Genomic DNA, 144,179 nt, shown 5'->3' with positions numbered 1-144,179 from the left:
CGCGCTCCGGAGTCCTTAGAGACCGGTTGGAGACCTAGGCTGGGTCGAGGGCGAAGAAAGAAAGCGGTCGGGCGCTTGAAAGAAGTCAGACCAGAGTATACGCAAGCGCAGATTGTCCAGGGGAAGGGGTTGGGGGGACCGGAATCCGCTAAGAGTAGCGCGGGTAAAGAGAGGAAGGCTCTTCGGTTCTGGGACTTGAATTCCCTGAAATAAGGCGCGGGCGGGCAGAAGAGCAGTGGCTTTGAAGCACTGCGAGTACCGGTTTTCTACACGCACATAACCACGCTTGCGGGGATCTGGCTTGTCCATGCGGGTGTTTTCTGTTTTTCACCCTCTGGAACACTGAGTGTGACCATGTTCTTTGTTTTTTCGGGGTGTCGTCATTGTCAGACGGATCCGGTGGCTGTTATTTTAAGAAGAGAGAGAGCCCGGTCTCTGCCTTTGCTTCTTTCTTCGCTTTCATTTCTTTGTCTTCTCTTTTTTTCTTCCCTCTTTCCCCTTCTCTCGTTTCCGTCTTCTCCTTTCTTTTCTTTCTCTCTTCTGACTCTTGTGTCTTTTCTCTCCTGTCTTTTCAATCCTCTCGCCTCCTGTCTTCACTCTCCTCCCCTTCTCTCCCTCTCCACATCCTCTTCTGTTGGCTTGTCTTTTCTCCCCTCTCTTTCTCCCTCTTTTTTTCTCTTTCTCCTCCCCTCTTCCTAGCATCACTCTCCTCTAGCATCTCTATTCTCTTCTCTTTTATATTTTCTCTCCTTTCTCTCTCTTTTTTTCCTCTCTTCTCTCTTTCCTTCTCTCTTCTGTCTCTCTCCTGTCTGAAGCATCTGTGCACCTAGAACCAGCATCAGTCCATGTATACTGTCAGCACTAATTTATCCACTTGGGGAATGTCCGTGATGCATGTTTAGTCGCAGTCTGGTTTCCCCTTGCCAGCCAACACATTTCTCAGGCCAATGGAGATTTTAGGACCTAGAAGGAAATTTAGAGATAATAACATCTAACCCCTTCATTTTATGGACAAGAGACTTTTGTTTTTGTATTCCTAGTCCGTAGCAAAATGCCAGGCACAGATTTTTAATGTCTTTTTTGTATCTGACCTGTGCTTTCATTGGTATAGGGAATGCCTGAATGATGAAGAAACTTCCTCTACTGAAGATCAGCAGCCTCTTTGAGAGTTACCCGAGTTAATCAATCAGGAAACATTAAGCACTTACTATGTGCCAGGCATTGTGCTAAGTGCTGGACATACAAAAAAGAGGCAAAAGACAGTCCCTGTCCTCGTGGAGTTTATAATCTAACGAACAACATGAAAACAAATATGTAATATCACTGTAAGGCAAATCAATATCTTAATCCCCATACTGGTTTTGATGTTAGACCTAAGATAGAGAGAAGTAAAAATAAGGACGATGCTTTAAGATTTGCAAAACACTTTTACTGTATTATCTCCTTTGAACCTCACCACAACTCTGTGAAATGTTATGTTACTATTTTTCCCACTTTATTGATGATAAAACTGAGACCAGTGAAGGTGAAATGATTGGGGCCACATAACTGATGAGTGTCTGAAGCAGAATTTGAACTCACTTTCCTGACCTGGAATAGAGTGCTGCATGTTGTAAATCCCAGAATTTACAGGAAGAATTTCCTTATAAGGAGCTCATGTTCTAATGGGAGAGATCACAGGCATAGGAGGTTTCAGCTGAGAGTCAGATGGAAAGGTTCCGTGGTCCTTAGGGGACAGCAGATTGTAAAAGATCTTTAAGGTCACTTCCACTGATAAAATCTTATCCATTTCTGATGTTGACCCATTTGACAGTGCCAAGGACTTTGGTGGCAAGAATTTTCTTTTCCAAGTGTTCAAGTAGGACAGCCTTCCATCAGTCAAGGCTATAAAAAAAGCTCATTCCAATAGTATTCCAATATCTAAACTTTTGTTATATTCCCCATAACTCTCATGTGAATATTTATAATGCCATTTATCATTCTTGATGGTGAGAAACAGCAGTTCCATGATTAACTTACCCACATGGCAGATGGTTCACTTCTCCCTCACCCCAACAGGGGCAACTGGTGCCACCATAGAGACAGTATTTTCTTTCTTTGGCACTTCTGCTAGTCATCACTCCTGTGGCTCATAGTTTGGAAAGCTGCCACTGAACTGCCCTGCATATCTTTCTTCTTTGGAGCTCAACATGAAAGGAGACAAGGATATTTCTAAATTAACATGGCAGTTTCTATTTATAAGCTTATCAAATACAAACTTCTTTGTAGATTTTGTTTTCTTCTCACAGCAAGAAAAAACTAAGTATATTTAGTTTAAGACATTGGATTGTGTGTTTTTAATCCAGATCCATTTTTGTTTTTTGTTTCTTCTTTCTTTGTATTACCTGCACTTAACACAGTATATGACATGTAGTAGATATTTAATAAAATTTAATAAGTGGCTGAGTGAGAATATGATTTCTTTTCCTTTTGTCTCAGACTGATTTTCCTAGAAATGCAAAATTAGGAATGGATAGCAAATAAGAAGGGCAGCTAGGTGGCACAGTAGATAGAACACCATGCCTGAATTGAGAAAGACTCATCTTCCTATGTTCAAATCTAGCCTCAAACTCTTACTAGCGGTGTGACCCTGAGCAAGTCACTTAACGCACTTTGCATCAGTTTCCTCATCAATAAAATTAACTGGAGAAGGAAATGGCAAACCATTCCATTGCCTTTGCCAGGAAAACCCCAAATGAGGTAGCAGAAAATTAGATTCAACCAAAAAACAAACTAATAAGGAATAATTTAGCACGTGAGCTGAATCTTGAAAGAAGTCAGTGATTTTTAAAAGCAAAGGTGAGGAAGGCGTGAAATCTAGATATGGGGACCAACTTAAGGTCTGACAAAGAATTTTTTTTTTATTTTCTTTAAGGTCTTTTTTTTTTTTTACATTGCTTTCCCTTGCCAATGATTCCACCCTAACCTCCTTATAACACCCCCTTCCCAAATGAAACAGTTAAGCAACACAAATCAAAACCCTGACCCAGTTTGGAAAAGTATCCATTCCACACCTATGTCTGATAAAATATATTCCTTTTTCAAAGCCTTCTTAAACTTAAACTTTCTTTTCTTAAAATTGAGACTACCCTAGAAAATCTAAGACAAATAGACATGGTAGATACAGATATTTTTAAAAAATGAAAGAATAGCTGAATCTTCCAGGTCATTAGCAGTACTGGATCATAAGTCCCTGAGTTCAGATGCTAAGAGATAATGAGGAGGATTGGATATCTGTCATCTAAAGCCAGTAAGGTACTTCATACTTCATACATAGTTTTTTTAGCCAGACCTGATTTCTGAGTTTCCATTTCAAAGCTGGTGGTCTTGATTTTCCCCTAGTTTCCTTCCCAGCTTCTGTGTCCATCATAATGCTTAGATGGCCCAGTTTCTCCATTTGTAGATATGGTTCCCAATTCTTCAAAGCTGGCATTTATTGAATCTCTGATAAGTTTGCTAGTCAACTACATGGGGAGATTTTTATAGAATACCTAAAAGAATCAGTTTCCAATCATAATTCCTGGCAAAAATGTCCCATTAGCAGAAATGAAACTCAACCCTGCTAAAAGTACAGTATGACAGCATCAATACTATCAAATATCCTCATTTTTACACTTTACAAATTCTTTGGCTTTGGGGCAGTAGGATAGGGTAATTAACAACTGAATTTCAAACCCTCTTTTGAAATCTTCTTGAGAACTTAGTTGTAGACTATAGGTCACAATCTGAGACAATCTGATTGAGAAACCTATGCAAGTTAATGACATTCTCAAAAAAAATCACATCTTAGTTAAGAAAGAAGATAGTTTGAGACATGCAATCAAACAGTTCATTACTTTTTAAAAATTTCCTTTTTTGAACTGATGCAGAGTGAAGTGAGCAGAACCAGGAGAACAATTTATACAGAAACAGCAATATCGTAGAGATAATCAACTGTGAAAGACTTAGTAACTAATCAATAAAATGATCCACAACAATTGTAAAGGACTCACAATGAAAAATACTATGCACCTCCAAAAAGAGAACTGATGAACAGAAGGAAGCATTTTTTTTTCTCTTTCCTTTTCTCATTTTTTTTCAGAACATGGCTAATTCAGAAATACAGTTTGGTTAACTTCATATGTATAATGGATATCATATTTCTTACCTTCTCAATCATAAGGGGAGGAGGTAGAGGGAGGGAGAGAATTCAGAACTAAAATTAAAATAGGATTTTAAAAAGGGAATAAATAAAATTGGCTTTTTTATTTTTATGAATGTGACAAAAATCAACAGACATGAACATCTCCATATACAAAGAAAAACAGAAATGGAGGACTGCATATAAAACTGTGAATCTTCACTATGCACAGTTTATGTTTCTCAATATTCTAAATCTAACACAGTAGTTCCCACACTGCGTTGCTTGTCTGTATCCCCTTTAGAACATCTAATCCAGGGGTGGGGAACCTGTGGCCTCAAGGCCGAATGTGGCCTTCTAGATTCTTGGGTGTGGCCTTTTGACTGAGTCTAAGTTTTACAGAAGAAATCCTTTTATTAAGGGGATTTGTTCAGTGAAGTTTGGATTCTGTCAAAGGGCCACATTTGAGGACCTAGAGGGCCACATGTGGCCATGAGGCCAAAGGTTCCCCACCCCTGAACTAACCTCTTCGATTTCTTGTTTTTAGTGATTTTATGACACACTTTCTTTCTGTTTTTAAGTATCATTTTCACTCCATTTCCTTGCTCCACCTCAACAGTCTCCCTTTCCAAAAACCTTCCTTTGTAACAAGCAACTACAGTCATGAAAAACAAATTCACACATTGGTGTGTCTAAACATGCATGTCTCATTCTGCACCTCTGATTCATCACTTCATCATCAGTCTTCTGGAATTGTGATTGATTCTTTCATTGATCAGATTTCTGAAGTCTTTTAACAGCTGTTTTCCTTTGCAATGTTGTAGCTATTGTATAAATTGTTCTCTCCAATTGTCCAAATTATTCTCTCTCTGGTTCTGCTCCAAGTGGCACATCTTTGAGAAGCAATCTACTGCCGTGAGAATAGTAGTACGCCTCTGTGTAGGAGGTAAATCGATTGTAAAATCAAGCCCCACCCAATAATAGAGTCAAGGAAGTCCTAACAAAGACTGTAGACACCCTCATAATTTCCATCAGGGTATCTTAATGCACTGGTACTAGTCACAACTTTGACCCAGCTGGCCTGTGACCAGCTATGCCACCATTAATAGGAGATTACATTTTTGGTTCTCATTTTCCCTGGATGATTTGCTAACAGAGCTTTATAACAAGCCTTCTTCTCTATAGTGATGTGGAATTATTACCAGTCTCTGAAAGTCCACATCCAGAGACTTTTCTTCTTCCTTACTGATGCTGCATATACCTCAGGGACAAATGATGACTTTACCCAGACAATTTCTTCCACAGGTTCCAAACTTCTTGTTAATACGTAAGCAAGAATGCTCTTCTTTTGGACTATATGAATTGCCTGGGGAAGGAAGGAAGGAAAAAGGATGGAAGGAAGGAAGGAAAAAAGGAAGGAAGGAAAGGAAGGAAAGGAAGGAAAGGAAGGAAGGAGGGAGGGAGGGAGAAAAACAAGCACTGTGCATGACCCACTGATAAGATCTGGACATTACCTTAAAGTAAACTAAGTTCTCATGGTCCATTAATACTGGTAATTGAGAGCTTAGTCTCTTCCAAATGATGCTATTAAGTCTCAGTTCAGCTTCAATAGTGAGCAATTCCAACTCCATCATGGTGCAATTTTTTTCCACTGGAGGCAACTGCTAGGAATAATAAGTGACTTTGGGAGGCATTTAGATTTAGACCCTGACCTATCCTCCTTTGAATGGGCACAATAACCTTCCCCAAGGCATCTGTCTCCATAAAGAATGGGTGACTCTGGTTTGGCTGGCATAGCAGAGGCACAGCCATGAAGGCTCTCTTCAACACCAAAAAGATCTTCTGCTCATTGGCTCCCTTTTACAATATACCCATTTTCCAACAATCATGTGAAGGATTTTATTAATCTTGAGTGCCCTATAATGAGTTATCTATAAAAGCTTTCTATCCCTAAGAAATTTTCTTAGCTCCTGATAAGAACTTAACTTTGTGATAAGAAGCCAAACCTATATAGCCAGTGCCAGTCCATTCATAATCCATCAAGACTCAATGTGAGTCCCAAGAAAGTTACCTGACTTCAGTGAAATATGAACTTCTTGAGCTTTTGATATAAACCATAGTGAAGGAACTGAATAAATACTTCTTAAACCTATAGAACATGTTAATAGAATGTAAGTTCCATGAAGGCAAAAACTTTAATTTTTCACTTTGTATCACCAGTTCCTAGCACAGTACCTGGCACGTATTTAATAAGTGCTTAATAAATGCTTTTCTTGTTGAATTTCACTAAATTGAATGTTTCTATTTAAATGTTGGAAGTGTGTGTGTGTGTGTGTGTGTGAGCATGCACACACACACTCTCGCACGTGCACCTGCATGGGAGGGGGAGAGAGAGAGAGAGAAAGAGAGAGAGGTAGCCTTGTTAGTGATCAGGAAGGTGAATCCTCTCTTTTATGAGGAGACCAGTGATTAGCCTGATACTGACTAAAAGCTTCCCTGTTACTCAGTAGGAATCTCTTCTTTTTTCACTTCAATTGAGGTGACCCTAATCAAAGCAAAAACCTGGGATTTCTCCTGGGCCTGTTGTCAGTTTTGCTTAGGAAACTCACACCAGCCTGAGCTCCATTCAATACTGTGGTTATATTGCCTGAGCTCTAGGAGTCCCAATATCATCTCAGCAAGTGCCAACTCCTACAAGATGTTCTTAGGCATTTCATCCCCAAGTATTCATGTCCAGGAATTAAGAACTTCTCTAAATTCTGTCTCACAAAAAACACTCCTGCCTGATCTTCTGAAAAAATATGAGGCTATGTCTTAGATGTTAGTTTATTCTGACTTAAAAAAAGGTTAGTGTGACCTTTCCCCCAAACCTTGCTCTCTTTTTGTCACTGGCACTACCATTCACTCAGTCTCCCACATTTGAGAAGCCTTTGATTCTTCCTTTTCCCTCACTCCCCACATCGAAACTGTTTTCAAATTCAGTTGATTCCACCTCCACAAAAATCTCATCTCAAGTCATCTCAGCTCTGTTTCTACTGGTACCACCTTTGTACAGGTCCCTATTGGCAGGGGCTTAAATTATTGCAATAGACTCCAATCTCTTCTCTCTTGCTTTTACTCACTCCTTTTCATAAAGAAATTTCCCTTTTGGATGCCACTTAAAACTCAGTTTGTACCTCTCTAAAGAATTTACCATGTATCATTTTGTATTAAGATTATTCACAAATGTATAGCCCATTCCCAAGCTATAAGGGAGGAGAACATTTCATATTTGATCTTGATGTGTCCCCAAACTGTTAATATAGTGTTGTGCACTCAGCTGGGACTCCATAAATATTTGTAGACATTGAAAATGGATTCCACAATGGGATTACAGGGTCACAGATTAGAAATTAAAAGGGATCTTCAGAGTTATCTCATTTATTCTCTCCCACACACATTTTATAGATGATGAAATTGAGGACCAAAGAGTTTGCCCAAAGGCATACGGGTAATATGTAGCAAAACCAGGATTTGAACCAGGTCATCTAACTCCAAATCGAGTGGGAGACTTCTTAGTTAGAACCAAGAGAATCAGAATGCTAACAATGGAAAGGATCTTAGAGATCATCTGTTCCAGAGGTCTTATGAACTCCTTTGTCAGTCTGGTGAAGTCTACGGGTCTCATCTTAGAAAATATTTTTTAAATAATTGAAGGAAATGTTAAATTTTAAATAGAGGTTAATGAAAATAAAGAGTTCAGTTTTTCCCATCTAAGTTAACAGACCCCTGAAATTTATTCATGGTCCCCCTTAAGGTCTATAGACTCCATTCTAAGAACCTCTGATCTAGTCCAACCCCATCATTCAACTGATAAAACAACTGAGGTCCAGAGCAGTGAAGGAATTTGCACATAACTAATTACAGGCAGAACCAGGACTAGACTCTGGTTCTCCTGAGTCTCCAGTCTAGGCATTTTCTATAACACTAGGGTACATCTTTTGTCCCCAGTTGGCCTTTTTCTGTAAACATGTAAATTATGCCTTTTATTGGTATGAAGAAATGCCCGAATAAGAACAATTATCCATTAAAATAATTGTTATGAGGGTGATTGACTTGGTTCCAAATTAAGGTTAATTCTGTTATTTCCTACAACACATATCTCATCCTCACAGCTAGAATCCTTAGTGGGATCACTGCTGCCTATCGTGGAAAAGTTTTATTGACAGTGTGTCTGACCAACATTTTATGAAGGACAATTTCAAAGGTTATTCCTTATTCCTCCATGTGTTGATACTAGGTTGGCTGCAAATTCAGCAGGGATTCTAACTCCCAGATTCCAGTATCAGTGGAGGTTTGCTCTCCTGACTTCTCATAATTCACAATGTCAGAGCCTCCAGATTAATCTCCTTCACCTAGAAGAAAAAAAAAGCAAGGAAGTCATTGAACAGAGGTCCAGTTTCACAGAGTCAAGTGTTAGCCTTGGAGCAGGAGATCCCAAGTCCTCTTCTTGTCTCTCACCAGATGCTGTTAGCAAAGAAGTCAAATCACTAGACATCTACCAAGGGAGAGCAGCCAAAAAGAAAGAGACCAATGTTGATGAAGACCTTTTGATGGAGCTGCATTCTGGTTCTTCAACTATAGCCAAAAACTCCTTTTATTTGCATGGTCAACTGAACAGCTGCTCCAGTTATAGAATACATATGTTTCAGAGTCTCTCCCAAGCACTTTCACTACATGTCATCACAACTCTGCCAGAAGCAGCCTCTTGAGCCTCCTCCAAGTAGGGAAATGCAGTAAGAGGCATATTGGCACATATGTTTCCTATATATTATATGACTGCCTCTCCTGATAGAATAGAAGTTCCTTGAGGGCAGAGATTGTTTCATTTTTGTATTTCTGTTCTCAGCACCTAGCATAGTACCTAGAACACCCAATGAAAGAAGCTTGGGACAGTGCTCCCTATGCCCCAGGTACAGAGTTCAACTTTTTAAAAATGAGCAAAAAACAAAAAAGAGCCCTGACCATAGAAAACTACTATGGTGATAGGGAACATCCAAACACAAACTCAGAAGAGGACAACAATGTTAACATGCCAACATGCAAAGCCTCAAAGGGGAATATGAATTGGTCTCAAGCCCAAAAAGTCCTCTTGGAAGAACTCAAAAAGGATTTTAAAAATCAAATAAGAGAGGTAGAAGAAAAATTGGGAAAAGAAATGAGAGTTAAGCAAGAGAATTATAAAAAAAAAAAGTCAACAGCTTAGGAAAAAGAGCACAACAATTGACTGAAGAAAACAACTCCTTAGAAAATAGAATTGGCCAAATGGGGGAAAAAATCCACTGAAGAAAACAATTCCTTTAAAAAATAGAATAAGCCAAATGGAAAAGGAAGTACAAAAGCTAACTGAAGAAAATAATTCTTTAAAAATGAGAACTGAGCTTGTAGAAGCTAATGGCTCTATGAGACATCAAGAATCAAACAAAATCAAAAGAATGAAAAAATAGGAGAAAGTATAAAATACCTCATTGGAAAAACAACTGACCTGGAAAATAGATCCAGGAGAGATAATTTAAGAATTATCAGACTACTTGAAAGTCATGATCAAAACAAGAGCCATCTTTTAGCAAAACAACAGCATCTTTCAAGAAATTTTCAAGGAAAACTGTCCTGATATCCTAGAACCACAGGGTAAAATAGCCATTGAAAAAATCCACCAATCACCTCCTGAAATAGATCCCAAAATAAAAACTCCAAGGAATATTATAGCCAAATTCCAGAACTATCAGGTCAAGGAGAAAATACTGCAAGCAGCCAGAAAGAAACAATTGAAATGTCAAGGAGCCACAGTCAGGACTTCACAGGACTTAGTAGCTTCTACATCAAAGGATCAGAGAGCTTGGAATATGATGTGCCAGAAGGCAAAGGAGCTTGGATTACAACCAAGAATCAACTACCCAGCAAAACTGAACATGATCTTTCAGGGAAAAAGATGGACATTCAATGAAATGGGGGACTTTCAAATTTTCCTGATGAAAGGATCAGAGCTGAACAGAAAATCTGATCTTCAAGTACAAGACTCAAGAGAAGCATAAAAAGGTAAGCAATAAAGAAAAAAAGGTATTCAATAAGGTTAAACTGTTTATGCCCCCACATGGGATGATGATACTTGTAACTCTGGAGAACTGTATCTCTATTAAGGCAGTTAGAAGGAGTATACATAGACAGAGGATGTAGGTATAAGTTGACTTTTATGTGATGATTAAAAAAGTTTAGTAAGGGGTGAAAAATATTGTACTGTGAGAAGAGGAAAGGGGGATGTGGAATGGAGGAAATTATGTCAAGTGAAGAGGTACAAAAGACATATTACAGTAAAAGGATAGAAGGGAGGGGGTGAGTATTGTTTGAACCTTACTCTCATCAGATTTGGCTCAAAGAGGGAATAACATACACACTCAGTTGGGTAAAGAAATCTATCTTATCTTACAGAGAAGTAGGAGAGGTGGGGACTGATAGAAGGGAGGGCAGATTGAAAGCAGCTGTGGTCAGAAGCAAAAAAAAAACTGGTGAGGAGGGATAGGGTGAACAGAGAGAGAGAGCAAAGTATAAATGGGAAAATAGGATGGAGGGAAATACACAGTTGCTAATCATAACTGTAAATATGAATGGGATGAACTCTCCCATAAAATGAAAACAGATAACAGAGTGGATTAAAAACAAGAATCCTACAATATATTGTTTACAAGAAACACATTTGGAGCAGAGAGACACATACAGAATAAAGGTAAAAGGCTAGAGCAGAATAAATTATGCTTTAGTAAAAGTTAAAAAAAAAAAGCAGGGATAGTAATCCTGATCTCAGACAAAGCAAAAGCAAAAATAGATCTAATTAAAAGAGACAAGGAAGGAAACTGCATCTTGTTAAAAGGTACCATAGACAATGAAGTAATATCAGTACTAAACACATGTGCACCAAGTGGTATAGCATCCAAATTCTTAAAGAAGTTAAGTTACAAGTGAGTTACAAGGAGAAATAGATAGCAAAACTATACTAGTGGGGGACCTCAACCTCCCCCTCTCAGAACTAGATGAATCTAATGACAAAATAAGCCAGAAAGAAGTTAAGGAGGTGAATGGAATTTTAGAAAAATTATATATAAGTTAGAAAAATTATGATAGGCCTCTGGAGAAAATTGAATGAGGATAAAAAGGAATATACCTTTTTCTCAGTGGTATATGGCACCTACACAAAAATTGACCATGTATTAGGCCATAAAAACCTTGCATTCAAATGCAGAAAGACAGAAATAATAAATGCATCCTTTTCAGGTCATGATTCAATAAAAATTACATGTAATAAATAAATTACATGTAATAAAAAAAGGGCCATGGAAAGATAGATTAAAAATTAATTGGAAACTAAATAATCTAATCCTAAAGAATGAGTGGGTCAAACAACAAATCATAGAAACAATCCATAATTTCATCCAAGAGAATAACAATAATGAGACAACATACCAAAATTTACAAAATGCTGTCAAAGCAGTACTTAGGGGAAATTTTATATCTCTAAATGCTTACATGAATAAAATAGAGAAAGAGTAGATCAATAAATTGGGCTGCAATTAAAAAAGCTAAAAAAGAACAAGTTAAAAGTCCCCAATTAAACACCAAATTAGACATTCTGAAAATCAAAGAGGAGAGATTAATAAAATTGGAAGTAAGAAAACTATTAGACTAATAAATAAAACTAAGCTGGTTTACTAGGGGGGAAACAATAAAACAGATAAACCTTTGGCTAATTTGCTCTAAAAAAAAAGGAAAGAAAATCAAATTACCAGTATCAAAAATGAAGAGGGTAAATTTACCACCAATGAAGAAGAAATTAAAGCAATAATTAGGAGCTATTTTGTCTAACTGTATGCCAATAAATCTGACAATCTAAGTGAAATGAAGGAATATTTACAAAATATAAATTGCCTAGATTAACAGAAGAGGAAACAAAATATTTAAATAACCCCATTTTAGGAAAAGAAATTGAACACACCATCAATGAATTTCCTAAGAAAAAATCTCCAGGGCCAGATGGATTTACAAATGAATTCTACCAAACATTTAAAGAACAATTAATTCTAATACTATATAAACTATTTAGAAAAACAGGTGAAGAAGGAATCCTACCAAATTCCTTTTATGACACAAGTATGGTGCTGATACCTAAATCATGAAGAGCCAAAAGAGAGAAAGAAAATTATAGACTAATTTCCCTGATGAATATTAATGCAAAAACTTTAATTAAAAAATTAGGAAAGAGATTACAGCAATTTAGCACCATTGTAACACACTATGACCAGGTGGGATTTATATCAGGAATACAGAGCTGGTTCAATATTAGGAAAACTCTCAGATAATTGACCATATCAATAACAAAATGAACAGAAACCATATAATTATCTCAATTAATGCAGAATAGCCTTTTGACAAAATACAGCACCCATTCCTATTAAAAACACTAGAGAGTATAGGAATAAATGGAGTCTTCCTTAAAATGATAAGTAGCATCTATCAAAAACCATCAGCAAGCATTATGTGTAATTGGGATATTTTAGAAGCATTTCCAATAAGATCAGGGGTGAAATAAGGATGCCCATTATTACCACTAATATTTAATATTGTACTAGAAGCATTAGCTTTAGTAATAAGAGAAGAAAAAAGAAATTGAAGGAATCAGAATAGGAGATGAGGAAACAAAACTATCACTTTGCAGATGATATGATGGTATATTTAGAGAATCAACTAATAAAAAACTACTTGAAATAATGAACAATTTTAGCAAAGTTGTAGAATATAAAATAAACCCACATAAATCATCAGCATTTCTATATCAAATCCCAGAAGCAAGAGATAGAAAGAGAAATTCCATTTAAAATAACTGTAGATAATATAAAATACTTGGGAGTCTACCTACTAAGGCAAACCCAGGAACTGTATGAACACAATTACAAAACACTTCACACAAAGTCAGATATAAACAATTGGAAAAATATCAATTGCTCATGGGTAAGCAGAGCTAACATAATAAAAATGAAAATTCTACCTAAATTAATTTACTTATTCAGTGCTGTACCAATCAAACTGCCAATAAATTATTTTACAGAGCTAGAAAAAATAATAACAAAATTCATCTGGAAGAACAAAATGTCAAAAATATCAAGAGAATTAATGAAAAAATGCAAAGGAAGGTGGCCTGGCTGTACCAGATTTAAAACTATATTATAAAGTGGCAATCATTAAAGCTATTTGATACTGGCTAAAAAATAGAAGGGTGGATCAGTGGAATAGATTAGGTACACAAGACAGTAGTAAATGACTATAGTAATCTCCTATTTGATAAACCCAAAGACTCCAGCTTCTAGGATAAGAACTCAGTATTTGATAAAAAAGTGCTGAGAAAACTGGAAAATAGTATGGCAGAAACTAGGTATATCCCAACATCTCATACAGTATACCAAGATAAGGTCAAAATGAGTATATGATTTAGACATAAAGAGTGATACCATAAGAAAATTAGGAGAGCAAGGAATAGTTTACCTGGCAGTTCTATGAAGAAGGGAAGTATTTATGACCAAACAAGAGATAGAGAACGTTATGAAATGCAAAATGGATCATTTTGAGTACATTAAATTAAAAAGGTTTTGCCCAAACAAAAGCAATGCAACCAAAATTAGAAGGAAAGCAGAAACATGGGAAACAATTTTTACAGGCAGTATTTCAGATAAAGGCCTCATTTCTCAAATATATAGAGAAGTGAGTCAAATTTATAAGAATACAAGTCATTCTACAACTGATAAATAGTCAAAGGATATTAATAGGCAGTTTTCAGATGAAGAAATTAAAGCTATCTATAGTCATATGAAAAAAATGCTCTAAATCACTATTGATTGCAGAGTGCAAATCAAAACAACTTTGAGATACCACCTCACACCTATCATATTGACTAATATGACAGAAAAGGAAAATAATAAATGTTGGAGAACATGTGGGAAAATTGGAATTCTAAGGCATTGTAGGTGGAGTAGTAAACTGATACAACCATTCTGGAGAGCACTCTGGAACTATGCCCAAAGGGCATACCCTTTGATCCAGCAATACCACTACCAGCTCTGTATATCAAAGAGATCATTAAAAAAGGGGAAAGGACCTACATGTACAAAAATATTTATACCAGCTCTTTATGTGGTAGCAAAGAATTGGAAATTAAGGGGATGTCCATCAATTGGGGGAATGGCTGAACAAGTTGTGGTATATGAATGTAATGAGATATTATTATGCTATAAGAAATGATGAACTGGCAGATTTCAGAAAAGCCTACGAAGACTTACATGAACTGATGCTGAATAAAGTGAGCAGAAGTAGGAGAACACTGTACACAGTAACAGCAACATTGTGCGATGATCAACTATGATCACATACAATGATTCAAGACAATTCCAAAATGTTATCCATATCCAGAGAAAGAACTATGAAGTTTGAGTGCAGATCAAAACATACTATTTTCACTTTTTTGTTGTTGTTTTTTTTTTTGTTGTTGTTGTTTTTCTGGCTTTCCCTTTTTGTTCTGTTTCTCTACATGACTAATGTGCAAATACGTCTACATGTATCTATATATTAGACTGTTTGCCATCTTGGGGAGGGGGAATAGGAGGGAGAATGGGATAAAAAAATTTGGAACTCAAAATTTTATAAAAAATGAATGTTGAAAACTATCTTTACATGTAATTGGAAAAAATAAAATACTGTATTTTTTTTAAAAAAGAAAGAAACAGCAAAATCTACATGATTAAAAGGGCTGTTACAGGCAGGCACAATGACAGCAGAAATGTGACAGCCTGACAAAAGGAAAAAAACCATAAAAGGTAGACATGAAAACTCGAAAAAGCAGTCTGGAGGTATTCAGTGTAGGGACAAATAGTCCCACAATAGTTCATAAGTGCCTGTGTATTGAACATTATAGGAATGGATGTTCATATGACCCTAGATCATAAAAAGGTTTAATTAGGTCCAGTATCCACTAAGAAGGGAGGAAAGTATACAATACATTTAAGAAAGATTTCCTTTCAAAATGATTCAAACTAGGATTCTTGGTGCTTAATGAGGTTGGATGCAGTTATCTTGGAAACTCACTTACATCAAATAAATTGATCCATTTTCTGATAATGCTGGGAAGTTGAGGGCATCACTGTTCTTATGGAAATAAATATATTCTTCCTCTTTCTCAAAACAAAGAAAAGATCAATTGGCGGAAGCCCCAAACTATAACTATATAACATAATCACAAACATCAGCACTTTTATTTTTTTTCTATTTTTGGGGGGGGGGCTAGGCAATGGGGTTAAGTGACTTGCCCAAGGTCATACAGCTAGTAAGTGTCTGAGACCGGATTTGAACTCAGGTCCTCCTGAATCCAGGGCCAGTGCTCTATCCACTGTGCCACCTACCTGCCCTCATCAGCACTTTTAAACAATAAGGTTATTTTACTGAAGCCCCAGATAACTAACCTTTGGTACCTAAAAAAAAAAACCGAATGCACACTAACAGTGTATGCAGTAGACATGGCACTAGGAAACTATAGTGACACCGTACTTAACTATATAGAGGACATAACACATTAACATTTTGAAAGTACATGCATATCCACAGTATATAACAGTCAATCAAAAGCAAGTACTAACAAAGCAAAGCTAGCTAGCTACAACAATAACATTATCAACAGGGCATATATATAACACAAATTAGCTATAAGCATTAGTGTATACACAAAACAATTAATAGACATTGCTATGAATGACACAAAACATGGTCAAACATAACAGTAAAGTAAGAAACAAGCATCCTCAAACATGTAGCAATTACATGTGTAGAAGTAAATATGTAATTATATGCATTTCACTTAGGTAGTATCTAGCATTGTCCCCTAGAGACATTTGTAACTATATCTTCAGGTTTACCTGTAACGTTACAATTTAGCCTGGTGGCTGATCTAATAGGTCTAATTTTCTTAGCATTGACTGATCTCTTAGGTACTATGCTAGAATTAGTAGTTGATATGGGCTAACCAGCAGGACTTGTATGTCTACACCTAGGCTGGCAGCCATATCAGGTTAGCTATCAGTATGTTAGAGCTCTATGGGTTGAATCTGTACCTGAGGAAACTCTGTAGAAGTTTTGGGCAGGAAAGAAGTTGCCTTTGGGTTCCAATCTCCTGCCCTGTAATAATACATGCTGTCTCTTTCACTGTATACATCATTTTAAGTAACTACATATGGGTCAGAAAGTCTTTGTACATCTGGTAGATGGTGTCCTTTTTTCAGCTTTTTTCTAGATGAGTGTCCATCAGTTCTCTTCCCCTTCTCATGAGAAAGTCCAAGCCCCTCCATTCTTTGGGGCTACTTTTTTGCAGCAAGTTGCCCACTTTCTCAATGACTTTGAATTGGTTAATTTTCCATTGGACAACTAACTTGTGAGTTCCTTCAATGCCAAAGTTTCTCAATAGAATTTTGTCTGCTCCTTGAAGGTCTTCACACTGTACTCTGCCATCATAACATTCTTTATTTCTGTCACAGATCTTCTGAGTTGAAGCTGTGGCTAGTTGGTAGGCATATCTCGGTTTCTCTTTCAATTGAGAGTTGTACTGAGTGTGAGTAGCTACATCACTTCATTCACCTGAGGTACCAAAACACAAGTAAATAGGCAGGTGTGATTCTTGCCCAAACATGAACAAGTATGACATAAAGCCTATAGCATCATTCGTGGTGGAATTGTTGGCTCCACTGAGCCTTTGTTATGGTCTCAAAGTTTCTAACATATTCAACAATGTGTGGTTAAAACAGTCAAGTTGTGCATCTCTGAGGATGGTATTAGTCCTAGATTTTCTGATACCTACCAAGGTCAACATTTCTTCAAGTAGCTTGCTCTCAAAGCCCGTACTTTGGCGAGAGAGGATCCTGGTAGGAAATTCATATATGTACTGAAAAACACTCTTCTCATAACATATTAGCAACAGTAGGTGCTTTTTAAATTTCTGATTGAATATACTTGTGCATATCTGGTAAAATGGTCAGTCATTATGAGGATATGATTCATTTTTACTTTCTCCAAAGTTCCAAAGGCTTGTTGGTACTTTCATTCTCCAAATATGCAGAACAAGTAAGTAATATTTTTGTACACATCTGGAACAAGTTCCATGCTTCTTGATGACATCTGCAGACATCTTAGGCTAGTAAAACAGGTTTCTGACCAGCTTGAGGATTCTTTCTTGATCCATATGTCCAAAGTCATCATGTCAGGAATGCATGGCTATTGAGCAGTAAGTTCTGGGTAGAACCCCATTCCACGTGTGGCATCAGTCACAGTTCAATACAGCATTCCACTGCACAACTCCAACTTCTGCCATTGCCTCTGCAGGAAGTGCCTTCTCCTGTCTGGACTGTCAGGCAAGTAGAATCACTACCCTGCTTTTGTTTTGGCTTGCATTACTTCTCTTAATCTTGCTTCAGCCATCTGTTCTTGCCTCCAGTCATCTGTAGACAACTGTGGCAAGCAATATTGGTTCTATGTCGCAAGATTTACATTTGCACTCCAGGCTGTCTGGTGTAAGTCCCATACTTTCAGCTATACTTCCACCCAGTTGGATTCCAGTAGCTTGAGGGTCGTAGTCAGCCAGACATGTAGTGACGAAGATCTGTATTTGACTGGTAGTAGAAATAAAGAAGAGAGGGAAGATTTGGAAGGCATTGTAGAAGCATAAGCACCAGGACTTAGTAACTGATTAGGTGTGGAAAGTGAAGGGAAAATGAGTTAAAAACTAAACTGAGGTTTTGGCTTCTTGTATTTCATACAAGTATGTTATACAGGAACAGTAAGTACATTAACAATATTCATTTCAATTCTGAACTCATCAAGTTGGTTCCCAGCATTAATCTGAGCTGAAATATTTTGTGACTTTCAGCTCCCAGAAGCCAAAGCTCCAGACCACTTTAAAATTATCTTAAATCTTAGATCACTAGATGACAAGCAAGAGTGATGGACTTAGAGTCAAGAAGTCCTGAGTTTGAATCCAACCTCAGACACTTATTAGCTGTGTGACTATGGACAAGTCACTTGCCCTCTCTCAGTCTCACTTTCTTCTTCTGTAAAATGGGGATAAATGGTACCTATTTCATGGTTTGTCAGTCAGTCAATAAATATTTATTATATACTTACTATGTGCAAGGTACCGTGCCTTGTTGTGAGGAGCAAACAAGATAACATATGTAAAGTTCTTTGCAAACCTTAAAATGCCATATCTAGTTGATATTTTTTTTGTAATGTCAAGAGATTTAAAGGAATATCTGAACCTTAGATAGATATGCTTTGCCTTTATTTTAGCTATTAGGAAGGAAGGAAGGAAGGAAGGAAAGAAGGAAAGGAAGAAGGGAGAGAGGGAAGAAAAAAGAGAATGTTTGTCATTCAGACAGCACAAGTAGTTGAGCTGGCCCACAATGACACAGTTTATTCACCAGAAAGAATTTGTTGCCGTAGCTCCAGTGAGAGACAGGGCAGATTAAACAATGACCAAAAAAAAAAAAAAAGAATAATACAGCTTTAGCTGCCTGTCCCTGAACAACCATTCACTATAGCCCCAGCATAACAGTAAAGCTATTGGGCAGAGCACTGCAAGTATAAATGAACCACATTATAGAAGACATTGAAGACTTTGGGTTAAAGTGTAGTACACACAACTTTGAGCTTAATTTATTCATTGGTTTTAACATTGATTGCTACTCTAAGCTCATCTTTAAGCTCTCTTTGGACATATGAAGTGGGCATAACCTTTGGTCAGCTGCTTCCATACCAATGACAAGAATTTCATTGTTTGAAGCACAGAAATCAAAAGGGTCCTGAGGAAGGGGAAACAAAACAAGATCAAGGTTGTAAGAGAATCCAGCAGTGAAGATGGTAGGCTGCCAGGAATGCAGGACAGAAGAGGAGATGGGGGACATTTACACCGCCAAATTATCACACAAGGTAATATGAATGCTTCTCTCGTAATGTGGCTGCTTCTTTTTCTAAGAGACTATCAAAATAGTTTTTAAGTCAATAATACAGTATTCTGTGAGTGTAAAAGATAATATGCTTCATTGTTCTATCTGTACTAAAAGTAAACTATTGCAGTGGTGTATTTAAGTTAGACAAATGAAAAAAGGAAAGCTAAATTCAGACCAACATTTCTTTCTGCACTTACTGCCATATCTAAGCCTGATAGCAATAGAGAAATATTTTAATAAACGATTATTAATACATAAAATGAAAAATTTCACTGTTAAGGAGTACACAGAACTGTCACAAAGACACTTTCTTCATTCAGGGTCCAAGCTTTGGGGCTGCCAGAACCTAACAACGAGGTTGTTTTAATATGTAGAGGTACCATTTTTAAAATTGGACACAGTGACCCAAACAAATCTCTCATTAGAATTTTGGTAGATATCTGGTGATAGGGAAGCCTTTCCCTGCCCTTTAAATTTCTCTGAATATATATAAAGTCAGCCATGCCTCTCATCCTGTAAAAGTCAGAGCCTAGTCATAGGTGTGCCAGATCTTCTATTTCCTGGCTTAGAGAAGAACAGAAATCAGGACCTCATTATAATGCTTTTGAAAAGTTGTTGAAAAAAAAAAAAGAGAAAAGTTGTTGACCCCTGGTCTAATTACTGTCTCCTGCATAAAGTAGGTCTTAATCCCTGACTACTAAGCACTTGAGTAAAATGATTGCTAGACCCTAAAAAGTTCAGCCATTCCTGTTGACTTCATTTTTTTCTTTAATTCCAGCATGGTTGAATGTTGAAAGCTTATCATCTGTTTTGGTAAAAGAGTTAGGTAAAAGAGTATAGAGATTGCTGAGTACCATTAGGAAAAGTTTAGCCTTTTTTGCCCCAGTGTCATAGGCATAAGTTCTAGACACCAAGTAACTTCTTAACAAAGAGACCCTATGCCTTTTCTAAATAGAGACCTCATCCCACCCCTTATTTCATGGCTTATCCTGCCAAAGCAGTTTTTATGATTTTCTGTGCTTCATTTTATCTGTCAAATGGGGATGATAGATTATTATTAATCTACTTCATTCATTCAAGGAATTTTTATGCCTACTGTGTGCAGAGGGGAAGATAGAAAATATAAACCTTAATATAATCCCCACCCTCATGAAGCTTATAGTCTAGTAGAGAGAGAAGTCAACAGACAAAATTAACTTACACAACACATTACATGATAATTACATTAAAGAATTGAAAAAACAAAATGATGTGAGATATCCAAAAATATCACATACACACACCCCCAACCAGAGGATCAAGGGAGGCAACATGGAAGAAGTGGCCTTTGGATTTTAAAGGATGGGTAGTGACAAGTTTGAAGAGCTTGAGGGAAGACATAGAAAAGCACAGAAGCATCAGACCTCTTAGACTAGTAAGGCTGGAACATAGGGTGTAGAGTATGAACGAAGGCTGGCAAGGTAAGGTGGAAAGCCTTGAATGACAGATAATGAAATCTGAATTTCCTTTAGAAAGTAATAGGGAGTCACTGAAGAAATGGGATGAAAGTTAATTAAAACAATGCTTTGAAAATTCTGGTTCAAAATGATAGAAAACATCAGAGAATAGATAGAGACAGCTGGCTTAAACTATGGCTGATGAGATCCATTAAGAAGTAGCACACCTACACATTTTCAAATAAACATTTACTATATCTGTTGTTTCTATCATAGAGATGTTTTATTTCACTAATTTTAAAAATGTTTCTATGTCATTTTATTTTAGGATTGAGGTTGATTAACTTAGTTCTGTACTGCAAACAGTAGTCAGTAATGGGATTGGACTAGATCAGGGGGTTTTCTCCTGGGATCCACAGACCCCCAAGCATTTCATGAATAGATTACAGGGGATCTATGAACTTAAATAGGAAAAAAATACATCTTAATTTCCACTAACTTATAAATGAAATTTAACATTTCCTCCCATTACGAATTTTTTCTAATATTCTGAGGTATCCATAGGTTTCATCAGACTACCAAAGAGGTCCATGATACAAAAAAGGTTTAGAACCCCTGAACTAGATAATCATTTTGCCACTTCAACATTTTACAATTCTGAGTTTTCTTTCTTCTCATCTTCTTAATTTTATAGCACTTTATTTTAATGATTAAAAAATTATTAAGCACTTGCTGTGTGCAAAGCACTATTCCAGATTCTGAGGGGTAAAAAGACAAAACACAAAACAGTCCCTGTCCTCAAGGACAGCTTATACTATTTTATAATATATAACTAAGAAGCCCCAACACAGAGAATACAATGGCATTATAATTAGGCTTCTTGTGTGATTCCACCCCACCACAAGAAAGGTGACTTATTAGTCTGATATAAATTATCCTGTGTGAGTCTAGCTCAGGGGTGGGGACCTGTGGTCTCAAAACTACATGTGGCCCTCTAGGTCCTCAAGTGCAGTCCTTTGATTGAATCCAAACTTCACAGAACAAATTCCCTTAATAAAAAGGATTTGTTCTGTAAAACTTGGACTCTGTCAAAAGGTTGCACCCAGGAAGGCCACTTGTGGTCTGGAGGCTTCAGGTTCCCCACCACAGGTCTAGCTAATTATTTTTCCCCTAGTTACCAGTTAACCTGATTTTCTAAAAATTAATGCTAAGAAATTCATGTAGTATGGAAAAATAATCTAAAATTATGTGGAATAATAGTTTAGAGAGACAAAGGGAAAGACCACTATCAACTCAGGGAAGGCAACATGAAAGAGGTGGCATTTGGATTTTAAAGGACAGGTAGGATTTCAACAAATGGAGAGTTCATGGGAAGGCATTTCAGGCACAAGGAACCATAGCACCAAAGTGGGAGAGCTACTGACATGTTTTAAAGTAGTTTAACAAGTCTGGAACATAGGGCATATAGAGAAGTTTAGTGCTGAAATCACAAGACTCTTGCTATTAAAAAGTTCTTAATGTTCTTGTGATTTAAACTATGATTTTAGAAGTTCATTGGTTTTTTTTATAACACACTCATTTCTAGATATTCATCTGCCACATTTAGCACTCATAGAATCCTCTGTTGTAAGCAGAAAACTGGGAAAGAGTTTTCACAACCAGTATCTCTGATAAAGGCCTCATTTCTAAAATATATAAAGAACTAAGTCAAATTTATAAGAATACAAGTCATTTTTCAATTGATAAATGATCAAAGGATATGAACAGTTAGTTTTCAGATGAAGAAATTAAAGCCATCTATAGTCATATGAAAAAATGCTCTAACTCACTATTGATTAGAGAAATGCAAATCAAAACAACTCTGAGGTACCACATCACACCTATCAGATTGGCCAACATGACAAAACAAGAAAATGATAAATGCTGGAGAAGATGTGAGAATATTGGAACACTAATGCATTGTTGGTAGAGTTGTAAAATGATCCAACCATTTTGGAGAGCAATTTGAAACTATGCCCAAACAGCTATAAAAATGTGCATAGGCTTTGACCCAGCAATAGCACTTCTAGGGCTGTATCCCAAAGAGATCATACAAATGGGAAAAGGACCCACATGTACAAAAATATTTATAGCAGCTCTTTATGTGGTGGCAAAGAACTGAAAATTGAGGGGAAGCCCATCAATTGGGGAATGGTCGAACAAGTTGAGGTATATGAATGTAATGGAATACTATTGTGTCGTAAGAAATGATGAGCAGGCAAACTTCAGAAACACCTGGAAAGATTTGTATGGACTAATGCTGAGTGAAGTGAGCAGAACCAGGAGAACATTGTACACAGTAACAGCCATGTTGTGCGATGACTAACTTTGATAGACTTAGCCCTTTTCAGCTATGAGAGGATCTAAGACATCTCTAAAAGACTCATGATGGAAAAGGCTATCCACATCCAGAGAAAGTGCTATGGAGTTTGAATACAGATTGAAGCGTACTATTTACTCTTTTTTTTCTTCTGATTTGTTTTGTTTCCTCTTTCTTGTGGTTCCTCCTGTTCTAATTCTTTCTTACAACATGACTAATGTGAAAATACGTTTAATAGGAATATATATGTAGAGCCTATATCAGATTGCACAGCATCTTAGGGAGGGAGGAAGGAGGGAGAGGGAGAAAAATTTAAAACTCAAAAGCGTATGGAAGTGATTGTTAAAAACTAAAAATAAATTAAGAAAAAAAGAAAAAAAAAGAATCCTCTGTTGTAACAAACAGGCAAAACCAACAACATGGTGACAAAGTCTGACTTTATACAACAACATTTCATACACATGGTCCACCACCTCTCTCCTGAGAGGAGAGGAATGTATTTCATCATCATCTATCCTATTGGACCAAGATTGCTTATACCTTTTTTCAGGGTAGGAGGTGAAGGATGAGGTTGCAGGGGAGCCCAGACCTGCCATTTCATAGGTATAAGGAAGTGCTAGTGAAGGGACTCCTTTTATTGAGGCAAATCAGCTAGGGTTCTGCAACTCCAAGTTTTAGAGAGGTGCTTGGGGCACTAAGAGATTAAGGGATTTTCTTAGTCACACAGTATATATCTGGCACAGGACATGAATCCAGGTTTTCCTAACTCTCACCAATCTTCTGACCACCATGATAAACGGTGTCTTATAGGACTCATATATCTTTATACAAATGAAATTACAAGTTCAGTCCCTATCTCTATTTCCTGTGGAGTGCTCAGAAAAACAAACTGGCAGTCGGGCAACCTCTCTTTCCTCAGATTGCTCACTGAATCGTCCCACAAGGATACAAAGAGCTGTGGAACAAGAGGCTGGCTAACTCTGGGAAGGCTCTGTGAAAACTGGTTTTCTCCTGCTCTTCCTAGTGCCAGTCGCTAGGAGAGAAGCAGAACTGTTCTATTTCCTATTATTTTTCTGGTTTAGCTTTCAATGCTCCAGAACTAACTCCCACTTAAAGTGGGAACTGGCATAAAATTAAGCAATTTTGCTCTATTCCCATAATGGATCCATGTGTTGTAAAAATACCAGGACTCTCAACTCTTCGATCCTCTCCCACCCCATCCACTGTCTCAGAGCATGAAAGAAAAAAGATCTTTTTGTTCTCTGAATTGTAAATTCACACTCTCATACCCCTGCTACCCTCCATCCTAAATAAATAAACAAATGCATAAATAAATGAATGAATGAATGGATAGATGAATAGATAGACAAATTAATAAATTGAGTAGAAATAGCTACATATCATTTTATATTTTTATTTTCTCATAGATAAAACCAAAATAAGAACTTGGGAGATGTTTTCTTTGTTTTTCATGCTGGACCTGTGATTTCATTGTTATAGGGAACCCAGGGTGAGGAGACTTCCTCTACCAATGTAGACCAGAACCAGCTTTACAATTTACAACTTTGGAGAATCGACTAGGGCATTGAGAAGTTAAGTGATTAGCCCAAAGTCTGCCATAGTTTATATGTCTTAACCTGATTCTCTATAGACTACCCCATACTACTTTTTTCAAGTAAATAATTGATAAATATTTGATGAATGCCTACTATGTGGAGGGTATAAAAAAGGCAAAAGACAAGATCCCATGATGATGACTTCTATAAGCAGACAGAAAAAAAAGGATGAAATTCCAGGAAAACCATAAAGATAGTTCTGTATATAGTTTATTTGAAGAACAGGGAGTAGACTGGTTTGGCAGGAGCAGAGAATGCACTTTCTGAGCCTTTCATACAATAATAAAGTACTGGGAGAAAAGGAATAGGGAAAAAATAGACTATACTACCTCCCCCACAAGGAACTTATATTAGCTTTGGGAAGCAGATTTTCTATTTCCTTCCTTGTCACCTCCTACTATAGCAACTCACCTCTGGTTTTCATTTTGGGGTAATGGCAGCACTGGGCTAATGAGAACAGGGAGGAAGATAGGGTTAGGCCACCACTGGGCAAAGTAGTAATCAATTTATCTATAGATTTTAGAGTAATTACTATGTGTAAGGCACTGTATGAGGGCATGTGGGGGAAAACAAAGGAACATAAAGGGGGTCTCTGCTCTACAGGAATTTTATCTTCCTCTTTATCTTCTATTAGCTAGTTGGTGATATGAGACAAACATCTGGAAAGATAAATAGTAATACATGAAATACAGTTCAGTAAAATAATACAAAAAGTAAATGATAATGCCAAATTATTGGAATATAGACAACAAATATTCTCAGAATTACAAGTATTGAAAGATCAGGGTCAAGAGCATTGGTTTCAGATTTAGAGGACCACGGTTCAAATCTCACTCCTCTCCCTTACTGACTATGACTTTGTGCAAATCACTTAACCTCCCTGGACCTAAATATTCTCATCTGTAAAATGAGAAGGTTGTACTAGTTCAGGGGTTTTTAAGCTTTTCTTGTGTCGTGGATTCCTTTGGCAGTCTGTTGAAACCTTTGAATCCCTTCTCAAAATGTTTTAAATGTATAAAATAAAATAGGGTTCCAAAGGAAATCAATTATATTAAAATGCAGTTATCAAAATATTTTTTAAAACTCATAACAAGCTTATAGATAGCAGGTTTAGAAGCTCTGGATTAGATGATCTCTATGGGCTCTTCCAGCCCAAAGTCTAAGTTCCTGTAATCAGTACAGACCAGAGCTCTCAGGCAGAATACCATACAGTCATTTCCCAGTGTCCCAAAAGTGTCTGTTAGGTCATTTTAGACTTAGGATTAGGGATCCTGGTAGAAATGATCCCAATTGAACAGAAAACTGCTTAAACTTTGGCATCATTCTCTTAGTAGGTCTGTTGAAAACCCCATTCCATCCCCTAACACTTTTTTCCTCCCCCCACCCTACACCACCCTCATCTTAGTGGCTAGAGAGAAATAAAGTCAGAACCCAGCAATCACTTCAGAGTTTTTTCAGCTACTGCCATTCAGCATTCACGATCTCTTCCCCTTCCTTCAGCTTTAACTTCTGTATCCCATCGTATCAACACACATTCATACACATACAGAATACAGACTTAGTATTGTCTGCTTTCATTTAACATACAATTGTAACATCTTTGTCTCTCCCCCTTTTCTTCCCTCTTTATCAGAACATGACACAAAGATATCAACACATGAATACCAAAGTGACAATGAATATCAAATATGACCCATGAACATCATTCCATGAATATAAAATTTCCCGATGGAGGTGGGATAGGAAAAGCAAATTAAACATAAAGACTTCTACTTAATAATTACATGTGGACTCAGTATTATCCATATCAGAGTTGACTGTTTTAACAAAGGAAGCTGTCTCTTCGGCAGATAGCTTCCAAATTTCCTTCCTTCTCTCTCTGCCACTGAATCAACCCCGTCAATATGACTTATGTAAATAAATGCTGTGGAGTGCTCACAAGATTTCATATTCTGTTCCCTGTTTAATAAGGAAATGCCCTACCTCCATAGTCTATTAATTAAGGAGGCAATCAGTGCATAGTTAGAGTATGGTATAAGAAGCTCAAAATGCAAAAAAATCAGAGCACTGCTAGGGTTTTTTTTTAAATGAATAACAAATTAGGGTCACTGTGCTATAGTAATCACATTTTAAATTAGTTCTCTTGAGAATGACTTTAATAACCTCCACATGTAGGGTAAGGAGAGGGAAGAAAGGGAAATTTAATTACCAAGGAAAGGCTCCAAGAATTTGGGTGACATTAACCATGTGATTTTTTTTTCAGAGTATATTTTTTAAATACAGTTTGGTAGTTTCTTTGCAATACCAAACTAGCATAGTAACATGAAAGATTTTATCCTAAAGTCATCTGTATTTATTCAGGAATTCATTTTGAAAGAAATAAGCTGTATCATGACAAATTCCTAAGATAAAGAAGTGAACCTTTTGTTTCACACTTTAATTTATAGGAAACTAATAATAATTAGAGAAATATTTTTGAAAGTCTATAAGTTGAGGTGTGCCAAGGAAAAAAAAGGATGCTAGGGGAATGATGGTGCATTGTGTAAGCTGAAAATAAACAAATCTACACTTCTGTCAGATATGACAGTCGATATGCAGTTGTCCCATAGTCCCCCAAAAGTTCTTTCATTCAGAGTTTCATAGCTATAAACCTCAGTTTTAAAAGCACTAATTTATGAATTAACTTCTGGGAAACAACATACTGCAGCTATCTTAACTATCAATAAGTACTTTTGCCTCTCTAGAACCTCTTCCACTCCTGCCCTCTCTGTGTTTCTCCTCAAGCATATTTTCTCTGTGTTTCTTTCACAAATGTCCTTTTTCTGCCATTTTTGGTAAATAACATGTCCATATAAGAATGGCTCAGTATCTTACAGTAGGAGGTTCACAACCTATGTGTCATCCTCAATCTCTCACTGTCTCTCATCCCACCCTACCCCACCCCATATCCAATCTATTGTCAAAGCCCATTGATTTCACCTTTGCAACATCCCTCTAATATGCCCCCTTGCCTTGTCTGACACTTGCCACCATTGCCAGGCATTGCTTGGACTATTGCTATAACCTGTTGGTGGGTCTACCTCCCTCAAATCTCTCCCCATCTCCAATCCATTCTCCATTCAGTCACTAAAGTGCTTTTCCTAAAGCACAGTTCTGACCATGTCACCTCCCTACTCAGTAAACTCCAGTGGCTCCCAATTGCCTCCAGGATAAAATTCAAAATCTTCAGTTTGGCATTCTTCATAAATAAGCCCCCTCACATCTTTCCAGTTTTTTTATACCTTATTCCCCACTACATACTATTCAGTCCAATAATTCTGGCCTCAAACCAGACACTCCGTCTCCCAGCTTTGGCCATTTCTTCAGGCTGTTCCCCTGCCCGGAATGCTTTCCATCCTTATCTTCACCTGCTGGTTTCCCTGATTTCCTTTAGGTCCCAACTAAAATTTCATCTTCTACAAGAAGATTTTCCCAACCTTAATTCTTAATTCTGGTGCCTTCCTACTGTTAATTATTTCCTATTTATCCTGTACTTACCTTGCTTCGTAGATATATTTTTTGCTTGTTGTCTCCTCTATTAGATTGTAAACTCCTTGAGGGCAAGGACTGTCTCTTGCCTTTTTGTATTCCCAGCACTTTAATAAATGTTCATTGACTGAATTGGCAGCCAGATTGTAGAGGGCTGTAGTGCCTGGCAAAGGAATTTGTATTTTATCCTAGTAGCAGGAGAGAGATGCTGAGGAGGGACATAGTTAGACCTTGGTCTTAGTGATATTAATTTGGCATCCATGTGCAAAAAAAACCCAGAGAAAGGAAAGAATGGAGCCCAGAAGATCAATTAGGAAGGCATTACAATAGCTCAGGAAAGAAATGATGAGAACCTGAACAGGATGGTGCAATACGAATGCAGAGGAGGACATATGTGAGAATTGTAGAGATCAAATCAACAGGATTTAGTCAATTGGCTATGGAAGGTGAGAGAGAAAAAAGACTCAAAGATGAAACTGAGGTTTCAAACATAGGTGACTGGGAGAACAGAGGTACAATCAATAGAAATAGGAAAATTGGGAAGAGGGGCAGGTTTAGGGGAGAGGAAAGTGATTAGTTTAATTCTGGACACTTTGAGGTTGAGAAGCTGGTATGACATTAACATGGACATATATATAAGGCAGCTTGTGATTCAGAAATCCAAAATGTCTCTTCTTATAGCTGCTGGGTCCTCTGGACTAATGTGCCAGTATGTCATAGACTAGGATGCTGTGCCCCTTCCTGATTCAGGCTATAGGCATAGAGAAGACATGGATTAGGATAGGGGTGAACAAGCTTAATATTACTCTTTAAAGTTTTGGGGTTTTGCATTTTTAAAGGTGAGAGATGTGACTGTGTCTAGTTATCTAGAGCTCATGTTCTAGAAGGCACTTCTAGAAGAGGAGCTATGAAAGAGTTGTGAGCAATGATTATGGCACTTGAATAAGTGCATAGCCCTAGGCCACTTTGAAGGATAATCCCTATTTATAGGTGGAAATGTGTTCAATTAAAAATTAGTCTTGGTAGGATGACAAACGATGAAAATAGTCAATTTAGGAGGGGTTGTGGAAATATAAGCACATTAGTGCATCATTGGTAGATATGTGAATCAGCATGATCATTTCAGAAAGCAATTTGGAATAATGTAAATAAGGTGATTAAAATGTCGCATTGACTCAGAGATTCCAACACTATTCTTGTGCCCTCAAACAGGTCATTGATAAAAAGAAACATTTACAGCAACACTTTTTGTTAGATAGAAGAATTGGAAACAAAGTAGTTGCTCATCAAATTGGGGATGACTAAATAATTTGTTGTATGTGAATATAATGGACTATTACTGTGCAGTAAAAAAAGACGAATGTTAATGAATACAGAGAAGCAGGGAAAGAGCTACATGAACTGATGCAGAATGGAGTAAGTAGAGTCAAGAAAATAATATACATAATGACTACACCAATGTAAAAGGAAAGAAAAACACAAAAAATGCATATTATAAAATTACAAGCATAACTAGAAAGAAGCGATATGAGAAGACACCCCTAACACACACATCTTATACATTGCAAATATTTTCAGACTTTTTTTGATACATTGATTAGTTATGGAGATTTTTTTGATCCCTTTTCTTTTTTTTTTAATCTTTAAAAAAAATACTATTCGATATATCAGATGCCTCTCTGTAAAGGAGAGGGAGAGGGACACTGTGGAAAATTATGGAAATGTAAAAAATAAAAGATATCAATAAAAACTTATTTATAAAAATCAGTCTTGTTATTTTTTAGTCACATCTCATAAATACAAATGAGCAATAGCCATATAAACAGTGTAAATTAGGGACATGTTGTTGGAGCTGTTCCTTAATAATGGCTAGGTAAGCCTAGAGAATCCCAGGTGTTCCTACCAAGATAGTATAATTTTCATTTATTTATTTATTTATCTATTTAGTTAATTAATTTTTTATTAAAGTGCTTTTAAAATTCTGGGTTACAAATTTTCTCCCTTCCTCCCTCCCCACCCACCCTCATTGAAAAGGCAAGCAACTCAATACAGGTTATAGATGTGTAGTCATGCAAAACACTTCCATAGTAGTCCTGTTGTGAAAAACTAAGTATATTTCCCTTCATTTTATCCTACCCCCCATTTACTTTATTCTCTCTTTTGACTCTGTCTGTCCTCAGAAGCGTTTGCTTCTGATTATCCACTCCCCCAATCTGCCCTCCCCTCTATCAAACCCCTGCTCTCTGGTCCCCTTCCCCCCTTATTTGCCTGTAGATTTTCATACCTCAATTGTGTACGTTATTCCCTCCTTAAGCCAAATCCTATGAGAATAAGATTCACTCATTCCCTCTCACCTTCTCCCATTTCCGCTCCACTGTAAAAGCCTTTTCTTATCTGTTTCATGTGAGATAATTTACCCCATTCTACCTCTCCCTTTCTCCTTCTCCCAGTATAATTCTCTTTCACCCCTTAATTATATTTTCCAGATATGACCTCTTTATCTTCAACTCACCATGTACCCTCTATCTATCTATCTGTCTATCTATACATACATATAATTTTTTTCCTCTCACTACCCTAACCCTCCAACTACCCTAATACTGACAAAGGACTCATGAGTTACAAATATCATCTTTCCATGCAGGAATGTAAACAGTTCAACCTTAATAAGTCTCTTATGATTTCTCTTTCTTGTTTACCTCTTCCATGTCTCACTTGAGTCTTGTATTGGAAAGTCAAATTTTCTATTCAGCTCTGGTCTTTTCATCAAGAATGCTTGAAAGTCCCCTATTTCACTGAATATCCATTTTTCCCCCTGCAGGATTATACTCAGTTTTGCTGGGTGGGTGATTCTTGGTTATAATCCTATCTCCTTTGCCCATTGGAATATTATATTCCATGCCCTCCAGTCACTTAATGTAAAAAACAGCTGAATCTTGTGTTATCCTGATTGTGTTTCCACAATGCTTGAATTGTTTCTTTCTGGCTGCTTGCAATATTTTCTCCTTGACCTGGGAATTCTGGAATTTGGCTATAATATTCCCAGGCATTTTCCTTTGGGGATCTCTTTCAGGAGGAGATCGGCGGATTCTTTCAATTTCTATTTTGCCCTCTGGTTCTAAAATATCAGGACAGTTTTCCTTGATAATTTCTTGAAAGATGATGTCTAGGCTCTTTTTTTGATCATGGCTTTCAGATAGTCCAATAATTTTTAAATTCTCTCTCCTGGATCTATTTTCCAGGTCAGTTGTTTTTCCAATGAGATGTTTCACATTGTTTTCTAATTTTTCATTCTTTTGGATTTGTTTTACAGTGTCTTGATTTCTCATAAAGTCACTAGCTTCCAATTGCTCTATTCTAATTTTTAAGGAAGTATTTTCTTCAGTAATCTTTTGGACTTCCTTTTCCATTTGGCCAATTGGGCTTTTTAGGGCATTCTTCCCTCATTGACTTTTTGGACCTCTTTTGCCATTTGGGTTAGGCTATTTTTTAAGGTGTTATTTTCTTCAGTATTTTTTTTGGATCTCCTTTAGCAAGCTGTTGACTTGTTTTTCAAGATTTTCTTGCAAAACTCTCAGTTTTTCCCCTACTTCTCTTACTTGCTTCTCAAAATTCCTTTTGAGCTCTTCCAAGGCCTGGGACTGGTTCATATTCTTCTTGGAGGCTTTGGATGTAGGAGCTTTGACTTTGTTTTCTTCTTCTGGTTGTATGTTTTGATCTTCTTTGTCACCAAAGTAAGATAATATAGTCTGACTCTTTTTTGCGCTGCTTACTCATGATCCTGGACAATTATTTGAGTTTTAAACTCTTAGTTAAGGTAAAAGTCTGTTTCCAATGTGGAGAATGTACTGTCCCAAACTTTAGGGGTTTGTACAGCTGTTTTCAGAGATACTTCTAGGGACCTGAAAATTTTCAGTTCTTCCAAGGTGCTATAATAAGGGGCGAGGTGTTTTCTCTCCACCGCCACAACAAACTTCACCACACCACCATTCCTTCTCACCCCAGGACCGCCCCTCAGAACTGTGACCCAGATCTAAGCACTGGTAAAGCAAGAGACTCCTGCCTCAGCACTGGCAAAGAGATCCCTGCAATCCCCCTCTGATCAGCCACTTGATTCACCCTCAGTCTGTGGGCCAGAAGCTCAGGAGGCAGCCGCAGCCCACGCTTGGGACTTGCAGCTGAGACCTAGTTTCTTCTCTCACTGCAGTCACAGACTTTTCGCACTGACCTAAGTTGTCTTTGGCGTTCGTGGGTTGAGAAGTCTGGAAACTGCCACAGCTGTCTGCGATTCAGTCCTCTGAGGCCTGCTCCAGGTTCTCTAAGGCCTGTGTGCCCACGCCAAACTGCGCTCCTCTCCCTGCCTGGTGCAATATACCTTTCCAATCAGCCATCCAGGCTGTCTTTGGCTGGAAATTTGTTTCACTCTGTCTTTTTGTGGGATCTGCTGCTTTGGAATTAGTTTAGAGCCCTTTTTTTAGCTATTTGGAGGGCTTTGGGAGAGAGCTCAAGCAAGTCACTGCTTTCACTCTGCCATCTTGGCTCTGCCCAATTAGTTGGTTTGTTAAGTGCAGAGAATGCACCAACAGACAATGAAAATTAGGAGAGTAGAGTGATTGGAGAGAGGATTATGGGAGCAATCTGCTTGAGAAAACCAGAGGAGATGAGATAAAAAAAAATACATGTAGAAGGGTTGGTCTTGTTAAGGAATAGGGTCACCTCTTCATCAGAGAGTAAAGGAGGAGAGAATGAGGCATGATCATTAAGACTCCAAATTTTTTTCTATTGAGTTAGTCACCTAGTCTTACCTCAATATTCCACTGTATTAATAAATCAAATTTATTAATAATATAAAAATGAACATAAATACATTCCTAGACCTCTGGATCTGAGGTGGTGCTAGAAAAGAAATGTTTTTGCCTAAATAAATTAAAACTAGCTTAAATAACATAATAAAAAAAGCTTAAGTACAACATTTCATTCTGTTCTGCTTGAGCAAAACAGTTATGACAGCAACATTTTTGCATAAATTAAAATTGCCCTTAGCTGGAATAAATTGTACTTATCAACATCAGCAGCTGTGTAGTCATGATGAAATTATTGTTATTATTACTTGTTAGTATTTATAAACACTTCTACTTTCTAAGTGCTTTACAATCACTTATTGTTTAATTATTATCTAATTATTTATTTACAAGCAATCTTACATGTAGTTCAGCTTAATCAAATCTCCAAATGCAGACTCCATCATACAGGAATAGTCAACATATTTTTTCTCCCTCCCTGAAGGGGTTTAGGTCCACAGACATATGACTGAAAGACAGCGTGAAATAAAACCACATTTATGAAGGGATTTGAGCATACTACAACAATTTTTTGTAGGTGAAGCAAACATTTAAATGTCAATTTGTAAATTGTTTTATGCCCTTGTCCATCCAATTTTCGTGCTCATCTGACTTTTTTTCACAGGGAAAAAAATTCACAAAATTAAATAGTAAGAGAAAGCTGAATATTCTAATTGACCTGTTTTGGTAATATCAGTGAGGATGCTAAAGAGAAGCATAGAAGATTTGGTGAATTTTGAGAATTTAGTTTCAAGTGTAGCAGTTCTAACCTAGTCCAAGGTTGGACTGTACAAAGACAGAGTAGAACAGTGTCCAGGGTTAAGTGGCTGTGAATCCATTCACCACAGGATTTATTTAGAACAGGGTCCTTAACTTTTTTTGGGTGGGGGGATCATAGATACTTTTGGCAGTCTAGTGAAGCCTCTGGACCCTTTCTTAGAATAATGTTTTTACATATATAATATAAAATAGAAAAGCAATTATATTGAGATACAGTTATCAAAGGACTTAAAGGAAAAGTTCATGGACTCCAGGTTAAGAAGCCCTAATTTAGAGACTTCTATTTTTTCTCTATCCATTCTCCCTTTTCTCTTTTACAATCCACCTAACTGGGATTGCCGAGCTGATTGTGTTTAAAGTGGGCACAGAGACAGAGCCAGATTTGCCCTCTTCACTATGGAGCGCTGCATTGATGAGGGCCTGGTGTAACTGGATGACCTTCTCAGGGTGTTTGTACATGCAGGTTGTCCCCCTTTACTGTGTACACTGAGTGATGCCAGGAGTTGCTTGAAGTTTTGATATTAGATAACACCAAAAAGTCCAGTTTGGGATGAATCTATTCCTTAAAGTTAGCAGCAACAAGAGCTGATTCCCTAATAATGTTTTCTGATCCACTCAACTCAACTACCTCCAGAATTGTCCTTTTGTGGAACACAGATCCAGAACATAGGAAAAACCACCTAGAAGGTAACCAGGCTCCCCAGAGCTGCTCTAAATTTTGTGGCTGCTCAGCCACAAAGGGATCTCACTTGGCTCTCTTGCTGTTCCTTCACTGCCTTCCTGCTCCCAAGGCTCCACTTCTCAGTCTGTCAGTCAGTCAGTCAGTCAGTCAGTCAGTCAGTCAAAAAGCATTCACTGCAATTCCCCACACGTAGGGCTCCATCACCCTCTTCTGGGCATTTTCACCTGCTAGCCCCTATGCCGAGAGTTCTTCCCCTTCTCACCCCTGCCTCCTGGCTTCTCTGGCTTTCTTCAGGTCCCAGCTAAAATCCCACCTTCTTCAGGAAGCCTTTTCTGATTCCCCACCCTCCATCCCCCCATCCACCTTAATGATACAGTCTTCCTTCTGTTGATTATCTCCAATGTATCCTATCTATACCTTATTTGTACATAGCTGTTTACATGTTGTCTCCCCCATTACAGCTTCTTGAGAGCAGGGACCATCTTTTGTCTTTCTTTGAATCCTCAGCATTTAGCACAGTGCCTGATGGATAGTGGACACTTAATAAATGCTTATTCTGATGATGTGCAAGGCACTAAGCTAGGCACTGGAGATGCAAAGAAAGGCAAAAACATGTCCTTTACCTCAAGAATTTCACTTTCTAATCTAGTACCTTACCTGCTTGATTATAATATCATCCTCTATTCATATGTACTTCCTTCTTTTGTACTATCCCTTGGGTATCCAGGGCCCAATTGTGATGACTCACTCTGTGCTGCCTGCCCTCTCTGGTGCAAATTAGTTCCAAACCTTTCCATGTAACCACCTAGTCTAAATTCAGTGTTCCTCAGGTGTGATAATAGGTTAATGTGTCACCCTTCCGAAAAACATGGAGTATTTTGACAGGAGATTTCTGGAGGCAATGTTTTGACCCAAAAGAGTGACTCTAATGGTGAGAATTTCAGGTACTCTGGTACATCAGTGGAGATGTCTTTTTGGGGAGATGAACCATATGACAGCTTTCAAATTATACTATCTTGGAGGGCGGAGCCAAGATGGCAGAGTGAAAGCAGTGACTTGCTTGAGCTCTCCCCCAAACCCCTCCAAATACCTAAAAAATTGGCTCTAAACAAATTCTAAAGAAGCAGAACCCAGAAAAAGACAAAGTGAAACAAATTTCCAGCTCAAGACAACCTGGATGGTTGATCAGAAAGGTATATCGTGCCAGGCTGGAGAGGAGTGAAGCTCAGCGTGGGCGCGCAGGCAAGGTAGGCCTCAGCAAATCTGGAGCAGGCCTCAGAGGACTGAATCACAGGCAACTGTGGTGGTTTCCAGATTTCTCAACCCACGAACACCAAAGACAACTTAGAAGGTCGATGGAAAAAGTCTGTGTCAGTGGTGAAAAAGAGAAGCACAATGGTCTCAGCTCCAGTCCCGAGCTTGGCCCCAGGGCAGAGGCTGCCTCCTGAGCTTCCAGCCCACAGACTGAGGAGGAATCCAGTGGCTGATCAGAGGGGGATTACAGGGATCTCTCTGCTGGTGCAGGACTCTCTTGCTTTGCCTGTGCTTTGATCTGGATCACAGTTCTGGGTGGCTATCCTGGGGTGAAGAGGAGCGCTGGCATAGTGGAGCTTGTAGTGGCAGTGGAGAGGAAATCCTCCTCACAGTTCCAAGACAGAAAAGAGTGCTTGTGGTCATTCATAGACTAGAGCAAAGGCCAGGAAAGGAGTAAACACCTCACCCTTGATCATACCACATTGGAAGAACTGAAAATTTACAGGTCACTAGAAGTATCTCTGAAAACAGCTGCACAAAACCCCCAAAGCTTGGGACAGTGCATTCTCCACACTGGAAACAGACCCCTACCTTAGCAAAGAGTTTATAACTCAAGTCATTGGCTGGGATCATGAGCAAGCAGTGCAAAAAGAATCAGACATATTATCTTACTTTGGTGACAAAGAAGATCAAAACATACAACTAGAAGAAGACAACAAAGCCAAAGCACCTACATCCAAAGCCTCCAAGAAAAATATGAATCAGTCCCAAGCCATGGAAGAGCTGAAAAAGGATTTTGAGAAGCAAGTAAAAGAAGTAGAGGGAAAACTGAGAGTGATGCTAAAGGAGACCCCCAAAAAAATACTGAAGAAAATAACACCTTAAAAAATAACCCAAAAGGCAAAAGAGGTCCAAAAAGCCAATGAGGAGAAGAATACCCTAAAAAGCCCAATTGGCCAAATAGAAAAGGAAGTCCAAAAGCTTACTGAAGAAAATGCTTCCTTAAAAATTAGAATGGAGCAATTGGAAGCTAGTGACTTTATGAGAAATCAAGACACTGTAAAACAAATCCAAAAGAATGAAAAATTAGAAAACAATGTGAAACATCTCATTGGAAAAACAACTGACCTGGAAAATAGATCCAGGAGAGAGAATTTAAAAATTATTGGACTATCTGAAAGCCATGATCAAAAAAAGAGCCTAGACATCATCTTTCAAGAAATTATCAAGGAAAACTGTCCTGATATTTTAGAACCAGAGGGCAAAATAGAAATTGAAAGAATCCGCCGATCTCCTCCTGAAAGAGATCCCCAAAGGAAAACTCCTAGGAATATTGTAGCCAAATTTCAGAGTTCCCAGGTCAAGGAGAAAATATTGCAAGCAGCCAGAAAGAAACAATTCAAGCATTGTGGAAACACAATCAGGATAACACAAGATTTAGCTGCTTCTACATTAAGTGACCAGAGGGCATGGAATATAATATTCTGTAGGGCAAAGGAGATAGGATTACAACCAAGAATCACCTACCCAGCAAAACTGAGTATAATCCTGCAGGGGAAAAAATGGTCATTCAGTGAAATAGAGGACTTTCAAGCATTCTTGATGAAAAGACCAGAGCTGAATAGAAAATTTGACTTTCCAATACAAGACTCAAGTGGAACATGAAGAGGTAAACAGGAAAGAGAAAATCATAAGAGACTTATTATGGTTGAACTGTTTACATTCCTGCATGGAAAGGTGATATTTGTAACTCATGAGTCCTTTGTCAGTATTAGGGTAGTTGGAGGGAAAAAATTATATGTACGTATATATAGATATAGATAGATAGATAGAGGGCACAGGGTGAGTTGAAAATGAAGGGGTCATATCTGGAGAATAAAATTAAGGGGTAAGAGAGGATTACACTAGGAGAAGGAGAAAGGGAGAGGTAGAATGGAGTAAATTATCTCACAAAAAAAAGAAAAGAAAAGGCTCTTACAGTAGAGGGGAAATGGGGGAAGGTGAGAGGGCATGAGTGAATCTTATTCTCATAGAATTTGACTTAAGGAGGGAATAACATACACACTCAATTGGGTATGGAAATCTGTCTTACCCTACAGGAAAATGGGGGAGGGGGGAGAAGGGGACAAGAGAGTAGGGGGATGATAGACAGGAGGGCAGATTGGGAAAGGCGGTAATCAGAAGCAAGTACTTCTGAGGAGGGACAGGGTCAAAAGAAAGAATATAATAAATGGGGGGGTGGGATAGGATTAAGGGAAATAGAGTTAGTTTTTCACAACATGTCTACTATGGAAGTGTTTTGTATGACTGCACATATATAACCTATATTTAGTTGCTTGCCTTATCAATGAGAGTGGGTGGGGAGGGAGGAAGGGAGAAAATTTGAAACCCAAAGTTTTAAAAACACATGTTTAAAAAAAATGTTTTCACATGCAACTGGGAAATAAGAAATACAGGAAATGGAGTACAGAAATCCATCCTGCCCTACAGGAAAATTGAAGGGAAAGGGGTTAAGAGAAGGGGGGGGAGAGACAGAAGGGAAGGCAGACTAGGGGAAGGAGCATACAGAATGCATGCCATCTTGGGGTGGGGGAGGGGCGAGATGGGGTGAAAATTTGGAACTCAAAATTTTGTGGAAGTAAATGTTGAAAACAAAAAAATAAATAAAAATTACCATAAAAAACCAAAAAATTTAATTTTTTAATTAACAGAAATCTCCTGTCTTTTCTTCCTATCTCACTCCACCCCATCGAAAGAGAAAAACAAAATCTTTATAACAAATATAAATGGTCAACTAAAACAAATTCCCACATCATCCATAACCAAAAAATATACGTCTCCATCTGTACCCTGAATCCATCATTTCTCTGTCATCAAGTGGGTAGCATCCTCTAGAATCATACTTAGTCGTTATATTAATCAGAGTTCTTAAGTCTTCTAAAGTTATTTGTCTTTATGATATTTTTGTTATTATTGTTTAAATTGTTCTCCTAGCTCTGCTTACTTCATGCTATACCAGTTCATACAAATCTTCCCAGGTTTCTCTAAAAACATTTCCTTCATCATTTCTTACAGTAAAATAGCATTCCAGCACATTCATATACCTTGATTTGTTCAGCCATTCCACTATTGATGGGCACTCCCTTAATGTCTGCTTCTTTGCTACTAGAAAAAGATTATAATTTTTTTGTATTTATGGTTTCTTTTCCTCTTTGTTGATCTCTTTGGGATACAGATTTAGAAGTGGTAGCATTAGGCCAAAGGGTATGCACAGTCTTATAACCTTTGGGACATAGTTCAAATTCCTTTCCAGAATGACTAGACCAGTTCATAGCTCCATCAACAGTGTGCTAATGTATCTATATTCCTATTATTCCTCCAACATTTGTCATTTTCCTTTGTGTCAGCATTACCTATCTCATAGATTTGAGGTAAAACTGTACAATTGCTTTAATTCACATTTCTCTAGTTATTGGTGATTTGGGACATTTTTAAAGTATGGCTATTGATACTTTGGATTTCTTCCTTTGAATATTTCCTGCTTGTATCCTTTTACCATTTATTGATTGGACAATGACTCATTCTTTTTTTTTTTTAAGGCAATTGGGGTTAAGTGATTTTTTGCCTAGGGTCACACTGCTAGTAAGTGTCAAGTGTTTGGTCTGAGCCCGGATTTGAACTCAGGTCCTCCTGACTTCATGGCCAGAGCTCTATCCACTGCACCACCTAGCTGCCCCCAATGACTCTAATTCTTATAAATTTGAATCAGTTCCTTGTATGTCTCTGAAATGAAATGTTTATCAGAGAAAAATATATTTCCCCCAGTTACCTGCTTCTCCTCTATTTTTAGCTGCATTGGTCTGGTTTGTTAAAAAAATTTTTTTTTAAATGTTGTGTAATCAAAATTGTCCATTTTATTGTTTATGATCTTCTCCTTCATTGGTGATGAGTTATTTCCCTATTCATAGGATATATATGAGGTCAGGGACTGTTAAATGCTTTTATTTTTATTCCCAAAACTTAGCACAGTGTAGATCTAATTAGACTCATAGATCTAAAAGGTAATTTCTTCCTTGTCCTCCTCATTTGTTTTGATGTCACCATTTATGTCTAAGCCAAGTACCCTTTTAGAGTTTATCTTGGTATATGGTGTGAGATGCTGGTCTTTGCCTAGTAGGAAAATCACTTTTGGCAGCCAAGTGGAAGACCCTTTGGAGTGAGAAGATACTTGAAGTGGAGACCAGTTAGTAGACCGTTTCAATAGTCAAGGAGAGAGGTGATGGAGACTTGAACTAGGGTGAGGGCTATATATGAATGGGGAGAAAGGGACATATATGATAGATGCTGTGAAGCTAAAAATCACAAGATTTGGCATTGCTGTTCTAGATGCTGAGGATAGTTTTGGAGTCAAAGGACCTGGATTTGAATCCCAGAACAACTACTTGTCACTTACATGAGCTTAGGCAAAGCATTTAATCTCTCTGAACCTCAGTTTCTTAATCTATAAAATGAAAGGGAGATCCATTCCAAAAGTAAATCCCATGATTCTCTGATTCTTCTCCTCTCCTCTCTTCTCCTCACACTTTCTCTCTTGTAAATCTCATTCACTCCCACAGTAAAACCTCTATAGAGATGCCTCCCAAGTCTACATCTCTAGTCCTGACCTTTCTTTTGAGTTCCAGATCAGTATGTCAACTGCCTGTAGGACATTTCCAGCAAGATGGTCTACCAGCACCTTAAATACAACAAATCCAAAACTGAATTTATTATCTATAAGTCTGTTTTTTTGTTTCTTACTTCATTATTTCTGTTAGTAGCTCCACCATTCACCCAGTCTCCCAAGTTTGAAACCTTAGTGCTATCTCTGATCCTTCCTTCTCCCTCATCCTTCATCCCTCATGTTTGATTAATTTCCAAATCCTGCTGATCTCACCTCTGCAATAACTCATGAGTCCATTCCCATCTCTGTCACCTCATGGTCTGCATCGCCACCTTGGGAAACCTCTGCCTTGGAGCAGAGAAAAGGTTTCTCTCTTCACTGATAATTCCTTCCCCCATGGCCATTTTAAGAAGTTCCTCAGTTGTACTTTACTTCACTCTCACCTCCATTCTTTCTGGATTAGACATCCTTCTCTTTACCTGCTACACTATCCCTTTTTGAGTATCTTTCCTCTCCCCTCCCCACTCTTTCCAGTACCCCCTACATGTATTATCTTCCCCTATTAGAACATAAACTCCTTGAGGTCAGGGACTGTTAAATGCTTTTATTTTTATTCCCAAAACTTAGCACAGTGTTTGGCACATAATAAGCACTTAAAAAACTCTCTCTCTCTCTTTCTCTCCTCCATATATATGTATATATTAACATATATATCCATTATCCATCTCTCTCTCTCTATATATATATGTATATCCATCTTTCTACATATATGTGTATATATATATATCCATCTCTCTCTCTCTCTCTCTCTCTCTCTCTCTCTCTCTCTCTCTCTCTTTCTCTCTCTCCGTCTCTCTCAATTCTCCAAAGCCTGGTGCCCCTGTACCTTTCTATCTTTATCTCATAAGGCACCTGTCCACATACTCTGTGCTACATATTAGACTACTTTCTAACCTTGTATTTTGCCATCTCCTCCACGAATTTTTCCCTGATTCCCCTAACCAGTCAGAAGTCTTATCTTGGAGCTCACAAGGCATTTTATTTTGTACATCTCTATTGTATTTCTCATGTAATATTGTATTTGTCTGCTTGTGTCTAGCTCCCTACCAAGGTGTAAGAGATGTCCCCCAGTACCTAGCAAAGTGCTCTGTACATAGGAAGTGCTTACTAAATGTGTTATTGAATAATGAGTTCTAATTCAGGGCTATCACAGGATAGAAATTTCTGTACAAATAAGCATGCATCTGTAACCCCCCCCTCCAAGGTCACAGTAATTGTTTTTCCTTTCAGAAAGGGACGTTCTGGTATTTCTTCTTAGAGTTGCCTTGTGCATCTCAGCAGTTTCTTCTTATCTACATAGTGCAGCTATACTTTTTTCACCCAGACCGAGAGTCCTTTGCCACTAAATTAAAAAAGAGAGCTACAAAGCCCCAAGTTCTGCCGCTGTGTGCACTGGCCGCCCTGCCAATACAGCACATACCTCCAATGGAGTGGTACTATGATGACAGTAGCCAACCAGAGAGCACCATGCAAATGAGACTACTGTATCCCATACCAGCTGCTTCAGTGCTGGCTGTTGTTATAGTGATAAAGTGAGGCCTTGCCGCCTTGCGTCTCCTGGAAAGAAGGGGAAGGGAAAAAAAAAAAAAACCAAACCACAAAACAACAAAACCCTTTAGTCCCTCCAGGGAAGGAAGAAAGAAGAAGGGGGGTGGAGGAAGTATGTGACAAAGAAAACATTTTCCGCCTGAAAGGAGAACAACAGAAGGAAGGGGTAGAGCTGCCGGGAGCATTCACTGGCCATGCCAGTGCTCACCACTGATGCTGAGTCAGAAACAGGTATCCCAAAATCCCTTTCTAATGAGCTTCCCTCAGAAACCATGGAGGAAATAGAGCACACATGTCCTCAGCCTCGACTGGTAAGTAAAGACAAAGGATGCATATGCATATGCGTTCATATACATGTGTACATATATATATGAAAATATGGATATGCATTTTCTCTCTCTACATTTAAATTTATATTCACAAAGGAATTTTTTGTGGTATTTTAGCTAGTAAGGAAAGCAATGCTTAGAGGATTTTCATAAATGAAAATCTAATGCTATCTAATACATCTATACAGAGAGGTTTTTAGCTTATAAGGAACTATTGTATTGGCTGAATGAGAAACAGGCTGCTTTGAATAAACTGTGTTTCTGTGTTGGGAAGGAAGGGATGGTGTTACCCTTATGTGGGGTATTCACTTCTGAAGAGAAAAAGATACCATGCAATTTTAAAATGGCATTTCCTTTATTTATCTTGGGGAAATCCCTCATTAAATTCTGAATTGAAGTAAAGGTATCTATCCTTCCTGATTGTGTGCTTAATGCTAATTTGGGAAAACAAAAACGACATAGAGGCAAAACTTCTATATTCATCTCAAAAAAGAAAACAGCTTCCCAGAGCTGCATTCTAAATGGTATGACCATCGCACCTGGATCTTAAATGAGTTGTAAGAGATTTCCAGAGTGCACTGGCAAGGTTTCACTTCAGGTAGTTGGAACTGGGGGAAGCTATATTTGGAGAAGAGCTGCAGTAATTTAACAATGAATGCATAGAAATAGTATGCTCTAAGATAGCAGCCCCCCAGAATGGAGGGGGCATTCTTTTATCTATGTTTTACTGAATTTGGTCAACTACTCTATTACTGTTCAGGATCCCTACCTTGGATTTGTAGGCTAATTCTGCATGGCCCCCCGAGTGAGGCCTTACCAACTGGAAAGTACCAAAAGATATGGTCAACTTCCTGTTGTCTGAAGTCCTGTAAAACTTTGGGTGTCCTTGTGTTTCTTCTCTTCCTACTAAACGATGGAGGCAACATGACACCATCACCTTTCCACCTTGGAAGTGAAGCATGAACACTGGATCATACACTTTAGAACTAGAATCTGGCTATATACCACCTGTAGTCCAATCTCCTTATTTTACAGATGAGAAAACTGAGGCCCAGAAGGTATTGAATGTCTGTGCTAGGTGCTCAAGTGGAAATGTTTTCTAGAATTTTCTGAGGTAACATGTACTATAACACCTCCAAAATTAAAAAAAAAAAATGTTCTTGGACTAAAAGTCTAGCCCCAAAGAGAACATAGACTTCCTAATAAAGATTCAAGGATAGGTTTAAAATAACTTTGTATAAGGCGGGAAAACATGTCTGTGTTCATTATTCTTTCCTCTTTTGGAGGCCTTTTCTTCTCCATGAGATTGCCATGTATTTTCTGAGGGTATCTTATTCTGAGTTGCCAACGAGGGAATCACTGTCACTTCACCAAAACATTATGGTTGTACTGAAGGATGTGGATAGTGATGCTACTTGGTTCCCATGCCAGCACAGACCCCATAAATGAAGGCAGAGTGGTAAGGCATTAGATTGTAGCACTCCTCCAATAGTTTAGAACTAAAAAATAGAAAAAGACTGATACTAGAGGTCATTTATGTAATTAGCTAGATTTTTTATAAAAATCAATACTGATGTTTAAACAATCCTCCATAATTACAGAATAGCAGTGAAGAGGCAATCATGGCAATACTTGAAGAGTGTGTCTATACTGTCTTTTCATCTACTTTTAAAAGAATTTCCTATGAAAAGGGGAGAGGGAGGAGGGAAATCACCTTCCAAGTCAGAGACAGACTTTTCATGTTGTTCATTATTTTGGTGTCTTGCTGATGAGGTGCTTGGGTTTGGGTGCTTGTGTTTGGGTGCTTGTGCTTGGACCCTAATTTCTCCCTAGTCTCAGAAACACTGTCTCTGGCAGTTTCTCCCCAGCCCAAGGACACTGTGCCTAGCAATTACTCATGAGTGGGCCCCAGCAAGAAGACCCTTATCTCTCTCCCTGGTGCAGTTACAAACAGCACCTGAAGGAATTAGTTTGAATTGGCTTTGCACTGGGCCATAAAGATATTCTTACCTACTGGACTATCTATACTACCGCCCTACCTCATTCTCCACTCCTGGATGCCTCATCATCTATATTCTAGCCTTAAGACATTTGTATACTCTCTACATGTATCTTGTCAAACAAGACATTGACTGGTGGCAGACTGGACAACTCTCAGTTACCCCTGAACTCTAGTTAACTTAGTGACATAGCAGGCCTAAAACCTCACCTCCATGTGCCCACCCCCGTGGGCTTTTCCCAGTGAATTCTGGGTAAAACGCTTGTGCGGTAGGTACAAGAAGTGCATGTTCCTTTAAGAACTGATCACTCCTTAACCACTACCTAATCCCACCCTGAATCACCTAGTTAGCATATTTGGCACATGTTTTATTATATTTTGTCCTATGTAGACTTTAACTGTATCCCTCTAAGATCTCAGGTTCCTTAAGAATCCTTGCCCGCTGAAAAGCATAACAATAAACTTTTTGCCAACTTAACTTAAAGAATGCTTGAGTCTATGAATTCATTCCAGACGACCCCTTCCTGTACTCCAGTCTTTGAGGAGTCTCAACCTCTCAGACCACAACATTGCTTGTCTTTCTTTTCCTTCCTTCGCCCACATTTAAGCTATTTTACTACTCTTTAGTGTTTCTACCTGAAGGGTAAATGAGGGAAAGGGTCAGAAAGTGAGACACAACTTCTTTTATTCCTTGTTAGCAGCTCTAATCTAAGACAAAGGGGGAAAAAAAGAGGTTGAATCTGTTGTATAAACTGATTACTTCCAGTAACCTATCTTTGGATTTCAATTTTCTAATATTATCATGGATAATTAAAATTCGGCATTAATTAAATAGGGGTTATAGCCAACTGGAAAATCACTTTCAACTTTGGTATATTAGAAAGAGAAATGAATTTGGATTATATTTCCAGATCTTGCTATCTAGAGAAATTATTTTCCCTCTCTGGGCCTTAGTTTTCACATCTATAAAATGAAGAGGCTAGAGTAGATGTTCTTTAAAATCCTATCCCTTATAAGAGCATTTTATTTGCTGGTGTAGAGCTTAGTCTAAATGAGCATGTTGTTGTTCAGTTGTTTCAGTTATGTCTGACTCTTTGTGATCCCATTTTGGGGTTTCTTGGCAAAGATACTGGAGTGGTTTGCCATTTCCTTCTCCAGCTCATTTTACAGATGAGAAACTGAGGCAGAGAGTTCAGTGACTTGCCCAGGATCACACAGCTAGTAAGTGTCTGAGTCCAGATTTGATCTCAGGAAGATGAGTCTTCCTGACTTCAGGTACAGCACTCTATCTACTGTGCCACTAGTTGTCTCTATTCTGGAAAGCAGTATCCAAGTATCTATAATTCTCTTTTGCTAACTCTGAGTCCCCAGCCAAAGACAGGATTTCTGGTAAAAACACCTCAGTGTTATATTCATCTCGATCTCTTCTCTAGGAATGCTTCTCCTCAGTTGCCTCCTCCCAAATGTACTTTCCTATGTGTACCATGAGTAGCAAATACCAGAGGTTAATGCTAATTTTTTTAAAAGAGTAAAAATTAAAAACAAATAAAGATTAAACTCCCTCACCTACCATCCTCCATACCCAGAGGAAAAGACTTCAGGCTCCCATGAAGGTACTCAAGGAGGAATAAGAGATATAGGATTATTGCCTTGGGGGTCTGTAGTCTGGCAGGAGGTGGAGGTGGGAGGAATTGTTCTGCACTGGAGTCTCTGTGGATTATTCTTCACTGTTGAGAGCTACCTTTTTGAATCATTCAATAGAATAATTTGTACCTCCTAAAGAGATCACTTGGTGTGGCCATATTTTTTACATTTATCTTAAAATCTAATTGTTGTTTCTGTCGTTAGGCCTTGGACTTTTAAGGACCACTCCTTTACATTTTAGCCTAAATTAAACATTTAGTAAAACAATTGGGGTATATTTGGTCCTAGCTGTCCATAATCCCAAATTGTGAAAAACTCTCTAGTGACTTGAGGTTTAAATTACATGCAATGTGTATTACATACAAATCACAATAGTAATACATATCCATACATGTAAATATGTACAATATCTAATGCAAAAACATTAATAGGTATACATGATAACAGGCCATGAATAAACAACAGTAAATATGCAAATAGACAAATAGCAAAATTATGCAAGTATATCTAGGGTACACAAATATTCAGCAAGTACCACATACATCAAAGAACATAGGCAATTACATGTGAGGCATATCTTACTTAGGTAAACTGTATATATAACTGCTTTTTCAGTTTCCCCTATAAAATCATGTTAGTCTTCTCACAAGCTGAATAGATCCGGTCTCCTGTGATTTGTTGACCTATCTGTTGCTGTACTTGAACTAGTTGATGGTATGGGCTGATGATCATCCTTATCAGCACCATAGTCCTCCATCCCTAAACTCGAACTTGCAAACAGTCCAGGCTGTCCAGCAGTGTTACTGTATTTGGTAGGCTGTCTCTGTACCAAAAGCATTTCTACAGCTGAAATTTCAGGCAGGAAAGGTATTCCTTGTGGGTTCAGTCCTCACTCCCCATTTGGCTTGATGGTAGAGTTACATACAGCATGTCAAGTCTTTATCACTTGAAATGTCTAAGCCAGTGTCTAGTTCAGAGAATCTTTGGAAAAACTGTTAGTTACTTGTCTCCTTATGTTCAACTAACTCTCCTATAGGCAATAAATGGGTGCAGTGAAATGTCTTTATGTGTCTTTATGTGACTCCTACCAGATTCTAGGGTTGTTCTGTAAATCAGCTAGTTACAATCAATCAATCAATCAACATTTATCAAGTGCCCACTATTTACCAGGCACTGTGCTAAGCAGTGGGTATACAGAAAAAAAAAAAGACAAAGGATTATCCCTTCCATCAAGCAGCTCACAGTCTACTAGGGGAGGTGACATGCAAACAAATAAATACAAAATAAGCTATGTGCAGGATAAACAGAAAATAATGAACAGAGGGGATGGGAAAGACTTCCTGCAGAAGGTGGGATTTTAGTTGGGACTTAAAGGAAGACAGGAAGTCAGTAGTCAAATTTGAGGAGAAAGGTCGTTCCAGGCATGGGAGAGAGCCAGAGGGAATGTGCAGAGCCGAGACATAGAGGGTCTTGTTCATGGAATGGCCAGGAGTCCAGTGTTACTGGATCAAAAAGTACATGTCAAGGAGTAAGGTTTGAGATGACTGGAAAGGTAGGGGAAGGGTTAGGTTGTGAAGAGCTTTGAATGCCAGAGCATTTTGTATTTGATCCTAGAGGCACTATGAAGCCACTGGAATTTACAGCATGGGCAGATGACATGATCAGATCCGTGCTTTAGGAAAATCACTGGTGGTGACTGAATGGAGGAGAAATTATAGTGGGGAAATAGGTGAGGCAGGTAGACCCACCAGCAGGCTAGTGTTGAGGTGTGAGGTGATAAGGACTTGCACTAGAATGGTGACAGTGTCAGAGGAAAGAAGGGAGTATATCTTAGAGATGTTGGAAAAGTTTTAGTCTCTTTCTTTCCAACTAGGCATGAAATAGCTTTCTATGAACTTGTATGTTCCATGAATTTCAACATTTCTTAAAAAACAAAAAAAAACTGTCTTCTTATTCAAAGTCTTGACCACACAATTCAGGCTTATGAATTGTGTTGCTTCTTTCTGTTGAAGTTATAGTTGAATTTATATTTGAGTTGAAGTTATAGCTAGGTGGGTAAGTTTCTTTTAGTTTCTCTCTTAGCTGAGAGATGTATTGTTTATAAGTGTCCACAGGCTCTCCATCTTCAGAGATGCCAAAAACCAAGTAAAAAGCTAGGGTAGGTTCTCACCAAAACATCAGCAAGTGCGGCATAAAGCCTCTGGCATCATTCCTGGAAGAAGTGTATTTGTGTGTGTGTGTGTGTGTGTGTGTGTTGTGTGTGTGTGTATGTGTGTGTGTGCTGGGACTGCCATATGTCGACTCCATTGAGATTTTAGTTCTGGTTTCAGGGTTCCCAATTCATCATTGTGGAACTGAAACACTCAAGCTATGGGTAATATAATTCTAGACTTCCTGATGCCAGCCAAAGTTAACATCTTATTAAGTAGTGTGCTTTCAAAGTTTCTTCTTGGTCCAAATGGATTCTGGAAGGAAGTTCAGACATGAGACATATTTTCCCCACAGTCTTTTACTGACTGTGGAAGTTTTCTGGTTCCTAGTTGGGTATGCCTGTACACCCATTGTTAAATAATAAGTCTCAACCAGAATGTGGTTTATCAATCAATCAACAAGTATTTATTAAGCCCCCTCCTATATGCCAGACATTGTGTTAGGCACCTGTGATACAAGTACAAGAATGATGCTATCCCTACTCACAAAGAGCTTACATTCTAGTGGAGGAATAAAAAAAAAAATATATATATATATATATATATATATACACACACACACACATACACACATATATAGTATATAGTCATATATATTTATATATACATACACATATGTATATATGTATATCTTCAATATATATGAAGAGTGTATGTTTTCATATATTCTAAAATATATACACCCACTTTTGTTGTACAGCTGTTCTTTGGGCTTGTGTCTTCTAATTGTGTAGTAAGTGTCAGAGGCCAGATTGGAACTCAGGAAGATGAGTCTTCCTGACTTAGAGTTGGCACTCTAATTACTGCACCATCCAGCTGCCCCATATACACACACATATATACATATATTCACTTTATATATATATATGCTATAGATAACTATATATGTGCATATAGTGAATAAATACAAATATATACTAAGGATTTAAATACAAAGTAGTTTGGCACTAGCATTTGGGAGGGGGAATTGCGAAAGGCTTCCTGTGGAAGATGCTTCAGCTGTGACTTAAAGGGGAAAAAAGGGCTCTTTGAAGTGAGGGAGGGAGGGAATATATTCCAGGTATCTGGGATGGTTAGCGCGAACACCCAGAGATCAGAGATGGAGGTTTGTGTGTGAGGAACAGACAGAAGGCCAGTTTGGCTAGACAGGAGAGTGCAAGAAGGGAAGTAATGTTCATTGAGGATGGAAAGACAGTTTGGGGCCAAGTTATATAGGGTTTTAAAAGCTAAATGGAGAGGTTTCTATTTTATCCTAGAGGCATTAGGAAGCCAGTGGAGCTGATTGAGTAGGGCAGTCACACAGTCAGATATGCACTAAAGGAAAATTACTTTGGCATTAAAATGTAGGATGGACTAGAATTGGGAAAGATCAATTAGGAGGCTATTTCAATAGCCTAGGTGAGATGTAATAAAAACTTAAACTAAGGTGGTAAATGTGTGAATGGGGTAGCTAGGTAGAGCAGTCCATATTGAGCACCAGGACTGGACTCAGGAAGACCAGAGTTCAAATTTGGCCTCAGACATTTACTAGCTGTGTGATCTTAAACAAGTCACTTAACTCTCTTTGCCTCAGTTTACTCTTCTGTAAAATGAGCTAGAAAAGGAAACGGAAAACCACTCTAGTATCTTTGCCATGAAAGCTCCAAATACAAAGAGTTGGACATGACTGAAAAACAACTGATCAACAACAAAAAGGATGCGTGTGAATATTGAGAAGGCATGAGAGAGATGTTAAAGTAGAAATGGTAAGATCTGGCAACTATTGGCAAAGAGAGAGAGGAAAGGGAATAAGCATGTGTTAAGCACCTACTATGTGCCAGGGGTTTTATAAATATTATCTCATTTGATTGTTGCAACAACCCAAGAGGAAGGTGATATTATTATCCCCATTTTACAGTTTAGGAAACTGAGGCAGACAGAGGTTAAATGACTTGTTCACAGTCACACAGATATTAAGGACCTGCATTTGGATTCAAACTCAGGTCTTCCTGACTTCAGGTCCAGAGTTCTATCTATTGTACCACCTAGCTAATTCAAATTGGATATATGAAGTGAGGATGAGTGAGAAGTCCAGAAAAATGCCTAAATTATGAACTTAGGGTGTCTTACTATCTCTTTCTGTTGATAGAAAGTCAAAGCAGACAAGTTCCAAGGGTTTGCTAATGCTTATATTATCTAAGTTTGTGGCACACTTTGGTAGTACTTTCCTCTACACATAAGAAGCCAGAATCTCACACTTCTGTGTGATGTCTTCAGTCATTTGGGGCCGGCAAAATATGCTTCTTAGTAGTGTGAGTGTCCTCTCTTGACCTATATGCCCAAAATCATCATGTAAAACTTTCAGGGTTGTAGTGCTATGTGCTCTATGGAGTACCAGATGCTTCTTGGTAACCATGCGAGGAATGACTGACAATTTAGGACAGCACACTGTTACACAACTCCAACACTCTCAAGGACTACTCCCTTACAGACAGATGAGGAAATTGAGGACCAAGCCTAAACTCAGAGAGAAGAAATCAAAGGGGAACAGGGGCCATTGTTAAATTTGTATTTCTGTCATAAGGAGAATAATCCTCTGCAGTGTTTAGTAGGGCTCCTGTATAGACCTGGGTTCAAATTCCACCTCTTATGTTTACCATCTGTGTGACCTTGGGCAAGTCATTTAATGAGGGAGTCATTTAACTCAGTTTTCTCATCTGTGAAATTAAAGGGTTGGACTAGATGGCTTCTGAGGGCCCTTCCAATTCTAGACGTACAGTCTCTCCACCTACCATTCACAACCCTAGGAATATGGCAAGGGAATTTGAGAAGATAGTAGGCTACAAAGCCTTTCTTGGTGACCCAGAATATAGACATGTTCCTCTAATTATCACTCTTGGGAAAGGTTTGTGTAAGTAAGTGTGAGTGTGTGTGTATATTTCAACTCAACTATTGTACATAGTTTCTTTTCAATGATGAATTACCCTAACTAAGCCAATAAATAATCCAATAAAGTTCTTCAAAAATCGCATGTGAGAGCTGCTACTACATTGGCTCTGTTGTTCTTTTTTCAATGAAGATGGCAGCTAGAACACATCAATAGAATATGATTTTAAAACAATGAAAATAGTGTCTTATTCTTAAATACTAATAAATGGATAACAACCTAGACAGCACCTTGATAAAGACCTTACAGGAATGAAAGACTGGGAGAGGAGAGGAGTAAGAATAATAAAAATAATGCTTAAGAAAAATGTTCGTTTATATTGTATTGGTTAGATCAATAGATGCAGAAAAAAGCTTTGTACAAAATACAACATCCATTTCTGTTAAAAAAAAAAGCACTAGAAAACATAAGAACAAATGGACCTTTTCTTAAGGTGACAAATAATATATATCTAAAACCAAAAGCTACCATTATTTGTAATGGAAATATACTAGAATTCTTCGGAATTTAGGGGTGAAACAAGGATATGCATTGTTACCACTTTTATTTGACATGATAGTAAAAAAGTTGGCTATCACACTAAGACAGGGGAAGGAAATTGAGGAAATAAGAAGAAACAAAATTATCACATTTTGCAAATATAACGGTGTACTTAGAAAACACTAAAAAGTCAACTAAAAATTATGGAAACAATCCACAACTTTAGCAAACTTGCAAGTTAAAAAAATAAATTCATATAAATCATTAATATTCCTACAACACCAATAAAATCCAGGAGGAGAGGATAGAAAAAAAATACTTTGGAATCTACCTACCAAGATACACACAAGAACTGTATAAATATAACTTCAAACAACTATTTGCAGAAATAAAGATAGACCTAGTTAGTTGGAAATTTTTGAGTTGCTCATAGGTAACATGATCCAATGTGATAAAAATGACAATATTACCTAAATTAATTTACTTATTTAATGCCATACTAAAGTAATGAAGGATTACTTTATAGAATTAGAAAAAATAATAACAATTCACATGGAAGAAAAAAAGGTCACCAATATAAAAAGAAGGAATGAAAAGCAGGAATGAAGGGAGCCTAGCAGTTCCATATTTGAAGCTATACTATAAGGCAGTAAATATTTGAAACAATTTAGTACTGATTGAAAAATAGAGAAATAGATCAGGTTAAGCATACAACACACAGAAGCAAATGTGTCTAGTACTCCTGTATTTAATAAACACAGTATGCCCATTACTAGGATTTGACAAATCCTTCTAGCAGCTATTTGACAAAAACTGCCAGGAAAGTTGGGCAGCAGCATGGAAGAAATTAGATTTAGACCCATACTTCACATCTTTTACAAAGATAGGCTTGAAATGGGCACATGACCTAGCCCTAGATAGAAAAGGTCATATCATAAACAAATTAGAGAAACATGGGAAAAATTACCTATTAGATCTATAGATAGAAGAAAAGTTTCTGACAAAACAAGGAATAGGGGAGATAGATGATGAAATGGATAATTTTAATTACATAACATTTAAAAAAATTTTATGCTAATCAAATATAGCTAAGATCAAGAGAAAACAATTAACTGAGGGGGGAAAAATCTTTGTAGCAAGTTTCTTTGATGAAGATTTTATTTCCAAGATATCTAAGAAACTGATTAAAATTTATAAGAAAAAGAGCCATTCCCCAATTGATAAATGGTCTAAGGATTTGAACATGCAGTTTTCAAGGGAAGAATCCCAAGCTATTTATAACCATATGCAAAAATACTCCAAATAACCACTAGAGAAATGCAAATTAAAGTAATTTTGAGATTCCACCTCACAACTACCTATTAGAGTGGCAAAGAAGACCAAAAAAAACCCCATAAATGTTGAAGGGACTGGGGGAAAATAGGCACACTGATGCTCTGTTCATGAACCAGAATAGTACAACCATTCTGGAAACCAATTGGAATTATACACAAAAGTTACTAAACAATGTGTGCCCTTTGACCCAGCTGTACCACTGCTAGGCAGGCCTTTAACCAAAATAGATCAAAGAACAAGGAAAAAGTTTTTATTGTACAAAAAAAATAGTTACAGCATCTCTTTTTACAGTGGTAAAAAACTGGAAAATAAGGAGATACCCATCAGCTGAGGAACAGATGAATAAGTTTTGGCATATGAATGTGATAAAGTACTATTATGCTCAGTGGATTGATGGTAAATGTTTAACAACCAGCCTTCCAAAAAAATGTAGGAACAACACATTTTAAAATTTAATCTGTAATATTTACATTTTCATCACTTTATAAGTCTAAACAATCATCAAAATAATAAATCAAGCCTTAATTTATAGTTTGCTAATTTCCAAAGTGTAAATGCTCACACTGAAAAGTTAACAATCAGCTTTTACAATATAGTTCAAGCTGGCTCCAGCACACCCCTGATTCTGGTGTAGGAAATAGATTACTTCAGAAACATATGGAAGGTTTTATATGAACTGATATAGAAGAATAATTTATACTCGAACATCAAAATTATAAAAATAAACAATTTTAAGGACTTTTAAAACTGATTAAGAATGAAATGAGCAGAACCTGGAGAACAATTTACATATAATGACACTGTGAAAATAAATGACTTTGAAAGCTGTAAAAAGTACGATTAAAGAAATGACCATTCATGATTTTAGGTGACCAATAATGAAAAACACTTTCCATTATAGAGAGGTGATGGATTTTGAGTGCAGAATGGGACATGTATTTTTGGATACAGCCATTGAGGGAATTTGTTTTGCTTGACTATGCGTATTTATTGTAAGAAATTTGTTTTTTTTTTCTTTTCCCAGTAGGGTAGGGGGTGAAAGGGAGATAAAGTTGATTTCTATACATTTTTTTTTAATAGAGAGGAGGGGGGATGCCATAGAATTGAAATGTTGCATGCAGTTTCAGATGGCATCACTATGTTGTTTTATTTAATTGTTTTATTTTGTTACAAGAGATCTCTCACAAAGTAGAGGTAATCTATAAATGTCTGTAATGTAAAAACAAAGCACAGGAATAATTTTTTTTTATTAAAAGGAAGACATGAAACAAACCAAGAAAAATGATCCAGAACGACAGAAAGTTATGGAACTAGCAGTTCTGGAGAGGTGATTTCATCATAAATGCTCTGATTTGAAATGGTTCTGCCAATTCTCTCTACTTGAAAGAGCCTTTATTCTAGATTTTTTCCTTGTTTTCAATTCATTGTTATTTTTCTGATTATGCAGTTGATGGTAGGTACCTGAAAGTCTTGCTTATTGAGAAGTCCTTGAGTGTGTTGCAATGGCTCCCCTTAGAGGAAAAATGGAGGTGATTGTTAGATCCTTGAAGGCATGAGCCTGTGTTCTCTATTTTTTGATAAACTCCAAAAAATGCCTAGTACAGTGTTTTGCTCAAAGTATATCCACAACAAACCTGGAATGGCCATGGATTTATTTGGGGGATAATCTTGGGCCCTCTTTGAGGACTTTCTCTACTGTAAAAGGGAAACTGTAATTCAAGTGAACAACAACTTACGAGGTGCAGATCTGTCACAAATTGACTAAAGGGGCCCTTGAAATAGACAAGGCTGTGTCAATACTCCAGATTAGCATAAGTTTATTTTAGGCTTTGCTTCAAAAAACAGCTGTGTGCCAAGACACTGCTATCTTGGAGAAAGTGCAATAGGGCAGTCAATAGATAGGAGATTGACAGGCTACATTAGAGCTTGACAGGGAGGGGCTCTGTTTTTAAAAAGAAGTCACTTCCCTCTCCTTTTTCCAGTAAAGCAGCCTATGACCTGTACGGGAGGCCAGGGTGGGGTGAATGGTCAAGAGGTATTGATGCTTGATATAATTACTGCTTCAACTTCAAAAGTTTAAAAAAAAAAATCCAACTCCTTCTGGGTACTGGCTTTTTGGTATGTTGGTTAAAATTTAATTTAAAAAAATAGACACCCTCCCCCTTTGGCATTTACATTTGTTAGTTTGACCTCTGCTTGGGAGTGATAATTAGCCATCTTTCAGTTGATCTTGATCAGAAGCAAAACCCATCCTTTATAGGTTGTTAATAGAATTAGAGCTTTGGGGCATGGAACTATCAACTACTTATATTACTCTGGTCTTCCCTGACCCCATTTTACCATATGAAATAGTTCTTTCCACAAGAAGTAATCTAAGTAGACTAGAATCAGCTATAAAATGAGGTGGAGACAATCAGAACAACATTTTTTTTATAGATGCTAGCAAGCTTAAAGATCATCTAGTAGAATTCCCTTGCTTTACAGATGAGGAAACTGAGGCCCAGAAGAAGGAGGTCTCTTGTCCAGGGATATACAGCTAACTCATGACAAATCTGGGACATCTCAATATATGCCATACACTCCTTCCACATTTTCAACCATTCAGGATCCTTTATTTTCAAGTAAACTTTGAGCTCCATTCTGATATCATCAATTGCCTTTTGGTCATCTCAGATTGGATGTCCAAAGCAGAACTCTATCTTTCCCCTAAAACCCTCCCTTTTCTCAGAGTTTCTTGTTTCTGGGAACCACCATCCTCCCTCCCAGTCACCCAAGCTCACAACCTTGGTGTCATCCTTAATTCCACATTCACACTCCCTCCTACGATCAGATTGGTTGCCAAAACTTACTGTTTTTACCTTCACAACATCTATCATATACGTACCCTTTTCTCCTCACACACAATTGTCACCCTGGTGCACGCATTTAACACCTGAGGCTTGGACTATTGCAACAGTCTACTGGTTGGGCTACTTGTTTCAGTTGTCTTTCCACTCCAATCAATCCATCCCCTCAGCAGCCAAAGTGATTTTCCTAAAGCTCAGGTATGACCATGTCACCCCCTTCTCAATAAACTCCAGTGGTTTCCTGTTAGGTCTAGGATCAAATATAAAATCTTCCATTTGATTTTTAAAGCCCTATACAGCTTGTTCCCTTCCTTCCCTTTTAATCTCCTCTCTCTTTATTCCTCTTCAAATGCTCTACCATCTGGCAACATTGGCCCTTTACTATTTCTCACACAGAACACTTCATCCATCTTGTGACTTTTCATTGGCTGTCCTTCATGCCTCTGGTTTTCTTAAAGGCTCAGCTTGAGTTCTGCCTTTTTTCAGGAGATTTTTTTTCTCATCTTCCTAGTCCTCCATTCCCCTCTTCCCTACCACTCCAGTTCCTTCTCTCTGAGATTGTGTTCCACTAATATTGCGTGTAACTTGAATGTATAGTTTTTTTGTGATATGGCTCCTCCATTAGTATATGAGCTCTTTGTGGGGCAGGAACAGCATTTTTGCCTTTTTGGGGGATCCCTAATATTTAGTTTAGTGACTGTCAGTCAATAAACTTTTATTAAGTACCTATCACTGTGCTAATCCCTGGGATACAAATATGAAAAAGAAAGACATGTCCCTGCCCTCAAGGAACTTACAATCCAATTGGAGAAGACTCACAAAAGGAAGCTGAAAAGTAAAGTGAGAAACATGGGAAGATACCTGGCACAGGGCATGATGGAGAAGTCAAGGAAATCCTAAAGGAGTGCAGCTGGGTGGGAAATATCTGGATATACTAAGTGCTTCGTAAATGCTGTTTGACTAAATAACTGACTGAGGATCAGGTCAGGTACAATGTTCTTCATAAAGCCTTCCGTCATCTCCTCAGTCGAAAATGACCTTTACCATCATTACATTTGTCCTAAAGCACTTTCTCCAAAAGTGGCTTTTCCTTTGACCATATCATTGATGTTGTTGTTCAGTCACGCCTGACTCTTCATGACTTCATTTGGGATTTTCTTGGCAAAGATACTTCAGTGGTTTGCCATGTTCTTCTCCAGCTCATTTTACAGATGAGGAAACTGAGTAACTTGCCCAGGGTCACACAACTAGCAAGTGTCTGAACACTGAACACTAGCAAGGATTTGAATTCAGGTCTTCCTGACTCCAAGCCTGATGCTCTTTCCACTGCACCACCTAGCTGCCCATTTGACCACATTATATACAACCATGTATTATTTTAGGGGGATTGGGGGACTGAACCTGAGATTTTATTGATAGATGGAAATCCCAGTGAAGAAACTCTTATAAATGCAGATCAATATTTTCTTTGCAACTTATAGTCTTAGGGAATTGCTTAGGACATTGAAAGGTTTGGAAACTTACTCAGGGTGGCAAAGTCAGACATGTGTCTGAGATGGAACCTGAACCCAGGTCTTCCTGATGGGGAAGCCAGTTCCCTATGCACTAGGTCATGCACTTTCTTGTTTCTAGTTTGGTCCAGAGTGTGAGAAATCAAAAGAATGTCTATTTGTCATTCAGTAATGAGGGTATCATAATATGTTTTGTGATATGGAACACCTCATCCTATAGTGGAGAGCTTATCAGTCATAGTGATGTATCTTGATGGATGAGGCCTACAATGACGCTAGGTTCTGGGGAGAATTGTAAGGGAAGTAAGCAGAGACATCTTCTATTGCTGGGAGCATCATCATTTTCCCATTAAGTGCCTAGGCTTGAAACCTGGGAGAAACTCCAGTCTTTCTACTACCCTCTGGTCTCCCCACCACACACATACCTAGTGAGCTGCCAAATTCTATTGATTCCTGGAACATCATGAAATGGTGACGCTATTAAAATTTTAAAATAAAAAGTTGAGTGCCTACTGGGTCTACGTTGGGGCAAGCAGTATGTTAAATGATGAGTTTGGGGTTTTTTGGTTTGTTTTTTGTTTTTTGTCAGAGGAGGAAGAAGCTATGGAGGGGCAGTGAACCAGACCTGTGGTTTCATTGGTATAGGGAACTCTCAATGAAGAAACCCCCCTCTCCCAATGCAGATTGACACCAGCCTCCACTGCTGTTTATGGTCTTGGAGAAATATATTGGGCACTGGGAAGTTAAATGACTTACCTAGGGCCACACAGTCAGGATGTGTCGGAAATGAGACTTAAGCCTAATTCTTCCTGACTGCAAGGCCAGCATTCTATCCACTGCAGCACACTTCTGGGTGAGAGTGAAACAAAATGAAATAATGCCAGCCTTTGATGAGCTTACATTCTACTGGGGGTGGGAGAAGGGTGATATCACAACAATACAGAGCACTGACTTCTGTCACCTTAAGCAAATTGATTTAGCATTTCCTAATCTCATTTTCTTTATTTTTATGGGAATACATAGACTACCTATATCATAGGATTGTCATGAGGAACATGAGTTGTTAAACTTAAGACACCATAGAAATGTCAGATTATTGCATCCTTTTCTTGCACATGTCACAAATCTGTCCTCTTCTTTCCACTCAACCATAGTTCACTACCTTACTTACCAGATCTCCTCTAGACTGTTGTGAGTCTTCTAAGACACCTCCCTGCTGCCACACTGTCCCTGCTCCAGTCCATCTTTCACAAAGCTGCCAAAATGATATTTAAGGCCAGGATGGATTATTTCATTCATCTGTTCAAAAAAACTCTAATGGCACCCTATTGCCTTTAAGACAAAATACAAAAGTCTTAGGTTGACTTGTAAGGCCCTCTATAATATGTATCCAACCTACCTTTCCAGTTTTATTCCGTATCATTTTACTTCTCTGTGTTCCAGCCAACCTGGACTATTGGATTGAAAAAGTCTTAATTTCACATGCCATCTGTGTGCCTCCATGCATTTGTACAGGCCATCCCACCTCCCTCCCCACCCCTGCCACCTCCACCCATGTGAAAATAGCCTCCTTCCACATTTCCACCTTTCAAAATCCTTGTTTTCTTCAAGGATCAAATCAGGTGCCAGGTTCTTTACCGAGCTCTCAGATCTCCTCAGCTGAAAGTGATAATTCCCTCAACACATTTTTTTCTCTAGTCACTTTGCCTTTTCCTCTCTGCTTTGCCCCCATCATACTCTACCTCATATCATCCTTATCTATAAATACGTCATATTCCCTCAGTAGGTCATAAGCACCTCAAGGTTAGGGGCTACGTCATTTTTCGTCTTTATGTCCCCTAATTTTTGCATAGTTCCTTGTACATAATAAGTGTGTAATACATTAATTTTTGTTGACATAAAAGACACAATTCTTGGACTCAAATAAATTATAACCTAATTACAACCAGGTAGTTAGTCTCTGGTTTATCCATTAGTTTCTGGTTTATCTTATTCATTCATTCATTCAATAAGCATGTATTAAGCCTTAACTATGTACCAGGCAGGTAGTGAGGCCGTCTGGGATAGTAGATAGAGAGCTAAACTGGCCTCAGAATCAGGAAGGTTTGTTCAGAGATTTTCTCTGAAATGAATAAAATGAATGAAGTTTTTATTTAGCAGTTACTATGTGCAAAGCACCGTTTTAAGTGGTGGGGCTAAAAATAGAAAAGGAAGGCAGTTTCTGCTGTCAAGGGAGTCACATTCTAATGGAAGAGACAATTGTATGGAAGGTTTTCCATCTGGATAGAAAAGTCCCATGGTCCTTGGGATGCATCAGCAGAGCAGATGTTAATGCTTCTTTAATGTCATTTTCACTGATAAAATTCTACCAGTTTGTGCTGTTGAACCATTTGATGGTGCCAAAGGCTTTGGTGGAAAGAACTTTGCTTTCTGAGTCTTTAGTAGCTATGACTGTGGCACCTGCAGGAATAGTTGTGAGACGGTATCTCTCCACAGCTTGCTATCCAGGATGATGGCCAAGGGCATTAGGCTAATTGTTGTTATTCAGTTGTTTCAGTCATGTCTGACTCTTCATGATCCCATTTGGGGTTTTCTTGGCAAAGATACTGGAATGGTTTGCCATTTCCTTCTCCAGCTCATTTTACAGATGAGCCATTTTGCAAACTGAGACAAACAGGGTTAAGTGCCCTGCTTAGGGTCACACAACTAGTAAGTGTCTGATACTGGAGTTGAACTCAGGAAGATGAGTCTTCCTGACTCCAGGCCTCACCTCACGCTCTATCCACTGTGCCACTGAGCTGTTCCACACCAGGCTAGAAGCATTGTCATTTCCAAGGTTTTGGTGTTCAGGATCCTAGTCTTCTATCTAGGTCTGAAGAGATATGTGGCAAAGGCAGTGGTGGTGAATCATCTTGTCTGGTGCCTGCCACCTCCTGTCTGTCTCTCAGGGTCTCCCACTACCTCAGTTAAGCTGATTTTCTTGCTTTGTGGGTGGCGGTTGGGCGGTAGGGATGGCTGGCAAGTCTCTACAGGTGTTGCCTCCCTGGATAATCACTGACAGGGCTGGGTAGCAAGCAGGCTGACCGGTGGTCTGGCATGAGCATTGTCACTCACAAGCCTCTTATGCTCATCTGCCTGTTGATGGCAGTTGGTCAGAAGTTGTTGCTGATGGTATTGAGGAAGATGAGCCCATTTTGCCCATTGACTTCTCTCCTCAGTGATGACTGCCTGGCTTCTGGGCCGGGCTGGAAGTAGGCCTGGTGGTTTGGGATACTGGTGTCAAACGCAAAAAGAAACAGATCCCTGTGGGCCACATATTTATTTTGTTGTTGTTGTTGAGTCATTTCAGTGATGTCTGGATCTCCCATTTAAAGTTTTCTTGGCAGAGATACTGAAGTGGTTTGCCAGCTCATTTTACAGATGAAGAAACTGAGGAAAAAGGATTAAGTGATTTGCCCAGGGTCACACATCTAGTAAGTGTTTGAGACCAGATTTAAACTCAGGTCCTCCTGACTCCAGGGTTGGGGCTCTCTCCCCTGTACCACCTAGCTGCCCTACATATATATTTAGAAAATCACAAATTAACATTATTGTATTGTATTTTGTGTGTGGGGGGGGGGATATTTCCCAATTATATTTTAATCCAGTTTGGGCAAGCAGCCTGAGGGCAGTGAGTTTGACACCTCTGGTTTGGGGGCACTGCCATTCTCAAAGGTCTTGGGCTCAGGGTCCTGGCCTATCTCCATCAGGTTCTGAGGGGAAATAGTGGACAAGGTGGCAGTGCTGGTGATTTGACTTGCCGGGCATATGCTGCCTCCTGTCTCTCCCTCAGGGTGCCCCTCTACCTCTGCCAGGCTGGCATGCCTGCTCTATTGGTGGCATTTGGTTGGCAATTCATGAGGATGACTGGCCTCTTTTCCACAGGAGTTGCTTCCCAAGATGGTGACATATATTGACTGAATGACACTGGGCAAATTGCTTAATTTCTCAATGCTCAGGACATGCTCTAAGATTATAAATTGCAGAGAAAGTTCTAATCTGCATTGCTAAAGGGAATTTCTAACTAGGTACTCCCAATATAGATGAATTCACAAGTCAAGTCAACAACAACAAAATATAACAGGCTATGGGAATCCCTGACCCCAAGGGCTTAGAAAACACTTTCTTGGACTGAGGGTGGAGGGGTTGGGGAGGGGTACATGACATGTACACTTATAAGTAAATGCAAAGTAATCACTAGGATAATACCATAATCAGAAGCATCCTGAACTGCTAAAATCAGCTTTCCAAGCATAGCCACCCTAACTTCCCCCAGTGGGGAGCAAATCCATTAGATTGTAAACTCCTAGGGTGCAGGGACTATCTTTCTTTTTATTAATTGTATGCCCAGTGCTTAGTACAGTGTCTGGCATGTAGTAGGCACTTAATAAATGTTTATTGGATTGGATTGGGAGAGTGTCCAGCCCAGCTTAGATTGTACTACTTGACATTCATCTTGCTGCTAAAATATCAAACCAAGTCTCTTGATCACCTTTTGCTTTTTCAAGAACAAATACACTGAGCTCAGGAAAAGTTACAGGAAATCTAGGCCAGACACCTTGTACTCTTTGGCACCTCTAAGTGCCACAAAGGACAAACTACTGCAACCTTATCTTTCTTAGGGAGTAGTCAATAACAGATAGGGATAAGTTTACTAGGCAAGATAAGTAGCCCAAGCATCTGTCCCAAAAAACAAGCCTGAAGGACAGGCTTGTGTCCACACATTTCTTGCTGTTCCAAGGAGTGTTTGGGAAACAAGTTGCCTCTATACTATAAATGTAGGGATTTGTCCTGACTTTGGTCCATATGAACAGTCTTCCACAGTCATCCTTGCCCATTGGCTGGTTAACATATCAAGATGGGAGCAGATCACATTCCTTAGTTTCTCCGGGGAAAAATTCTTACTGCTAAATAGAATAAGAGGAGTACCCGCTTTAAAGAAATGTGAGATATGAAAAATCTGAACTTAAAAACTATCTATCTATTCATCTTCATATACTAAATGATTCTTTGATATGAAAAAGGATTCATTACAGAGGTGCTTTAATTTACAAGCTACCCCACTGCATATAAAATAAATGATTCAATGTATCAAAATTCAGTTGATGCAAAACTTTTCAGGAAAATGTCTAGTGTGTAAAATGAATTATGCTTTTTATCATTTTCAAGCTACAAGTTTGAAACACTCAGTCTCCATGATCTACCTTCCCTAAACTCATTCATTTATTAACTGTTTATCTATAGCTTTATTAAACTCTTGACCAGGATAATGGAAAGGTAGAGAGGGAAATGAATCTCAGATCTTCTTTCCATTTCTGTGGAAGTATGTAAGTATAAGTAAATATAAAATAATCATTAGGACAATACCACAGTTGGAAGTATCCTGTGTTATTAACCAGATTTTTGAGCACAGCCACACCAGCTACGGTAAAACATTTAGTCAAGAAAGAGAGGGAAAATTCTCAGAAAGATGGAGGTCTGAATGGTGAATTGTGGATGTCCTCTTATTCCCTTTTCTCCATGATCTGGACCCAATCTACTTTTCAATCCTTATGATCTAAGTCCCATATTCTAAAGCATAAAAATGCTCCCCTTATTCAACTTTAAAATTTGAATTTAAGTTACCCCTGACTAAACCATTTCTCCGCCTTGTTTCACAATCAATCACATAGTGGTCAGCAGCATTCTTTCATTATAGCAGTGGACAGATTGTTACGAACAAAAATACACTGGAAACTGGGATCTAAGAGTAGTTTATCCTCAGCTCTTCCAGTATTTATTTATGATGCCGTGGAGAAGTACTCTGAGGTCCTCATAGGATCAAATATCTAGAGCTAGGAAGGACCTCAAAGGTCATATAGTAAACCTCATTCATTTTACAATTGAGGAAACTGAGGCACAGAGTGTTTGAGTTACTTATTGTCCAAAGACACAGATTATAATTGCCATAAATAGGATTTGAACCTAGCTCTTACAGCTTCAGAGCCATTTCTCTTTACACTGTATCACACTGGAGTTTTCCTGACCTTTTTTCCTCCTTATTATATGTAATGATAACTTGAAAAAAAAATTGACTAGGAATCAAAGGACTTGGGTATTACCTTTGGAGTAAGTTACTCTCTCAGCCTATAAAAAGCAGAGATAAAAGTAAATTACTCTTTCAGCCTATAAAATGCAGAGATAAGAATAATTACATCATCATCTCTCAGATTACAAAGACTCAAATACATTAATATGTATAAAAGTGTTTTGTAATTGTGTATGACAAGTATAAAAGCTTGAGCCTTGCAAAGAGTCAAGACTCCAAGCCAAATGTTTGTACATCAACTAGTGCTCAGGCCTTATCTAGGAGTTTGTATCAATCATTCTCTCATTCAATCCCCACCTTGAGCGTCCTTCTTTCTTTCCCATCCATTCAAGTAACTCATTCTTTTACCTTCCCTCAAAGTCCTGGCTTAAATGTATAATTTAATTAGATTAGTAAATGCATAGTAGAAATAGAAGCATCCATTGCATGTAACATAGTTTGCACATTTCATTCATTCTCCAAATCTAGTCCTCCCAGAGCAGAAATTCTTTTTGAGCATTCTCCCAACCCCCTCCTCACTTCGGGGTACACAACAAAGCAGAGGAGTGGCAGGGCATATTGTTCAAAGGTTCACTGTCTCACAATAGATGTCCCACCAACTTGTGAAATAGGAACAGGACACAGCAGTTAACTTACGACAAGATGAACAAGTTCTGTGAAAGTTCCCGTGATTCTTAGGGTAACAGCTCCATGTTCAGGGCACCAGGAGCATTGATCCAGAGACTAGCTCATGCCCCTGTCTTTGTAACCCCAACACTGGAAGGGGGCTGTGTTCAAACGAATCATGCCCTTCTGTAATGCTTATTACAAATCTAATGCTGACAGTAGCAAGCAACAGGCTAATGCCAGAATTCATTGTGTCTCTCCAAATTTCTCTTCTCCACCTTTAAGGTTCCATGATAGAGAGAATGATGGTATAGCCTTTGGCACAGGTGCCCCACGAGTGTGGCAATCCAAGTCCAAACTGAGGTGCTCTCTGTGTTTCACTCAAGTCAGAGCTTGTAGCTACACCTTATTTACGTGTCAATACTTCAAGGATCTGTGATATATTGAGGTAGTTTTTCCCTTCCTATCATCACTGCTGATATATTCATCACCTGAGACTACACCTGAACTGAAAGATATGGAATCGGTGGTCTGATTATGCATGAAGCCTTTATAGCTTATCGGAATTGCCAATACTTGTGCTTTGCTGGCAAAGCCTTTGAAAATACAGGGTCATTTCCACACAAGGATGAGGCACTGCAGTAACTATAAAATGACATAAAAATGTAAATTATAGCTAATTCTCCTCCAGTGCTCCATTGTGGCTTACAGGTGGCCTTGGGTTCAAAAAGGCTATGCCAATGGACCACTGAAGTATAGAAATTTAAGTATATTTAATCCTTATTGCATGCACAAACATTTAGTTTTGACAGATGTTCCCAATTTTTAAACCTACTCTAAGACAGAAGAATTTTTTTAAAAAATCAATGCCTATAGATGCATTTCATAGTTTATTTCTATATCTCAAAAAGCTATACCTTCACTAGTGTGGGTTCTCCTTAAACTGGCAGATTATGACCCCTTTATGAATGAAGATAACTTTTGTATACTGTTTTATAGTTTGCAAAGTGCTTTACATTCCTTAACTCCTTTGATCCTCACAATAATACTATGAGTTGGAAGCTCTTATTATCCTTATTTTATACATGAGGAAACGGAAGCAGACAAAGGCTCAGTGACTTGCCCAGGGTGACACAGCTAAGTATTTGAGGGACAATTTGAAGTCAAGTCTTCCAGACTCCAAGTGAACCACCTTGCTGCCTAATAATAATAATTATTATGAATGAATTGATACTCTTTGAGAATTGGTCACCATACAACCAACCTGGTGATGAGCCTTTCTGTATTTAGCCAGCCTGATCCTTACACAGCAGACAAGCCTGTACTCAAAGCCTTTATATCTGGGAAGAGTCACTATCTCTAGACAAAGTCATTATCTTCTGTGTGGCTCCCAAAGTTGTCCCCGGCCCACTTATACTGCCAACCAATAAATGTAAGGAAATGCACATGTCTGAGTTGACCACAAAATTTGATAAATTGAACTAGCTCCACAAAGCACAATTTTTGGCATCATAAAGGAACATAGCAGTTTATATTTCTTTGACCGTCCTCTCGTCATCTTGCCTTCCTTTACCTGTGACCTGGGAAAAGAAACTCTCATTTCAAGTTGCTATTGAAACTTCCAGGCTTTATTTCTTCTCCACATGCCCTTCTGATTTACATCATTCAAGATTGCTTGGCTAGTGAGATGAGCCAAAGCTACGGACTGCAGCATGCTTAGGTGTGTCTAAGCTACTTCCGTAATTAGATACTCATAACAGCTCCTCCCACCTGTGGGGTCCATCAAAAGCTGTTATAATCATATTACTGGATTAATAGAAGAAGAAGCAACCTGAATCCAGAAACAAAAATAAAGCAAGCCATAGATGAACTCTAAAAGAAAAAAAAAAGCTCAGGTCTTAGATGAACTCATAAGTGGATCCTATCAAATGTCTAAAGGACAATAAACTACTACAAGTCCCTTCATCAATCCACTGTATTCCTCTTTCCAAAATGCCATGGAATCTTTCATGATTATTCTTTGTAACTTTTCAGCTGGTCACAAATCCATCTATTGAACTATCAACTAGCCCAGGGCTTCTTAAACTTTTTCCACTCGCTACCCCTTTTCACCTGAGAAATTTTTATGCGATCCCAGGTATATAGGTATATAAAATAGGTATACAAATCAAACATTTACTGATAATAAATCATAAAGAAACTTATTTTAAAATAATTCTTTGTCATACATATAATTTTATCATTTATTAATGATGAAAATAAATTTACATACAAATTTACATGAGATAGATATGCTTGTTTATTTTTACATAATTAAGATTCCTCACATACATTCTTTACTTAATTCTTTACATAAAGAATTAAATCTTGGTGAAATATTTGATGCTGTAGGACATAGAGTATCTTCAATGTTTTTCAGAGTTGATCGATATTTTGATTTTATAATCATCAATGCTATGTTCAGTAAAGTCGTGGGATGTAACACGGGCAAGCACTGCCAGAAACACCTTGGATTCATTACATGTTTGATTTTGAATTAATTTTTCATGTTCAGAAACCTTTTACTGTTGCCAAATTTTTCACAACCTCCACATTCAGGTACAAGACCCCATATGGGGTCATGACTCACAGTTTAAGAAGCATTGTCTATTGAACTATTGACTAGCCCACATCTCTCCACTTTTCTCATAAGAGTAACAATGGAATACTTGGTTGAATGTTTTGCTGAAAATCTGGATAAACTATATCTATATAATTCCCCTTATCTAACAGTTTAATCGTCAAAAACAAATAAAATTACTCTAGCATGACCTATTCCTGATGAAGCCATAATGGGTTCTTGTTGACCATTGCTTCATTTTTTGGGGGGAGTGGGCTAGGCAGTGGGGTTAAGTGATTTAACCAGGGTCACACAGCTAGTAAGTGTCAAGTGTCTGAGGCCAGATTTGAACTCGGGTCTTCCTAACTCCGGGGCCAGTGCTCTCTCCACTACGCCACCTAGCTGCCCCATTGCTTCATTTTCTAGATGCTCACTAACCTCATCTTTATTTGAGCTAAGGTATTAGCCGTAGATATTGCATTAATATGTTATCCTAACCAGATTATATTCACATTTTACAATGCCTTAACCCAGAGGAGTAAGTAATGTGGTAATTCCAGATTCTGTGATAGAACCACAAGATATAGTGGGGAGAATTTCAGTGCCCCTCATTTAGTTAGTCTGCCTATTTTAAGACTAGCCCTGCCTCCAAAGCCCTATTTAAAGGCTCAGCACTGAGATTAGTATCCAACAAAGCACGAAGAGCCATGAACTGAATGCCCTATTGGGCTGTACTTGGGTTGATAGGGTTTGGACTTGGAAGGTGCCTTAGAGATAGGGTTGTTCTGGTCAGTATTTATCAATTGGCCCAAAATTCAGCATACACTTTTAAGCTTAATCTGTATTATGAACACTTTCTCCATCACTTTTTTTTTAAGGCAATTGGGGTTAAGTGACTTGCCCAGGGTCACACAGCTAGTGTCAAGTGTTTGGTCTGAGGTCGGATTTGAACTCGGGTCCTCCTGACTTCAGGGCTGGTGCTCTATCCACTGCGCCACCTCGCTGCCCCTCCATCACTTTTTTAAGGCTAGACAATCAACAAAACAATAAATAAAACCCCTACTTATATCCTTTGACAATTTCTGATGTTGTTCACACCTCAAATTTTTTAAGTTGGCTCTCGAGCTGGTTCCAGCACACTCTTCTTCTTTTGTTTTTTTTCTTGGGGGCAATCAGGATAAAGTATAAAGGGTAAAGCCTAAAGTTACATAGCTAGAACGGGTCTGAAGCTGGATTTGAATGCAAATCCTCCTGACTTCAGGTCTGGTGTTCTATCTACTGCACCACCTAGTTGCCCCCAGCACACTCTTGTTTTAGAGATCATAAAATCCAACATCACATATTTTACAAAAAGAGGAAGGGCCCAGAAAGGGAAAGTGACTTGTCAAAAGTCACTGGAGTAGTAAGTAGTATAACTAGTATTCAAATCCAAGTTCTCATCCATCCACTCCTCTAAGGTGTTGGTTTGGTCCCATCCTCAATCCCATAGTTAGTCTAAAGCAATCTTGGGAAACCAGGCTTCAAACCTTAGGTCACTGAGTGTTTCCTGATCCAGAGAAGTCTTAGAAAGATAAGGGTTGGTTTTAAGTCTGATCTTAATGAATGCAAGTAGGTTATAACTGTTCCAATACAGATCCTTGAGCTCTAAACCAAATCACCTCCTCCTCTACCTCTACTCCCATCCCTTCACCCCTATCACATAAGCAGATCTAACTGCTCAGGGATAAACTAAAGTTGATTAACTAGTAGGAACTGGGGACATGAAGAAGCTGACAAGTTATGAACCATGTTGCATTTGTGTTAATGTCAGATTCTGAGATCATGACCTAGCATACTGATGCTCAAAAATATTTGTTGAATGGATTAATGAATGCTATAATATTCAGGTCAGCAAGATGGAAAAATGAAAATCTAACTATATTCCTCTTAGGTTTTTCAGAAGTAAAAATTCACTCTATTGATGTTTCCAGCAGTTCTCAGAGGATATGGTTATTTTATTGGACCATATAATGATTAATGTAGAAAACTCATTAATTCATTTTCATATACTGTTTTACATTTTCCCTGCATACGCTCCACATTCCAGACAAACAGGCCTAGAAACTCTTCTCCAAACTTGCCATTTCCTGCCTCTATAACCTTCTTATATTTCTTCTTATACCCCAACCCTGCTGGGGAACAAAGCAAGATAAACTGACAATCATCCCTGAGCCTGGGACTTTGACGGTATGGCTGGGGAACTCACTCCCACCTCCCTCTGTAAGGTAGATTTTCCCTAACAATTCTCTCCCCTCCTGGGATGTGATTTTTCTTTCAAGTTTTGTGAGTATTCTGTTTTCTGGGGGAAAGTGAAAAAAAAGCTGCCTTGTTTAACCACCCAAGTGGCTACCAGCTCCCAGTTTACTCACAATAACTCCTGGGGATTGTTCTTTAGCTCTCAAATAAACACTTATTTTTTCTATTAAATGTGGGGGCTTGGAACCCCAGATACATTGTACTGGCACAGTCCAAATTGAGTTTACAAAACCTTTATAACTTAGTTCTCCTCTTACGTATTTGTCCCCCACACCTTCTAATCTCCCTTACAGTAATGCTTTAAATCAGTTTAAAATACCTAAGAAAATAAACTATTTTTAAATATCCTCAGAAACTTAAAAAAGCCCTTTTACACCAACACTGTTAATATGCTCATTCCAAACTATTTATTTATTAATAATTAAAGTAGGTCCTCAAAGGACTTCAAATAGATAAACTTTTGTTTACTTTGTTCCTATATATACTTGAAAGTAAGAAAACTTCATTTCATTTTTAAAAAACTATGATTCAGATTTTTCATTAACTCAGGCTATACATGTACCCTATTATTTCAAATTCATGAAATTATACTAAAGTTGGAAAATTAATTTATACTTTAAGAAAAAAGAGAATAGAAAAACTAGAAAGAGCCCTGGATTCAGACTCAAAAGATGGACTCTGCCACTTATGAATTATGCATCCTTGGGCAAACAATGTAAACTCTCTGAACATCAGTTTCCTCATCTATAAAAATGCAAAAATATCTTGTCACCATAAAAAAACTATGACAAAACGAACTATTAGTATAATCATTAATGCTAAAATGAATAATAATCTGGAAGAAGAACTATTATACAACCCACCATAATCTAAAGGATGATTTTGGATTTAAGAAATAATAAACATCATATTATTATTATTATTAGTCTTTAAGGAATACAATAGAAAGTAAAATGGTTGCTCATAATTTACCTAATTCGGTACAATACCTTTGTTACACCTCATCTTCAGCAAAAAAAAAAAATAATAATTAAAATAAAATTTGGTAACCCAAATTACCAGTATTCTGTTCAATTCCCTAAAGATGCAGAGATCATCCTTTCATCCCCGTGGAATACAACATAAGGCAGTATTTGACCTGTTGCATTAATAAACTCCTTGTGTTTATCCCTTTTAACTTGTGTGCCCTTTCCCTCCTCTACCTATGCCTACCTCGGGTGCTATTAACTTGAAAAGAAAACAATTCGAAAGCCTGAGAATAAAAAAATATACTGACAATATGAATAATGGATGTTTGTGAAGCACCTTGGAAACACGTATCATTAGTATTATTCCGACAGCCATCACTTAGGCACCTTGCCTTGCTCATCGGATGTGTCCTTGAAAAGTGGCGTGTAAACTGAATCACATTTTGAGTGTGCTACTCATTCCAGGGAACTCTCCAATGAGTCCTGTCATTATGCAAACAGTCACTTCCCAATTTATCTATTTTGTAAATTTGCACTCTGGCATATTAGGCTTATATCAACGTGAGCATTGCAGGATTACTACTAGGGCATTTTCCTTATCTAGATGGATGGAATATGTGTTTATTAAGCACCACCTATGTGCCGGGCACTGTGCTAAGTACTTTACAAATATTATCTCATTTGATCCCATCTGATCCTATAAAAGTAAAATTGTCACTAGGAGGCTTTGAGCTAGGGGGTTTAAAGGGCAATCCAAAGCATGTCAGCCTCCTACTTAGAAGCTTTTATGACATTTACCAGTGGCAGTACAAAGCTTCTCAGTGTCCCACAGTGGAGTAAATACAGAGAAAGATTTACTCTGTCTGATCACTGAGACATGGGGGGAAGAGGGGAAGCAGTTAAGAAAAGCAAGAAAGGTAGGAACAAAATAAGTCATCGCAAACTAGACCTATTTTCTTCCAATAATCTCCCAGGAAACAGCCTCTGCCTTGCTAGGATCTGATTACCCGTTGCAGGCCTCAGACCATAGCCATTATTGTTTTAACATTCCTACCTTCCTCTTTATCCCAGCATGAACCAGGGTATATGGGATGCTGGAGAACCTGACCTTGCTTGGGGATAAACAGACAGTTTCACACTAAACAATCTCAAAGGCAGAAGCGAAAAAACAGTGATTAGAACATAAAGCAGAGAGCCCTGGAGGTGTGATCATGTGTAATAATGTGTGGTGCTGCACGTGGCTAGCCCATAGAGCTTGAGATTCATTTCCATGTAATCCCCTCCTCTCCCAGCAAAGTCTTTGATTTGATATTTTTGTTTTCAACTTTGTAATTCACGTGATTAATACCTGACCTTCATACAAAAGAACACTAAGTTATTTATACTGACATTTAGAAAATAATAAGAATAATAGACTAATAGAAACATCATGAAGGGATACACCTTTGTTATTACCAGTTGAGCTAGTCTTCCATTCTCATGCAGACTTTCTATTTCTTATCCCTAATAAGCTCCATCGTGAAGGGAAGTAAACTTCCTTAACAATGAGCTCCCCAGAGTGCTTGCTGTAATGGAATTTTGTTGTAATGGGTACACTCCTAGAAATCCCTTTTTCAGTATGTAGGAACAGAAAAGGAAACTGACTCCCAGTAGTAGCAATTTTTTCAGCAGAAAAGCAGTGCTTCAAGCCAGTGCTTGAACCCATTATTATAAACTATCCCCTCTTCTTTGCTTATCTAAATATTTGCATTTTGGGGAATATTGTGTTGATTTGTTTTGGTCACCAATTTGAAAACTTAGCTAGCTTTCTTAGACAAAGGTAGTACGAATGAGGAAAGAGGAAAGGGAAAATTGTTGTTTGGTATCAGAAAACAAACAAACAAACAAACCTCTGAGAAGTGACAGGGAGCCCCTGGAGTTTATTGAGTAGGCAGGATGATATAGTCTGACCTGCACTTTAGGAAAATCACTTTAGTGGCTGAATGGAAGATGGATTAGAATGGAAAGAATCTTGAGGCAAACAGACATACAAATAAGCTATTGCAATAGTCCAAGCATGAGGTGACGAGGGCCTGCATTAGAGCAGTAGAAGTATTAGAGGAAAGAAGGGGACATATTAGAGAGATGTTGCAAAGGTGAAATCGGTAGGCCCTGGCAACAGATTGAATTTGGGGATAAGAGGTAGTGAGGAGTTGAGTGAGGATGACACCTAGGTTGCAAGCCTGAGGGATTCAGAGGATGGTATTGCCATCTGCACTAATAGGGAAGTTAGAAGGTGGGGGAGGGTTGAGGAGGATGGATAATGAGTTCAGTTTTAGACGTGTTGAGTTTGATGTCTACTAGCCATCCAGTTTGAGATGTCTGAAAGGCAATGGGAGATTCAAAATAGAAGGTTAGCAGATAAGTTAGAATAGGATAAGAAGATTGGGATCAGCATAGAGATGGAATCTAATAAAGTCACCAAGCAAAGTGGTATAGAGAGAAGAAAAGAGGGCCCAGGACAGAGCCCTAGGATTAAAAGGCATGACCTGGATGAGGATATAGCCAAGTAGACTGAGAAAGAGTGGTCAGATAGATAGAAGGAGAACTACAAGACAGTGGTGTCCTGAAAATCTAGAGAGAAGAGAGTATCAAGGAGAAGAGGCTGATCAGTGATTTCAAAGGCTGAAGAGAGGTAAAGAAGAATGAGGACTGAGAAAGGAGGAAGAACCCAGCTTTCCAGGTTCACCCTTTACCTCTTCCCTTATGCTTCTTGAAGAGTATAGTAAGAGAAAAGGTCTCTACTTTTCTCTCCTACCCTACCCATTTGCTCCCTCAAGCCCTTCCTAGGAAGGAATTGCTGAAATCATCCCAGCAGAAATGAGATCTGCCAAGTTACGAGGACCTGAAGAATTTCCTTACAATATAGAGAAACTTCTGAAGGGGCAAAAACATCAGGGCTTGAGTGACTCCCCAAAGGAAACAGAATAAAAAAGATCTGGAGGGGATCAACTGGGACTGTGTTTAAAAGTCTTCTATCTTTATTGGGTAAATCTTCCTGGAACTGCTGTAATGGAAAGCCCTCTTTCTTTCTAGGGGAGAGCCAATTTGTCACAGATAAAGCTTCTGGGGGTGAGATAACTAGCTCTCATAATCAAGATTATTAATATGTAGCTGCCATTGCAAGAGTCCATTCCAACATTTAACACTAGCTACCAAAGGATGAAATGGGAGATGGAAAACTCAGTCAATGTGATGGTAGTGACCTTAATTTTGGACCTGCTTAGCAATAAAATAGGTACCTTAATCAAAGTCAGCCCAAAAGAAAGCAGTATAAGCTGTCAAGACTATGATGGTGGTTGCCATGGTAATGGATTTAACTGAATTATCTTGAATAAGTATCAACTGTGGTTAAAGCAGACTTCTTCCCCTGCAATGGGAGAAGAGGACCAATATAATCGATTTGTCAGTCAGAGGCAGATTAAGAACCACTTGGGTTCTCATGCCAAACTGATCTTTCAAAGATGAATGCTCCTATTGGCATGAAGAGTGTTGTTGGACAGAAATAGCTGACTTATTCTTAGTTAAAGAGAATCATGCAATCTCATGGCCACTGCAGCAGAGTATCATCATCCAATGTATGAAATCATGATGGATCCAGTCCCAATCTCTCCCCTTCTGATATGGGTGTCAATGCGATTATTTAATTCAATAGAAGGTATATAGTATTTCCAATAGGCACTAACATGTCCCACAAATAGGTACTCCAAAGAGTGGTGAAAGACATCAGCAAAATTCTACCATTGGTCCTGACTCTAAATGACATATTAGTTGACTTCCATTTTTGTTCTCTCCAAAGCCCAAACTACTCAGTCAAATGTGGTCACTGCCCTGGAATCAGCATAGATGAAAATCTTTTCTGCCCTGGATCTCAAGTCTCTCCTGCATTTTAGTAATGTGGCTTGAAGTTCTGCCTATGGGTAGGATTGCTAAGATCCCCTTTTTTCAGGATATCTCCAGTTACCGGATTAATGGCCACCAAAATCCAATTACATGTGCCTCTCTCATCAATGAACCAGGCAAAATGACATTCTTTATTGTCCAAGTCCTTACTGGAGAGGACCCAATGGACTAGCAGAAGAAGCAAAGCTCTGGGACTAGGGGCTTTTAATACTCCTAATTCTCTGGACAATTGAATTCCGAAGATGACTTCCTTGCCTCTTTTAATGGAAACCATCTGAACCTACATAAAATATATGTTATTTCAATCATAAGGACCTTGAGGTAATCACAACCTCCTTTTCTTAGTTTCTTCATCTGGAAAATGAGGTAGTTACCCTACCTACCTCACAGGATTACTCAAAGGATGAAAATAGATATGACAGCACTTTTTAAAAAATTTAAATATCTATAACTATAAGAATTTATGAGAAGAAAAATTACCTTTTGGGCTCAAACATTTCCTAAAGAAAATTTTTTAAAGTTTTGACATGAAAATAGGAATTTATGATTGGTAATATTTTTTTGAAAAAAAAGATAGAAATTTTAAATATTCATAGGGCTATTTAAAAGTCAGTCTCTTGGTAATGGCTAATTGTCTTCAAAAGTATAATACTTAATTTTCAGATCAGTCTTCCTTCTTCCTTCCTTCCCCACCCCCAACACACATTTGAAATGATTTATGTTTTGTTTCCTATCTTCTGGGCATAATCTAAGATTGTATTTCCCATGCTCACAATCATCTCTTCCTCTGAATGCACAAAAGAATGAACCGTCTGTTTGTACAGGGCCTTGGAGCAAGCCTCTTATTCTTCCACTCCAAAGATTCTGGTTAGTATGCTCTCAGGGCCATCTGGCTACTCCAGGTTTTCTTAGCACATTTAAAACAGTATGGTCCAAGAACCTACTAGGCCAGTGACCAATTTCAAGACCTACTATTTATTTCTTATTGCCCCAAAATAATTAATTTCCAAACTCAAAGTAAACTTTAAAAAAATTATGAGCATGGATATACTTACTGGACGTATGTGTGTATACATTTACATATATATGTATATACATACACATGAAGATTGTGTATGATTTATTTTATACTTTTTTGCTTGTTTACATCATCTTATACTTACTATAGGATCTTAGATCCAGAGATGAAAATGAGTTCAGAGGAAATATGACACAATCCCCCAATTTTACAGATGAGGAAAGTGTGACTCAGGGATGCTTTATTCAAAGTCACACAGATAGCAAGTACAAAAGATAGAATCTGAACTCATATCCTCATGATTCTAGAGTCAGTGCTCATTCCACTGTGCTACACCCTCTCTTCCTATAGTATCAGCATAGCCCTAAGCATGGAGTGTGTGCTTAATAAAACATAATCAATGATATATTTGCTGACTTGAGCCAAGCCTTAGGTAGTTCTGCTCAGTGCAAGTTTCTTAAAATCAGTCAGTCAATAAACATTTATTAAGTTCCTACTGCGTACCAGGAATTATGCTGAGCCCTGAGGATACAAAGAAAAGCAAAGGCAGTCCCTGATCTCAAGGAGCTCACAATCTAGTGGGGGAGACAAGATGTGAACAATTATGTACAATTGTATACAAACAAGATGTAGATATATGCAATAAATATGAAATAATCAAGAGAGGGAAGGTGCTAATATTAAAAGGGATTGGAAATATTTCCTTAGAAGGTAGGATTTTAGTGGGGAATTGAAAGCAGTCAGAGAAGCTGGGAGGCAGAGATGAGGAAAGAGAGCATTTTAGGCATGGGGAGAGCCAGAGAAAAGGCCTGGAACCTAGAGATAGAACGTCTGTCCGGGGAACATCAAGGAGACCAGTGTCTCTGAACTGAAGAGTATGTTGGGGGGCAAGAAGTGGGGTGTATAGTATAAGAAGATTGCAAAAGAGGGAGGCTAGGTTATAAAGATTTTTGAATGCAAAACAGAAGATCTTATATTTGACCCTGGAGGTGATAGGGAGCCACCAAAGTTTACTGAGTAGGACAGTGACATGGACTTATGCTTTTCAAGGAAAATCACTTTGGAGTCTAAGTGGAAAATGGACTGGAGTGGGGAGAGACTTGTGACAGGCACACCAACCAGCAGGCTATTGTAATAGTCCAGGCATGAGGAAATAAGGGCATTATCTATACTTTCTATACTATCTATATATAATTCTAGGGTGATATCAGAGGAGAGAAGGCGTATTTGAGAGATGTTGCAGAGGTCAAATCTCTATACTTCGCTAAAATAGGAATAAAGTATTGTATTCGTTTATATCTCATTAGCATTGTTTGTTGCCTATGATAGATGCTTACTAAACGTTTATTAAATAATTGAATGAATCTTTAACATTTGGACCTTAGTTCTATTAGGGCACAGTAGTAGGGCACAAGAGTGTTGGTGCATGGTGACTAGTGGTCAGTTTGCAATGTCTAAGATTGTGTTGTAAAAATGTCTCCAATTGCCAATGTCCTTTTTGCAGTCCTATTAATACCCTCTACTCCTTTTTTTTACATTAGACCTAAAATTTCTTCTCTTTAACTTCCACTGCATCTACCCTCTGGAGCCAAGCAGAACACATCTAGTACTCTTTCACATAACAACCTTTCAAACACTTGAAAATAACTATCATTCCCTCTAGCCCCTACACACACACACACCAGTCTTTTCTTGTATGACTTAAATGGCCCCTGTTCCTTCAACTACTCTTCATGTGGCATAATCCCAAGGCCCTCTACTATCATGGTCATCCTGTTCCGCACAATCTCCACCTTATTAATGGCCCTCCTGAAATGCATTGACCAGGATGGAACACAAGGTGGTCTGTTCAAGGCCTAGCATAGCAGGACCGTCACCACCCAAATCCTAGACACTATGGGTCTGTTAATGCATGCTGAAATTCCAGTAGCTTTTAAAATTTGAATTATTATTATGATATGTTGATTTATATTGAGTTTGCAGTTCACTACCTTTCCCACTGAGTCCTTAAAAAACAAACAGAAAATAACAACTGCCATTTGTTCCTGCCTTCTCCCATTTTTGGAACTGGGATTTTTTGTTTTTTTTATCTAAGGATAATCGTCCCTAGTGGAATAAGATCTGGGTGTAGAGAAAGGAAGACTGATTTCAAGTCCTGTGTCTGACAAAAGGTTCCAATACCTGTGAGACCATGGGCAAGTCATTTAAAGTTTTAGTGTCCTAGGTAGAGCTCCAAGACTAGAACTTACAGGCATGTTGTCAGTTGGTATTGGTGGAAGGACTGAGTTTCCTATACTGGTGAAATCATAGAAGTGCACCAAAAAAAAAAAAAAAAAGGATGAACAAGACACTGTGTGTGTCTGGAGATACAAAGACAAAATGAAAAATAGTCCTTGTCCTCAAAGAGCTTATATTTCTTTGAGAGGATACAATATGTAAATAGATAAGAATGGTATGATTATTTGAGGAAGGAAGAGAGTGACCTAACTGGGATGATCAGGAAAGGCTTCCTGTTGGAGGTGACTTAGAAGTTGAGTCTGAACAGGAAGTCATAGGTTCTGAGGCAAAGGTGTGATAGGAAGTGATTACAATCATGTGAGATAATCGGTGCAAAGGTGTGGAAGTGGGAGATGAATTACCAAGAAAGGGGAAAAGTAAGTAGGCCATTTTGGCTAAAACATAAAGCATATAGGAGGGAATATTTTTTTTGGTGAGGCAATTGGGGCTAAGTGACTTGTCCAGAGTCACACAGCTAGTGAGTATTATGTGTCTTAGGCCAGATTTGAACTCAGGTCCTCCTGACTCCAGGGCTGGTGCTCTATTCACTGTGCCACCTAGCTGACCCAGAGGGGAGTAATTTTAAATAAACCTGGAAAGGAAGGCTGGTGCCAGATTAAGAAGGGCCTTGAATGTACTTCAACAGTTAGATTTATTGTTTAAGAAGATTATTTTGTTGGCAAAGATTGAATATAGAGACGAGAGAATGTAAACTAGTAGTCCAAATAAGAAATCTAAGCAAAAGGTGACGAAAGCTTAAACTAGGCCACAGCCAAGAGAGGATGAATGAGACATATGTTGTGAAGGTAGAATTGACAAGACTTGAAAACTGATTAAATGTGAGGAGAGAGGCGAAGGGAAGTGTCAAGGATGATGCCAAAGTTGCAAAGTTTAGGGCTCTTAGGATCATAAATTTAAATTTGGAAGAGACCCTTGAGTAATCTCCAGTATCTTTATTTTATAGATGAGAAAACAGATCTAGAGACATAGATTTACGTATAGTATGGCTAAGTATACCTAAGCACATGCCAATGCCTCAAAATAAAACTGGTGTTTTGTGTCTCATTTTTTTGAATTCATATTTTAAAGTAGTTCAGTGGTTAATTTTTTTTTAAATTAAGTTGACAAGTTTTCATTTCTTTAGTTTGATTTGATTGAGTATTCAATAACTGTTCAGCTTAAAGAACTGAAAAATGAAAGTCCTTGAGTGCACACCCTAATGAAGCATGCTATGCATGGCTATATCTAGGGAGGTAAAGGATCTTGCTGAAGGTCTCATGGAAAGCAAATGGCAGAGCTGGTGTTTGAACAGATTTACTCTGATTCCAAATCCTACACTCTTTCCATGACTTAACAGTGTCTTCCTTTTAACTTGTCAATATTTTCAGATCCTGATTGTGTCTTCCTGTGTGCTTGCGATCCTTCTTGGCTTTGTGTTATTTGCAAATCTGATCGAACATGCCATTTATGGTTTTGTCCAACTCGCTGATACATACATCCAACTACAATATTATCCTCTATGGGGCATAAAGAGGTGAAAATCTCACAAGAAAAAGGAATGGCTGGATTATGATTAGCACACTCATATCGATGAGATTATATATGCACTGAAATATATATAGCCTTGTTGTAGTTGTTGAAGTTGTTTCAGTCATGTCTGACTCTTCATGACCCCATTTAGGGCTTTCTTGGCAGAGATTCTGGAGTGGTTTGCCATTTCCATCTCTAGTTCATTTTACAGATGAGGAACTGAGGCAAACAGGGTTAAGTGCCTTGCCCAGGGTCACACAGCTAGAAAGTGTCTGAGGCCAGATTTGCACTCAGAAAGGTAAGTCTTCTTGCCTTTAAGGCTAGCAGTCTATTCACTACACCACCTAGCTGCCCCATACATAGGGCTTACAGAAAGATTAATAAACAGATGATGAACTGTTTTGGTCATAACAACTCATGAAATCATCTATTAGGGGGCTGCAATCTGTATAGGTGGAAGGAATACTCACATCATTTCAATCAAGGAACTTTAGAGAGATTAGAATAAAGCACATAGAGCCACTCAGTTTTAGCAATAATTCCTAATATTGTAAAACCAGTGTTGCCTTTGCCTAATTCCATGACCTGAAGTGAAAATGAAATTCTTATTTAAGTAGTTGTACTAAAAAGTGCAATACCACTTTTCTGGGTGGGTTTCTAAGTGGCTGACTCTTTCTATTAGCTTCTCTCTACAACACCCCAAGCAACCGAACCCACCCCAAGCAAGGTATCCCAGGAGTTATTCATTTGTTGAGTGCCTTTCTGAAAGCAGTTAAATCCCGTGGACCAGAATTACTGTGAACTTCCCAGTTTTAACCCAGAGAGGGAAAGATACTCAGATGGGAGAGAATGCATGTGCTAACAGCAAAATTGATATCAGCCAGGCTGGTTTTGTTTGTTGGTTTGGTTTTGTCTATTTATTAAAGAGGTTTTTCATTTGCGTGCCCATGAGTACGTGTAAAACTTGGGAATATGAACATTTCTTCCACTTATGGATCCCCAAGGAGCTAGCGACTTTGGCTGCTTAGATTTTATCAAAATGTTAAAACCAAAATTCACCAACTTACAAGTGATAACTGGAGTTTATGTCAAGAAAGCCCAACACCTAGTACCAACCCTGCTCATGTCCTTTATAGGAATATTAATTACAGTTGACTTTCTAATAATAACATATTTGTCCCCTCACCTGTACACCAGAGAGGTCTAAAATAACAATGAAGTTGCAAAGGGAAGTTAGTTTGTAAGGGAACTTTGTCAGTTTCTATTCCCTTTTTCTTTTTCCCTTCTAGACCCTGACTGCACCTGCCCCATTTGCAGATGAAACCAGCTGCCAGTGCCAAGCCCCCCATGAAAAATTGACCATTGCTCAGGCCCGCTTGGGAACGCCAGGTGAGGCCACACTTCATCTTATTCACAGAACATTGGCTGCCTTGAAAGACACCAGGGCCAAACAAAGGAAAACAGGGAAGGCATTTCATTATCTGAGTCACCCCCTTAGGATTTCTAGATGATGCTTCAAGGCCAAAGTGCAAAAGAATAACAATGATAAGAGCGCATAAGACAAATTTTCAATCAACAGCATGTAATGTATAGAGTAAAGGGCCAATTTTAACAAAATGTCTTGAAAGTGAGCAAATTTGGAATCTGCTAAACAGATGCACCCATCTGCTAAGCAAATACATTCACTCGTTCATCACGGTGTTAGGCACTGAGGATTTTAAAAATAAAATGACATTAGCCATTCCCTCTAATACTGTGCAATGAAGAGACAAGCTGCTCCCCATAGAATGCGGTAAAAAGACCACTAGATTTGGGATCATTCAAATCCCCATTCTGCTATTGCCTGTATGATTTTAGACAAGTCACTTAATCTCTCAGTTTCCTCATGTATAAAAGTGTCCCTTTCTGGCTTCTAAATATATCATTCTAAAATCAAACAATTAAGTGAACAGTAAGGAAATGAGCTAAAATGAAAAACAATTAAATAACAATAAAACAGATGATTGATTGCCAAAATGAATGATATAGGCAGGAAGTCCTACAGAAATTCAGAGAATGTAGAGGTCAGTGTGGCCTTGATGTGGTTAGCGAATGCAGGATGTAAATTGACCTTTGAAGGACAAGTAAGATTTGGATAGACAGAGAGAAAAGGGAAGACATTTCAGATGATGGGAATAGTATCAGGAAATTGGGACTGAAGTAAGAATGAATGTGGCATGTGTCAGGTAGAGTAAGGCAACCAGCCTGTCTAAAGCCGAGCTCCAATGATTTGAGAAGTTCTCCTGGTTGGGTAGCAATGGGAAAGAAGTTTGGATAGCCTTTTTTTTCAAGTTTTGAAACCTTGTTCACCAATTAACGTTAGTGGACAAAGGATAACATAGATCAACTATTCCCACAAGATACTGCAAACAAACAAAAACCCTCACTGTAATTAAAGGGATGAATGATGTTTAACTAAACTCCAATGAGGCAATATCTGATTTTTATGAAAGAGTATAAGTAAATTATCAGAAGCATCAGAAACAAAAATTTAGATTATAGCACCAAAAACACCCCAACCCTCCTTCTGTCAAAAAAAAAAATACTTACAGTCTGATTCAAATCAAAGGGATTAGACTAAAATTAAGTTCTGGAGGTTTTAGCGGTTATGCTGCTTTTATTTTGGGGAAGAAACAGTGATGAAAAGATGAACGTGTAGAGGTACAACTCCCATATTACCACCACTGAGCTGGAAAAGGATTCTAGAACTCATCTGACTCCCTTTTCCAAGCACAAAGTCTGTGGAGCATAGAACCGAAGATTAGCTAAATCTCAATTAAAAAAAAAAAAACCAAAAACCACTTTCCTTAAGAAGGTGGAGAGGGCATATATTTGGCATTTAATGAAGTATATTACACATAGACTTTCAGTGAAATTTGCAACTCAACCTGAACATATAATTCTATTTTTTAAATATCTATAAAGAATTATACATCTTAACAATAACCCTAAAGAAGTAGCAGACACACAAAAAGGTGGAATCAAGTTACAGATAGGTACCTCTCCAAGGGTTCCATTATCTTGATACCCTGATTCAAGGTCTGGAGAACCATTAACTCCAAGCCAAGTGGGAGGAGGAAGGGAATGTGTAGGTAGCTTCAACTTCTCAACTCTCCTAGAGGAGAGCTTTGATTTTGGCACATTGTCAGGGGGAGAAAAGGAAGAACTTCATCCAAAGGCTCCACTAGAGAAAAGAGAGGAAAAGAAACAACATAAGAATGGAAATCCTGTTTGTGGTGTCCTTACCTTCTCCCCTCTGCATCTGATACATCACCTTCTATAAGTCTTTGAATATTGTACAGTGATCCCTGGATGGGGGATTGGAATCCCTCATGGTGACTCTGAGGGGCAGGGTATAAACTGAGGAGGCTTTAGAGAAGGACAGAATAGAGAGCTGGGGGAGACTGAAAGAGAGTTAAGCAGGAAGCTGTGGGCCAGCTAGGTGGCACAGTGGATAGAGCACCGGCCCTGGACTCAGGAGGACCTGAGTTCAAATCCGGCCTCAGACACATAACACTTACTAGCTGTGTGACCCTGGACAAGTCACTTAACCCCAATTGCCTCACCAAAAAAGCAAAAAAAAAAAAAAAAAAGCAGGAAGCCGTATGCCAGATCAGAGAAACTAGCTCAGAAAAGTTCTGCAGACAGAATTCTGGATATATCAGGTTGGTATTCAGATGGTATATGAGGAGAGTAGATTTGATCTGAAACCAAAGCATTGGTTTATAGATTGTCTAGGTGGAAAAGATACTGCTTTCTTAAAATACTAAAGAGAAAATAAGGCCCAGCTTTGGACTTGAGGGTGGAAATAGGGTCACCCAGAAAAAAAGAAACCTCAGGATTCTACTAGGTTTAAGGCCAAAGGAGTTAAGCTCTCAACATAAATGGATCAATGCTTTGAACAGGTTGCAAAGTAATGGAATCTCATAAGATTATGTACCTGTAATTCATTTAAGTCGTGTATCTTTTATACTTTAAGACTCCCTCCCTTGGTAACAAAATAGGTATGTGCCATAAATTGCCTGTTTATATACTATACTTTGGTGTGTGTCCTATGATGGTAATGCTGACCTCCTAGAGAAGTGAGGAGGGGGAGCAGCTAGGTGGATAGTGGCAGAGTGGATAGAGTGCCAGCCCTGGCGTCAGGAGGATCTGAGTTCAAATCTAGTCTCAGACACTTGACACTTACTAGTTGTGTGACCCTAGGCAAGTCACTTAATCCCACTTGCCTCACCAAAAGGAAAAAAAAAAGTGAGGAAGGAAGGGTCTTCCAAGTGAGGAATAAAAGAACATGAATCTCAAGAGAAAAACCCTCCTTTTACCTCAGGTGGAAGCACTAGAAAGAGAAATGACAATGAGGATCAAATGAAATAATATTTAAGTGCTTGGCACAGTACCTGGCACATAGTAGACTACTAATAAATGACTGTTTCCTTTCTTCTTTGTCTTTGTCTTCCTTCCTTCCTTCCTTCCTTCCTTCCTTCCTTCCTTCCTTCCTTTCTCCTTTTCTTCCTGAGTTCAGATCTGTCCTCAGACGTATGTTAGCTGGGTGACCCTTGGCAAGTCATAACCTCTGTTTGCCTCAGTTTCCTCATATATAAAATAAGGATAATAATAGCACCTCCCTCACAGGGTTGTTGTGAGGATAAAAAGAGATAATATTTTAAAGCATTTTGGAAACCTTAATAGCTATTATCATTATCATCATTATTAGACATGTACCCCAAAGAGATCAAAGGAAGAAGGAAAGGACCCATATGCACAAAAATATTTATAGCAGCACTTTTTGTTATGACAAAGAATCAATTAATCAACAAGTATTTATTAAGCACCTTCTATATACCAGGCTACTACTATGTACTGTTCTAGGTGTTAGAGATACAAATACAGACAATGAGATGATCTCTACTCTCATTGAGCTTATATTCTAACGGGGAAGACGATTCACACAGGAAAAATAAGACATAAATAAGTACACATTTTGACAAAGTAGCTAAATATGTGACACAAGCTCAGTTGGTATAATTTGTATAGACAACACTAGACTGGGTCTGATCACACCTAACAAGGCGGTATCTTGCATCCCCAGTCCCGGCTTACTAAGTCAGGGTTACTGGAGCTACCTAAGCCGCAAACCTAGATTGAAACAAGAACCTATGAATGGAACCCTGTCCCCAAATTGCAAAATGATGGAAACTCAAGGCAAACTCTGTGGTTGCTGCTGTCCAATGCCTCCTATCTCTGCTAATCTCTCCCTTGAATTCATTCCACCGATGTATACCAAGCGCTCTTTCATACACCAATGGCTAGGTTTTGTGTCCACCAAACCACTCATGTGCCCCTAGTGTTCCTACTTCCCAGCATCTCTAAATAGTGCAATAGAAATTATGGTGTCAATTATTTTCTGCTCCCCTCAGTCGTTCTACACAGAAGCAAAATGGGTCCCAGGCAGTATGTTGTACATGTAAGCCCCTTCCTGGGCTCACTCTCACCTCCAACCCTTCAAGCATCCTATTGTTCCTGCTATAGACTTGTAGTCTGATGATCTGGTTTCAAGTCCTAGTTCTAACACTAACTTCATGACTCCGGGTAACTTACTTAACATGTTTGAGGCTCCATTTACTCATCGGCAAAATAGGGATAATAATACTTGTACTGCCTACCTCAGAGGATTGTTGTAAAATAGATAACATGGAATAGTGGCCAGAGAGATGGACTTGGAATTAGGAAGACCAGAGTTCAAATCCTGGCTCATACTCATACTAGCTGTGGGACCCTGAATAAGTCTTCTTGCTTCTCTAAACCTTCATCTGTAAAATGAGGATAATAATAGCACCTACCTCACAAGGCTTGTCTGAGAGCCAAGTTAGATAATGTACATATAGTGCTATTATACATATAGGGTGAGATACACACACATCCATAATTCTAACCTTCTGCTTGGGTCAGGGAGGGGAGAAGGGAGAGAATTCATAACCGAAAATAAAATAAAATTGATTTTTTAAAAAAGATAACATATAAAGTACTTTGTTAACCTTAAAATGCCATATAAATGCAAGCTACTATTATTAAAGTACAATTAGAAAGTGTCACATAACTGTAACTACTATTGCTAATATACATTGTATAACCAACCCCATTTTTTGCATTACATATGTTGATCAGCCTTGCATCATACAATTCAGAATTAAGAGCTTCCCATGTGATGTATGAAGAAACTAGGGTCCAGAGAATATTAATAACATATGTTAAGGTCACACTGATAGTATTTAGAAGAGTGGGATTCAAATAAAAGCCCTATGATTCTGAATTCCCCTTCTCTTCACTCACATAGCCACTACCCTATTCAAGCTCTTATCTCTCACCTAGAAGGCAACAGCCTCCCAGTTGGTCTCCCTACTTCAAGGGAGACCATTGTAATCCATCCTTCATCCAGCTGCCAAAATGATTTTCCTAAAAGGTAGGTTTAACCAAGTCACTCACCACCCTCAAAATTCCAATGGCTTCCTATTACATCCAGAATCAAATATAAAGTCCTTTGTTATTTAAAGCTTTTCATAATCTGGTCACGTCCTACCTTCCTCATCTTACACTCCACCCCACTCCATACATTCTACAATCCAGCCATCATACTCTACTTGCTTTTCTTCTCATAGGGCACTCCAGCTCCTGTTTGCATGATTCAGCAATATCTTTTCCCCATGCCTAGGATGTTGCCCTTTCCTATACCCAACTCTTGGAATTCTTGGTTTCCTTTAAGACTCAGTTCAAGCAATCCCTTGTACAGGAGGTCTTTCCTGGTCCCTTCCCCCCAGCATCCATTGCCTCTAAGGTTAGCTTCCATCTATTCTTTGTATTTTGAATATATACATGCATACATACATACATATACATGTAGTCTCTAATATTTGAATATAAGCTCTTTGAAGACAGAGACTGTTTTTGCTTTTTATTAAATGCATTCCAAGCACTTAGCGTAGTGCTTGGTACATAGCAAGGACTTAATGCTTGTTGATTGATTAATTGATTTTTTTATTGATGCTGTACTGTTTATAATGGGTTCAAGGTGTAGTATTTAGTATATGAATGATCCATAACTTCCGGGGCTTGATAGCCACTGTCACTAATAATACTAATAAACTTCAACAGATGTGCTGGTTAGCCACTTGGATGACCCCAGTCTTCCCCACTCTTCAAATTGAGAAGGTTTAAAAGGAAGAGGCAGTCATTGTCAGAGTGTGACACAGAACATACAAACAGAATATCGATTTGATAAACTTTGCTAGACAAGCTCAGATACACTAAGGATTTTTTTATTTGTCATTGCTAAATGTATAATCTAGTAGTTTGTTTCTAAAAATGTTTAATGATACACTAAAAAACATACAGCATCACATCCAACCTCCCCCCATATTCCCCCAGTCATCCCCATGCCTCAGATGTCCAGAATTCCTCTGTCAACAGCTCTCTCACCCAAGGTCCTATCCCCCTTCCTCCCAACCCAGAAAGATGTAATATAATTGTAAAATGTACCAGCAGATGTGAAACTTTTCAGAAATGTTCCTGTCAACGGTTTGTCAGTAAACATAGCAAAATCAGTACATACTCACTGGGGAAAAAAAAGCTATTGAGGAAAACAAGAAACAAAATTAACTTTTGGATGGGTTTGGTCGTTTTCAGGAACTGGATTAGAAATACCACTATCAAAAACAGTTAGTAAAAACTCTCCTAGGCAAATCCCACAAAAAGAGCCTATATTTAGCATTGAAAGTGCCAATAGAGATTATAGATGTAGCTCCTTCTCAGCAAAAGGGCTGATTAGAAGTATCATCTTTTTTTTTTTTTTTTTGGACATGGGAGGAGGGCCTGTGAACGATCATGGGAGGTTTGTTCTGGATGGAGAGGAGAAGGGCATAGAGTCAATGTGCACCAATGGTGAGCCTGCGCTGCTACCCTGAAGTGAATATAATCATGAGCAGTTGGAACCTTGTCTGATTTATCAGCCCACTTAACTAGTAATCTACTTGCACAGACTTTGCCATTTGCCTGGTGTACCTGTTTGTTGCTCTGCTGGACAATAAGCTGCAGTTTATTCCCTCTCTACTCTATCTCACCTACCTTGTAGCTGCCAGATGAACTCTCATTGAAATGCTCAAGTATTTCTTGCTCTTTCAGACTTTGTTTATTAACATCTGTACTTAGGGGTTTTGTTTCCAGATAAGATGATTTTTGTTGCATTCATAGGCAGATTTTTGCTATACAGAAGTGGACTACAGAAGGGAAGAAAAGTCAGAACTGACACAGACTTACCCATGAGCCCATATCAGGCTCCCTCACTGACTACCCAAACGAGGGCCTCACAAGTACTGCCATGGCCGAAGAAGAATGTTCTGTTGTTACACATTGACATTTAATTCATACCTGCAGAGTTCCCAATCTATGAAAATCTATGCAAAGTCTATACAAATCTATACAAATATGATCATCATAGTACTATGGGGAATAATAATGATAAAAAAAGACAAAGTTCCTGACCTTAGGTAGGTTAAAATCTAGTAGAGACGACTTCTGGTCAAAATGGTAACATAAAACAGAACAGAATGACCAAATTCTCACATGCATACTCCAGAAAAAGATAAAACCAAAGAGCTCCAGACTGAATAATGATTAGGAAATAGAGAAACTGTAATGACTACCTTCATCCTGTCTAGAAAAGAAAAAGGGAATATTCTAAAATCTATGGGTACCTAGTAGGGGCAGAGAGACGAGGCATGGTATGGCTAAATTCTCATAGCCTCAGAATGCTCTAGCCTGGAGGCCTCGGGACAGTCAAGTAGGCCTAGCCTGAAAACTGGAGGCTCCAGCAGAGAGGCCCCACAGATCACAAATCAGGATGGGAGAAGACAAAATGGACAGTTCTCCTTTGGAGAAGGAAATAATCAACCTGAATGCCCTATGGCATTCAATCTCTGAAAGTTTGCAACCCCAGAACTGAACCAGCCCTGATAGCCTCAAAGAACTCAGTACATGCTGATCCATAGGTATACTTTCTTTGCTATAAAATCTTCATCTCTAACATGTGACAATTGGGGGTGAGCTGGTGTCCTGGGCTGGCCTTGACTCTGGCTAGTCCCCTGGGAGTTTATGTTTGATAGTAGAGCAGAATAAGACACTAGTAGGTCTTTGAAGACTCAACAAAAAGAGATTCACTTAGGCAAAAATGAGTGATATTCAACAAGGGTTGGCAGGGAGTGTGCCTCGAGTAGATTCATTTGAGTGAAGCTCCCTTGGTTTTTCACAAGCCAAAAGTCAGAGCATGGCTGGATTTCCTTGTGGCCATCTTATACTTAGATGATGAGGGAGAAATACGAGCCTAAGCCTAGAGGATGATATCAATGTTGCTGTTCAGTCGTTTTCAGTAATGTTTCACTCTTCATGACCCCATTTGGGGTTTTTCATAGCAAAGATGCTGGAGTGGTTTGCCATTTCCTTCTCCAGCTCATTTTACAGATGAGGAAACTGAGGCAAACAGGGTTAAGTGATTTGCTAAGGGTCACACAACTAGTAAGTGACTGAGGCCAGATTTGAACTCAGGAAGATGAGTCTTCTTGATTCCTGGCCTGGCACTCTACCCACTATATCACCTAGCTGCTCTGTGGTATCAATATCTTTAAGGAAAAACTAGAATAACTTATATGGATGGGATGGAGAAATGTAGTTTGGATAATACTCTTACCACACCTAGACATAAATAGATTGCATTATATTATCAACAATCACTTTCCTGTAAGGAATGGCATAAAAGACATCATGTGGGAAATATATGATTAGAAAAAAAGGTGGCTTCCACATAGTGAAAGCTATTGACTCAGAGCCTGAATCCTGCTCTGCTGCTTAAGAAATATTAAAAGGCCTAGATGAAGACATCTATCATATTGAGCAGATCTTCTCTGGAGCATTTCTATGAGGATAAGGACAAGAATCACTCAGGGTGAAATGGTGTGGATGGACTGGGGGGTGGACTGTTGGAGAGAGTACCTCTATTAATGAGATAACAGATCCATTGATATATATGTAGAGGAGGCAAGAAGAGATAACTGAAATGTCCTGAGTGGTGGATCTAGAGCCAAAGGTTCTGAGTTTGAATTTCTACTCTGACATTTGACCTTGGAGAACCCAAGGTGTCAATATTATCACTAACATAAGGCCATATCTGAAGGAAGATATGAAGGTTCCCTAAGGAACTTTCCAGTTTTAAAATCTTATGATAGATTACAATGCTATAGAAAAGGGAACTGAGAAAAACTATTAGAAGAGAAATGGGAAAAATAGGAGAAAAGAAAGGGGGGAAAGTAGGAGAAAGGATAACATCAGAAATGTTATCACTTAAAGATTCACCAGTTATTCACTCTTCATAGTCAGCAACTATCAGTAATATTCTTCATTCATAAAAAGAATCTTTAATGACATCTTACAAAAATCTAGATCTGTGACAATCCTTCTATAATACTCCCTTTGGGTTATTCCTCAAGATTACACTTGCACATATGAACTAGGTCACCAGAAGGTGATTGCTACCTGGAGTTCTAAGATTAAGCTTGTGAATGGCTTCTCCTGTTACTGTAGTTCTTAAGCCCCAACTGTGTATATCCAATTAACAATCAGCCAGTATGCTAAATTGGCTTTTAGCAAAAGTATTTACCAAGATGGTATAGTAAAGTAATAACAGCTGGAATTCATTCTCCCCCCTAAAAAAATATAGGGCACACTGACCCACAGATACACACAATATTCTTTGAAAGAGTGACTCAAACTTAAAGTACAATAGAAATGAGTCCTGGAGCTCTCCTATAGTTCCCCTATGTTGTAGTATCTCTGGTGGGTGGGTCGCTCATCTAGTCTCTATTCTTGAATTCAAAGCCACTATTTTTCTCTGCTTAGAGGAATCATATTATTTTTCCAAGCTGTGTCTTTCTCCCAGCTGGATACATTGTCCCCTACTGGTCCAGTAACTCCAATGATATGATTGATGATGTTAGAAGAATAAAAGTTCTTCCCCCCCCCCCATACAGGCAAAAGGATCTGCCTCCACAAAATGTTTCCAAGCCTGCAAAACTATTTAAACCCACCAGGGTGGGGGCTTACTTGTTTACTCAGCCAATGGTTCTTGTGTAGATTCTTGATCCAATTAAAAAAGTTTACACCTCATAAAACGAACAGAGGGTGTAGACACATCTTGTTTATACATTAAAGCCTCATTATGTATGACAACATTCTTTTTTAAACTATTTTCTCATTCTAAACTGAAGCAATAAAAGGGAGCTTTTCTGTAGAAGTAGCAGAAAACAAAAAGAGGATTCTATGTGAAACCATGAATCTTTATTTCGTTCTGCTTGTATAAATATATATGTGTATATATGCATATGTATGTTTGTATGTATATAGAAATAATAAATTTTGCATGTTACTTTCAAAACAGTCCTTGTCTTTGTTTCCTTTTGAATTTCCTCCCATTCTCGTCTGTCCATTTAAATAAGCAATGGTCCTCTTTTGGGGGGCATCTCTATTAATATCTTCCCTTCAAATGTCCCCCCAACTTAAAAGGGAAAAAGAAAGGAAAAAACCCTCATAACAAATAAACATAATCAAGCAAAATGAATGCACACAATGGTCACATCCAAAAATGCATTTCTCTGCATTTTGTATTCATCACTTCTCTGTAAGGAGTTTAGTAAGTTGCTTCATCATAGGTCCTATGGACCCATGGTTGGTTCTTGCTTTGATCAGATCTTATCTTTCAAAGTTGTTTTTCTTTACAATATTATTTTCTTTGTATAAATAGTTCTCCTGGTTCTGCTCAACTCCATCCTGCATCAGTTCACACTACCTCGGATTCTTTTCAGGTGTCTCTGGTGCAGTTATATCCCATACAGTATTGATTATTGGGCCTGGAGCCAGGAAGACCTGAGTTCAATCCAGCCTCAGATACTTATTAGCTGTGTGATCATGGGCAAGTCAGCCTCTGTTTCCTTACCTGAAAAATGGAGATCATAATAGCATCTACCTTCCAGAGCTATGAGGAATAAATAAGATAACTTTTATAAAGTGCTTAGGACAGTGCTTGGCAAATAGTATGTGCTAATAGACCACTATTGCTACTATTATTTGTTTAGCCATCCTCCAATTGTCAATCCTCTTCTATTCTATTCTTTTCTTTTCTTCCCCTGCCTCCAACATTTTAATTCTCCCTTCAGAATGGGGAAGTTTGTTTTACTTGTGACCATTCCTTCTCTGGTATTCTCCTCCCTCAACACCATCCTCACTTCTTTCCTTGTTGAGCTTGATGTATTTCTACCACAACCTATGTATTTATATTCAACTTTCCTTTACCTATTTCAGATAAGAGTGAGGTTGATCCGATGCCCACTGTTTCCACCCTTCCTTTATGTTTATATTTTTATCTCATTCACCTCAATTATGAGAAATAGCAAATTATACCCCCACTTCTTCCTTTCTACACTAGTTTATCCTTCCTTTTGCCCTCAGAACAGAGTCTCTCTACCTTTGAAACCCCTATATTATTTAATTCCTTCAATATATTTTGAAGATAGTAAGTTTCTGGAGAGACACTTGTTTCTTCTTTCTCCAGAATGCTGCCACCACATCATCAAAGTGCTCCTTCTAATTGTTTAAATAAATTTACCTTTCTAGGTTTCTCTTGATCCTTGTGTTTGTATTTCAAAGTTCATCTCTGATCTTTTCAACCAGAAATGTTTAAAAGTCTTCTATTCCATTTAAGTCCAATTTTTCCCTCCTGTAGGATTATACTCAATTTTTCAGAGTAAGCTATTCTTGCTTGTAAGTCTCTGTATTTTGTTTTTTTGAACATTGTATTCCAAGGACTCCTTTGATTTTAATTAGAAGCTGTCAGGTCTTGTGTAATCCTCACTGTAGTTGCTTGGTACTTGAACCGATACTTTCCAGATGCTTGAGGTATTTTTTCTTAGATATATAAGCTTGATTATGACATTACTAGGATCTTTCCTTCTAGGGGTCCTTTCATGAGGCAATTGGTGGACTCTTTCTATCTTGACTTTGCCTTCTTGTTCTAATACAAGAGTGTGGAACCTGTGGTCTCAAACAAATTTGTTCTGTGCAATTTGGATTCAGCAGAAGGGCCACCCTTGAGAACCTGGAGGGCCACATGTGGCCTCAAGGCTGCAGGTTCCTCACCCCTGTTCCAATAGATCTAGGCAGAGTCGATTTATAATTTCTTGAAACAGTGTTCAGACTTTTTTTCCCTTAATTTTCAAGGAGTTCAAGCTTTCTTAAATGATCTCTCCTAGACAATTTTCTCCTCTAGGCTCCAGTTTGTTTTTTTTCCACAAGAGCTTTTATTTCCTTTTTTATTCCTTTGCTTCATTTTTTCTAGGTATTTATATAGCCCCTGTGGACAATCTATCTTTTCAGTTGAGTCTCTACTTGCAGTTATTATAGAATTAGATTTGCAATACTCTGAATATTAGTTGGTGTTTTCTTTGATCTACTCATCTCTTCAGCTTTAGTTACTGAACTAGGGCTTTGTGCCAGGGTGAGTCCCCAACCCCTGATACAATTTTGAATGTTGGGTGCCATGGTAGGGGTGCTGTTTGGTCTCACCTTCTATTCCCTGAGTTCTTGTGCTGACCTCTGCCTCCTGGGGTGAGGCTCCTTTTGGATCTTTGGGATTCAAAATGCTAAATATTCAGAGCCCTTTCTGGCATCTCAGTACAAGACACTCGGGACTTCAGATCCCTTGTAGGTAGGCTGTTCTAGTTTAGGTACCACAGCACCATGTTGGCCTGAGGTGGTCAGCACCATGCTAGTCACTACCACTACACAGGGTCTCCAATGTCCTCACCATTAGCCTTCTTCAGGGAAGCCCAAAGAAGTAGCTCTTGCCACCTCTGAACCCAGAGCCTGGAAGGTACATGTGTCCTATCTCTTGTTGGACCTGTGCTGGCTTTGTCCAAAGGGCTCCCTTTCTGCCTGTGGGGAGTTCTGTAGATGATGTCACATTGCAGTTTCCCACTGAATTTCTTGATCATTTTTCTTTGTTGTGAACTTCAGGGTTTTGCTAGAATAGGTTTGTGGGAGCCAGTGGCCTGCCTCCTGTTTAGAAAACCATTTTGGCAAGATGAGGTGGGGAAGAAAGCTCCCTCCCTTATATTTCTATAGAATGTAAATATTTTAATGTACATATTTAGTTAGCATTTGCACATTTTTCTCTGTTTTGCCTAGTTGTATTCTTAGATTCTAGGACATTAATGAAGCAAAGACCTGCTATGCAGAGGTTATATACAGAACCCAACACAACACCTTGCACCAATAAGCATATAGTAATTGCAACATCCAATGAACCAGAAAGCTGAAATGAGATGAATTTTTTCCCACTTCACAATTTGGGACTGTTGACCCTTAAGTGCAGCAGGATCCTGTAATGCTCCTGGAATCAAAGAAATATTAAATTGTGATCAATATTATTTTGGAATCAAGTATATTTTATTATATACCAAGTATTTGAAAACTAGTCATTCATGTTGGGTGCACATGGTAATTCCAGATTAGCTGGAATACTTAATTAACTAGGAAACTCCTAACCTTAGTGATTGTGGATGTGCAAGAATTTTAATTCACTTTAACATAAAACATGAACACATCCCATACAATTTTCATTTTACTACATAAAATCAAACCAACAATGACAGATTGTTATCATTCAAAAGAGACTGAGATTCCCTGTTTCAATTTAGGAAGTGGCTTTATATATATTATATATCTTTGCATACATTGTTCTACCATCTCCCATTCCCTGATTCTTGAATCAATTTATCTCAATGACCTTCAATCAATAGTAAAAACTTAAAATCCTGCCTAATTTTCATCTCCTTTCTTCCACGATGTGTGTGTGTGTGTGTGTGTGTGTGTGTGTGTGTATTATAGTGAGCAGTCTTTAATCAAAGTAAAAATGAATAAGACTATTGGAATCAAGAGTACTTTGCTATTGCTAAGTGATTTCTATTTTCAAAGACTAATTTAGGAGTACGGGAAAATCATGTGAAGCCAATATGTGTTTCTTCAAAATAGTGTTTAATCTGAAGTAACTGCTACTCCCAACTGACTTGATCCTGTATGATTTGTTCTTGAAAGATATCAAACAGTGTGAATCTAGTTAATTCAGCATTCTTTCCCCCGGTCCCTTGTGTTTTAAATTAATTAGATTGCATTGCATCTAGAAAGAATTATATGGTTGACAGCTATTGCATCATTAACTTGGGGTTGGCATTGTTCTTTTGAGAACTTTTTTTTTTTTTTTTTGCTTTTTGGTGAGGCAATTGGAGTTAAGTGACTTGCCCAGGGTCACACAGATAGTAAGTTTCAAGTGTCTGAGGTCAGATTTGAACTCAGGTCCTCCTGACTCCAAGGCCTGAGCTCTACCTACTACGTCACCTGGCTGCCCCTTGAGAACACTTGAGAACACTCTTCTATCATATGGCCTCCTTCCTTCCCATCCCTGGGAGAAGAATGTTTCTACTTCATCTACTAGGGAGTAGCTCATTCCTGTTCAGGTACAAATCAAGGACAGAACCAGCAACTGCAGAAGTGACCCAAGAACGGCAAGACCAGTGAGCACTGGACAAAAGGACTTGGACCTCAGAAACTACTTCTGTTTATCAACTATCTCCTTTTATCTTTTCAGCTCCAGTCTTGCCCTCTCCCTCCCCTTGCCTCAATTCTAAGTTGAAAAAGATAATCTACAACTATGAAAAATGAGCAAAACAAGGATAGAAAGGTATTGTTCTTTGATGTAAGCTCCTAGAGCTAAAGCTGGAAGGGCTATCCTTGACCCCAGAGGCAGTAATCTTTCCACTGTCCCAGATGGCCTCTCTCATGCTTACTAAAAATGTGTGTTCTCATTTTGGTCTCTCCTGTGCTGTGTGTAACACAACTTTAACATTAAGTTTTTATACAAAGTCTAAGTACTGATATTTAAATAGGAAAGCTCAATGAGGACAGAAATTATATCTTGTTCAAGTAAACCTTTTTATTGTTGTTCAGTCGTTTCTGTGGTGTCTAGTTCTTTGTGAATGACCCCATCTGGCATTTTCTTGGCGAAGATATTAGAGTGGTTTGCCATTTCCTTCTCCAGCTCGTTTTATGGGGTTAAGTGACTTGCCCAGGATCATCCCACAGCTAGTAAGTGTCTGAGGCCAGATTTAAACTCATGAAGATGAGCCCTCCTGATTCCAAGTCCGGTGCTCTAAAATCTTTACACAGACATAAAACTATGCATGTGGGAGCACATCCATTTAAGGAGGGTGCCCAGGCCAGTTGTCTTTTCATCCTTCAAGATCACTTCAGCCCTGGAGCTCCCATTTCGTCAGTATCCACTCCACATCTAGGGCCCCTCTGATTGGGGGAGATTAGTGGAGAGGTCCTCCCAGAACCTCTGTTTAAGGAGGGTGCTGAGCCCAGCATCTATCTCTTCATCTCCCACCTGGCTACACTCTTCTGGACATCCCCATCATCATGCCCCTGAGTGGGATCCCTTAGCTTACTGCCACGTTTCAACCTCCTTTAGGGTATTATCTTCCCCCATTAGATTGTGAGCTCCTCGAGGGGCAGGGACTGTTTCTTTTTCCTATCTGTATTCCCAGCACTAAGCACAGTGCCTGGCACATAGTAGGTGCTTAATAAATATTTATCGACTGACTGAATCATAAATGTTATTTTTTTCCCCTTTGTGATTATTCCTGTGTTTCCTTTTGTCCACAGTTGACAGACCTGTTAGAGTGTATGCAGATGGAATATTCGACCTCTTCCACTCTGGCCATGCCAGAGCACTTATGCAAGCTAAAACATTGTTTCCCAACAGCTACTTGCTGGTAGGAGGTAAGACCTGAACTTTCCCTTCATTCCCTTAGCTAGTTCCTAAGTGGATCGCCTGCCTGCCATCAAAATAAAATAAAATAAAATGTTTTCCTTTCAGACTGCATGGTGATTGCAACAATTTCTAACTTGCCTGTGTTGTTCTTCTGTCCAATTTATGAAAAGAAAATCATTTTTTAAAATAATCATCAGGTAATGGAAGCTAGGTGATGCAGTAGATAGAGGACTGGCCCTGGAGTCAGGAGGAACTGAGTTCAAATTCAGCCACAGACTTACTAGCTGTGTGACCCTGGACATTTAACCTCAATTGCTTCCCCAAAAGTATCATCCAGTAACAGAGACAGCATGGAGATAGACACTACCTATTCTCAGTGTCCTAAAATGATAATAGCATCAAGGATAATTGTGCTTTCCACAATGAAATTCAATCATTTAGCAGACATAATCTTATATTTCTGAGAGGATTTAGGGCAAAGTAATTTTATTCCTATGTTTTACATAAGAAATATCAAGAAGAATCAGAATGACTTTGGGCAAGCATGGTCTCTGTCTTTTACACGCATTTAATATACTGCTATGTGTAGAGTGGGAATTTAATAAAAGTTTGAATTCAACTGAATATTTATGCAAAGCATGTCAGAGAAAGAGATTTAGGTATTGTATGTGGGGCCGGTATGAACAAACATATGTGGGAGGGTGAAAAAGAGCCTCTACTACTAAATCCCAATGTACTTTCCTCAAAGGACATCTGCTCTTAATTTTAAACTAATGCTCTTAATAAGAACTTTTCTCTGCTCTTAATTCAACAAACTAGTATTAAACACCTACTATGTGCTAGGCACAGAGGTTACAAAGACAAAAATGAAATAGTCCCTGCCCCCGGAAGCTTACACTCTACTTGATAAGAATAATATGTACACAAATAAGTAAATACAGATTATACACAAGGTAATTTGGCAGAAGGGGAAGGGGATGGGACAACCGCTCAGGGAATTAGGAAAGGTTCTGGAATTGAGCCTTGACTAGAGCTACAGATTACAGAAGCTAGAGGTGAGGAGGGGGAGCAGTCCAAGCCTGGGGGCCAGCTCAGGAAAAGCTATAGGGGCTGGTGGAGGAACACTGCATGGTAGGGACAGCAAACAAATATAGGAGTCCAGTGAAACATCTAGCAGAACAGCGGAGGAAGCAGGTGGAGCTGGGGAGCTAGGCAGGCTATACTGTCAACCACTGAAGGATACAGCCAGCCTATTCAGCGTGCTCATACATCTTGGTCCCTCTCCTTTTGTGTTGTTCGGTTGTGCCTGACTCTTTGTAAACCCATTTTGGGGTTCTCTTGGTACAGATACCAGAGTGGTTTGCCATTTCCTTCTTCAGCTTTTTTTTGCAGATGAGGAAACAGAGGCAAACAGGGTGAAGTGACTTGCCCAGGGTCACACAGCTAAGAAGTGTCTGAGGTCAGATTTGAGCTAAGGAAGATGAATCTTCCTGTCTCCAGGCCCAGCACTCTATGCACTAAGGTGCCACCTAGCTGCCGCTTTAGAGGGGTGGCTTTCCCTTTTCAAGCAGCTTACCTCCTCCTCCCTTCATGGCATGTCTTGGCTTTTAAAAGCCTGGCGAGGAGCATAGCTAAAGCCAAAGAAGGCCGTTTCTTCTCTTGCAGCCCTTGTTCTTAAAGACATAGTATCTCTAGAGGTATCTGAATCCCAGATTCATTGCCAGCCTGTACAATTCAATGTCATTTATCCATGTGGTTGAACTTTTCAAAAGTAGCTCTTGATCTCCAGGTTCATTCCAAACCAGATCTTTTATTTCTCTACAATAAAGACTACTCTCTCTTCCTTGTATTTGTGAGGCTTTTCTAGACTATATCCACGTATGAGCCCTTTTGTTGATAGACAGCTTTTTCACATTTATCTACTTAAAAAACCCAAGTAAACGTTTAAAACAAAGGTAAACGCCTCCCAATCTGGGAGGGAAGGTGAGGTTGGGGATGTAAAATAATTAAGTGACCCACCTTACAACTGACCCCTATTTGGGGAGGGAGACAGGGGAATGTACTGGAAAAATCAACAATCTTTTTTTTTTTTCTCCAGCCCTCTGTATTAGCAGCATAGGATTTGTGCTGGACTTTGTTTATACTTGCAGAATTCTCATTGTCCTGTCTCAGGACTCCACAGCCATCCATAACCTGCCATCTGCTCTTCTTCCTTCTCTTTCCTCTTTGCTTCCTCATTCCTTGTCTACTTGGCTTCTTCTACATCTACCTCTCCTGACCACAAGTCCCCTTCCCCAAGGTCTCTGCTTAGTTTGCACTCAGCTCAAATCTGAAATCTCCTTGGAGCTCAGAGAACACTGGAAAGGGGACTGGTGCCCACAGCCAGCCCTACTCCCAGCTCTTCTTAATTTTTTAAATTTTTTTAAATTTTTAGGCAATTGGTGTTGAGTGACTTGCCCAGGGTCACACAGCTAGTAAGTGTTAAATGTTTGGTCTGAGGCCAGATTTGAACTCAGGTCTTCCTGACTTCAGGTCCAGTGCTCGATCCACTGTGCCACCTAGCTGCCCCCCCAAGTTCTTCTTGCGCCTCATCCAAGTCTTTCAATGAAACTTCAAAAGGTGGGTCATAATCAGTTGGAGCAAATTGTAAAGGACTTTAAATGCCAACCAAAGGCATCCTAGTGGTGAGGGGAAGCCACTAAAACTTTTGAATGGAGGATCAGGAGAATCACACAGTCAGTCTGCTGTCCTGAGGAATAGTGAAATCCCATCAGCACTTTTCTCTGGATCCAAGTATTCACTGAAGATAAGTTGAGAATTTAAAAGATTTGCTAATCAATTAGGTTAGAAAAACATAATACTTTAAAGAAACAATAAAAACCGTTACGTCACTAAGGCATAGCAATATTCTCCAGCTTAACTCTGCCTGACCCCTGATCCTGTCCCTGGAGTCTTATTGTTACCCTGTATTGAGGAGCTGGCAGAAAAGCCTCCCCTTTTTAACCTTGCCTTGGTCCATTTCTGAATGGTAGGACTGAATGAGTTCAGCTAGTCCTGCCTGCGTAAATACTGCAGCCAATTCCTCTAGGGAGTGATAGAACAGTGAAAAACATATTTGAATAATAACCAACATAGTAGATAGATAAAAGGCCTTCCTACTCTTTGGGTAAGCACCAAGAAGTGCAAGAGAAAAAGACAAAAAAAAAACCTCTTCCTTCTTTCAAGTGGGTCCAGAAAATGTCAGAGTAAACTTGGGTCATTATAAATCCTTGGTTATTTTCATGACCTCTTTCCTGAAATCAGTAGGGAGTCTAGAAGTAGAGAAAACTTTATTTATTATGAGCTCTAGTTTTGCAGAGAAAAGTGACTTTTCTGTGTTTAAAAATATATTATGATGTAGAAGAGGAAATGGTCGTTATTTAATACATACTCCTTGAGAGTTGCAGTCACCTTTGCCCCATTCACACAGAAGGTAGGGAAACCAAAAAGAAAAGAAAAGAGTCTTGAGAATTGTTATGAAGAAGAAACATTAGGAAAGAAAGAATTGTGTTCAGTTTTCTTTTTAATGGGCAACAATAGGTGGTCCTGAAGTCCTGTAAGAGGAGCAGCTGAGTGGCACAGTAGTGGAGTGCCAGGCCTGGCGTCAGGAAGATTCATCTTCCTGAGTTCAAAGCTGGCCTCAGCTGGCTTAGATGCTAGGAGGCATCTATATACCAAATTATACTGTGGAGCCAAAGAATATTTAAATGGCCCATGGCAGATTGTTATGCTGTCCCCAACCTCAGCACAGAGGCTCTGGAGGCTCGGTGTGAAAAGAATGAGTGACCATAAGGAACAGAATACAGGGAAAAGGAGGAGACAATTCATAAAATTTATAGGTTCTAAGAAATAGAGTTCTGAGGGTTTGTAGAAATTTGTGGGAACAATGCAAAGTACGAACTTTCAGTGGGACATGTACCTGCCAACTACATGTCATCCATCACAAGGGGAGTAGACCCATAAAACATCACTGGACTGACACTGCACACGAAGCCTCCCACCCTCTACAGTCCCCCAGGCCAGCACTCCCTCCACTGATGATCCCCCAAAGTACTGCTGTCCCCTGTGATCTGAATTCCACATATGACTAAATTTCCTTTATATCAGTCCTCTTCCTACTCTTTGGCACCCCTAAATAATTCAGGGGAAGTTCCCAAACCATCAGCTTTCACTCTTCTCAGCTGATTCCAAAATAAGTGGCAATGTCCGATTTCAGATGGTTGCTCCTATAAACTAACAATAGCTTGGTAGAACCTTCTAGAGCTTGTGGTCTGCTAGCATAGTCTTTAGAGCCCAGATCCACCTCCATGCTAAAGTAGGTTATGAGGAGAAGATTTCAGTGTACACACACACACACACACACACACACACGCACGCACGCACGCACACACACACACATGTTTATGTGTGTATATATGTACAGACACACACATATACCAGTGTGAGTGGTTTGGGTAGCCTTCCATAGTATCTGTGTTACAAATATATGCATATACTGAGAGAGAGAGAGAGGGAGAGAGAGAGAAAGAGACGGGGGGGAGGGAGAGGGAGAGCGAGGGAGGGAGAGGGAGGGAGAGAGACAGAGGGAGAGAGAGAGACAGAGAGAGAGACACAGAGGAACAGAAAAATATCATGATATAGTATACATTGTGTTGAGCTTAAAGTTAGAAAGACCTGAATTCAAATCTTGCCTCTAACTCTTACTAGCTGAGTGATTCACCACCTGTCTTAGACAATTCTCTATGATTTATCTGTTCAGTCATAGAAAGGTTGCATCTTCATTGGTGGATGACGTTACCACACCAGGAGTTCCTTATACTGACAGAATCACTGATCTTTAACAAATGTCTATGCAATCTGTGGCCTAGATCCCTGAGCTCTGGACTTACACAGATTGGGTCTTATCTTGGGGGCAGACCTCTAAGATCTAAAAGTAAGACACGGCTTCAGATTCTACCCCCAATGCTTAATGACAGAATCTCTATGGGTGAGTCATTTAACTTTTCAGGTCCTTGGCTGCCTCATCTGTAAAATAAGAAATTGTACCAATAAATATCTGTTGAATAAATAATCAGTTAGATAGTAGTCTCTGAGGTCCATTCCAGCTCCGAAAGTATAATCTCAGAATCTAGCTTATGTTAAGCCTTTGATGGATAAGAGTCAAAGGGCCCCTTCCTCCCAGATCCTGTATAAGCACTCAAAGGAATGATCTATGTATTACACATAGTCTATAAACTTTTATTAAGTGCCTACCGTGTGCAAGGCACTGTGCTAAGTACTGATGACACAAAGAAAGGCAAAAGACAGCCCCTGCCCTCAAGTAGCTTACAATTTAATAAGGGAAGACAATACAGGAAAGGAAGAAGAAGAGGGGAAGGGGAGAGGGTGCTTGTCGAGGGGGAATGGTGGAGAACGTCAGAGGAGTGCAGTGAGGCAGGGTGGGAAATGAAGAATGACATTTATTTTACTCCACAGATGGTGCAGAAAGTGCAAACACCTCTCACAGCAGCCAATAAACAATGCTGGGGAGACAAAACAAAAATTAAAAAAACAAACCAATACATAAAGGAACCTCATTCTCATTGAAGAAAATATTCACAATATAAAGGAATGCTCTCTTTCATTTCTTATTCCTCAACCATATTTTCAAGCACAACTTTTGCTGTTTTAACTATCTATTTTCTCATTTGAGTCATTGAACATCAACCTATGTGTTAACTTAGTTTAGGGACTCATTCAATTCTTAACAAAAATTCTCTACTCCTTCAACATAGTGTAGTAGAAAGGATGCTATGCCAAACTTGGAGTCAGCAGAGTTTGTTGTTGTTGTTGTTAATCATTTCAGTTGCGTCTGATTCTTCATGACTCCATTTGGGGTTTTCTTGGCAAAGATACTGATGTGGTTTACCATTTCCTTCTCTGGCTCATTTTATAGATGAGGAAACTGAGGCAAACAGGGTTAAGTGACTTGCCCAGGGTCACACAGCTAGTGAGTATCTGAGTCCAAATTTGAACTCGGATCTTTCTGGCCCAAGCCCAGTACTCTATCCACTGTGCCACCTAGATGCCCAAGAATCAGTAGAGACATGGGTTTAAGTTTCCTTTCAGATCACATGACTATAGAAAAGTCATTTATTCTATCTGAAACTCAGGTTCCTCATCTGTAAAACGGGAACGGGCAATATCACAGGGTTATGGTAAAGATCAAATAAGATAATGCATATAAAGTGTTTTGCAAACACATGCTGTGTGTCATCTGCTATTATCTTCTAAAACAGATGTTGTTAGGCAAGTTGTAATTATCTTCATAATCATCTCTGCTTAAACTCATTATCATCATCATGCAAAGTTGATGACTAACTGTCTCATAAAATTATATTTCTTGTTCCTTTTGAGTTCATGATGAAACCAATTCTACCAACTCTGTTATTTACCTCTTTGAGGAGAGTCTCAGAGTTCTTCCTCTATTTGGGTGTACATGCCTTAGGCCAGTACCCTGTTAGTTCGGGCTTGTAGGCCATTCAACCATTAACAAAAAATAAAAATAAACGTTTACTTAGCCATAGATAGCATAGAAAGAATATTCAACAAGGATACTCTAGTACCAAGGTTGGGCAGACCCACCTTCTGTGGTGGTTGAAAGAGGAAATGACTGAGGAAGCAAAGATCTGAGCTTCCAAGCATATCAGTTTATTAAGCAATGTATGCCAATCACCCAATAAATTGGGACCAGTAGCCTTCCTCAGCTTTGGCACTAGACCCTGAATGCAGGGGGAAACAGACTTTTATGAACTAAAAACAAATAATCAAATCAGACCAATTAATTAAAAGAAAACAATTAAACAGGATAATCCAATTTCTAATGGAAGGAAAGATTTGGGACTTTCCATCTTGGGTGGGGAGAGAGAACAGGTGCAATTCCTTGAAATCAGAAAAAAGTGATGTTCCACTCCCCTCAAGTGTCATAAACAATCAAAGGAACATGGAAACAAAAACTGATTGATCAGTATGGTGCCAATTTTCAGATAAGACATTGGGGTTGCTTGAGATGTATAATCATGAGAAAACTCTTTGCATCAATCTTTGGAGCTGAGTTTCTGGTCAGTATAACCTAGGTCCTTAGTTAATTGTCTCCAAGCAATAGGTAGAGTAGTCCAGCTTCCCAACTATGCAAGGGTAGGTTCAAACAATGCAATAAAGTTTTCTCACACTTCCCACAACTGAATAAAGTTTTCTCACAGGACAGAAATTGTACTAGGTTCATAATTGAATAGAAAGGGAGCAGAGCTAGCTCCAGAACTGAGTCACAAGGTGGAGTTGGTGTGGTTTACTCAATTGCCACTACTACTTGCTGTCCTCAATTCCTCCACCTCTTTCTCCATGTGTAGCACATTACATGTGAGGATTCATGTGTGAGCAGGGCTCTAAAAGACATTATCAGTGACATTAAGGACAAAGAAAAGGTCAACTAGAAAAAAAGATGGCCTGGTATTGTAAAAATAACTAATATATAAATAGTACTTTTGTAAAACACCATATATGCATATATGCATATACATATACACATGTGATATATATACACATATATTATGCTGCATACACATGTGTATAAATAGATTAAAGGAAGATGGATGATAAAGGGATAGATAGATAGACAGATAAGACAGAGAAATAGATATGTAGGGTATCCCAAAAGTTTTAGTGCAGTTTTAAGCTTAAAGCTGCACAAAGATTTTGGGGAACCTCCATATATGTAAGTAGGTCTTCAGCAAAACTGAAGGTCTGTGGTCCCTAAAAGACAAAGACATTGAAATGTAAGAGGCAAAGTTTTCTGATACAAAATAAACAGACCTCTCCCAAGAAAGGATGGAGGAGTTGAATAGCTCATTTACATATAAAGAGGACAATGAACTTGCTTCCAGGGCATAAACTGAATTCCTACTTTGGTCCCTAGTCACTCATCTGCACAAGATTTCCAAAGGACTCTGGGTAAGACCGAATTGAGACTAATCATCTTAAATTAGGGGTTCTTAACCTAGGGTCCATGGACCCTGTGGAAATTTTTAGGGAAAATGTGAACTTTGAAGGGAAAAAATATATCTTTATTTGAATATGATAGTATATATTTTATTTTAATCATTTAAAAAACATTATTCTGATCAGACTGTCAAAGGGGTCCATAATACACAAAAAAAGTTAGAACCAATTCCCCCAAGCCAAGGTAGAACAGTTTACTGAGGGAAAGGATTTGGTGAACCAGGAAAGGGTCATCAAAGTACCTCAGTTTCTTTATCTGTAAAATGAAGAGAGTGAACTAAGGTTCCTTCCAGCTCTAAGTCTATGGTCCTATAAATGTCCGCCTTCACTCTCTAGAGCCTCTTCATAATGACACACTCTAGACACACATGCATTTGTGTTTCTACATACATTTCCTCTTTATTTTGTCCATCTTCCAAATAAATGAGTAGTTTCAATTTATCAAGTAACCTTTGAAGCCATTACTTGTGGTAGCGATTCAGCTTTGAGCTCATGTCCTCAGTATTTTTCAAAGGAAAGACACTTTCTGTTGTCTAATTATACTACAAAATCAATTTGTGTTATTCAGATAGCAGAGGTGATTCCACCATTTTGAATTTCTGCTTTTTAAAAATCCATATTGCAATTAGTAACATCATATGGCACTCTATTACTGCCACCTAGTGGTCTCATTACCCCAATTGTAAATAGTCAGATTTTTATCAACATTTGGTCTTATCCACATTAAAACTGTGCCATATTTAAAAGCTATACTTATACTGCCTTGTGAGTATGTCTGTTCCCTTTTAGAGGACCACATAATCTCTTCTAGGGCTGACTTCTTGTTCCACCTGGGCAGAACACTTTTGAGGCCTGATGTCTTTCTATCTTGTTCCCCACCTACTGCTTTTAGCTACATTCTACTAGCTCAAAATCTTTCATTTTGAAGTTAAATATCATTGCATTAAATCTTGAGTGCCTTTGACTGCAAAATATAACACGCTTAACTGGTGCTGACGCTCAAAAGGAATTCTGGATGACTGTCATATGACCAGAATGCAAGGACCATATTGGTCATAGTTACCTCTGTTACTTGTACTGCTTTTAAAATGCACCGTGGCATCTTTGGAGGAGGAAATGGCAAACCACTCCAATATCTTTGCCAAGAAAACCCCAGATGGGATCACTAAGAGTAACACATTTAGTCCACTAGACAACAACAAATGGCATCTTTAAAAATTGTAATTGTTAAGAACCTTACCCGTGCAACTGTTCCATAAAGCAACCCCTACTGTGCTGCAGAACTGCAAACTCTATGCTGAGCCTTGTCCCAGAAGAGACCAAAAATTGGAAGTGTACTGTTTCATTATCACTGATGCTACAAGAAGCTTGGAATCAAGTGACATATCCCAATGAGAGCTGAAGCAAATTTGGTCTGTCCAAGAAAACAGGAAAAAACTATCCAATTTTACTGTATTAAGGACTTTTATACCACCTACTTCCAAAAAGGATTTGAGTTACTTTTAAAAATAAACATAACTGGGGCAGCTAGGTGGCACAGTGGATAGGGCACCAGCCCTGGAGTCAGGAGGACCTGAGTTGAAATCAGGCCTCAGACACATAACATTTACTAGCTGTGTGACTCTAGGCAACTCACTTAACCCCAATTGCCTCACTAAAAAAAAATTAATAAATTAAAAAAAACAAACATAACTGCCACTCCCAAAACAAAAACAGAACAAAATCAAGCAAAAGGAGTAGAGGAATAGATGTTAACATACTCATGAACGATATAGTTAAACAAAGTAAACAATGACTGCAAAAATGTAATGAGAAGAGCAATCAATTTAGAATCACAACATCTGGGTTTGAATCCTGGCTCCACTGTGATCCTGGGCTCACTTAACTTCTTTTTAGCCTTACTTTTCTAGTCAATAAAATGGGGATAGTAAAATTTGTGCTAATTATCTCATAGGGTTGTTGTCAGGAAAGCACTTTGTAAAATGTAATTTCTGTATTATATTTGTACCTATTTTTGTAAAACATAAATTCTGTATTATATGAGTTATTGTAACTATCATGATTTTCTTAAAATCATGGCTATGAGAGTTGCCCAAACAACATGGAACCATTTCTGGGTATATTTTGTGGTTCAGTTCCAAGCTCACCTTGAGGTTCTTACCCTCAGCAAGATCAGTAAGCTGATAGCTCGCCTCTACAAAGCATTTTAGGGTTTGCAAAACATTTTATAGACATTATCTTAATTAAGGCTCAGAATAACAGTGTTAGGCCAGTGCTATCATTACCTTACTTTACATAGGCTTGAAACCCAAAGAATTTAAGTGACTTGCTCATTGTTAGGAGTAGACCTAACACCAGCAGCATCCTGTTAGAAGAGGTTAATACAGATATGAAATGAGACACTTGTAAGTCATCAAACAGTTACCAAAAGAAGGTTTACTTTTCACCAATATAGGAAGAATAAAATGGAACTTGGTTTTTATAGAAGGGGCACCCCCTCATATGACTCATATTTGGAAACTTGCCAGGTCAGCAGAAGGGCAGGATATAATGACTGGCATTGTCTTCAGATATCCACCAAGTAAGAAAGATCCATGTGGGTGGAACTTTTTACTTCCTTGAGTGATCAGAAATCTGGGTCAAGGGAGGCAGGACTCCAGGGAAAATTAGGTTTGGGGAGTAGCTTTGTCACCTTTTAGGGAAAACTCCTTTTGTGGGAGGAGTGGGAACCCTGATTGACATTGGTCATATCACACCAATGATCACACAGCTAATAAAATATTTGAAACAGGATACTTACTGAGGTGTGCTGCAATTACTGGCTCTTACTGGCTCTTGTTAAATTTTCAGTGTGAGTATTTACAGCTCAGAAATCAGCAAATGCTACAAATCAGGGCTTGATTTAGTGTTCTGTTTGTTGATTGTCTAGACCTAAGAAAGGATTGTAGAAAGTGTTAATAATGCAGATTAAACCTAAAAGTCAGTCTCGTACCTTTTCCCCCCTAGACAGCAGGCTAAAAATTCACTAGTGCACCCTCTGATTGCATCCCAGATCTTTTTGTCTCAAAGTCCAGTGCTCTATCTACTACGCCTTACAGCCCCTAAAACTGTTCATACCAAATCTTTTCCCCAGTATGTTAGAAACCTATAGAAAAGTTTTCATTCCTTACTAGAAGTAGGCTTTGAATAATGTGAATGTTAGTATTTTAATAATTTCTTGATTTTTAAGATCAATTCAAATATGACCTCCTAGTATCTGCTCTAAGATCATTAAAACAGCATTCCCATTCCCATTTTACAGATCAGGAAACTATAAACCAGAGACTTAAGGAATTTGTATCAGAACTATGGTTGTAACATGGGTATCTTTTTTTCTGCTCTGGAGTCCTCAATTAAATCTTCCTTGATCATTCTGGTATTCTGGACCATGCTTCCCAATTTGGATATATCAGGATCACTCTTTTATACAATCCAGTGAAAAAAAGAGCATAAAAAGATCACATATGTGTCTTCATACATATGTGTATATGTGTGAACATGAATCACACCTCACACCTCAGGAGCTAACTACAGTGAGTTCTTCATGATTCCAGGCTTGGTTATCCGCATTATGCATTAGCCAGGTGTCTTCTTTCCTCTCTGTCTCCCTCTGGCCATCTCTCTCACTTTTTTCTGTTTCTTTTCTGATTAGTAATTTTCCAAGACAGTAGAAAGGGCAAGGAAAAGGCTATGAAACTCAGATTGGGCAGTTTGGATAACAGCTCAGGTAAAAGGTTTGACAGGAAATGAGGTTGAAACTAATAGCTAAAATGAAATGTCCGGTTCATCAGTAGATTGCAGCTATCTTATCCTCCATTACTGTGGGTGGCTATAAAATAGCTGCAGCTGATCACCCTAACCCCCACAGTTCTATGATGCTCCTTTTTTTTTCTTCTTTTTTTGCTAAATTAGTGAGATCCTCTTCAAGGACATCTGATGAAGCAGGGCAAAAGCCTGGACATTGTAAACATCTTCAATGACTTTGCTTGGTTTTTTTTTTTTTTCAGTTTGCAGTGATGACCTCACTCACAAATTCAAAGGCTTCACAGTAATGAATGAAACAGAAAGATATGAGGCCCTCAGGCACTGTCGTTATGTAGATGAAGTCATCAGAGACGCTCCATGGACACTCACACCAGAGTTCCTAGAAAAACACAAGGTATTTTTCATTCATCCCTATACTTTCCATGGGAAGCTATGGACTCCAGTAGTTGACAGGTCAAGTTAATGCTTAAAGACCTTGTGTCCCTGGAAGGTGCTTATACATACATGAGATTTCTTTAACAGGGACAAAAAGGGGGAAATTTGTTTGGTCTTCAGAAAATTATATGGTTTACATCCCCTACCAGCCCTGTGTGAGGAACTGTGCTCTGCCTTTGTGTGTATTAAAAAAAAAATAAGGTGAAGTTCCATTTGAATGATTTTTCTATTTTTAAACTAGCTACACATAAAAGAATGAGAAATAAGCACTGATGTGTGTGTGTGTGTGTGTGTGTGTGTGTGTGTGTAATAGCAGGAAAATCAAACAATTTTCTAGTGAGAAGGAAAGAAAAGGGGAAACTACAAAATTATTCTCTCCAATCAATCCTGAGTATTTATTTGGCACAATTACAGGCTCAGCCCATGCTTGGCATGATGGGGGATACAGATGAAGTACGGCCTCAAGGAGCTTACTGTATCCTTAACTTGACAAAACTGACATACATAAAATAAAAGTGAGCAGTACAAGGCAATGTGTATGTAACTGGAGTGCTCAGTTGTGTTGGTACAGTTTAGAGAATGAGATCAGTACATCTGCTACAAATTATAGTCTTAGAGAGTCACCCAGAACACTGAAAAGTTGAATGATTTGCCCAGGTCACACCATCAGGATGAGTTGGAAACAGGACGTGAACCCAGGTCTTCCTACCTTCAAATCTGGCCCTCCATCTACTAAGCCATGTTGCTTCTAAGTTAACTATAATATGAAGGATGTGCTGTAGTGTGACATATTAAAAAGCTTGAAAGAGATAGTTTCTGGGCAATTAATCATTTTATTAATGATGGTAGCGTGTTATTAATAAAAGGATGGTCATTTGGCCATCTTCTTAGACCAAAGACTCCTCATGGAACTCACTGCTTATATACCTTTAGAAGAGTGGGTGTTTTTGAGGGTGGAAATCAACTCTGATTGGTTAACAACTAATGAGAGAATAAATATCATAAGGAGAAGTAGACCTATTCTAATGAGGGTCTGGGGTACGTGACTTTGATTACTCAGTTTTGGTCAAAGAAAATTATCTGTATCCATATCATCGGCCTGACAAAAAGGAAAATCCACATTTCCCCAGACCCGTCTAAGTGAGACGCAGTAGGCTGGAATCCGTCAATTCACCTAACTTTATATTTTGAACAGACCTGAATCTTCCTCTCACTATCAGCCCTGCACTACAAGGTTTTCCTGAATAACCTACAGGGGCTGATTTCTGAATGAGGAAATAGAAAAGGGGAAAAACCCTTGGTCCTAATTCAATAATTACTTACTAAATACAAGAGAGAAATAATTATTTCTCTCATTAGTAAAGATGCATAATGCTGTAGGGGTTTGGAGGACCAAGAGAACACACTGTCCTGTGTGGACACATTTGACACATTTGGTGGGGGTCAGGTGGGAGGGATGGAGAATTTAGAAAACCTTCATAAAGAAGGTAGCATTTGAGATGGACCTCAAAGGATGAGTAGGATTTTGACAGATCACAGAAAGAAAACAAACAAATAAACAAAATCCTAAATTTTGAGTGTGGTGTCATGGATAGAATACTTAGAAGCCCTGAGTCCAAATTCTGTGCTCTAACTTACTAACTGAGTGACCATGGGCAAGTCATGTAGCTTCTCTGAGCCTCAGTTTCCTCACCTGTAACTTGAAAATGATATCTCACTGACCTCAGAGGGACGTTGTGCAGTTTAAGTGTGATTAGTACTTTACAAAATGTAAAGCCCTATGTAACTGTCTGTTACTATTAGTTGGGGAAGGAATGGAAAAATTTGAATAAGCAAACTGGAACCAGACTATTGAGGGCCTTGAAAGTCAGTCATAAAGTTGTCAATGCCTTTTGTTTGCTTGTTTTAACAAGCAATGGCATGGAGAAGGCATTGCTTTTAGGAATATTCCTATCCAACATCAGCATACAGGATAGATTACAGGGAAAGCGAGAAGTAAGAAAGGCCAGTTTGGAGGCCATTGCAGTCACTCAGGCATGAAGGGAGGAGGGTCTGGACTGGGGTGTCAGTGACTACAAAGGAAAAATAGGCAAGAAAGATATTTTGAAGTAAAATAAGCAGGAATTAGTGACTGACTAAATGAGGGAGATGAAGGACAAAGACGAATTGAATTTGACTTCAAGATTTTGGGCCTGAGTATATGGAAGAATAGTTGTGTCAAGATGTATTTGGTTTTTGACACGTTGAATTGGAAATGATAGTGGGGTAGTCTATAATGGAAAAAGTCAGAAATCATAAGACCAGATTCTATTAATTTTCCCCTACCTTTCTCTGCACCAACCAGATGTGTAACAAGGTGCAAATCACCTAATCTGTCTGAGCCTCAGCTTCCTCATTTCTAAAATGGGTATGATGATACCTACAGGCCAGGGTGGGTCATGAGGGTCAAATGGGAAAAAGAATGTGAAAGTGATTTACAGTCTGGATCCCACTGATTTTGATGAAAATAAAGAGTACAAAAAGTCTTTGATGACAGGATTCTGACTACAAATATGAATTTCAAATTCAGGTGCCTAATACCAACGAAGTATTTCCCCAACCTCTCTCTCCCCAAGACTCGAGGTACCGCTTCCCCCACCTCCCAACTCAGCGGTGATATTTCCCTTTCTCTTTCCTGCACAGATTGATTTTGTGGCCCATGATGACATTCCATATTCCTCTGCTGGTTCTGATGATGTTTACAAGCACATAAAGGAAGCAGGTGAGGATTCTTTTGTGTTCCAATTCACACCACCTCATCACCATAGGCACCCACAAGGTGCCAGTCATATTTGCATATATAAAGGCACAAATGAAACCTGAATATTTGAGGGTAGGATTCCTTATCTAAAAATGACCAGATAAAAATCATTTAGAACAGTGGTCACCCAAATAGAGGCTGCTCATGACTTAAATAGTAGATTACATCCCACTCCCTCCTGAAATAGTCGATCATGAGCTTCTCTCCAACGACAATAATAACACCCCATTCTTCCCTTACGGCTCAACACTTCTTCAGTCATCCTACCCCTATCACCTGCCGCTGGCTTCCTATGCCTGAGAGTCAGCCCATTAGGGCAGTTACAACACAGCCACAACCCAGGCACCTATAGTAGTTGTGACAGCAAAATTCTCTGCCCCTAGCCTCTGGCAAATCCACATCCTGTCCCCTAGATCAATTTGTGGCTTTAGCAGGTGCTGGGCTCTGTGCTCTGATATAGAGGCTGGTGAGTAAGAGCCACCTCTTCTCCTGCGTCCCCCTACCGTCAATACACACTTCAGATTTTAGTGGGACAGTGAGTTTATTCAGGATGAGCAGGCAGGAACAAAATGTGATCTGCATCACTGATCTCATATTATCTTCCCCTCCACCCCCACCCCAATCCACCCTTCTTCCAAATTTCCCTATTCCTCTTGAGGGCCCTACTATTCTCCTAGTCACTCAGGGTCATGACCTCTGGGTTGCCTTCAATTCCTCTTTCTCCTTCACCCCTCATATCTAATCAATTGTTAAATCTGGTCTTTTATCAAATCAAATGATCAATCGAGATAATATTTGTAAAGTACTTGGCACAGTGCCTAGCACACATTAGGCACTATATATAAAAGCATATTTCCTTTCCTTCCCCTCCTCTTCTTTCCTTACCTCCACAGTATCACTCACCTCTCTCTTTTCTCTGTTCACACACCATCATCACCTCTTGACTGCTCTATCAAAGTCATATCCAAATTAGTCTCCCTGCCTTAAATGGAAAGTTAATTTGGCAGATGTATAATGGATGGATCAGAGAGGGGAGAGATGAGGTGGCCAAGTAAGAGACTATTTCAGTATTCCAGCTGAGAGGTAGTGTCTGAACTAGGGTAGTGACTGTGTGAATGGAGAAACATATATGTGAGAGGTATTGTGGAAGTAAAAAGGACCAGATTTGGTAGGCGGGAGGGAGAATGAGAAATCAAGGATGACATCAAGGGTGGAGTAAGAAGGTAGTCTTCTGGGGGCATGGTAGAAAAAGTCTAGATAGTTAGGAATGAAGTCTGGAGAGGAATAAAGGAAGACATGCCTGGCCTGGGCACTTTTCTTTAAATGGAGGTTCTTGGAGGTCAATCAGGGGAGGGTTCCCAGGAGTAGAGTATACTTCCAGAGTGAGAAGTCTAGGGATAGAGTAACTTCCAAGGTGGAAGCCTCAGTAGCATGGTAAAGAAAGTCCAAAGAATCAAGAATGGACACCAGAGGGGAATGGAATGACTGGAGGTCATAATGAGGATGAAGATTAGGAGTGCAGCCAAGGGAGAGATAGAAGATAGAAAGTTAAACTGTGAGAACGGCTGAACAGCGATGGGTGATAGTGAGGTCAAAGGGATGGTCACTCCTGGAAGTGACTTAGGTGACATGAAATTGCTGAGCATGGGAGTGGAAGAGGGTGATGAGCTTGAAGGTCAAAGTGTTTGATCTTGGCACTGACAGACACTCCTCTGATCTGAATTTGCCTTTTGCTTTGGTCCCCTCAGTTCATGACTACATTGCTTCTGGCCTCCAACATTTTGGAACTTTTTCAAATGAGATAACATTTGTAAAAAAGCGCTTAGCACAGTACCTGGCACATAATAGGTGCTATGTAAATATTTATTCCCTTCCTTTCCCCCTTTTTGGTTAATGTTTTTCTGGGTTCCCTGGCTCCAGAAACCAATAGCCTGTGCCACGAGAAACTCTCAGTCCCTACTCATGGCCTCTGGACCCTCTGGACCCGTGTCCAGACCTCATGTAACATCCTGTTCTGTCTTGTCAGAGAGCTAGAATCTGAAGAAATCATTTTATGCTTTTTGAAAAGATTCAATTCTTACCCACAACGTAAATCACCAGGAAAGACCTATCTTATTATAGCTATGTCTTTCAATCATGTGATGATAATATCCTCAAGAACTGCAAAGGGAGGCAATAAATGCCTGCTAATGGGAAAGTACTGAAAAGTGATGGCCTGGAAGAACAGATATGATAAGAAAAACATTGATTTAAAGCCAGAAGATACTTTAGTGTCTATGAGGTCATCTCAGTTTTAGGAACATAGATTTATAGACCTAGGTCTGTTAGGAACCTCATAGTTCATTTAATCTAATCCTCTCATTTTATGGATTAGTAAACTGAGGCACAGGAAAGTAAATGACTTGCCCAAGGTCATATTGACAGTAAACATCAAAGGCTAAGTTTCTCTTTCCACTGTACCATGCTGCCTCCATGAGAGGGATAGAATCTTTTTTTTCAGTGCAACAATTCCTCTGAATTGTCTTGTGAGTTTTTCAATGTTGAATGGTATCAATATGTTTTATTGCCATGGAGCGCATGTTTTCGTTTAACATTATTGCTTTTTGATTCTCCTAGATTGTTCTTCACTTTCATGTATTTGCCATTCCCACTGATTTATCTTCTCTTTTGTTTCTTTGGTGAAACTTGCCTTTATGGATTAGTTTTTCTGTTTCTGCCAATTATTTCTAAGTGCAGGTCACACATTCTTATTTTACAATTTTTTTTCCTCTTTTGAACCTTTTTTTTCTCTATTGAACCATTAAGGAGTCTCTTGAGATGGTTGCATGCTCCCTTGGGAATCCACAAGGTCCCATAAGTTTACTTGCCTCAGTAGGTGCTGTTTAATTTTCCTTCATCTTGCAATATTTATTCATAGATGTCTAAACATACTTAAAAGAAGTATGGACCATGTTCCCTTTGGTTATTAATATCTTCTCTGTTGGTTTATCTGCTTGTGTTCAAAGTATTTGATTTAATTTCTTTTCTTCCTGAGATATTTGCTAATTTTTAGTCTGTTTACTTTTATTCTGCTACTGTTCTTTTTCAGACTCCTTCCCTTTGATAGTGGTTTTCTGGTAGTTGGACCTCAAAGCCATTTCAGCCTCCTTCAGTTGGGATCATTTCGAGGGTGTGCTCTTTCCCTCAGCCTTAGTAGAGTGCCACACAGTGACACGTGTCCTGTCCCAGTCTTCTCTGTTCCTCAGTTATTGGAACAACAATCAAAAGAGTAAAAATAACCAACAATAGCAGCTCTTTTGTGAATCTTGTGAAAAGCAGCCTCTGAAGCATACCCCTCACCAACACTGTTCTTTTAACTGCACTGATTTCAATCAATCATATCATGGGGCGTCAGATAATCAACTATGTATTAAAGTAGTCATTGCTAGAATAGTTTCCTAAACTCCAAATTGCATTAATTTTAATTCATCTTAAATGAGTTAATGATAGATAATTGAAATTGTGATATTATTACTTAGTGGTGTGCTGGAACACTAGCTCATGAGAGCTGACTGTTAAATTTCCAGTGCAAGCATTTGCATCTCAGAAATCAGCAAATACTGCAATTTAGGGCTTGATTTATTATTTTGGTGATTGTCTAGGCTTAAGGAAGTGAGAGAGAAAATGTTAATAATGCAGATTAAGCTTAAAAGTGTGTCCTGTATACATTTTTTTAGACAGCTAGTTATTAAACATTTACCAGCATACCTCTGCCCATATCCAGTTGAAAATAATCTCCGCATAACAAGATCTTTAAAATAAGAGAATTAGATTAGATGATTTCTAAGTCTTCTTTCAGTTCTATGATATTATGAATCTAAATAGTATTATATTATGTGAATCTAAGTAGGATTATATTATATACCTGACCATCCTGTCCTGAGTAAAAGGCTTTCTGGTCGTAGTTGTCATTCGCTTCCCTTGCTTTTCCATCTCCACTTCTATTCTTCTCTATTTCTTGTAAGTTGGGGGTCTTGGACCACAAGGAAGTGTGTCTGGAAAAGCTTTGGGGAAGAGACTGGAATAGGAATTTTGATTTAAAAAAAAAGAGGAAGGGAAAGGGAATTGGTGGTTAGTGGGATTTTTTTTTAATCTTACTATATTAAGTTAACTTATACGAATACACATGCATGGTGGAAATAACACTGGACTTGGAGTCAGGAAAGACCTGAATTCAAATCCTTGCTTTCATCCTTACTATTACATGAACTAAGAAAAGTCACTTAATTTCTGTGAGCCCAAATATTCCTACCTGTAAAGTGTGGATAATACTTGTAATAACTATCCCATCAGGTTGTTCTGTAGAAACTTTTATAAGCATGAAAACATCAAATAAATGTGAATTACCACTATTATTAATATTAGTAGTCATACAAATCAATCAACAAGCATTTATTAAATATATAGTATGTACTAGGCACTGGGGATACAAAGACAAAAATGAAATAGTACCTGCTCTCAAGGAACTTATATTCTATTGGGGGAGGCAATACAGATGCACATAAATAAAAGAATAGGGACAGGGACTGATTGTAATTTTGTCGATACAGGAAATTTCCACTTGAGGAATTTTCCTCTGACAATGCAGGTCAGTACCTTAACCCTGTTTGCCTCAGTTCCTCATCTATGAAATGAACTGAAGAAGGAAATGGCAAATCACTTCAGTATCTTTGCCAAGAAAACCCCAAATGGGGTCATGAAGAGTCAGACACAACTGAAATAACTGAACAACAACCACAATACATATATAAATATATATATATACATACACATATATGTATGTGTATATATATATACATGTGTGTGTATATACACATACATATATGTGTATATATACAAATGTGTATATGTGGATATACATACATATGTGTATAAATGTACATGTACACACATGTGTGCATATGTAAACATAAATAGGTGGGGTTTTTTCGGGGCAGATACTTGTAGTTGGGGGATCTCATGTAGGAGGTGGTCTTTGAACTGACTTTTGAAAAAAAACTAGGCAGAGGCAGACAAGATAGGAGGGGAAACGTTAGTGAGGTATAGGAAAGAGACCTGTTTATCTGGCCCCTATAGCAAGTGAAGGTGAGTAATATCTAATACGCTTAGAAAAGTCATTGGAGTTGGGTTCTAAATGGCTTTAAATGAGTATATATTTAATTTTAAGAGTACTATGAGGCCACTGGTAATCAGTGAGTTGGGGAGTATGCTTCAGAAATACCACTTTGGCAGCTTTGGGGAGGATTAATTGGAGAAGAGAGATTTGTGGCAGTGAGACCATTTAGGAGGTTAGTGCAATGATGTAGATAAGAGGTGACGAGGGCCTGAATTATGGTGGTGGCTATTTGAGTGGAGAGAAATGAATGGATGCAAGAAATGTTGAGGAGATAGAAATGAGAAAATTAGAAAAGTGTCATTTGGAGTGATGGAGATGGTTGAGTAAAAGATAACTACAAAGTTGTGAACATGGGTAGCTGGAAGGATGGTGAGGCCCAAAACAGAAACAGAGAGGGATAGAGGAGTGATGGGTTTGGGAGGGAATGATAATGATCTAATCTGATCTAAATATGTTGAGTTTGGCATGGCATTCTTTTTGAAATTTCCAATAAGCAGTTGGTGATAAGAGGCGAGAGAGAGAGAGAGAGAGAGAGAGAGAGAGAGAGAGAGAGAGAGAATAGATTTAAATATAGAGATCTGTGAGTCAACTGTATAGAGATAATAATTGAACCCATGAGAGTTGATGAGGATGTGGAGAAAGAATAGAGGGAAGAGAGGATGATCCAGGACACATCATTGGGGTACACCATATTTAGGAGGTAGGACTTGGATAAAGATTGAGCAAAGGATATTGGAAAGGAACAGTCAGATTGGTTGAAGATAAAGAATCCAAAAGAGGTATCCAAAGTATGCAAAGGAAGGGAGTATCTGAAAAGGGAAGCTAACAATGTCAAAAACTGCAGAAAAGTCAAGAAGGATGAAGATTGAAAGTAGTAATAGCAATAGTAGTATTTATATGTAAATAAATTCTTATCTATATAAGACATGCATATTAAATATCTATGTCTTGCATAAAGATTATGAAATATGTTTCTATGGATATTCAGTTAGTCTATTTAACAGAGAATTACCACAAACCATGTGGAAATAACAAATATCACCTATTTGTATTATTTAACAAACACATACAAATATCAATTATTTGTATTATTGATTACACAAATAACAACAATTAATTTTCTTTTAAAAATAATTTTATTATGAACTTGGCAGTTATTACAAACAGGGGCATTTCTATATACAAAGGACATAATAGGAGGATATGAAATAACAAATGTATCATGCACAGCTTGTTTTTTTAGTACACGTCATTTAATAGGATAGTGACAATACTGCTATTGTCTGTGTCCCCTTCTGAAATTTCTTTAAATCTTTTCTATGTAATATTCTTCCTCTCTTTTTTTGCCTCACTATCACTTCCCTTTCCCATGCTTCTCCCCAAAGACGCCCCCCTCTCTAATGATTAGCCATTTCCATATCCCAGAAGGAAGCTCCTCTTCCGTCTTGTGTTTCCAGGACAAATTATATTTTCCTTAAACAAGCTGTAACTTCCCCTTGTCTTGTGTCCTTCCTCATCTGCTGATGAGGGGTTTGTTCTGTCACTGACTCCACATTTGGCTAGTTCTCATGCCTCAGCTATGCCCTTGTGCTGGTACTTTAAAAAGTACACAGTTGGCTTGGTTCCTGGAAGAGGCCCATGTCCCCATCATTTAGGTGAAGGAATTGGAGACACAGAAGAGGGCTCGAGAAGAATGTCTGAGTGAAGAGAGGCCTTACTAAGGAAGAGAATACCAGAAACTTCAGAAAGCTACTCTTGAGCTGGAGGAGATTGGAAGCTCCAGAAAGATCCTACTGGGGGAGAACAAAGAGAAGGAACCATTTCCAGACAGAGATGTGGAGAGAGAGTAGCTGCTACCAGACAGTGGCACGAAGGGCAGAGACTGTTATCGCAGGGATCTATGACACGGAGGAAACAATCAGAAGCTACCTCTGTATTATGTATCTGGTGTATTGGGTAGAACCTGAGGTTAGGTGGGATTCACCAGAGAAAGAAATGGATTGTTTTGCTTCCTAGCAAATGTGCATTCTTTTCTATGTGAGGAGGGCTCCACAAAGACTTCACTGGTATCTGCAGAAGTAGAGGCCCATGTGAAAAAGAAAGGGCATTTATGGGATGGCATGTAAGTCTCCCTTGCTGTATTAAATAAACCATATCCTACATTCAATTTGGTTAGCCTGAATACTTACACAATTATTGAGGCCCTTTTTGGGCATGAACCATTTCTAGGGTTCTAGGGGAAACCCTAAACCACTTAATTATTATTGTGAAGCCTTCATGATTTAACCAAAATTCTTGTTGACTACCACTCAAACATTGTTTCTATGGGATACAGTGCATTCTGCATTCCAAATGACTGACTTTAAAGTGAGCATCAGGTCATAACTCACTTATACATTGGGGACTGCTCATGCAATAAAACATAGTTATCACTAAAACCACACTTTGATCTCATCATCGTGGATAATCCCTCCAGTTGTACAATCCATCCCTGCCTTCTTGTTCTGTGTCATTCTTATTGTATCTTCCTATAAATTCCTCATAAGAGATCCACTCAGTCACTTTATATTGAATGGACATCATTGGAACATCCATCAGTTACCTGTAACTCTCACCATAGTGGGGCATAGACCATGAGCCTAGTGTGCCTAGGTATGCCAGAAAACCCTGGGGTGAGTATTACCATTGTCCCTTCCTCTGGGTGGAAAGAATGCAGGTTTGTTAGGGGGTCAAGCAATTCCCTCTCTAAGGTTAGTCTCACCTTCCCTCAGGACCTACTGAAGTCACATGATCCATAGTGATAATGGATGATGCTTGTCCAAGATGTGCATGCTGGATCATCATCCAATTCTCACCCCTTAACTGTGAGTGTATCCTAAGGATCTGTACTGGGTCATATTCTCTTCTCTCTATATACTATCTGTCCTCATGACCTCATCAGCTCTTAGGGTTTAATTATCATCTCTTTGCAAATGACTCCTGGATCTATATACCCAACCTTACTTTCTCTCTTGAGCTTTAGTCCTATATCACCAACTGCCTATTGAACATTTTGAACTAGATGTCCTCCAGGCATTTCAAACTCAACATGTCCAAAACTGAACTCATATTTTCCCTCCAAACACCTCCTTTCCCCTAATTTCCCTATTTCTGTCATGGGTACCACCATTCTTTCAGTTAGATTGCATATGAAACTAATAAAATATCCCTACTAAGGGGAAGGAGAAGGACTTATGGCAACACTTGCCAGGATGTTCCCTGGGTCATCTGGATACACTCTATGCACCCACAATTCTCATGATATTATTGGCCTCCATCCTTTTCTGGTCGTAAGTCCTTCAGATGGTTTCCTTTATGCTGATTGTCTTGCATAGGTCTTCATTGGGAATATATTGCAGCCTAATTACACCCACCACAAGTCTCTTATCCTTCGGGTAATTCACAACTTTAATTCTTTAGAGATGGTATATTCCATGATTTGAAGCCTTATAGTATCACCTGCATATGGAAGTTGAAAAAAAAAAAAAGGCAGGCCTTTGTGCAAGGCAGAAGATTGGAATCACTAAAATGAAAGTACCATTTTCCCAAAGGCAATCCAACCCACTGTGGTCCTTCTGTTTACTTCTAGGCCCAGTGTCTTTGCTAGATACACAAGGTGTTCCCAAAGTTTTAGTGTAGTTTTAATCTTCAGTGATAAGCTTTAATAGTTTAAAAATGCTCGGAGACTTTTGGAACATCTATGTGTATTCTAGAGAATGGCTTGATTGGCTGCCCATTCAACATTGTGTCATAAGGTGAACTATAGACATTCTTCATCCACTTTTTTTTTTCCTGGCTAAAGAGACTACAAGAAACCATGAATCTTATTTAGGAGGCTCTTTAGTATTCCAGGAAGTGATACAATCAACACAACACCATCCATGTACAGGAGTAATTGGAAGACCTCAATATTTATAATAAACCTCTTTTCCATTTGAACCCAGTATTGGACATCCTCCTGGAAGTAGCAAGCGTCTTTGGAGAGCTTATCTTTTGTTGTTTTATGCCTTGCTTGATGATAATAATAATCGGATGGTTACTGAACAATGGTGTTAGGGGCAGCTAGGTGGTGCAGTGGTCTTGAAGTCAGGAAGACCTGAGTTCAAATCTGGCCTCAGACACATGACGCTTACTAGCTGTGTGACCCTGGGCAAGTCACTTAACCCTGACTGCCTCACCAAAAAAGACCAAATAATGGTATTTCCATTTTTATATCTTTTGGAGAATCTTTTATGATTTTGTTATATGCATGGGAGATACTTTGTTGAAGACCCTTTAAGGTTTTGCTCTACCAAATCAAATGTCTTTCTTGGAGTTATTAAATAAACCTAATGGGATCTTATAGTTTCTGTGCCATTACACAAAGGTTATCTGTCTCACACACATATTACTCTCTCCTCACAACATGATAAGCCCTATAATTTATTAAAAATCAGAATTATCTACTAATCAATACTTCCATCAAACCCATTGCATTTATGGTTGCATTGCTATCACATGGCAAAAATATTATTTTTTTCCTTTGGGGAAAATATACTTAAATTTTCCAGTTGTCTTGGACTGGGCCTCCTCTTTAATTTTTTTTTAAACTCTGAGAAGTCCAATATTACCATTTAACAATAGAAATTATAGCTAGTGCCTACTATGTAGCAGGCACTGTGCTAAGTGCTTTACAAATATTATCTCATTTGATCCTCACAACAACCCTGAGAGGGAGGTGTTAATCCCTATTTTACAGTTGAGGAAACTGAGGCAGACAGAAGTTAAGTGACTTGCCCAAGGTTACACAACTAGTGAATGTCTAAGGTGGGATTTTAACTCAGGTCTTTCTGACTCCAAGTCTAGTACTCTAAACACTGCCCCACCTAGCTGCCTCTCTGCCATTTCCATTTTAAAGAGTGGGATGGGATAATATGGATAGCATATAGATGGGTAACATCTATATATAATATAATAATATGGATAATAGGATCACTTGTGAGTCATTTCTATTAGATAAAAACCAGCTACAGAGATTTTCTGCTCTGCCCTGCTGATGACTACCGCACAATTGTTTACCTGAATGAAGAGTCTCTGTTGAGATCAGCGAGAGGAGAAGCTGTTGGAGAGCATAATAGACAATTTGTGAGGGAAAAGTCAGAAGCATCTCAGGCAGCCACACTTGGCTTTTGCACACTCATAATGGCTTAATTTAAGAGCCTAAAATCACTCCAAATGGAGCGAAAGACACTGAAATGTGGATTAAACCTTAGAGTACTTGGCTCTGCTTGTCACAGTGACATGTCAGAATCTCATTGCAAAGTTTGCTTAAAAGAGGTGGCTTAAATTAAATAGACTAGGGTCCAGATTACTCATCATCCTTCTATTATGCCTTACTCCCATTGAAAGTTTCCCTTCATTAACATGCGCTCTGCTGCTTCCTAAAATAACTACCTAGCCAAATACCGCAATCCTGAAAAGCATGTTAAGAAAGGTTCTGGGATCGTGCTCATTACAGAATATTTTTAGCAGAGCAATAATTAGGATTTGGAAAAAAAAAAACGGATGCCTCATTATATCACCAGAGTATTCTCTTCTTCTTTCATGGCCCTGCCAAAGCAGATCTTTCCCCCTGCCCCAAATCTGCAGCAGCAGACACAGACGATGACTTCGTTTTTCTGTTATTTAGACCCTGACCTCCTGACTTCATAGAGAGGGAAAGCTCATGTCTTTAGGATATAAGGGACTTGATGAGATCTCCCGCTAGCTACATTTAGTTTGTGGCAGAAGAGGGTTTGACATTTCTCTTTCCTGCTGCACCAAGAAAGGTGAGGCATTAGGGATAGGTTAGCTCATGGATCACTGGCAGAAGTTGATCCCATCAGTGTGTTGCTACAATACTCTCATATAACAATAAGATATGGGACTTCTGATCCTGTCATCTTTGATCTCCTGCTTCTTTCATGGGCTACCATACCTGCCATAGTCCCCCCTCCATAGCAGCATCAAGTTAAGTGATATTTACTTCAATGGGTTTCTGGTATTTGACTGGGTACTTTTTTTTTTTTTTTTTTGGCTAGGCAATGGGGTTAAGTGACTTGCCCAGGATCATACAACTAGTAAGTGTTAAGTGTCTGAGGCCAGATTTGAACTCAGGTCCTTCTGACTTCAGGGCCCGTGCTCCATCCACTGTGCCACCTAGCTGCCCCATAATTGGGTATTTTGTCCCCCACTTATATTTTACATGTCTGTTCATGTTGGGGGAGGCAGGAATTGATTGTCTATAATTCTTGACCATTAGTTTTCTATTATAGGTGATTCTCTGGGCCATGTATCCTTTCACAGATCTGATCCCACTACTAACTGGTACACAGAAGCTTTGACCTGTTTTGTTTCCAGCATGGGCCAGTTCCCCCTCCTTCCTGGTGTACCCCTGGGGGCTCACCATATTCATATTGAACTTAGAACATTCAATCGTCTTAACCCACTGCCACTCAAACCTTTGAGCTCAAGAGATCCATTATCCTTAGCCTCTCCAGTAGCAAAGATTACAGGCATACATTACCACACCCAAATCATCAATGCCTTATTAATGAGTTTATGTGTTCCCCCTGTTAATGGCTTTGTGTATATGCAAATATAGAGTATAATTTTTGGTAACTCTATGGAACGTCTATTAGAACTTGCTATTACTTCCTGTGTTTTTCTGGCTGTACTTAGTCTCATGGGCAATCAAATCTAAAGGCACCTATGGGTAGCATAACTGCAGTGCAAAATAAATTCTTTATACGGAGGAGAAGTAATCTAGCAACCCACTGTTTTGTCTCCTGATTTCAGACTCCAAGTGAATAGCACTAGATTCCCTCTTCCCATTTGGTAAAATGTAATGCTGAGTCTCTCTGGGGAATCAATAATAAAACCAACAAACAAATGGAACTAAATGGTAAAAACTGAGGTGAATCTAATTTTTTTCTTCTTTTCTACTTTGACCAGGAATGTTTGTCCCAACTCAGAGAACAGAAGGCATCTCAACATCAGACATCATCACTAGAATTGTCCGTGACTATGATGTTTATGCCCGACGTAACCTCCAAAGAGGGTACACAGCCAAAGAGCTGAATGTTAGTTTTATAAATGTAAGTACATTTACCTCTTCCCTCTTCGAATAAGCTTTGATGACAAATATCACTTCCTAGGAGAGACATTTCCCATCTCCTGCCTCTCCTCTATTTATAGCTCCTATATTGACTGATTAAGGCAAAGAGTTTTTTTTAGATAGCCCATTGGTGCAATTTTTTTCTTTAATGGCAGGTATTTCTGACTTTAATGAAGTCAGAATACTCTTCCTTGATTTTATTTTTCAAGGTCAGTGAATTGTCCATTAAACACCTCAGATGCCTTTTCCATAGTTTATTTAAACAATTAGTTCAGTAGTATCTAAAGTCCTGTGTTTCTACTGTGTTATTCCCATAGAATTGCTTCCTTTAGCTTAATAAAACAGTAGTTGTTCCAACAGTCTGTACACTGAGTAAAACAAGGTGTTAAAAAGCAAAAGATGGTAGCTAGAATCCTACCAGAGGTGCTGGAAGGTCTAAATAGCTATATTTGCCTGGGCTTGGAGGAACATTAGAACAAGAAATCCATACCCAGCTTCAATCTTTACAAAATAATCTAGAGGCCAAATTTTTTAGGATGAGGAGTTGTCTAGAAAACTATAATTATTTGCAGTTATATTTATCTCATAGCATACATAATTTATCACTGGTCCCTTCAAAACATAAGTGATGGTTAATGGGATTGGTATTGATTACTGCTTGCTTTCAGAATCCAATGACTCCACTCTTAGGGCAATTTGGGATGGAAAGCTGACTGCCCTGGAGATGAAGGCCTCCTCACGGTACTGGCTCTGATCATGCCACTGAAAAGGTGGTGTGTATGTTTCAGTCAAGAGATTGACTGAAACTTTTTTTAAGCATCAGGCTTCCCCAAGTATGTGATTAAACCCCACATTTTATTTGAAAAAAAAACTGAATTAAACTAAAACCATAGGTGTGCATAGAGACAGACTCACTTTCAAAGCTTGTTGTTTACTGTCTTCAGTGATAATAAGCCACAGCAAAGAGGCCAGATAAAAATATAGCCTAAGCTTAGTGTTTCTGGATCTGTGCAATACAAAATGAACCAGGATAAGCCAGATCCCTCTGTCTCTGGCAACACTTGAGTCTTCCCAGGGTATGAGATTCTTCATTCTGTTTCTGTTATATCCCAGTGTACTTCCACTGATAAAGTGGATAGAATCACACTTGGAGTCAGGAAGACTTGGGTTCAAATCTTACCTTAGACACTTACTAGCTGTGTACCTGGGAAAGTAATTTAAACTCTTTTGCCTCAATTTTCTCAACTGTAAAATTAGGGAGTTGGATTCAATCAATCACCAAGCTTAGAAAAGTACATCACCAAAAGGCTGGCCACTATAACAGGTGAATTTTTTGGCCACAGCTACTCACAAAGATTATCTGCCAACCAGGGGGTTCATAACTTAGGGTCCACGGATGACCAAGGAGCCTGCAAAGTAGATTTCAGGGATCTGTGAACTTGGGGAAAAAAATCACATCTTTATTTTCACTAACCTCCAATGGAAATTAATCATTTTTTTCAATTATGAATTTAAAAAAACATTACTGTAAGAAGGAATCCACAGTCTTCATCAGAGAGTAAAATGGCTCCATGACCCAAAAAAGTTGAGGGGGTCAGGAGAGGGAGAACTCACAACAAGGAACACTTATTAAGTACCTACTATATGCCAAGCTCTGAGCTCAGTGCTTAGGACACAAGAACAAAGAGTGAAATGATACTCACAAGGTGCTTACATTCTAAAGGGGGAGATAATGGGTAAATATATAAGTAAAAACAGCATAATTATAAAGAGAATAAAACCAAGCAGTTAAACACAAGGTAGTTAGGGAAGAAGTCATCAGCAGTTGAGATGATCAGCAAAACCTTCATGCAGAACATGGTGGTTGAGCTGCATCTTAAAGGAAAAGGGACACTCTGTGAGGTAGAGGTTAAGGAGGGATTACCTTCCAGGAATGTGGAAGGGTCAGCCTTCCAGGCTGGTGGAAAAGCCATGGAGAAAAGAGGTAAAGTGAGGAAAAGAGAGCTGGATCTTAACTGGCTCCCAGAGTGTAAAAAAGCAATTAATGTCCCCCTGGAGGTGCTAGAGGAGCAGTTGGATGGCACAGTGGATAGAGTGCTGGGTGTGGAGTCAGAATGACTGTCTTTCTGAATTCAAGTCCAGCCTCAGACACTTACTAGCTGTGTGATCCTGGGAAAGTCAGAAACTGTTTGCCTCAGTTTCTTCATCTGTAAAATGAGCTGGAGAAGGAAATAGCAAACCACTCCAGTATCTCTGCCAAGAAAACCCCAAATGGAGTGATGAAGAGTAGGATGTGACTAAAAAATGACCGAACATCAACAATGGATGTGCTGGAAAGATAGGTTGTGTAGGGTTTCAGAAATTAAGCAGAGGATTTTATATTTCATCCCAAAGGCAATAGGAAGCTACTAGAGTTGATTGAGTAGGGGATGAGATGGCCAGATAGTTGCTTAAGGGAAATCACTTTGGCAGCAGTGTGGAGGGTAGACTCGGGTGATGATCAACTAGAGGAAGGGTCAGCAATTAGGGCTACTACAATAATTTAGATTTGGAGAAGTGAGATCCTGAGTTAAGGTGGTGGCTGTTTGATCAGAGAGAAGGGGTCAGATAGGAGAGAAGTTGTGATGGTAGCAATGGCAAGATTCAGAAACTGATTAAGTAGTGGAATTGAGATATAAGGAGAGTGAGGAATGGAGGATAATTCCAAGGTTACAAAATCGGAAGACTAGAAGGATGGAGACAAAGAGACAAAATTTTCTACAAAAGTACAAAAATGTAAGGCATTTCTTTTGTAAAATTTTGTAATCTAAACTACATTTTCTTACTCAGCTAAATAGGGAATAAGGTCCTTTCCAGGTCTAAATCTAGGATCCTCTAATCCTAGGGAATGACTTTATAAAAAGTCCTTTTAATGACTCTTTAAAAGGAGGATCTCAGAATAGCCAAAGAGTTCTAAGCTCTAGTATGTTACCAATGATCCAGATATTCAAAGTAGTGTTTGACGTAATCATTCACATTTATATTATCCTCATTTTATAGATGAGGAAACTGAGGTTCAGAGAAATGAAGTAACTTGCTCATGTCTACAAAGCTAGTAAATATCTGAAGCAGGATTTGAACCCAGCTACATTGCCTCTAGTGGTTCTCCAAGTTAGGTGCAGAGATCTCTAAGGATCTCTGAGAACTTTTCAGGCAGTCCGTGAGGTCAAAATTATTTTCATAATGATACTAAGACATTATTTGTCTATTAAAATACTCCTCCCTTTTCCAGTTACGTATCTGTATGAGGTCAGATTTTCTTCATATCCTTCAGCTAAAACAACGTTGCAATGGATTGAATGAAAAAGCAGACATGAGAATCCAGTTGTCTTCTTTTAAACCAAATATTAAAGAGATTTGCAAAAATACATAAAACAGTACCACTCATAAGTATGTTACTTGCGTTAACATGTAATAGATTTATTATTGTGATTTTTAAATGAATTAATACATTTTAAAAAGATTTACCAGTTTTAATTTCTAATAGGGTTAATAGTGATAGATATAATCCACCTAAACAAAAGCTCTTTGGCATTCTCAATAATTCTTAAGACTGAAAATGATTCCTGAATCCAAAAAGTTTGAGAACCTCTTCTCTGATGATCTTTAAATTATGTCATGATTTCTCTAAATACCACAATAGATGTGTCCAGCATAACAAAATAATTCACATAATCTCTCTAAGATCATTGTAATAGAAGCTGATATGCTTTCAATAGAAACAGTATGGTACAGTACTTCCACATGATGACTTTCCCCATCAGGGTTTCAATACATCCGTTGTGGACATAAGAAATTAAATGGGAATTTTTGGGAGTTTCATGGAAGCTGCAGGTGACACGTGAAGGCCACAAGACAAGGCAGAAAAAGTTTAGAAATTCAGAAATGCATAAAATATGTGTATAATATTGTATAATATCAACATATTTTACCTTTAATACCATAAATATACACAATTTCTTTTCTCTGGTACGAAGGGAGGGCCAAGAAATTTTACACAGATTTTCCAGATCACAGGGGCGCTGTGCCCCTAACTCCCATGATGTGGAAGGGATAACTATACATAGAGGGCCAGCCTTAGAGTGAGAGAGATCTGGGTTCAAGTCTTGTCTCTGACACATACTTCCTGCATAAGCTCTAAGCAAGTCGGCCTCATAGTATCTCAGACAAACTTCTAAAACTCATAAAGTTAGAGATAGTTTGTTGAGCTGTACAATAATATCATAATTCCACACTAAAATAAATACATAACTAAATGAATATAACCAACAACAAATCATACATAATCTGGGTATTAGGGAGCTTGGGTGCGCAATTTCCTTAATACGTCTCTGCTCATGATAAAGAGTAAGCCAATGCTTTGGAGTTCTCCCTTACGTAGTAACACTTACAAAAAGAAAATAGAAATCAGTTCTTTCTTCTTCTCACATATTTCAGTAGACTAGTGATCTTCAGTGTTTTTCCCACACACACTATTTTACCAGGGTCATAGAAAATCAACCCATGGTCAAATTGAGTCAGGTCAATAAGCATTTATTAAGTCCCTACTATGTGCCAGGTACTGTGCTAAGGACTAGGGATACAAAGAAATACAAAAACAAACAAAAAAAAACCAGTCTCTGCTTTCAAGGAGATCAAAGTCTATGGGGAAGACAACACACAAAGAACTATGCACCCACAAGTGATATGTGAGATAAACTGGAAACAATCTCAGAGGGAAGGCACTAAAATTAAGGAAGGTGGGACTTTAGCTGAGACTTAAAGGAAGCCAGGGAAGCTAGGAGGTGAGGAAAAGGAGGGAGAGACTTTGCAGCCAATGGGATGCAGGCAGTGAGAATGCTTGGAGTTGAGAAATGTACTGTTTTATGCAAGGAACATTCAGGAGGCCAGTTTCACTGGATCACAGAGTATGGGGAAAGGAATAAGGTATAAGAAGACAGGAAAGGTAGTCTGTATGGGTGGGTGTGTGTGTGTGTGTGTGTGTGAGAGAGAGAGAGAGAGAGAGAGAGAGAGAGAGAGAGAGAGAGAGAGAAAGAGAGAGAGAGGTGATCAAACTTGCATTTTAGAAAGCTCAATTTGACATGAGTGAATCTTTTTCAGGCCAGGAACATGTGAGAATATTGTAAGATACAGTGTCCATATACTGTATACGTGCATTATTTATCCTTCCCCTAAAGACCTACTCCAACACCTCATCATAGCATGGAAGTATCTCTGGATTCCTTAAGGCTATTCCAGCAAAACACAAGTTCCTACCAAGCCAGAAAGGCACCGAGTATGGGCCTGGTGATGTTTGCTTTCTGTCATCTCAAGATTGGCCGTGCTAAGTTCAGAAATGTTCATCACCAGAAGACTGGTCAACAAATGATGCATTTTTTTTTTGCCATAGCAACACTTAAAAGATTACCTTCTAAATTATAAAGATAATTCTTAACCTTTTTTTTTGTTATAGACTCCTCTGGCAGTCAGGTGAAATCTATGGGCAGGCCCCTTCTCAGAATAATGCTTTTAAAGGCACAAAATACCTAGAATTTTGAAAGAAACCAATTATGTTGAGACACGGCTATCAAGATTTAAAAAAAAAAAAGTTCATGGATCTCAGGTTAAGAATTCGTTTTATAGAGGAAACCAGGAGAGGAAGGACCCACACTTATGAAATAATCATGATGCTTGAAGTGTAGCAGTGGTAGTAATAACTCATGTTTTTCTAGTGCCCTAAGGCTTTCAAAACATTTTCCTCATGACAATCTGGTGAATCAGGTAGCACCAGTATTATTGTGTCTATTTTACAAATGGGGAAACTGAGGCTTAGGGAAGTTAAGTGACTTGTCCACCTTGCATAAACCAGTAAAAGTTGGATCTGGTATTTGTCTCTGTAAAGTCTCACCACACCCAAAATTGCATAGATACTGGATTAATCTCTATACTTTTCACCAGGAGAAGAAGTACCGCTTCCAGAACCAAGTAGACAAAATGAAGGAGAAAGTCAAGAATGTAGAGGAAAAATCAAAGGAGTTTGTTTATAAGGTGGAAGAAAAGAGCCATGATTTAATTCAGAAGTGGGAAGAGAAGTCTCGAGAGTTTATTGGCAACTTCCTAGAACTCTTTGGACCCGATGGAGCTTGGGTGAGTAATCTCTCCACTGGGGCCATGATTAAAAACTGTTCCCTTCTACTCAGCCCTACACCTAGTGTAGCAGGAGCAACACCCGCCATGTACACTAGGTTTGTTTTTATTTTTTCCTTAAAAGATAAGAAAGCTATCCTTGAAACTTGGTTGGTTCAGGAGGCTAAGGTTTCGCACACTGATGTGACTTTCCAGTTGCTTAGAGCATAAAAGTTCAGCCCACAAGCAGTTAAGTGGCCTTCAGATTCAGCAGCTTTCCCACTGCCGTGTAAGTCACTGCACTAAACATACTTTGCTGACCACACACTTTCTATATGGAGACAAGATGAGGAGGAGAGATACATTTACCTGAACAGCTGAATATCCTTTCCACACTATGGTTTAGTAAGTCTCCTTTTGTTTACTGCTGTCCTAATAAGGACCTTATTTCATCCTAATCCTTGACCTGAAGAACTAAATTAGCCCAAGCCAGGCAAGATCTATAACATATGGCCTCTGCATTGGAAATCAGGGTGGTTGACCTCATCTTTGCGTCATTTATTTCACTGAGAATGGTGCCCTAAGGGCTTTTCTCTCTAGGGGAGGAATTTATAGGGCATATACTCCATTGATGTCATTGATTGTGATGGCAATCACAGTTTTGCAGAAAGAGCCTATGCATACCATGTGAGGATTGAATTGGGGAAACAAAATGGTTTAAGGGGTTGAGAGGCTATATACAGTTTTCCTACTACATGCACTAAAAATAAAACCTATTTAATATGGTCACTTTAGGTATGGATAGGACTTCCTTCCAGGACAAGGAGATCTCCTTGGCTATTGGGGTGTTTCTGTTAGAGGACTACTTTAGAGAATCTCCCAGCCTATATTGATGAGCTTGGGGTTATCCCATAGGAAGTTTTCAAACCAATAAGACCAATTCTTTTTAATTTCATTTTTAACTCAATAAGAAAGAGGAGTCTACATGTATAAAAAAAGTGAGTCCAGAAAGGTAAATTTAGCCTGACAATTCAGGTGAAGAGGTCATGTAATAGCAGATTTGATTGCTTTATCAAAATGGTTGGTTGGAACTAAAATTCTGTCCTTCCACTGATGGCCTCCTCTGATGCCTCACTTTGGCAGGGAGGGGAGCCTGGATTAAAGAAGGCTGAGCCAATGGAGCAAAATCACTGGCAGGTCCCAGGACAGGCTGATAACATTATCTTTCATCTGAGGGAGAGCCTAGCTAAGTAGAGAGTAAGGCTTATCATCTCAGGGTTAGTCAATAGGTGAGAAATCTTTTCAGCCACATTCACTCACAAAGATGATCTATTAAGGTGCGGAAAAGCTGTGAGTTACAGTGGTGTATCCAGCTAAACAAGGAAATCATGGCTCCTTGAAGCCTTGGGGCAACCTTAGGTTAAGCAACAATTTGGGAAGCTTTTTGTTTTGTTTTTGCACAACAGAGCAAGGCTTAAGATTCATTCCTGAAGAGAACATGAACACTGTTGGCTACAGGTACCATTGTGCCCTCATTGTGGGACTGTCATTTTGTACATACTGATGAGAGGGAGGCAGATACGCAGGAGACAGAAGAAGAGGGCCCCCCCCCAATTGTCTGGACATCTGTATAGGTGTGTTTGAGAGGACCTCCACTGCTAGAACAAGGATTCTTAACCTGGAGTTCATGAATTTGTTTTAAAAACATTTTTGCATAGGGCAGCTGGGTGGCTCAGTGGATAGAGCACTGGGTCTGGATTCAGGAAGACCTGAGCTCTAATCCAGCCTCAGATACTTACTAGCTATGTGACCCTAAGCAAGTCACTTAACTCCAATTGTCTCCAAAAATGTTTTTATTACTATTTCAATATAATTTGTTTCCTTTCTAGTTTTATATATTTATTTTATACCAAAAAAAAAGATAAGAACCCTTGTGCTAAAATGACTCAGATCCACACATGACTTCTGGATGTATGTAGTCTGCTGACCATAGGGCAGGTGTGGACAGGATGTAACCTCTGTGTGCTCAATTGCAAAAGCTCACTATGGACTGAATGCTCCTTTCTCCCATCAGTAGTACCAGTAAAAGGTAAGAGGGAGTGGTTGGTGGAGAGCAGGAAGGTATCTGGGGTACTCAGAATAGGGCTACTCAGCCCTGACAATAACAAGTGAGATGGCTCTTCAGGCAAACCTTTTGGCACATCCTCAGATGTTGAGAAATAACTGCTTTGATTTATTTTTATTGTCAACCAGTCAACAAGCATTATTTATTAAGTTCCTACTATGTGCCAGGCACTGGGCTAAGCACTTGGGAGTACATAGAAGGGTCAAAATCAGTCCCTGCTCTCAAGGAGCTCACAGGCTAAAGGGGGAAAAACATGGAAACACCAATGTATGAACCAGATATACACAAGATAGATTTGCGATAACCTTTGAGAGAAAAGGTATAAGATTAAGGAGCAATGAGAAAAGCTTTTTGAAGAAAATAGGACTTTACCTGAGATTTGAAGAGAGGAAAATCAGGAGCTGGTGAAAAGGAGGGAGAGACTTGCAGGCATGGGGGACAATCAGTGAATGCATGAAATTGGGAAACAGACTCTTGTGTGCAAGGAACAGCAAAGAGGCCAGTGTCACTGGATCACAGAGTACCTGGAGGGGAATAAGGTACAGGAAGACAGGAAAGGTAGGAAGGGGACTGTTTATGGAGGCCTTTAAAAGCCAAACAGAAGATTTTCTATCTAATCATAGAGGTAATAGGGAGTCACTGGGGTTTTAGACTTGTCTTTAAGGATAATCTATTTGACAGCTGAATGAAGGATGGACTGGAGTGAAGAGATGAGTGAGACAGGGAGACCAACTGGCAGATTTTTGCAGTAGTTCAGGAGAAAAGTGATGAGGTCCTGAACCCTGCTGGTGACAGTGTCAGAGGAAAGAAGGACATGTATACATGAGATGTTACAAAGGTGGAAAAGACAGGACTTGACAACTGGTTGGATATGGGAGGGAAAAGAAAGTGCAGAGCTAAGGATAATACCTAGGTTAAGAACCTGAGTGACTGGGAGAAATGGTGCCTTCTACTATAGTAAGTTAGGAAGTTAGGAAGAAGAGAGAGTTTAGGGGAGGCAATGATTAGTTTCATTTTGGTTATGTTGGGGACAGAGTCAAGATAGCGGAGTAAAAGCAGTGACTTGCTTGAGCTCTCTCCCAAACTCCTCCAAATACCTATGAAAAATGTCTATAAACAAATTCTAGAGCAGCAGAATCCACAAAAAGATAGAGTGAAACAAATTTCCAGCCCAAGATAACCTGGATGGTTGATTGGAAAGGTCTGTTGTGCCAGGCTGGGAAAGGAGCACAGTTCAGCATGGGCCATGCAGGCAAACACCAGGCCTCAGCAAATCTGAAGCAGTCCTCAGGGGACTGAATCAAGGGCAGCTGTGGTGGTTTCCAGACTTCTCAACCCACAAATGCCAAAGACAACTTAGATCAGTGGAAAAGGTCTGTTGGACCACGGTGAGAGAGGAGCTTGGTCCCAGCCCCATACCTGGCGCAGCCCCAGGGTGGTGGCTGCTGCCAGAGCTCTCAACCCACAGATGGAGGGGGAATCAAGTGGCTTATCAGAGTGATGCAAGAAAATCATGAAAAACAAGTCAACAGCTTGCTAAAGGAGACCCAAAAAAATACGGAAGAAAATAACACCTTAAAAAACAGCCTAACCCAAATGGCAAAAGAGGTCCAAAAAGCCAAGGAGAAGAATGCCTTAAAGAGTAGAATTGGGCAAATGGAAAAGAAAGTCCAAAAGCTCACTGACAAAAATACTTCCTTAAAAATTAGAATGGACTAAATGGAAGCTAGTGACTTTAAGAGAAATTAAGACATTGTAAAACAAAACCAAAAGAATGAAAAAATAGAAGACAATGTGAAATATCTCACTGGAAAAACAACTGACCTGGAAAATAGATCCAGGAGAGATAATTTAAAAATTATTGAACTATTTGAAAGCCATGATCAAAATAAAGAGCCTAAACATCATTTTGGTTATGTTGAGTTTGAGATGTCTGTGGGACAACCAGTTTGAGATCCCCAATAAGCAACTGGAGATGTAAGACTAGAGGTCAGGAGCAAGGTTAGGGCTGGACAAATAGATTTGAGAATCATCTGCATAAAGATGATTGTTGAATCCATGTGAACTGATGAGCTTTCATCTATCTACTAGTAGATTAGAGAGGTGGTAGATAGATGGGATGCTGCCCTGGGGTTGTGATGCCCTGTCTCTGATTTTTCCAGCCTCACTTTGGGCATCATAGGATACTCAAAAGCACTGAAAGTTTGAACCATTGGCCTGGTACCCAACCCCAAGGAAGAAAATGTTTGATTTTTTAAAAAAAATTTAAGCAGGAGATGTTCTTGAATCTTTTCTCCCAGATCCTTTGGGTAATGACCAGAAAAGAGGAAAAGGACATGTTTAGAAACCATCTTGTATTCCCCTTTTTGTCCCCACAGACCTAAAGATAATACTTTTATTTTTGTGGAAAATGACAGGTATTAGTAGCAGAATTGATGGAAACTGTTTGCAAAGGTACTTTTTGAGCAACATGAGTTGACTTTTAAGAGAAAAGGAGGCAGTCCTGTTTGATTTCCAGCCTTTTAGTTATCTTGCATTCCCTATTATGACACATGAAGTCTCTTGACAAAATCTATTCGAACTTCATTATTTTATTGATGGATTGTCAGTGCTGTCTCCTGGCTGATTCAGATCTTTTATTATGTAATTATTCAGTGTAAAACATTTTCTAATGACAAAAACAAGGATTCCAGAGTTAGAAGTCACAAAACTCCTAGAAGGTAGAGGGACCTCGCCCCACCCAGGAATGACTGAGGCCAAATGCCATGTTGAGTACAGCTTTCCAGCCCCTAATTATACAGAGGAAGAACCTGAAATTCATAAAAGGAGAGATTTGTCCAAGGTAATGCCTTAAATATGTTTAGATTGCAGCTGTGATTTGATTGGAACTGGGAAATCTTGAAAAGGAAACACCCTCTACCAATGCAGAGTATACTCAGTCATCTACCAATAGACTTTCAGAGTTTGCCTAGGACTCTTAGAGGTTAAGTAATTTATTTTCAATTCAATTCAATAAACACTTATTAAGTGCCTACTATGTGCCAGGTATTGTGCTAAGAGCTGGGGATACAAAAAGAAGCAAAAGACAGTCCTTGTTCAAAAAGAGCTTACAAAGGAGGCAACATGCAAACAAATATATACAAAGCAAGCTATATACAAGATAAATAGGAAATAATTAAAAGAGGAAAAGCACTGGAATTAAGAGGGTTAAGGAAGGCTTTCTCTAGGAGGCGGGATGTTATGCTTACAGTGTCAGAGGCAGAAGTTGAATTCAGGTCTTCCTGCCTCTGAGGCCTGCTCTTTATCCACTACCCCACACCTACATCACAAAGTAAATATGTTCCTTACATAAGGAACAAATGTTCCTTAGATTGAATTGGAAAGAGCACTTGATTTAGAGTAGGAAAATCTAGGTTCGCATCTAAGCTCTGTTAATCACAAACTGGGTGACTGTAAGCAAGTTACTGCTCTGAGCCTCAGTTTCCTCATCTGTAGAGTGGGAGTGATACTCTATAATTCAACTCATATGGTTGTTTTAAGGAAATCGCTTTGCAAGGCTTAAAGTAATAGAAATTCATAGCAGTTCAGTAGCAGAGGATAAATCTGGAGGGTTCCTGGGAGGCTGGTTTGGTCCCAAGTGAAGATATGCATTTCCCTATGCTTGGTATGCCTGAACCTCATCCTTTATCCAGAGTGCATAATATACACCTACGCTTTTTACACCTCATTTTAAAACATTAAAGAGACAGCAATTCATTTTTAGTTGTGTCATAGGCACTGGGTTGACTGGCAGGGGCGCTGAAATGTATTTCTGAGGAGAAGCCTTCTCTATGGAAACTTAAGGGGGTGGATTCCTTCTTCCCACTTCCACCCCTCCACACGCACACTTCAGGCAAGAAAGGGAATGCAGAATTTCACCGACCACACTTATATTATTCACCCAGGGAAAGATAAAATCATACCAGGCATTGTTCTAGGGAAACCTTCATTGACTGTGAGATGAGGGGATTTAAAAAAAAAAAAGTGAAACCCAGCTTGGAGACAAGAGGCTTTTCTTTCTTTCTTTTTTTTTTAAATAACATGCTATTCATGTCAAAACTGTTATTAACATTAATTTGACATATCAACCAGAGTTCGACATTGCTTTTTCTGTTGACATTAAAAGCACAGGAATAGTTACAAGGATGTTAAACTCCAAGATAAGTAATTTGATTTTCATGAATATGCTATTATTATAATAATTCTTTATTTGTGGATTTGGGGGCTGGGACTCACTTCTTAAAATAGAGGGTCTGCATTCCCAGCAAATAAAGTACTAGCAGAAATCAACTGCTCTTAGACAGGGTCAAAACACTGTTTCAGAGGCTGAGCAGAATGCTGAAGTGGTAAGCTTGTTTGCTTGTTTGCTTGTTTGTTTGTTTGTTTGTTTGTATAATGGGAATAACAAGATCAGGCAGAACTTCCAGGTCACCATCTTTAAGTCAACAGATCCTCACTGAGCACCTGTTAAGGGGAAGACACTTAATTAGGCCCTCTTCTAAATCTAAAAGTAAAACATTTATTGGATTCCATAATTGCACAGGGTTCTACTTTAAGAGAACTACAGACAGGCTTAACCTTCTAAGAGGCTTCCTAAGACCTTAATATTTCTCTGAGGGACCTTCAGCATGAAGTTAGAAAGTATCAGATCCAAATCCCAAGAACTCCATTCATCTCTTGGTAGTTAGACAGCAACACCCAAGAAAAACTCACATTTACATTATGGTTTACAGTTACAAAGGGCTTTTACAAATATATCATATCATCTGATCTTCACAACAACTTTGAGACATGTAGTATGTGTTATCATCTCCATTCTACAGATGAGGAAACTAAGGCCCAGAGAAGTTAAGGGCTCTTATATTTAAGAAAATTTTTTTTGTTAACTATATTTCAATGTAAGTAGTTGTTTTCCTTTTTAATCCAATATGTTTTGTTTTATTCATTTAAAAACATTATTCTGAGAAGGGTTTATAGACTTCACCAGACTTGGCAAAGGGATCCATGATACAAAAAATGGTTAAGAATTTTTGGGGTTGGGGGGTGGAGCCAAGATGACGGTGTAAAAGCAGTGACTTGCTTGAGCTCTCTCCCAAACCCCTCCAAATACCTACAAAAATGGCTCTAAACAAATTCTAAAGCAGCAGAACCCACAAAAAGACAGAGTGAAACAAATTTCCAGCCCAAGACAACCTGGATGGTTGATCAGAAAGGTCTCTGGCTCCAGGCTGGGACAGGAATGCAGTTCGGCAAGGGCACGCAGGCCCCAGAGTGGTGAATCTGGCAGCTGTGGTGGTTTCCAGAACTCTCAAGCCATGAACACCAAAGACAACTTAGAAGGTCAGTGGGAAAAGTCTGCTTCTGCGGTGAGAGAGAGAAGCTAGGTCCCAGCCCCATTCCCTGAGCGTGGCCCCAGGGCAGCAGCTGCTTCCTGAGCTTCCAGCCCACAGACTGAGGGGGAATTGAGTAGCTGATCAGAGGGGGATTGTAGGGATCTCTCTGCTGGTGCAGGATTCTCTTGTTTTTCCTGTGCTTGGATCTGGGTCACAGTTCTGGGTGGCAATCCTGGGGTGAGGAGGAGCACTGGCTTAGTAGAGCCTGAAGTGGCGGTGGAGAGGAAATCCTCCTCACAGTTCCAAGACAGAAAAGAGTGCTTGTGGATACTCATAGACCAGAGCACAGGCCAGGAAAGGAGTAAACACCTTGCCCTTGACCATACCATGTTGGAAAAACTGAAAATTTACAGGTCACTAGAAGTATCTCTGAAAACAGCTGCACAAAACCCCCAAAGCTTGGGATAGTACATTCTCCATACTGGAAGGAGACCCCTACCTTAACAAAGAGTTTTTAACTCAAGTAATTAGCTGGGATCATGAGCAAGCAGCACAAAAAGAGTCAGACTATATTATCTTACTTTAGTGATAAAGAAGATCAAAACATACAACCAGAAGAAGACAACGAAGCCAAAGCTCCTACATCCAAAGCCTCCAAGAAAAATATGAATCAGTCCCAGGCCATGGAAGAGCTCAAAAAGGATTTTGAGAAGCAATTAAGAGAAGTAGAGGAAAAGCTGAGAGTGATGCTAAAGGAGACCCAAAAAAATATTGAAGAAAATAACACCTTAAAAAATAACCCAAATGGCAAAAGAGGTCCAAAAAGCCAATGAGGAGAAGAATGCCCTAAGAAGCAAAATTGGCCAAATGCAAAAGAAAGTCCAAAAGCTTACTGAAGAAAATACTTCCTTAAAAATTGGAATACAGCAATTGGAAGCTAGTGACTTTATGAGAAATCAAGACACTGTAAAACAAATCCAAAAGAATGAAAAATTAGAAAACAATGTGAAATATCTCATTGGAAAAACAACTGACTTGGAAAATAGGTCCAGGAGAGATAATTTAAAAATGATTGGACTATCTGAAAGCCATGACCAAAAAAAGAGCCTAGACATTATCTTTCAAGAAATTATCAAGGAAAATTGCCCTGATATTTTAGAACCAGAAGGCAAAATAGAAATTGAAAAAGAACCTTTGGGGTTGGTGGGATGAGATAAGTGACTTTCCCCTCCTCCATGGTCACATAAGTAATAGGTATTGAGCTGGTATCTGAACTCGAGATTTCTCCCTTTCTATCCAGGGTTTTTACTATTGCCTTTAAAGAAAACAAAAACTAAACCAAAAGCAGAATCTATTTCCAAAGCACTTTCACGCCTACTATCTTATATTCAAGGAATATTAAAACAACCTTATGAAATAGGGAGTCCTGGAAGCAGTGTATCTATTTTACAGATCAAGAAATCAAGGCACAGGAAATTGCCTTGTTACATTTACAAAACGCTTTTTTATCCAGGAAGCTCATTGAAGGCCATTCAATTCATCTGCTTTTCATGTGTCCCACACTACAAAAATAAATTAGGAAGAAATCAGTTACAAGAGCCTGAAAACCTATTTAGAGAAATATTTGGCAGCAATACAACAGTAAATGCAAGTCCCATGCTGTTGTTTTCTTAATGATTCAAAATCTTTCATTCTCTTAAACAGAACAGACTCACTGAGAGTCTTGAGTCAAATTGCCAGGAACAAGTTATATGTAGTTCTCTTTAGAAAAAAAAAGTTGCTAATGGAAATGCTGACAAATCCATTCACAGTGGAGGGCTAATGGCTGACATGAAAAAATATACACAAAGATTATAGTAATAAAATACATATTTTAAGTGCCTTCCAAAAGTTCAAGGCTTCTGAAAGCTCATATTAATAACAGGCTACTCAATCTTTCTGGCATTTGATTTTGTCTCATAAATGGACTTAATGTGAGGGAATACCATTGTACCTAACTTGTTTCATTCTCACTGGTTTTTTCCCGTTTGATTTTGTTAGATGAGCATGTTGTCTTTTAGCAGAAATGACCAATTGTCTTGATACAAGGTGGTCAGTTGCTATTTATTGTACCAGTTACTACAGATGGGGTGCCATTTAAGTAGTAAGGGGCCAGGGCATAATCAAAAGGGTTGCTTATGCACCAAAGACCAGTCACTAATTCTGAACTATGTTTTGGGTTTAAAAAAACTCTGTCCCATTAGGAAGAAAAATTATACACAGTGGTATACTAGGCCATTTCAGGGTAATGACCTGGCAAAATTTACATTTCTATAGAGATTTATATTTTACAAAAACACTTTCTTCTCAGCAACACACTACATAGCACTGAGGGGTAAATAACGCCTATACTATTATCCCCAAAGGTAAATGAGGAAACTGAGGCTCAGAGGAGTAAAGGGACTTTCCCAAAGTTACCTAGGTAATACTAAATCTCCTGACTGAAAATTTAATCCTCATTCCATATCACCATGCTGCCCTTAGATCTAAGGTGAAGCTGGAATAAGGCTATAAGATGAAAATAGGAGGAGATATCTAGGGAAGAAGAGAAACTGCTGGTCCCCAATACTGGACAAATCATAGAAGATGAAATGGGATCATTGGTTTCCATTTTGTTGGCATTTTCCTATTGACGGAGAGTTCTGTTATGTCACTTAACTAGCTGTGTAGCTTGGGCAAATCACTTAAACTCTGTGGGTCTCAGTTTCTTCTTCTGTAAAAGTTTCTTCCTCTGACTTAGAAAGTCTAGTTCTGATATTCTATGATTTTACAGAAGGGTAGTTCTTGCACATGTGGCATCTTGGGATGAAAAAAAAAAGTGCCCGATAAAGTGGGAATGAATTTTCAACTACTGCTTCTAAGGATATACTTTCATTGGGTTCTGTCAACTCACACTAGGCAGATGATAAATATTTTAAATGTTGTAATGATGATTTCTTGTTTTCTTTAGCACCACTGTCCTTTTCCAATAACATCTTCACCTCTCTGGCAGGAAGTGAGTAGCAGGTTTCATGAAGGTAGTATTTTTAAGGCACTTTTTTCTGCTTTGGGCTCATAACACATTGCCCCAAATCAGCAAATCTCCACATCTCATACATTAAAAGAGGAACACAGCCTGAACCTGTAACTTAGCCAAAGAGATTGATGAGTTTTTGCTCAAAATGTTTTATTGTCACATTATTGACTAACAAAGGGAAGAGAATAAGCATTTCTAGAGTACTTACTATGTGCCAAGCACTGTGCTAAGTGCTTTTAACCAATATTATCTCATTTAATCCTCATACCAACCCTTTAAGGTAATTGTTATTATTATCATTCCTATTTTACAGTTGAGAAAACTGAGGCAAACAGAGGTTAAGTGACTTGTTTAGGGTCACACAGCTAGTATATTTCTGAGGCTGTGTTTGAACTGAAGTCATCCTGACTTCAAGCCTAGAACTCTCTTCATCCACCACCTACTATGTTACCATGGGCAAGTCACTTAATCTCTCAGTATCAATTTCTTCAACTGAAAAATGGGAATGACAATACTTCTAACATCACTTAAAACACTGGAATAAAAGTTGTAGTACTTGGTACCACAGCTGAAGGATAAAGGCATATTCAACACAGTTTTATGGCATTTTCGGGGAATGAGGTATTCTGGTGAGTCAAATATTCTGGCTAGTAAAATATTATTTAAAAAGTGATTGATTTTCAACAAATTAGAACACAGTAAATTACAACCTACACTAATATAATTTAGTATTTATGTGGTGGTTTAGAAGACATTTCCACATCAGTTATGTACAGGAAAGCCAGTTGGAACTTTGGTTAATAGATTTCTGTGAAATCTGTTTTTATGAATAGTATGGAATAGATTAAATACGGTACAACTTATATTGTAACAGGGCTCATTAGTACACTGATCTGGATTTAACAGAGATCAGAGCTTGTTCCCTTATCAAAGAGTGAGGGCCCAAGGTAAACTTGCTTACAGACAGTGTTCCATCCCTAACACCAGCATCGTAATTCAGTCCAGTTCCATATAATTCAATTCAATTCAACAAACACTTACGAAGCACTCAACCAGTGCTAGTTACAAACACAAAGACTAACAACAACAACAACAACAAAAACCAACCTGTCTCTGACTTCCAAGAACTTGGTGAGGGAAGGGGAGTGCAGTGAGAAAGATGACCTGCCCCCAACTGAGTGAATACATATTATATACAAACTAATACAAAATTATTTAAAGAGGGAGAGCGGGCTAATAATTGGGGGAGAAAGATGATAGACTGGGGGAATGGCAGCAGTATTGGGGGAAATCAGCAAAGGCCTGGGCTGGAAGGCAAGACCCGAGTGGAACTTTAAAAGACATTAGGGATTCTGTGAGGCAGGAGTGAGGAGGGAGAGCATTCTAGACATTCTAGGAACAGTTTGTGCAAAGGTATGGGAGGTGGAAACAGCTATCGGATGTTTGAGCACCACTATGGAAACTGGACTAAGGGAATATTGATACTTTGGGTCAATTTACCACATTTAATGTAAAATCACTTTACTATAGATAATCAATATTTCACTCCACCTACATCTTACTTTGTTAATAAAGTGACAGAATGTAACGAATTATCGATCTGCAAATATGAGGGTACACACATGCGCTTAGAATTCTATCCATAAGGGAAGACATCCCTTCTGTCTTTCTCTTAAACCTAAGTTCTATTTCTGTTACTTTCAACTATTCAATAATGAGTGCCTTTTTCTCAAATTTCTTTTCAGAAACAGATGTTCCAAGAACGCAGTGGACGGATGCTACAGGCATTATCACCAAGGCAGAGCCCGACAAACAGCCCAACGAGGGGTCGGTCTCCTTCCCGTTCTCCCTCTCCCACTTTCCCTTGGCTCCCAAACAAAACCTCTCCTCCTTCGTCACCTAAAGCAGCCTCAGCCTCCATCAGCAGCATGAGTGAGGGGGATGAGGATGAAAAGTAAAGCAATGATTGTTGGCAAACTGGCTACAAGAACCACAGGGAGGGATGACTGGACCTTGCTCACAGAGGGATTGGGGAGGGGGGTGTCAAGAGTGACTGAAGGCAAGTGTCTGAAATGAGCACCTTTGAGGTGGAAGGATCAAGATGAGACCTGGAATTCTAACGGGAGGAGTCTCTGTAATAACTCTGTTCCCTCGTGTTTCTACACCATCCTCAGGCATATGTTCAGCATGGAGTTTGCCAGCCGCAACTCAGGACTGACCAAACTGTACAAACAGTCATCATCACTATTTTAATCACTGTTATGGGAGGCAGAGAGAACCAGGAAAAATTTGCACTGAATAGAACTATTTTCTGCTTCTGGTTTTTTTTGTTTATTTATTTATTTATTTTGTTTTTTGTGCTGACCCAAACCTAATGAACACCCTTCTGAGAAGAACAGTGTTTCCCCTCACTCGCCACTCTAGGCTGTGCTTGGATTTCCTTGGGTGCCCTAGTAGACCCAAGGCTCACTAGAGTAAGAATGGCCCACCATTGTGGCAAGATGCTTCAGAGGTGTTCAAGAAATAGGAAAACGAAAAAGGCCAAGCAGTCTAACTCAACTATCCACTATCCTCAATGGGTCCTCACCTTGCAGAAGTGTCAACTCTCCAGTTTCATGAATATGGCCCATTAGAGAGGACTCACTCTCCAAGCCAAACAACAAGGGTCATCTAGCATGAAGCTTCTTTTTCTTCCTGCCCCCACACCCTAGATCACAGTTTTGTTAAGAGATGTTCCCAACAGGACCTAACACCTCCTGTTGTGTTCTTTTTTTTTCCACGTTTGGGATGAATACTCTCCCAGAAGTTGCTTTCAGTATGGATCTTCTGGTTTGGAAAATACAAGGGAAGTTAAAATATTAAGCAAAAAAATGACTTTGATCTGATCAAATCTGAGTTTCTTAGATACTGAAAATCTCCAAGAGCAACTCCTTAAAGAAAGTCATTGGTTCATCTATAATGCCTTGTTCAGAGTGAGGCTTGCCTTCCTCTCTATGTAACTGATCAGGCATTCTGATAGACCTCAAGAGAAATTGTGCTCTCCTTGGGCACAGTGCACAAATCAGGGCATGGTGGCTTTGTATGACCTGTTCTAGGTATGCACCATGTACACCATCCAGGTGTATCCCATATGCAATATGAATATCTAGGAATGGGCATTTTATAAGCTGTTCCTCTCCTGCTTTCTACCCTGCCCATTAGACCCAGCTTGAATCCTTGGGATAAAGTGCTACTTGGTTTCCTCCTGATTCCAGTTCTTCACTGGCGGAACTGGAAAGTCCTCCTTTGCTGTTTTGAGTCAGAGAAGATGGCTGTCCTTCAAAGAAATGGGATCAATTGCTTTAACATTTCTGAGTGGAAGAAACAAAGGTGGTGGTTTTTCCATGATACCTTTCTGGGAACTCAGTTTCGATCTTAACCTTTTAGATAATTCAGGTGCTGGTGTAGTTATATTCCTATGCTGGGGGTGTTCAAATAGGAAGGCATTCTTTGCACTCCTGTTCTATCCTCTCCTTGGTGGTGGCCATTTGTGGAGGTATGCCCTCTGAAACAATTCTCTGTGTTCTTTCTCCCATACAGCATTAACTTTAAGGAAGCTATTGCTTCCTAAAGATTGATAGTTAGGAAAACATTTTGAGTCCCAGCTCTTGGGTAGAAATGGGCCTCCCATCCTGGCTGCCTGTATAAAACCAGAGACTAAGGTGGCACATAGAGCAATGGTCTACACCAGCAATTTCTCAGAGGAAGTCCAGGGCCTCTCGTGATGGAGCTCTTGCCACAGCTCTTGAGTGTCAACCTTCGGGACATTGGGGAGATCCCACCCTTGAAAGAAAGATGACATGATGCCCTCCTTGCTACAATGGGGTTAAACTACCTCTCTGTCCACCTGAAGATAAGTGAGATTAGAAAGTGAAATTCTAAGTTAAACCCACAAAGGCCTGACCACTCAGCCCAGTTCATACCCACCTTGTCCTCAGTGCTGTGCCAGGTTGGTGGCCACCACACTCAGCCCTCATGTGGAACCAAAGGAATAGGCTTGGTGTGAAATCCCCACGTAGAGACCAGGGCAAGGATCAAAGTGCCACAGGCAAGGAAAAAATTCACAGGGGCCGAGGACTCCCAGGTGCTCCATCTCATCACGTTACTTGGGGGCTCTGCTTCTGCCTCAAGACTGATGCAAGCTGGCTAGTCATGCTTGCTGTCTCAGCCCATGTAAAGCCTCCGCCAAAGCAAAGCCTTAAGGAGGAGAGCAAGCTGAGAAAGCTGGATTGATAGCAATAAGAAAGGGAAAGTAGAAGTGGGAAAAGAAAGGAAAATGGAGAAAGGGAAAACAGAGAAGAAAAACCAGGCATGAGAAAGAGTATACGTTAAAGCCTCACTTATCTTGTCTCTAAGGTCTAAGGGGTGGCTGCACTTTCCAGATAAGCTGCCTTACAGTGAGTTGTC

At 38.8% G+C, this 144,179-nt stretch overlaps 1 protein-coding gene across 1 annotated transcript; it reads left to right on the top strand.

Annotated features, from left to right (window-relative positions):
* The first annotated feature begins 42,182 nt into the window (after positions 1–42,182).
* PCYT1B (phosphate cytidylyltransferase 1, choline, beta) lies at positions 42,183–141,691 on the top strand. Its single transcript, XM_027845463.1, has 8 exons — positions 42,183–42,299; positions 79,920–80,019; positions 95,485–95,601; positions 107,716–107,867; positions 110,591–110,669; positions 122,875–123,017; positions 129,014–129,202; positions 141,479–141,691. The coding sequence occupies exons 1-8, from the start codon at positions 42,183–42,185 to the stop codon at positions 141,689–141,691; spliced, it is 1,110 nt and encodes a 369-aa protein (XP_027701264.1).
* Positions 141,692–144,179: the final 2,488 nt, after the last annotated feature.

The sequence above is a fragment of the Vombatus ursinus genome, unplaced genomic scaffold (assembly GCF_900497805.2).
Source record: "Vombatus ursinus unplaced genomic scaffold, bare-nosed wombat genome assembly UNPS02014962.1, whole genome shotgun sequence".
Classification (NCBI taxonomy): domain Eukaryota; kingdom Metazoa; phylum Chordata; class Mammalia; order Diprotodontia; family Vombatidae; genus Vombatus; species Vombatus ursinus.
Note: the sequence above shows the minus strand (reverse complement) of the source record. Positions and strands in the feature narration are given on the sequence as shown.

Coding starts and splice junctions, on each gene's coding strand:
- PCYT1B (XM_027845463.1), top strand. CDS start 42,183: ATGCCAGTGCTCACCACTGATGCTGAGTCAGAAACAGGTATCCCAAAA. Junction 80,020..95,484: donor GGCCCGCTTGGGAACGCCAG/GTGAGGCCACAC, acceptor TTTTGTCCACAG/TTGACAGACCTGTTAGAGTG. Junction 123,018..129,013: donor TGAATGTTAGTTTTATAAAT/GTAAGTACATTT, acceptor ACTTTTCACCAG/GAGAAGAAGTACCGCTTCCA.